General features: G+C 39.0%; 1 long non-coding RNA gene across 1 annotated transcript; it reads left to right on the top strand.

The window, feature by feature from the left end:
• Window positions 1–24,044: 24,044 nt before the first annotated feature.
• On the top strand, window positions 24,045–128,419 carry LOC141277488 (uncharacterized). Its single transcript, XR_012328964.1, has 3 exons — window positions 24,045–24,079; window positions 41,759–41,932; window positions 128,286–128,419. It is a non-coding gene; the product is annotated as an uncharacterized lncRNA (long non-coding RNA).
• The last annotated feature ends 15,760 nt before the right edge of the window (window positions 128,420–144,179 follow it).

Genomic DNA, 144,179 nt, shown 5'->3' with positions numbered 1-144,179 from the left:
ATATTTATCTATATAAATACATATACCTACATACATGCATATCAATAAATACATCTGTATATGTAGATATACAGAATTCTCTCTACATATATATATACACATACATATAAACTTATATGTACATACATCTCTCTGGGTTTCTTCAGTAACCATAATATTTTTCAGATTTATCTATTATTTTATACATTCTTTATAATTTCTGGATTTGAAACATGGGAATACATCATATATATCAAGTATTAAAATAATATACTGGACTTCCCTGGTGGCACAGTGGTTAAGAATCCACCTGCAAATGCAGGGGACACAGGTTCAATCCCTGGTCCTAGAAGATCCCAAATGCCATGGAGGAACTAAGCCCATGCGGCACAACCATGCAGCCGGCATGCTGAGCCTGTGCTCTAGGGCCCACGCACCACAACTATGCAGCCGGCATGCTGCAATTACTGAAGCCCATGTGCCTAGAACCCGTGCTCTGCGACAAGAGAAGCCACCGCAGTGAGAAGCCCGTATGCAGCAATGAAGAGTAGCCCCCGCTCGCTGCAACTAGAGAAAGCCCGCGGGCAGCAACAAGGACCCAACGCAGTCAAACATAAATAAATTAATTAATTAATTTTAAAAAAGTGTCCTTCAAAGCCAACTCACGGAAGTCCACAGCAGATGTGTAACATGAACAAAAGATACATTTAAAAAAATAAAAAATAAAATAATATACTAAATGAAGACTTTTCAAAAATTAAAAAAGACGGACTGAAAGAAAACATTTTGTGCCTGGAAGAATCATCACTGCTCAAACAACACAATGACACATCCACAACATTTTACAAGATTTTATAAGTTAAGAAAAGACCTTTCATTCAAAACTGGAAAATAATATAAAGCTAAAAAGTTCTTAAGCAATTAAAGCACGACCGTAGAACCTTCTTTACAGCTAAACTGCCCTTCAAGTAGGAAGAACCAAAGCTTTCTGAACATACTGGGATGCAAGTCATAGAGTCTTATTGACTACTCAATGGAAAAAAACCCACAACTAATAAAAGATGAAACAATCCAGATACGAATGGTAAAGCGTCTGTGAGTTTAGTGATGTGTGGTGAATCCATTTACCATTAGAAAAAAATAAAAAAATGTGCTTAACATGTTTTAAAATTTGACAATATAAAATAAATATAACCAACATATTTGGCAAAGGGAAGTTACAGTCAAGTGTCAAAATCTAAATTTAAAGTTGAAATTTCAAGTCTAGGGTATGATATAAGTTATATAAATGCAAATACCAAGAAAAACAATATAATAAACTAAGCATTCATCCATTGTGAACGGAAGAGAAGGAAGAAAAAGACTGAGAAAGAAAAAATTTTGTTTTTTCTCATTGCAGTCAATGTATGTCTTATACAAATAATTCAATATATTACTTAAATTTGTAAATGTAACTCTCAAATTTACTATAAGGAATACAAGGAATAAAGCAAATAAAATAGATACTGCACAGATAAAAGTTTAAAAAACACAATAAAAATGTAAAGCATAACATAAAATGATAACTGAACTAAAAGAAAGATGCACTTATCATGTTGATTAATACAGACTAAATAAAACTATTCTTTAAAAAAGACTCGGGTGAGGTCACAAATAACTTCCCTTACATCCGCAATCTCCACCACTTAGTCCAGAATTATTTCCTTGTGATAAAGTGAGTCATTCTTAGTGTATCTTGTCCTTTATGTCTGCAGGGATAGAAAAAAATTGTTCTCAGGGACTCCTTTGTCTAAAAACCGTCTGGTTGTAATTGATCATTCTATTCTATAATAATGTAGTAGAATAAATGGATTGGTTTGCAATTATTATTGAAATTATTTTAAGAAAGGCTGATGTTAACAGAGAAACTAAGAATGTAAGTAAGATCTAGGAGATTTAACTCAGTTATCATAGACGACAAAGAAGCTATTGTCCATTAGGTACTTCAAAATTTGTGTTTTTACTATAAAAGGTGTCATATGGTCCAAAAACAAACAAAGGAAACATTATTTCTTTGTCCCAATACGCTCTTCCTCAGGGTTTATTTCTGTAATTTGCAGCCCGACACCCCAGGCATCAGCACTTGTACTCCTCCAGCTCCCTTCAAAGGCTCTTCACAGCCCCCACCCCACCCATCACCGTGTCCTGGCGTAGCCTCCCCATCTGTAACCCGCCCCGACCTTACACTCCTGCCCCCGTGTCCCATGCAAGGCCACTGGAGATCTGGGAAAGCTCAGTAGCCCTAGGATGGCTTTTTCCTCCAGGCCCGCAGGACTTAACTACACCATAGCATCCTTCTTTCCAACCAATTTTCCTAAGACACATGTACGAGACTGCATCTCCTGTTGTAAATCCGTGAACGGTTCTCTCCAAAACTTCACCAAGAGAACGCTCTCCTGAGCTTCCCCCAGCTCCTATTTTCAGCAGTTACCTTCCTGTCCCCACTCCAGACATATTCACCAAAGACGAACCACGCCATTTGTACTTTACTCAATACTATCTTAATTTAGCCAATCAGGGTAAAAACAAAGACTATGCAGTTGGCCTATGAAACCCTAGCATGAAAAATACCTGAGTTTCTGTGTGTGTGAGAAACCCTCCGAGTCACCTGAGCCACCTTCAAGGTCAAGCTGAAATGCTACCTTTAACATGAGGCTCCCACTGATCCACATTTTTCTCCCGTCAAAATCAATCATTCACTCCCGTGTACTCCCATAAGGACGCTGTTGCACACTTGTCCAAGCTCGGTCGTACGTAATCTGTGTTATCTATTTTCCAATTCACTAAATGAAGAAATTAAACAGTAGCTCCTAAATAAATGTTATTGGACCAAATGTGCTATTTATCTGCAATTGCACTATGTACAAAAGCACATTTTGTGATATATTTATAATCGTTTTGAGAAAAATCTAATAAAATATAGGAGCTTCCTTTAACAATCTGCTTCCAAAGGAAACTAATTTTATATTCCAATCCTACCGAATCCTGATTCTAATCAAATAATGAAAAGAGACATATTTAGGGTTTGGAAAATTTTCTTTCAAATATTTAATACTTCGAGATGAGGACAAAATATAACTGGTATTCATTTAGTAACACAAAACGTCTCAGCCCGCAGGCTGCTCTCCCAGATGCACCTTCTGTGCTGCCTGATTCATACTGCTAAGCACAGTGATGAATATGCATTGTTTTTTAATGAGCACAGGATGGTCCCACAGAGGAACGCTCATTCTTGTACTCCAAGTGGTGGTGTGCTTTTCAGAGAGCACTTAATACACTCCAAAGTTTGGATTTTACTTTTTTCCTAAAGTAGCTTTGGAAATACCTTTTGCTGGAAGCATCTTACATTCTCTATCTGAGAGCCTTAAAGCTGAGCCCTATGGTAGTTGCCACATTTTTATGGGGCATTTTGGACTGTTCTTTGCATAATATCCAAATAGTGAGAGGAGATTTGCACCTGGGCTCTACCGCTTCCCGTGGCTCCTGGGGACAGGATTTTTGCAATAAATCAATCTCAGACCAGTAGACAAGGAGGAACATCCATCTATGGCCTGCAACGATGGAAACACAGAGGAGAGAAGTACAGAAACAGAGACACAGCTACCTATGAAAGGGGGCGGTTTCAGCTATCAAGATGGTAAAGGAAGGCGGTGCTTTGTTTTCCAGGCTGGCATCCCCCAGGCGAAGAGAATTCTGCTTGGGATTAGGGTTGTCATCAGACCTCTTAAACCCTGCAAGGGAATTAATAATTTACAGGCAATTCTCCTGCAGTTTTTGGTTCCAGTGCTGTTTTTTGGTGGGGTTTCAATGGGTTTAGGTGCCTTCTGCCCTGGTGAAGGGATTAAGACTTCTCTGGGGGGGATTTCAAGTTGGAACTGAAACTCACCCAACTGTCTCCTTCAGCACTCTGGGTTCCCTACAGCCCCTGCCTGCAAGCCGCGCTTGTCCAAATGAACTTCCGACAGCCTCACGTCGGTCTGGTCGCCGTGAAGCCCTGGATAGTGTGTAGCACCGCATACTCCCTGTCACTTGTATGCAGCACAAATAAAGATAGCTTTGAGGTTCATAAAGTCTGTTCAGCTGATGTACTTCAAAGGAATCTCTTTTAAAATAAAAGCCTTCTTGGAGTTAAAAATACATTTTGCATAGTGAAGAATGAAGAATAATTGTTCTCTCCCTAAATTTTATTGCTGTTGACTTTAAAACCCAGACACTTTCTTCTTAAGGTTTTCCCATTTGAATATGACAATATTTTGGTCTTCAAAGTTTTACTTTTTTTGCCACCTGAGAAGTATGTAAACTGCCGCCGTAAAGTTTTTAAGTACCTTTAAAATATTAAATGTAGTTAAAACATAAGGATCTTAGATTGTGGGACTTATAGAATAAAAAATAAAATGTAAACTCAGTATTTGTTTCACAGTTAAGATACAATTTGTTGGCCACAAGGAGAGTTTATTTCTTCCTTTGCAGCAGAAATTCATTTTTTGTCAGTTGTAGGTTATACCATTACGAGTACTGAGCACAAATATGTAAGATAACTGTTTTCTAAATTTAGCGTGAGCATCTAAGTGCTATTTATAGGTTGTTTCTGCCATGCCAGGCCTGTTCCTTTACCTCGAATCTTTACTCTCACTTTAGTGACTGATTTGAAAAAATATCCAAAGTTTCCATTTGGTGTTGATCAAATATTCAATACCACTACGACTGTGCAGAAGCTTTACATGTCATTTAGCCCAATACTAAAATGTACTGCTTATAAATATTAATTATAAATGTATGAATTGATTTGACATCTACTCTCATTACAGTAAGTCTGGAAAGGTGAAGAAAGGGGGCACCTCACTGTGATCTCCAGCAGCTGAGTTTGCTTAGGGTATCAATGAACAGTACTGACAGTACAATGCCCTTATGTCTGAATCCCTAAAAATTTAGGAAAAAAGACACTTAAATTTTTTTTTTTTTTTTTACTTTTTTTTCCTTATCAGCGTCTCTTCTTTTGAATGTATCTTAAATTTTGCAAATTATGATTTCTGACAAGAAAAGAAAAAGCAATTGGAAAATTTGCTTATTTCCCCATCCACTGCTGAAAAAGACACATTTTTAGACAGGAAGTCTCAAAACCACACTTAGCAACTGATTCCTAAATTCATCTGTATATGTAACAGGACCCCATAAAATAGCAACATTTATATTAAAAAATAAAGAAAGTGATCTGTTTCCAGTCATGGTGGGCTAACTTAGACAAAATCCTCCACTGAATCAAGTAGAAAAAATGGACAAACTATGTTTAAAAAATCTGCTTGAAGACAACAGGGAAGGTACTGAAGTTCTATGTGGCCAACATCCAGCCCCAGCAAAGCAAACCTGCAGTGGAGGTTTCCCTAGTTCTGAGGACGCTGAAATTGGAAACGGTGGCTGGTGCACTGAGGCGCCAAGGGCATCTTCCCTCAGACTCGTAGGTCGTGGCCTGGAACGTTGAGGTCAGGGGCCACCAAGGGGTGGACAGAGGGAGGTTGACAAAATTTTAAATGTGCTGCCAATTCAAAACCAACCCAGAGTTGCACTTGGATTCATGAGGTGAAACGTTTCAGAAGAACATCACTCCCATACAAACAAACAGAAAAAGCTGAATGATCTACAGAAGACTTAGTTGTATTGGAGCCCATAGGAGAGCTGAGATTTCAAGAAGTTCAATTGCACAGACTCCAAGCAGGAACAAGCTCTCCAAAGAGCTGGTACGTGGATCCCTCCACCTTCCTAGAGCACGGGGGCAGGGGGCTGCCATGAAGGAGGGGAAGACTTGGACAATTTTTTATCAGTCATAGGTGGCTTACTCGGCTGGTTTAGAATCACTGAGCGCTGAAGACACAAGGGAAGTCGGTGCATCCCTCAAGCCCTTTCCCTTGGGCCTCCTCCAGGTGTTCGTGAGAAAGACTCTGACAAGCCTCGCATTGTCACACGCTTAACTTCTCTCCAGGGTTCCCAGTCCCACTTGGGAACTGCAGAACAAAACCACAAGTATATGATTATGTTTTGTTAACAAAGTAAAAAATAGCATCTTCCACCTTTACTAATATATACACCAGATGGTATTTGTAATGTTTGTTTCCCCTTTGGGAATTAAACTCTACGTGAAACCTGAACGGAAGAGGATTTTCCAGTGTGTGGGGAAAGGGGGCATTCAGGGTGTTAAGAAGGCTTATTGTGCAGGCTCTGTCTCTGTCTCTCTGCATCTCTGGTCTATCTCTCTCCATCTCTCTCTGTCTCCTGGTCCCTCTTTCTGCCTCTGTCTCTCTGTCTCTGACTCATTCTCTTCTGTGCTTGTATATAAAAGACTAATCTTGGACACTGCTGGACATGCATCCAGTCGAGGTGCAGCCTGTCCCTGAGTTGCCCCCAGCAGCAGCTCAGGTCTCCTTGCTGGAGGACGGGGAGAATTCAGAGTTGCATGCATGTAACTCTAACGGAATCATATGAGAAGCTTACATTACAGGAGAATAGAATAGAACAGAACGTGGGGTCAAAGCACAGAGGAAGGGTTATCACCCTGAGAAACGTTACCCCCTTTGATGAACTCAGTGCTCCCGACAAGCACTGTTGCAAGAGAATCACCCGCGAGTCTTAGGGCCGCCCGGGAAGGGCCCTCCAGACCCCCTAGGAAAGGAGGGCACACAGATGCTAATAGGATGAACACAGCCACATGTATGCTGAGCTCTCACTTACAGGGACACAGAGGAACAAGAGAAAAAGCCTCAAATGCACATGGGAAGGATGCACATGGAAATCTGAACTAGCAAATCATTTCAAGAACAAACTGGAATCCCAGGTTTCCAGGGTCCAGGCTGACGCGGCTTCTCTGTGCTGACCGTCCCGGTCACACAGGAAGTGCCACGTGCTGGTCTGAGTGTCTCTGTGTCCCGCTCCATCTGACTTCCCGCTCTCCTGCTCTCTCCCATCATTGAATTCACTTTTTACATCTTAATTTTGATTCAACTAGTCTGTGTCTCTATTAGTTTAGTATTCACTGAACTACATGGTCAGCAGGCGGTACTCCCTCATCCTCCCTCTTCTCACCATGGGTCAGACATAAAAATGCGAACACATTTTTTTTTTTTTTTTGGTTCTTTGAGGGGGTCGCTAAGCAAACCATTCTTTCAGATACATTTAATGTACTGAGAACAAGGGCACTTGGAAACTAACATAATCAATTATCAGTTTCTCCACTGATTCTTCAAAAGAATGTCAAAGTAAATGTGTTAGAAATGAACAAAAATGAAACCTTGGCACTACAATATCTGGAAACTTGGTGAAGACAGTGTATTTATTTCAGTTCTCTTCTTTAAATTTAGAAGTGCCTCAAATTTGGTGCCTAAAGGTTAAAGAAAACACAGTGAAAACATAACTTTAGAACTTAAAAAAAATAAGGCAATACCAGACCACCACACTTTCTGGATCCCAGCATATATAATTTATAAGCCACATATAATGCAAAATATAACCTTATCTTTCTATAACTACACACACTTCTCTCTATAGCATTTATTTCTGCCTTATAGCAGATGCCACGTAGTCAACAAGATAAACACTTTCCACAATTTCCAGCATACCAGTTTTAATATCCACACAGTTTTGTACCCCCTATGACATGATTCCTATGGTTGCTGTTAAGCCTTGACTTTTAGGCAGGGAAAATTCACCGGGCATCTTCACCAAGTCTGGAAGGGTCCTCGGGGCATGTCACCCCTCTCCTCACCCTCCCACCTTCCTCTTGGGAATCTGTGGGCAGTGCTGTTAACGCTACCTGACACATCTTCTGGACCTCAGCAGGCTTGGGTGCCTTTGTGGATTCTTTCCCAAGACTTTCCATGGAGCTACAGGATCCTGCTCTACCCTTGCCTCACCACTTCTAAGTGTGGAGTTTCCCAGAACATCCCCTGGAGGAGTCTCTCCTGCTTTTGGGCTCCTTCTGACATCTCACAGACCACCACGAGGCCTCGGTGCCTTTAACTTTCTGGGGCTACCCTCCTCCAGTCTATTTAATTTGAGGACAGTGTAAGTCTTCATTTCAGCTTTTCCCCTTTCCTCGTTCATGTCAAATTTCCAGGGCTGGGCCTTCTCACACTCAAAAAAAGGACACTTGAGGATTAAAAACACTATTGAAGACTACTGTCTCACCTGAAAGTTCCAAGATCCTGTTTTTCAACTCAAAAGACAAGAAAGTGTTTTCTGCAGTTCATTTGTAGAGTTAGAAACCAGACTCAGAGGCCTGTGCCGAGCTGTCAGCTTTGGCCGCACCAGTTAGGCTAAAACTTAACACAGGTTTTACTCACATGAGGGAAAAGGGTCAGCGGCAGCTTCAAGCCCAGCCTCTCAGCCCAGTGACACTGCATCTCTGACAGCTTCAGTGGGGTAAGTCCCAGAAGAAGCCACCGTTTTATCCCCCGGAGAGAGGGGTCCTGAACTGATCAGTGACGACAAGGCCTCGGGTCACCTTACCCATCACTGTGGCTTCATAGGGGCGGGGATCTCCCTCGCAAAGCTCATGGTGCTGTTGAAGGGCCAAGCACTTTGATTAAAAAAAAAAGGGTGGCAAAAAATGGCAAATTTCAGAACTGTAATTTAACATAAGGTCATGGGTTACTTCAATGACCCTCTACAACTGCACAGAACTTTTCCAAGGATTTGAATATATATTACCATGTCTGCTTCTCAGAACAGTTTTGGAAAAGAGAAAAATGATTATAATCCCTATTTTACAATGCAGTTGAGTCTCACGTTAAGAAGCTAATACAGGGATACACATCTATATCGGGGCTTTTAATGTCTGTTTCAGGTTTATATATACAACAACGTGCTGAACTTCAAACTTTAGCATTTTCCCAAAGCCTGCTACAACTTTTAAAAATTTAATCAAGTTAGCTGAATAAAATTTATATATATACTTATATATATATATTTATAAATTTAACTCAGCTAAGTTGGTTACACAAATATATATATAAGTTGATACATATATATAATTTTAAGGAACTATGAAAATCAGGCTCAATTTGATAATCATATATTTTTCTTGACATTCAGCCTCAGATTAAAATCTAATTTAATATGCTGTTGCTTACATTGTTCTCTACTGTCATTTCTCTGAGGATTTATACAATATATTCCTTTGGATTCTACTTACATATCCGACATGTAGTAATGTGTTCGTGTATTCAGCATCCTATTGACAATTTCATTTTATTCTTACTTGGCTGATCTTACGGATTAAGAGTCTTCTTTGGCACACAGTTTAATGTGAAGCACACACTGAAGCCCGGAACTCTTTCAGTGCTGAGTGACTTCTGCTAAATCCCCACAGCAGCCTTCACTTGTTTTCACTACATAGCTGGCAGGTGGCTGGTATCTTATTCATGCTGCCCTCTGTTACTGCTCAGACTTGGTGCCCGTGGTCAGCACAGCTCAGCACGCACTGTGGGATGTTAGGCTGCTTTCAAATAACTGCAGATGCCTTTCAGATACTCTGTTTCCAGAAAGTTTTACTTTTAATCCCACACATTTCTATCTTCAATTATTAATAATTTGCTCAAGACCAAGTCTGGATGATGCCAGAAGCTTGATCTTACATTCGGCAAGCTATTTTTAAAGAGGTCTTAGAAATTTGATTAGACTATCCAAAGTTTCCCCAGAACTCAGATAACATATTGTGACATTTTTCATGTATATATATATGAATTCCATCATATATTTAAAGAAGAATGAACTCCACAACTATTCCAAAAAATTGAAGAAGGGAACACTTCCAAACTCATTTTATGAGGCCAACCTTACCCTGATACCAAAGTCAGACACCACGAGAAAAGAAAACTACAGGCAATATCCTTGATGAACATAGATGCACAAGTTCTCAACACAGCACTAGCAAACTGAATTCAACAACACATTAAAAGGATCCTACACCATGATATAGGGGATTTACCCCTGAGATGCAAGGATATCTCAACATATGAAAATCAATTAATATGACAAACCACATTAACAGAATGGAAGATGAAAGTCATATGATTATCTCAATAGATGCAGAAAAAGCATCTGGCAGAATTCAATACCATTTCATGATAAAAACTCTCAAGAAAGTAGGAATAGAGAGTAATTACCTCAACGTAACAAAGGTCATATATGAAAAACCTACAGCTGATATCATATTCCACAACAAAACACTGAAAGGTTTTCCATTAAGATCAGGAAAAAGGCATCCCAGAAAACATTTCATTGCCTATCCAAAATGGAGCAGAGCAAGGAAAAGACTTTTTAAAGTGCCACTCTTCAGAAATTTCCCCGCTTTGTTTTGGCTATCACTATAAATTCATGGCAAGACCTCAAAAGCCCCACCAAGACTCTAGGATATTTTTTAATCCCCTAGAGTAATAAAGTCTTATGGCTCATGTGTTGAGACGGCTGGTTTGAACAGTGGCATTTTAGAGATGGCTGGATTTGATACCTGGCATCAGTGTCACCGCACAAATTTTAGAAGAGAAATGACAGATTGAAAGTCTAAGCCATAAACACACAGCCAGTTTTCAAAATAAGATAAAAGCAAAACGGAAGAAAAATTGTTTAAATTCATTTCCCCGGCTACCAAAAAAGTCCCAAAGCTGTGAAAAGTAAGTATAGAATGGAAATAATGCTGTGAACAATAACCGTGTATTTTTCTTTGAAAGGTTAATGCCAAGGTCCCAAGGAGATAATTCCATTTTAGAACTGACATAAAACTTCACTCACCTATTGGCATTATTTTACTATTTTCTGAGAGAGAACCTTATTCAGAGCCCTGGATCTCTTGTGTTTATTAACATCCGATTCTGAGTCCTCTATTCTTCTCAAACATCAACTCCAAGGTCGTGCTTTTCAACTCCCACTCCCCCCACACACACTTTGTAGCAGAATCTTCTTAGCACGTCCCCCTCGAGATTCTGGTATCTTTATTTCATGCTTGGCAGCATTTCTCATCTTCCTTATTCTTGAGGAAACATCACTCATAAACACTCCACCCACCTGACTCTTCCATAAACTTCCTTAGTCCCAAATCACTCCTGCTATCAGCATTCGCCGAGGTCTCTGAGGGGTCCCTAGGAGTTAGACTGTTCTTCACGAACCTGTTACTGTTACAGAACAAACTGTAAAATAAAACACGTAAATATAGAAGTGCCCAAATCAACATCATCATTAATTGTGGCTTAGTTACTTCTGTTAGAAAGATGTCCGTGCTAAATTCTGAGTTTGCAGGCTGAATTCCAAGTTTGCAGGCTTATCGCTACTTCCAGTGTGCTGGACCAGGGTGAGCTTCCTCCAAAAGCTGTGGACTTCTCTGCAATGTACATACAGCTTGGGGTTGCAGACGAGAGCACGAGCTTTCTGTGGACAAGATGGTTCCCGATGGAGGAAGGATGAAGCCAACCTGTACCCGCTCAGTGATTCTTACCAAAAGCATCCATCAGCTAACTCACTCCACCTTCCAGAGGATGGAGTTACTGAAGGGCAGAGAGAGGCCAGTGTATGCTTTAAGGACACACACACACACATTTCTTTTACGTTGATGTGCGAATGGCTAACCCCAAATTACATCCAGCACACTATCTGTTTCTACACTCATGCTGTGGTTGCTGTTAAGTGTTAGTGGAAAGAGGGGAGAAACTGCTAAACTAATTCAGAACTAGGGACCTATGGAAAGCTAATATTCAACCACTATTGCCCCTTGATCCATATTTCAAATCCATATCTATGTTTATAAAGATAATTTCTTTTCTTGAAATGTCTCTTTTCACATTTCAATACAGATTAGGCGAGGGTCTTAAACTGAGTTTAGAAGCGTCCCCTTACCCTTTCTAGGTTTTGGAATAATTTGTTAGGATTGGTGGTATTATTATTTTTCCGTTCCTAAATGTTAGGTATAATACAATAGTATAACTCTCTGTGCCTGGTATCATTTTTGTGGAAATCTTTTTAAACTATGAAATCCATGTCTCCAATGGGCAGAGTTCCTCAAGTCATCTTTTTTTCCCTTGACTGACTGGGTAATTTTTCAGGATTATTTTTACCTTACCTATGTTATCTAATTCACTGGCATAACATTTTTATTGTGTCTTCTTAGCATCTGCAGAATCATTAGTGGTATAGTATCTTTCTTTCTTGCTATTGGTAATTCGTGTCTTCTCTCTTTTATTCTTGACCATTCTGATTAGAAGTTTATCATTTTTATTGATCTTTCCAGGAAACCTGATTTTGGCATATTGATTTCCTCTGGTGGTTTTCTGTTTTCATTTTCATTGATTTCTTATATTACCTTTGTCACTTACTTTCTTCTGCCAGGTTTTGATTTAATGTGTTATTCCTTCCCCAGTTTCTCCTGGAGGAAGCTGAGCTCATTAGTGTGAGACCTTCTTTTCTCATTAAAAAAACAAAATTAAAGCTGTACATTTCCTCCTGTACTGCTTTAAATGCATCACACAAATTTTCATACATTGTTGCTCATTTCTGTTAAATTCAAAACATATTCTAATTTGTCATGTGATTTCTTTTGACCCAGGTATTGTTGAGGAGTTTATTGTCTAATTTCAAATTCTGGCATATTTTACAAATTACTGGATACTGATTTGATTCTGCTGTAATCAGAAAACATAATTTGAATGACTTAAATCCTTTACGTTTATTGAAATTTACTGTGTGGTCCAAAATATGATCTACCTCAGTGAAGTTTCCAGATGCACTTGATAATTAAGTGTCTCTGTTGGTTGGAGTGTTTGATTTCCCACATTTCTCTTCACAAAACAAAGTCTAGATGGCAAAGTGACATGTCAGAAACTTAGCAATAATGATAATGATAATAATCTCTAGAGACAGAGAGTGTATTTGGGATATCAAATCAGGAATACAAGCTTTCAGGAACAAAAAGAAGAGCCAGATGTAAGGTGGATATGATCTTTGCAAGCAGTGTTGTTTGTGGCAGCCATAGGGTAGCCCAGGGACATTGTAGGGCTGCTTGCCAAGAGCAGAAGTAGAGAGCAGTTATTCCCAAAGCTCTGTAAAGTGTCAAAGTAAAAACTGAAATTCTGTTCTCATATTTTATTAAATTACAAAATGAGAAATAGTAGCTTCTTTCTATATCTCTCCTCCCTCTCCATTGACTTTTCGATTTGGAACCTCTAAGATAAATCTGTTACATGGAATACCAACTATGAACCAAGAATGGTGGTATGAAAAATAAACAAAAAGAAAGTCTTTAGTTTCCCAGTTTGGGGAAGCATAGAAACTCGACAGTATTTTGACTTTTCAGCAAAGCAGATATGGATCTGAGCACACACTGGCCTGTGAAATTGGTTTGGTTGTTGTAATTCTAATGTATTTGAGTGGACAAATGTCGATGAGTGTTATGTCACCCTTGGTCCTTCAGTCAATACCACGTGTTAAGGAAAGCCTGGCACCTACGGAAATAAGGATGGGAGCTTGTGCAAATCAGATTTTTTAAACACAGAGTAGGTCAGAGCAGCCTGACTAAATACCAAGATTCATGGACGAAAAAGTGAGAGATGAGATTAGAAGGAGAAGAATCACCAGACCAGCCAGAGGGTTGTGAACACTGTCCCAGAAGTAACTTGAATAGAAATAAGAATATACTAATTTAGTCTTACATTAATTCCTATTGTTTTCTAACATTGTTACATTTTTCCTGATTAGAGTGTATAAAAACCATCCAAATTCAAGCATTACAAAATCCAATCATGTATTACAAGAGCGAAAGTCTCCCAAATTGGTGCGGTACCTAATAAATTACTACTGCCTAACATTTTGAATATTTCTTTGATTTTTCCTTCTATATATACAAATGTATATAGTATTTTTATAAAAAGTAAATTATGCCTTATATAAAACTGACGTTTTATTTTAGCTATTCTAAAATTTTTGTCTCACGTATGGCAAAATGTCACTTTCTTTTGGCTATTCTGCTTGCACAATATTCCATGTTAAGAAATACAACTCTCCATCATTCTTTTTAAGCGTAGTATAGTAGTTTCTTATAAAAATATGCAGTAATTTATTATATTTGATGAGTTACTCATAATATGTCGCTAATATAAAGAGTGCTACCTTCTTGTATATGTTTTTTTAGACTTGAGGAAATATTTCTAGAGTATAAATTGCTAAAAACAAAAATGCCAGGTTATAAAACACATAATATTTACAATTTTACTAGACATTACCAAAATGCTTTCTAAAGTGTAGTATCAATTTATACTTCCATTAAGATTGTAGAAGAGAGACCATCTCACTGCAACTTTCCAGTAAGGATATTACCTTTTCATATTTAAAAATTGAATACTCCAGAAGTGATATTTTATTGTTGTTTAAGTTATCGATTCTGTAAGTTTTAGTAAGGTTGAGGATCCCTCAATATGTTAATTAGGTCACATTCTTTTTCACTGAATTGCCCACTTTAACAATTTAGTACAATATTCCTGCTAAAGTTCTACATGCAATTTGTTAAGATGACTCCATAGGCAGCAGAATGAACCTTCTATGTGTTTCCAAAATACATACATACAACATTTGACCTGCAAAAATTATACTCAATAATGATTGGTAGATTTGATATAAATGGAACATAAATATTTTTCTAATGTTCCTTCTCATTTCCCTTGCATTAACTATATTCTTTAAAAGCATAAACTACGGGACTTTTCCCACTGCTTATTCCCAGAAGAAACTGTTTTGTGCTGTCAAAGCTCTTACAGATCTATAATCCTCCCAATGCAGACCACTCGCGTTCTCAGCCACACGTGCACTTATACACGTTAGTCACTGGTTTCACCTACACGCTTGTCTGAAGTTTGCGCCCATGGACATCTTCTTACTAATCTTCCAATTACTGCAAAGATGAGTCAGAATTAAGTATTACCTAGCACAGCTTTCACTCCCATGCCAAGAAAAATATGTCCTAAAGCATAACATCTAGAGCAGTTCCAGTGCCTGGTCATATGTCCTCCTGGGCCATACTTGTATTATAGATATAGATACAAGTCTGTTCCTTACGTTCCTTTGCCTGCCTAACATATTTTCATTATTCTCAAAATGTTGTCTGACACAGAAATATATATATATATATATTTAATAAACAGATTCTCTTACATTATGTACAAAAGTATAGCTACTGAACTACTTGTCAACAGAACCTTCATGTGCCACCACACACGCTGGCACTGTACACAGTTCTCAGTTCCGAGGGCTCAGGGTCTCCCAGCTCAAAGATTGAGCTACACTCTGGGGACACTGCAGGATGCAAACATGACTGGCAGTGGAACCCAGCCTGGTCGGGAATTGATTTCATTTATATCATATAAGACTCCTCAAAGCATACAAATTTTCAGGATTTCTTTTTAACTCTCGCAACATATTATTTATAGAGTTTAAAAAACTTTATATTGGCTTTCTAAACCCTGAAAGCAATGTTAAATCTTTCTAGAAATCAATATGTCTATTGCTTACAAATATTTTCAGAAGCTGTATTTCCTCTATTTCTAGGGCTTCAGTTTTCTGTAGAAATTATGGTGGGGGGCATGGACCACTATATGTGTACCAGTTGGTCTCTTCCTGTTGTCCGAATTCTGTAATGAACATCACACATTCTGAGGAGATCAGCAACAGCAAAGCCCATACACTTAGAGAACAGTAGAGCTGAAGTGAGTTTTGCAAGAATTTGTATTGTTAAAAGGTAATATACAAAACTGAAAAAAAGTTAACTCCAAAAAGTAAGATAGCAGTTTTCAAATATTTGAAGGATAGATATAACGAGTAGGGATTTCAAGTATTCCTAACCATTCAGTCAGAACCAGAACAAGTGTGAGTTACTGAGGGATGATCTATTAGGAAGAATTTGACAGCAGGGATCTCAAAGGTGGACCCGCTTGCTTTAAGTGGTTCTGTATCTCCTGTCTCTGCAGATTTCAAGCTCTGAACGGCCAGTAGGAAGCTTTGTGGTTGGGGAAGTCTGAGTGTCAGATAAGGTGGATTCAAGAATGGCTTTATATATGTTAGGCTTTGTAAGGGAAGGGCAGGCAGTGAAAATTGGTGGAGGAACAGATGTGTGATCTGATTAGTTTACACGTCAACTTGACTGGTCAGGGGTGCCCTTATCAAACATGACTTCTAGGTACGTCCAAGAGTGTTTCTGGATGAGCTTTGTATAATTTTGGTGGAAGGCTGAGGTGCTGCAGCACACTTACCAGAGCCACTGTCCAACCACGCCCTAACCACCACCACGGCTTCTTCCCGAGAGAAAACATCTTTGGTTCTCCATCAAATCAAAATATACTGAATGGGCTATCTTCGGTCTCTGTTTTCCTAACTCCATATTCTCTCCTCAACTTGCCAAATTCTGGCTTTACTTCTCACCATCCCAGCTAAACTAAACCTCTCAAGCTCCCAGTCAGCACCCCTACTAGTCCTCAAATCCAACGATTACTGCTTTGCTCTCGCAGACATGACATGTCAGGACCGATGTCTGAGCAGCATTCCACAGGGGTAAACACTCTTTTCTTTTCGAATCTTGTTTTTTGGTTGACTTTCCTTTTTCCTTCTCCATCTCCTTTAAGAGCCTCTGCCTGGTGGCTCAATAATTAAATGTTATAGAACTCCTAGGGACCTCTTTGGGGTCCTTTTCCCTTCTACCTTACAAATGTCTGCAGTGGAACTGCACAATTTAATAATGTTAAATACCACGTATATGGTAACAACTCCCTTAAGTTCAGATGTGACATCTCCTACTTGTCTAATGGGAACCTCAATATCAGGATCTCAAAACAAACTCTTAATTCCAACCCATCCTCAATCCTATACCATTTCCTTTCTTCTCCAGATCTATAAATGTCACCATTAGCAATTCAATTGCTGAAGCCCCCAATTCTAGAGTTAGCTCTGATTTTTGTTTCCTCACTTTCAACCCATTGATTCCCGTTCATTTAACGTACAAAATGCATCCAGATGCGTCTACTTTCTTGAACCCCACACTGCTCCAAATCCTTATAATCCTTGAATGGAAAAGTCACCTAAATCCTCTTTTTACATCCTCTTTAAAATGCTTTCTCCACACAAGGAGCCAGAGTGATCTTCTAAAAAGCATTTAAAGGTGACAGTGTCACTACTCTGTTTAAAATACTCCAAAGGCTTAAGATAAAAATCAACTTTCCTGGCCTGGATTAAAAGTGAAAACAATAAAAATAAGTAAATAAAATCTGACCTTATCTTGAAATCCTCTCCTCTTTTACTCACTACACTCCCAGGCACGTAAGCTAGTTTGTACTCTGAACAGAAGTCTGTTTCCACATCACACATTTACGTGTGCTCCTCCCTTTGCCTGGAACGCGCGTGTTTCCCTGGGGGCTAGTTCATTCTTCCCATCACTCAGGCACTTCTGGACAATGTCCTCTGACTATTCTACCTGCAGAAACTCTCAGTCATTCTTTATTATGTCACCTCTCCCATCTATTTTAATCCTGCTGTAAAAAAAATTCCCCGGTTAGGTTATAATTGAAAAACTCTCTTCAGATGGGTCTCCTCCAAACTACACACTGCAGTGGATAACTCAATAGGGTAAGAGCTTTGTAGTCATAGTAAGAATTTAATCTACCTGAGAAAGAAAGGATTAATACATTTTCTCTCCTCTACATGCCTCAGGGGTATCTCTATCAAAGATCAAATATTCCATTCACTTTTCAGGTGGAAGACTTCATTCATTCAAATGTTTTAAAAATAAACTTTGAATTAACCGTGTACCGTGGTTTTCTTTGAAGAAATTAAAAGGCTTAGGTACGTCAAGGAATTTCACTTAAAGCAAAACATGGGTTGGATCCCAGCAGCATTGGTTTTGGGACCTGACACGGCAGGATGTGAGCAAACTTGTGTATCTCGTCTCTTGATCACTTCAAATGTGCCAGCACCGTGATTTTATAAGCAGGACTGCAGGCAACTTTTTCAACAACACTGTAAAGCAGGTGGTAATATCTCAATTTATCAGATGAATTAAAAAAAAAGACTCCATGACTTTCTCAAGATTGTATAGCTAGGAAGTGGCAAGGCTCGGGTTCACCTGAGACGAAAATGCATGATCCTAAACATCCACTCCTCTGCTCACCAAGTGTTTGTCAGGTACGAACCTAATACTAGACTCTCCTTGGCACCAGTAACACGGAGATGGACGCATCACAACAGTTTACACACACATGCGCACACACGCATCTGAAGCAAGAAAACCTGTATTTTAAATATTTGCCACAACAATGAATATAAGTTTATAAAAGAAAAAAGGCTTTTCGTTTTTATCATTGACAAAATTCCACTCAATATTCTCTGCACTTAAGCAAAGTGATTTAAAAAAGGTGAAAAGACGAGACAAAGGCAAACAAAAACCAATGCAAGGAATATGATTTTGATACAAGCCAAGGCAGATCCAGACCAAAGAGAGACATTTAAAAATCTAAAGTATGCAAAGCACATACAAAAGGTTAATGCTCCCTGTGCCACAAATGAAAGACACAACTTCCTTGAAGCAAAAACTAGAGAAAACACAAAGTTTTGAGGGTGGTCAAAACAACAGAAAGAGACACAATATCTACCAGTCCCAGACGAATCAAGTGATTTAAGAAAGTCGCACATAAAAGAACTAAACATAATCAAAGAGGTTGAATGATTGTCAGATCACTTTCTTATGCTGAAGGGGCTGGAGAAGCAAGGAAAAAGTAAAATTTTATCCTGATTTTCAATAGGAATAGTATTTCAAAAACAAATAGCTGTGTTTCGTGATAGAAAACTCTTCCTTAGAAAATAGGGCCAACTAAGAAGTGTGGGGAAAATTGATGAAATTTGAAAATCACCATTTTGTATCACTTTATAAAATAATTGATTCAGAGAAGCAACTGTCTGTGAGTAATAAACCTAATTCATGTAAAGATAATAGAGAAATGAAGAGTCAAACAATGCTGGATTATCTCCATAGTACTGCAAACTTCAAATCACATTTACATAGGGAAATATGTATTTTGAAATCAGCAGAGTTGATATCGATATCACAACATATACTGAACGGAAAAGAGAAGCAGAGAATGAGTGCATGCTCTCAGCTCATGAGTGATGGCACATAAATAAAAATCCTTAGAAACAGAGCACATGAAGAAAGTGAAAAACACAATACAGAGCTCTGAAAAGTGACAAACAAGATCATCACATAATGGGGAAACTAAAGGTCCCATTAGGTCAAAAGAAGAAAAGATGAAAAAAGTAAACTTTGAGTCTCATAATTTTAAGGCATTATGGAGTATGCATTATTTCCTTATTAAAATAGATGGTAAACATTGTGTTTATTATGTAATGACACTATACTTGGGCTAAAATAATACACTATACACCAGATATACCAGATTATACATTCAACCCACTCTTTCCACCTCACAGAAAAGCAGCATTCAGAAAACTTAGTAATTTTCTGAGTGATTCTTTTGCCAGTCAAGCAGGGAAAGCAGTGTTTCCATGTTGAATTATTGATAATTATGTTTGGTTGCAGCCGTTGAAGAAATGTGTTTAAAGTGGTCTTTTTAAAGACTATTAGTCTTTTAGTGAGAACAGTTGTTTGATGAGCTAATGATACTGGAAGTATTATCATTAGTCAATAAAAACCAAGACAAATAATTTCAAGTGACCTTTCTTGGCCCTTTATGAGTCAATGGATATTACCAACACTACCTTGTTGTTTATTCCAGGAGTCAATGCCAAGGTTGAAATGACTGAAAAAGTAGCATTAATGAAGAGTCTATTTTATAACTACAATTGACAATATTTTCAAAGAAGTTGAGGAAACACTGATTCAGTACAATGTGAAGTTGAATCTGTGTATTACAAAAGATGGTGGTGAAAATATATGCAGAACATAAAAAGTCTTAGAAAAATGTATAAAATGTCTTTGAAAACGTAAGGTGTCGAACACCTGTGATTACTCATTGTATGATTCATCACCAGGTATTCTGCAAAAAAAATAGAATATATTATGTGTTACTGAATCAGTGGTGTCAAGGATACCTGTGAATTTTTGTCAGAAGTTGAATGCTGATTTGTCCTACACACAGCAAGAAATGGGATGATTAGGTGAAAACCGGCCCGGTTAAGGAACTAGTCAAGGACTAAACATATTTAAATTAAAAATATAACTGAAGAAAAGTGTAATGAGGATAGAAAAAAAGTATAATAATCTTAAGTGTTCTTACAATTTAGAAATAACACAACTGTAAATGAAAAGAATCATCAACAGAAAGACAGAGAAGAAATAGTGTCTTGGGGGGGATTATAATAGGTGGGAGTCAAAAAATTAAAGTTAATAAATAAATTAGTAAAAAACTAAGAAAGGAAAAATGAGAATAAGGACATTATAAACATATAAAGGTCCATATAAATATTCCTGAAATTTTGGGTTATATATTGCTGCGTAAGAATCCACCCCCAATCACTGGTTTAAAACTCAGCCACGTTGCCAGGGGAAGGAACACAAGCTCTACTGGCGGAAGGAGTGGTCTCTGTACAAGAAGAGGGGCAGAACTGTGTGAAGGCTGTGTTTGGAGACCTCCTAACACTCAAGACAGCGAAATAAATTCATACAAGGGAGCAAAGAAATAGACCACATAGAGATACAAACAAACAAAACCCATATAACATAATAGACACAGTAAATAAACACAAGACATGGTTAGCCTGTATCTAATGATATAGAAACAATCAATTAGACAAACCACCTGTGACACAGTGCAAAAGGTAACTGGCATGCTTATTGCTTCCTAAGCATTATTACCTATAAATGAAGGCCCTGGAGCAGGGGTGAGGGGTGCTGGGGGCATGGGGAGGAGGCAAGTGATTTGACTCCTAAATCCAATATATTTTGAAAACCTACTGAGAACGACCCTGGATGCCTCACCGACAAGTACAGACTTCATTCTGGGGGTAGGGAGTGCAGATTTCAAGGAAAAAAACCAAACAAACGAATCTCAGCTATGAGATTCTCTGACATGACTCACACTCTATGGTTATAGGTACCTAGTAGTTTTCTTGTGAAGGCCTTAAGGCAGTCTTACAATGAACTTATTTTCTACAGTTGGGCAATGGCCAATCTTCATGTAATATCTTTCACCCACTTACATAATATCCTAGTCAACGAAATTCCCCTAAGGGTACTCCCCAAATTAAGTAAGAATCCTTCCTTTTGTTACTCTTAAGGAGGAGGATGAAGGCTGACGAAGTTGCTGGACTTACCTGGTAATTTTCAAGTACACTGAACAAAATAAAACTGACACAGAATCCAAAGGAAAGTGTTTTGTTAGAAATAGGTGCAGAATACTTAGAATAAATAAGCAACACTTTCAACATTAATCCTAAGAGATGTTTCCCAAATATATCCCTTATCAGAGGAGAGATGCTGCAGAAAATAACTGACCATCTATCTGTATCCTCAGGAAAGCGTGAGAAAAGGGATCGTAACAAATTGTTTAATCAGACTCAGGATCTTTAAGCACATGTTAGTTCGCCACATAATTTTAAATTATTGAGAAATTAAACGGTTCTGGTGATAGCCCATTTCAACAACTGGCAAATCCTGATTTGATTTCCAAGGAAAATAGTCTAATTATATGAGAAACTGAAATATTTCCTTGCAACTGTATCTTCCAAGGTAAAATACCATTTGCCACTTTAGTAAGCGGAAACATATGTGACTCTAATTTTAGAATATTAAATTAACAATTTATTTATTAGTATAGCATAATGATATTAGAAAGCAGTTTGCTTAAATGTAGTACTCACCACGTGGCAGGCGAAGTAATGGCCCCCCAAAGACACAGACATCCAAATCCCTGGAACCTGTGAATACAATATGTTACGTGGTAAAAGTGAAGATGTGATTCAGTTAAGGCTATTGAGATGGCAGAGCCCTGGATTAGCCAGGCAGACCCAGCAGAATGGCAACTGTCCTTCAGGGCAAAGGGAGATCCGACTACAGAAGAGGACTGTCAGAGAGACGCAGTGTGGGGAAGACAGGGCAAGGGGCACGAGATAAGGAATGCAGGGTGGCTCCAGGGCCGGAAAAGGCAAGGAAGTCTGCGCACGCTCTCTGAAGCTTCCCGAGGGAACAAAGTCCTGCCAGCACCCTGACTCCCGACTTCTGATCCCTAAAACTGTAGGATAATAAATTTACGTTGTTTTAAGCCACTGAATTTGTGGTAGTTTGTTACAGAAGCAATGAGAAATTAATAGGCAATATGCGAAGGAAGACAGCAAAAATCGTAATTTCTCTGGGCTTTGGTTTCCTGATCTGTAAAGTCGGGGAAATGGGAACCACGGGGTTCACGTTCAGGATGGGGACCGAGGAGGATGCTGAACTCGCTCCCCCGCACCCCGCAAATACGGGCTCTACAGCTACACTTGGAACCACTTCCTCTGAAAACCCCGGAAACCCGGCTGAGCGCTGCCTACTCTGGGACGCGGGCTCGCCGTAACCCTGGGCTGCTCCCTGAAGAGCAGGGTTTGAACCCCACACGCGGCACCCCGGCTTCTAAGACCTCCTCCCGCGTCCAGCCCCAGAACCCCTGGCTCTGAGAACCGCCAGGGCCGGGCCCACAAGAGCCCCGGGAGCCGCTCTCATTGGCCTGGGGACTCACCTGCCGGCTGCTGCGCGGGGATGGGGCCCCGGAGCCGCCGGAGGGGCGGGGCGGTGGCCTGAGGCGCACAGGGCGGGCGGCCTCGTGTTCTCGGGGTCAGAGACGGGCCACTTGCGCCGCCCGCGCCGCCCAGCGCGCCAGGGACTCCGCCTGGGCTTGACAGGCGTCTGCACCCCGGCTTCACGTCCGAGGCCCTGGCTTTACGTCTGAGGCCCCGGTTTTACGTCAGTGACCCCAGTTTTACGTCTGTGGCCCCCGCTTTACGGCTGAGGCCCGGGCTTTACATCTGGGGGCCCAGCTTTACGTCAGTGACCCCGGTTTTCTGTCAGTGATCCCGGATTTATGTCGCTGATCCCGGTTTTACGTCAGAGGCTGTGGCCCCAGTTTTAACTGCTGCCGGGGTACACGGTGTCTTAAAGGGCTGAGGCTTGAGGTCCCACAGGACTGCCTACATTTGCCTCCGTGAAAAGCTGCCGCCTGAGGGTCAGCCGGAGTCTGTTGCTCACGAGACTGTGCCCCTGGGGCCACCGACAGGGCTGGGCAAAGCCTCAGGGTCAGCACCGACTCAGCCAGGTGTCTGCAGCTGCGCGGTCTCCGCAGCGCTCTTCACAGTAGCCGCGGCGGGGGCCCCTGCGTGTCTGTGAGCAGAGCGGGTACAGAGGAGGGGCGCTCACGCGCGCACGATGGGTACCACTCGGCCGTGAAAAAGGAGGGCGTGCCGCCATCTTGTGATGGCGGATGGACCTGGAGGGCTGTAGGGTGGGTGAAAGTAGCCAGACGAGGACAAACAGCACACGGCCCCTCTTCTCCGTGGGATCCAGGCCACAGACAGAAAACCAGCTCCTAGACGCAGAGAACGGAGTGGTGGTCGCCGGGGGCGGGGCGTGGAGGAGATGGGGGAAAAGGGGTCAGAAGGTGCAGACTTCTAGTTGTGACAGAAATAAGCCCTGGGATGTGATGTCCCGCACAGTGACCACGGGTAGCAGTACTGTGCTGCGTAGTATTTGAACTCTGCGGAGAGGTTCTCACCATTAAATCAAACCATCGTGCTGCACACACCGTAGACTTAACGCAGTGGCGGAGGTCAGTTACTTCTCAGTAACACCGAGTGAAAAACGGTCTCACCGCAGGAAGAAAAGTGCACCTGCGTGTCGTGACAGACGTTAACTAGGCTTATTCTGGTGGTGATTTCACAGTGTATACAGACGTCGAGTCATTACCGTGTACCCCTGACGCTAATGTCAGGTGTGTGCAAGTTACACCCCCAGAACGATGCCCGCTGTGCACGGAATTTGTGATGGTCAGACCAAACCATAACGTAGGTAAGTGTTCAGAGCAATGTCTAACCTGTCCTACAAAGGTTCCTAGTATTGTAACGTTTGATTTTACTGAAGCAGTTACTTAAATGAACGTATTTTAAAGTAAAACAGCGAGGCGTGGTTGGACTAGAAAAGGACTAAGATACAGGGAACTTAAATTCAGATTTCTTTTTGGTGATCTCGAGTTAAGTCACAGCCTCTCTGTAAGTTTTTTGACTTTATCCTCACTCGCATGAGGACGTTGAGATGGAAATCTGACAAATTCGTTGTGAGGACAAAGTTGAGACGATACATGTGAATGAGCTTAGAACTAAGAGAGACGACCGCAGTGTCATTTGTCGGTGTCGTTCACTGGCTGTGATCATTATTATTATTATTACATGTCAGGAAACGGAAAGCACCAACCTATGAGGTTTTTCACACTTATGTCATCATTTAGGAAACTTAACGGCCTTTTAAAAAGTTCCCCTCTGGGAGTTTTAGACTCGGTTTTTTACTTTGTGCTAAGTTTTCCTGGGTTTCTGTCACTGGCAGTTGTCTCCGTGAAGCAGAAGAAGAAAAGGAGGAATCACATGTCTCTCTGGCAGTAAAGCACTGAGCCATGGAGACAAGAAACAAAAAGCAAGCAGGTGGTCTCATGCGGGGATCCTTGGGTGGCCAGGCTGAGTGAGCTTGGAGTAATTCAGAGAGTAGAGTCCACACCCCACACCCCTGACGGGGGCACAGCCACGCCTCCAGGTTTTACCTCTGGTGTGAAAACTGAAAAACTAACGACTAATACCTATAGAACTTCGTACATCACAGATTGTAACGTACGCATATTCTCTTCTTAAATATAACCTAGTCCACACTTTCTACTTCATTACGCTTGCTTTTATTTTATCATGAATGAAAAGCTTCTTCACAGAATTGATATGTGTTGTCCCCACAAGGGGACGGCATGGCTGAGGTTTAAAGGCGTTGGGATCATGTGGATAGTGTGCGATAAAGCTGGACTATGCCCTTAATGCGCTGACTCGCTTCATTTATATTTTATCACAATCTGCTACTTTTTATCAATATTTTTAATGTGGTTAAACTTAAATCTACACCAAAAAACTGAGATGGCTCAGAATAAACCAGGGTTTGGATATTTTGCACATAAAAGGAAGGACACATTTTATGTCTCTACAGATACTTCTCTGTTAGTGGCGATTTATCTTGTTCTTACCCTTAACACTACTTACTATGTAAAAAAACAAAGAAAAAGAAAAAGAAGAGTGAAGTCCTCAATCACTTCAGAGCTTAAACTAACGTCAGGTTGTGTTGCCAGGACTGGGACAGGGTGGCAAGTGAGGCTGTTACATTGGATACAAAATTTAGGGGTGCACCAAAAAAATTCAGTCATCGAGGTGAAAAATATTTAATGCAATATTTTAAAAACTCAAAAGTGATGCAAAATACATGATGAACAAGATATTAAGATTTTAAATAAAGACAGGATCAGTTTTCTACCAGATAAATGGACTTAGACACATAAATCCACACCCACCAATTCACACAATTTTGCCCTTAATTTCCAGGAATGCAAGCAAGTACTTAGTACAATGAATTCAGCAGACTCTTCGGGGACATAAAAGAGTTTTTATGTTTAATAACTCTGAGAGTGGAGCACTTGTGACTTCAATTTATTGGCTTTGAACATTTTTGTAATATAAAATGGAGGACAACTTACAGGGTTTGAATTAGAAATTGTGTTGATGATGAAATTTCTCAAGAAAAAATACAGTAGTTAGGTTTTAGTAGCTTCTGGGACATCTCATCGCTGGTAAACAGCAAGTATCTTGTTTTCCCAGAAGGGTAACAGGTTCTAAAAGAAGAGATCACACATTGTCTTTTAAAGATTGACATCTCTACAGACTTAAGGATTCTAAAGAATAGCAATATCATCAGCATCTTCCCCAGATATACATGAGGAGTGTGTGTGTGTGTGTGTGTGTGAGAGAGAGAGAGAGAGAGAGAGACAGAGACAGAGAGAGACAGAGAGAGAGCGAGAGAGAGAGAGAGACAGAGAGAGAGAAAGAGACAAGAAGGAGGAAGAGGAGAAGGAGGAAAAGGAAAAAATAGATAAATAGGTAGGTAGATAGAAAGGCAGATAGATAAAGAGATGGAAATTTTAGGACATGTTATAGAGCACTGAATAGGACTAGAATGTCTCCTTTTCCTAAATCACGAGCAAGTTTCCTACCTTCCAGGTAACATTCAGTATAGGAAAAAAATTTTTTTAAAATATATAAAATTAATAGGGTGTAGTACTTGTCAGAAGTAGAGGAGGGCAATTCCAGTTGTCAAAAGAAACAGATGCACTTTAATAGAAATCTTGGAGGACTGTCTCTCCGAAATATCCAGTATACAATCTTACATCTACCCATAAGCTCTAACTCTGAGTCTCTGAGTTGAGAGGCATGGAAAAGACCTCAGACACTTAATTTAGAAAATGACTCTTATAATGCCAGTGCAGAGTGGTAAACTACCTCATAAAATTGGAATTTTAAAACCATTGTCGTTTAAGAGGAGGACTGGCTGAGAGAAAGGACATGTCCAATTCTGACTAAATAATATTCCTACAGAGAGAGACCAAGTAATTCCTAAGTGCTGCACCATGGTTAGTCCCACTAGTATTTAAGTGATTTGATTAGAAACGATTAAATTCTTAACTGGACTTTCAGAATAGTAATTAAGTAAAACAGCTTTGCATTATTAGAATGGACCAGATTAAGAAGTTAATGAGCACAAAGTCTCTGAACAGTGTGCGATTCTGAGGTGAAGGCCAGGCTTTCCCAAGGAAGATGGAGGAGCTGGGTGGTCCCACATCTGGGGGCATCCCCCGGGCACGGTGAGCACCCCCCTCCCCAGAGAGCCTTGAAGACAGGAGTTGAAGTGCAAGTCAGTATGGAACACTCGGAATAAGGCTGTCCTTCGGAGCACTACTATAAATAACCTCGTTTACCTTTCTGTTTGTATTGTAAAACTAGAATTTTAACAGAGAGGGTCGTCCTTCTGTTTTATTCAAGTAAAACCGCTTCATACTATTAGGATCACTTTACAATTCTATCTGAAATTGCACAGGCTTCCCTCACTTAACCAGGCTGGTTTCTTCCTCTACTTCCCATAGATCACATCAATTTTAGTTGACACTTTAGAGGTTTCCTTTGCCCCCAAGGAACTGTGGTCACTCTGAGGACAGGAGACATTTCCTCTTGTTATTCCTAATGCCTAGTAACCTTTATACATATTTTAAAATAAATGAACAAATGGATGAATTAACTCCATCATTTTGAAAGTATTTCTCCTTTGCTCGTAGCATTTTACACAAAGAAAATAAGTCATGTTTTGAGATTTATAATAGAGCTGTGTTTTTCTAAATCTATATTAAAGGCACAGATGCGGGCACAATTTGTGAATGTAATTAACAAGGGTAAACTCCTGGAAACCCTAGAATTCAGATGGTGGAGTTCCTGGGCTGAGTTTGTGTGGTGAAAAGGGAATAATCGTTCCATTAGTGTCAAATATGTAATACATTTGCTCCACACTTTTATTTGTCAATAAATTACTATAGAATTTTTTTGTAGCATAGAGAATAGATGATATAGCCAGTGGAAATTTAACAAATAGCATATGCTGTAAAAATTTAACGTAGTTTTCATTGCAGTAGATAAAAATGAAATTAGCAATAAGAAATATGATTTTGACTCTTTCAAAGAATATCTGCGTGTACGTAGATATAGTCATTGTTTATGTATAGTAGCTTATGTTTCTGTATTTCACCTATTCCACAAAGGATTTGAGGTTCATTTGGGAAATATACTTAAAACCCAAATCTCCTCCCAGCTCAGAAAACCTCTCCACAAAGGAAGAAGAGAAAGAAAGCAGTTTTGTTATCAAATAAGCGTTAAATCAGAATGTGGTGCACACCACAGGGAATTCGCCAAGAGAGGCAAAGACAGAAGAAAATCTCACCCTTTTACGTGGTCAGGCAGCTAGAACCCCTTCCATGAATGTTCTCAAGATGAGCACTGACTAGGCCTCAGCAAGACCTGGCAGCAGCGTGTACTATACATATACACAGCCGTCCTGAGTTCACCTGTGAATTGTGGGGACCGTCTGTGGTAGCTAATCAGCTTCGTTCAGAGGAAGGACGAACCGCTCCTGTCTTTGTGACGAGAGGTAGGTTTGCAGGTTGGGGCCAGGAGCCTACAGAAGCTCAGCCCCACAGAGCCTGGGAGATGGGCTCCCTCTCCCTTCCTGGTTTTCTTTCAAAGAGATAGTCCCCAGGTCCTTGAGAAGGACACTCCTGGGTCACAAAGCTGAGAAAAGTCCTATCAGAAAGATTTATACACATTTCAAACAAGAGGAGAAAGTAGTTAATGACAAGTTTCCTAAAATAATTGCTCTGAGCAAAGGGTGGAGGTGGAAACCTCTCTCATTATTTAATGGAGGAGAATTAAGCCCCTTATTCATAGTTTGTATTTGTCCTCACAGGTTGCATGGGCTGTACAATTTTACAAAAATACAGTTTCAATCAGAAAGATAGTGGAAGTTTTATTTTATTGCTTGGTGAGCATTTCAGGTGATTATAGGTATTCTTTGCCTGTTTCCCTATAAAAAAAATACTATAGCATATAATAGGCCAACTGGGTGAACTGTATTTCCAATGAGTGTTTTCTGCCTTAAAAACAATGCCCTTTTCAGAGGTGCATGCTGGTAAAGATCCTTAATAGGGAAGAAAGGAGCCTCCTAAATGATCTACATCACATGGTCTTGTGCCCAAATGGTCTTAGTTACCTGCCTTAGAACAGATAGGGGGATTGGGAGGAACTCAGCTGCCTGTCCTCTCGGGATACAGCAGAAAGGTGGGGAAGCATCTGAAAGTAGAAGTCCTTTGGTTTTCTCATCCTATTTTTCCAGGATCTAAGCCTGTCTGAGGGAAGGAAATACAGACCAGGAGCACTGAAAGGACAGAATGAGGAGCATCATTAATTTAAATTACCTTCTGTCTCCTGAAATAAAAACAGCCAACCTAAGAGCTGTGTCTTGCTCAGGGACCGCACTGGGGCTATCGCCAGGGAAAGAGCCTTTCAGGAACTCTGAGAAAATGCTCCCAAGAGGAAAGGGAGGAGCCAGGGTGCAAGTGGTTTTGGCCAGAGCGCTACTTTCAGTCCAGCACACATACATCTCAGTCAAAGGCCACTGCTAGTCCCCAGGGACAGGTATCCCAGGTAATGATTTTAGTGCTTTTCTGGGCATGGGAAGGTGCAAGAATCTGGGGTCATTGCAGTTTTTTCCTGATGTATCTCTAAATTTCTAAGGGGCCTGTTTTTCCAAAGCACAGTGTGCCTTATCCTGTTTTTCGTCCTGAATTCCTTTCAGGGTGTTCTGTCTCATGGCAGTAACTGCAGTGGCTAATGACTTGATCTTGTAGAACTGAACGGTGGGCAACAGTCTTTGTTTAACCCCTCAAAACCCAGGTAAATTGATTTACACAGTCCACAGCTCGTATCCACACGTCCACCTACCCACCCCCTCTTCCAGGTCGGCTCTGGTTGTGGTCCTGAGTTTTAAGGACAGCATTCTTCCTCCCTTCCTCTGTTCCTCTGAAGAATTAAGCTGTTGCTGCTAGTCTATAACTTAGAAATTACATATTAATAATCCTGAGCACCTGTGTGGTGTTTCCGACCACAGTATAATTAAAGGGCACACCTGGGGCTACCCTGGTGGCGCGGTGGTTGAGAGTCCGCCTGCCGATGCAGGGGACACGGGTTCGTGCCCCGGTCCGGGAAGATCCCACATGCCGCGGAGCGGCTGGGCCAGTGAGCCATGGCCGCTGAGCCTGTGCGTCCGGAGCCTGTGCTCCGCAACGGGAGAGGCCACAACGGTGAGAGGCCCGCGTACCGCAAAAAAAAAAAAAAGGGGGGGGCACACCTGGATAAATGCAGCCCTTCCTACTGAATGTGACTGGCCATTGTCAATACTGAATTACTTTGAAATGGGTTGGAAGGGCAAACATTCTTGTTCCTGCTAAATTAGCTTTACAAAAAAAGAGGGGGTAATCAATCTGCATTGGAAACCATTGAATAAGTTCAAAGTATTCAAGTCCTAATGCCTTAATTAATTGTATCTCAGGCTACAAAGGAAGAGAAGGCAAAATCTGTTGTTCTTCAAAAGAAGAATTAGGCAACTTCAGTGACATTTATTTATTGGGAAAAATTGTTTATGGATGTGATTTATTAGTAAACTAAACTTTTTTTCTTTTTTTAATTGAAGGATCGTTGATTTACAGTGTTGTGTTAATTTCTGCTGTACAGGAAAGTGATTCAATTATACATATTTATATGTTCTTTTAAAATTCTTTTCCTTTATGGTTTATCTTTTCCATATGGTTTAGCACAAGTTTATCACTGTGCTATACAGTAGGACCTTGTTGTTTATCAGTAAACTAAACTTTTATGTTGGAGCCATTCTTAAGGTCCGAAAACAAACTTTACATAAAAAAGCTCTTTTTTACATACTTTTTTTTTTATAGCCAGTGGGTGTCAAGGCTTCTGCTTGTATAGTCTATGCATTTAAATAATTTTCAAGATTTTGGATGGGTTTGTTTTCAACTCAAGCTTTTGAGTAAAGTGTTAACAAGGGAAAGATTATGGCTTGTTATACCTCATCTATTTCACAATCTTGATGCATTATGTGAGGTACTGGGTGACAGTCACAACTGAATGACACCCACAGACCATGCAAATACTCAGCCAATTTTAGCTAAAATTGGGGATTTCATTAGTTCTGTTTTCAGGACATCTTTCAGTAAGAGAAAGGCATTTGCATTTCACTCCTCATACTGTACCTACTAATAATGAGTTAATATCTCCTGAAATAACTTGAAGATGAGGAGCTAGAAGCAGAAAAGAAGAGCTTGATCGTTTCAATTTTAAGTAACTTGACTATACAGATTGTTTTCCATCTACAAACTTCATACAATTGAGAAGGCATATGACTGTCTAATCCATGATAGCTACAAACATACCTGCATGTCCTGGATTTGTACCAGGTAGCTAAAGTAGATTTTTCCTTCTGTGTCCCTAGCACTGCAGAATTACTGACACTGTCCCTCTGACATGGAGGCTTTTTTCCTGTGGTCCTGAGGACAGCGTTGCTAGGCAGCAGACACGTTCTCTCTTCCATCCTTTCCAGAAATGGAGTCACTCTAGCATGCCTCAGCCCACGTCTGGGCACCAGGCAGGTGTCTGGAAGTGAATCATTCTCTCAAGAACGTTTGCCTCTAGGATTTGGGGGAAAGTCAGTTTAAATCAGGGCATATAAAATAAGCCTTAATAACCTTGAAAGTATAAATATAGTTTTGTGAAGCACAGAGCTTGACAGAATTGGATAGTCAGACTGGAGAGAGTTAAATATAGACCAGGAGACTATAACTGATGCTAGCGGAACAAATCATTTCAACTAGAAATTTGAGATGATAGGTTTTGAAATACGGTCCTTGTGGAAAAGCCTAAGAAGGAGTTCAGGTAGCTCTAAGGCAGAAGAGCAGTGTTTAAGAGAGCAGAAATATGCTTTTAATTAATGTGGGGACTAAAAATACAAAATGCTTCTGTGGGCCTTTTCTTTTTCAATTGTGCATCTCTATTTAAGCGGTCTTTTTAACTTTTGGTAATTGAGTATGATAATTTTATGCCACAAATTTAAAAAAATCCTGGCACATCAATGAAGAAGATGTGTTGGCTGGAATGTTTCATATTAAATAAAAGTAAGGATAGAAAATTGGGAAAATTAAAAACATTTAGCAATTTGGTTATTGTTCAAATGTGTATCTTAGGAAAGAACTGATATTTCCTGCTTCTGTCTATTTAATACAAAGATTAGAGACACATCAATTAAATTAAAATGGTTCATAATAAGACATTTATTTTTAACTTGCAGAAACGTCTGAGGCAAACAATGTATAAATTAACCTTTATATTCCTGTTTCCAGAATTAAGTCTCATTGCTATGTTTGGTTCAGTTGTATTCCTCCCAAAAAGCTGTGTTGGAATCTTAACCCCCAGCACCTCAGAATGTGATCTTATTGGACCTTTATAGGATCTTTACAGAGAGTATCAAGATAAAAATGAGGTCTTTGGGTGGACCCTAATTCAATATGACTGATGTCCTTATAAAAAGGGAGAATTTGGACCCAGACACACACAGTAAGAAGATGATGTGAAGAGACGAAGAGAAGCCATGTGAAGCCGGGAGGGATGCTGCCACATGCCCGGAGTCTGGGGCTCTGGGAACAAGAAGAAGCCAGGATGGTCACCAAACTGGGACTTAAGTACAGTTTTGGCTTTCCCAGAAATAGAATGTTAAACCAGTCAATCAGGAAATTTTCCATCTTAGTTGAAGATCTTCCCTAGTATAAAGAAGCAAATTGAGGATTATATAATTGGATGGGGCAGCCTCCGTACCATTCAGGTTGCCACCCAATTCTTTGAGGAAATAAAAACAACTGTATTGTCTCACAAATGGAGTCTTTACAAGAACAGAAATTAAGCTCTAGAAACAATTCAAAACCTGCCTATCCTTTCTACCAATCTTCTCCCTATTCATGTCAAAAGGCTTACAGATATTGTAAAAATCTGGACTTCCGGAGCAAAAGTCCTTCTGGGTGGAACTTGGATTCTTTCTCTGTGCCATTTGAACAAACCCTATCAAATAAGGGTCCTACCTGGTCTTCAGCAACCAAGATAATTCTTATCAGAAGGAAATAAAAAAGAAAGGCTATTTTGGAAACTAGGCCTATGAAAAATCTTAAAATCTCTTCCACAGATACTGGTTAAAAGCTTTAGACATCTCAGCAGGTAACTTTAACTTATTCAATGGCCAGAAGCAAAATCTGCATCCAACTTGTTCTTTTATAGACTAGTGAGTTTGCATTATCATACCTGTCTCATGGCTGAATTTGTAAAATGAAAGCTGTAAGGTCTGTCAGATCACGCACACACGTTTTCTGTTAGCAGGCAGGCACGGCAAGGCAATCCTACACTACCCTTTCTGTGGCTCAGTGAGGTTCTAAGTCACTCTCCTGTGTAGTACTCCCTAACGTTGGGGATGAAGCCTACTGGAATCAGTTGCTACAATATCCCAGCCATAAGATTCAGTTAACTGACACGAAGAAACAGCCAGCTGCCCCATGGGGTGCTGGGGGTTCCCCTCAGGCCTCCCTGTGCCCAAGCTCGGCCTCTGGCTCTTACCTCACCACTTCTCAGGTGTCTGAGCCGTATCTACTACAGCACCCGTGCTGTCCTTCTTTGATTTGTTCACCCGTCAAACCGCCTTTTGGGTTTAATCCATCCAAATTGTGTTACAGTCAAGGTCTCTGAATCAGGTAATGACTTTCCTGTGGGATCCTGGTGGGTCCCTGGCATGGGTCTGCTTTTCCATTGCATTTGAAATGGAAGACAAGTAGGGTCAGGCTGCTGGGAAGTTAGCATTGCCAGGACAAACCTTTCCCAAAAACACTTCGAATTTTTTTCAGTATTTAGTAGTGAAAGATGTTAATGTGTTAATGGTAAGACATCTCTGGCTTAACATAAATTGAAGATGTTATTGAGTTTTCATGAATGCTGGAAACTAGTAACTTCTGGGTCTTTGTCACTTGCTGTAAAAAAGAAGAATATAATGTGAATGCGTTTGGTGCGTTCTTTCCTGAGTGGGACCTGTTAAAAAGCGGTACTAAGAGGTCATCCGGATTAGGGTCATAAAGTGGAGGACATGTAGACAGTAGGACTTGTGACAGTGTCAAAGGTGGTGACCTTCGTGACCGCGGGAAGTTGAGACACATACTTTGGATACTTCCTGCCACAGCTGGTGCTTCTTCACCAGTCCAGCAGACTGACACTGCCCTTCCTGGGCACCACTTGGAGAAGGCTATTTGGATACCAGCTTTTATGTCATTGCTTTTCAAACAACTGTATGGGTGGCAATCAGCATTTTGAAAATAGAAGAGAGTGAATAATAGCATGGACACTGAAATGGTGTGTCTAAATATTCCAAGTGGCCATATAAAACCTGTCTCTCCTAGAGCTCTGCTCCACGCCCTAGGCATCCTCTGAGCCCTTGCCCGTGGCGGAGGCAGTCTTTGCTCAGTGCTCATGTCAGAAGCACACCTGGCTTGCGTGTTTCTTACATGGGACTGCCCTGGGGAAGCCTAATCCATTTTAGTCCTGGAGGACTTTGAACCAAATGCTGCCAGATCCAGCAGGCGTCGTGCAGAAACTCACAGCAAGCCCGCTTTCTCTAAGACGTTTCTGCTCGTCCCCTACAGGTTTGTCAGCAGTTGGCCCTTCTCCATCCGTTCCCTCTGAAGTCAGTTAAGTTACTTTACCCCCAAAGTTTCTCTTCTCCCAGGGTGCAGTCAGTCACTGAAACACACTTCCCACTTCTCAGCGCTGGGTTTCTGACATACTTCTGGAGCTTGTGTCTCAGCAGAGCAGCTGTATTCGCTTTGCAATAGTGAGCAAAGCTTCCAATTCTGATTCCTTCTTTAAATTAACATTTTCAGTATCATCGTAACTATTAATAGGGGCTAGATTTAATGTTAATCACTGGTAGTCCTGATGGATTAAATACCACAGAGATATGTTGTTAATTTCCAGCCTCACGGAGTGACAAATCACTTTTCTTGACCACAACGATTACAGAATTTAAAGCAACTGAACAACTTAGAATAGCATGTTTAAGTATGAAACAAGTGATGGAAAGGGTATGACTCTAGCTATGCTCAAGCTTATGTAGTTTCTTCTTTTAGTACTCTGTTTTTTTTCTTCATCTTACACTGATATCACAGCTAAACAGTTATTTCTCAATAGAAGAGAGATCATTAACTTCCAAAATAAATTCCAAATATGTTTAGAGCAAGGGAGAGGAGTTGTTTTTGTCAGATGTTGGCAGTCTGTGAAGAATAATTTTTTGCATAGCCCCTGACTCTGGTTTCTTTGATTTTTTAAATGATTATAGTAGTTATACCAGTTATTCAAACAGCTAACTTTTAAAAAATTGCACAGTATTCAAATTTAAATAAATTAATTAAAAGCAAATGAGATTTTATTTTGAAAAATATTAAAATTTAGGATACTGTGACAAACAATATCCTAAAATAATTCTCCCAAGAATACAAAGAAGCTTCTTTTCTAGAATACCTGAAGGCTCACCATTAGAGACAGTAGTCTAATCTAACATAATCTAATGTAATATTCTACAGATAAAGAAGCTGAGGAGAGTGAAAAAATGTACTCCTTTGACCAAAAAATGCATAATTTGAACATTGTTCTTGGCGCCGGAGATACAGTAATTAAAAAAAAACAAAACCTGCCCTCATTGAACTTACACTCTAACTTACTGACTGCAGTGCATCAGCCCTGCCTGTTCCTGGCTGGTGTAAGGTGCTATATGTAATATACTGTTATTTAATCCTTGCCACACTTTTGAGATAGGTATAGTTGACTGATTTAAAAGGTGGAGAAACTGAGGAGAAAGGTGAATAAACCTGTTTAAGGTATGTGCCAGTAAGGAAGAGTCCAAATTCAAATCCAGTCTATCTACACTGAAATCCAGTCTATCTACACTGCAGACAGTACTTTTTCCATTATATCATGGGCCTCCTTTCTCCAGATCGACCCAAGCCCCCATGATTGCAGCCTAAATCCATCCACACCATAGTGACTTCCCTGTGTGAACTGCTCAGTGTCGGGGCTTGTCAGGGAGGGTTGGCGGGTGGGGGGACATCTCCAGGAAGGGCGTCAGATCCTCTCATCAGTGCTCACGATGGTGCTGACCAGGAACAGGTGCTTCAAACGCTGCACTTACTGTCCCCAGATGATGGCTTTCCCTTTTCCTGGAGCTGAATAATGTGATTTATTCAGATCCTTTGAAATGGAAATGAATAGGATTTTCCAGTAAAACTTCAGGACTGAGTATGGGCATTTACAAACCCCTGGAGGATGTGCTCTTTCAAAACAAAGATGTAATCCAAGAAAGAGAAAGATATTGGTTCCAGGAAAATTGGATTTAGCAGAGCCCTGCCGGCCATGCAGTATCCGTTTGGAGCGACCTTTCCATATGGAAGCAGGGAGCTGGAGAATTCTGGAGAAAGGCTGCATGCACAAAAATGGAAAATGTGGAATTCCCAGGAAAGGAAGATGTTTTACTCAGAAAATAGTGGAATAGATGGAATACACAGAAAGTGAAGATGTGTATGAGAAAATTTGCAAATAAAATAAGGTAGTTATTAATGCAAGAAAAATAACTCTGCAGGAAGGTGAATGCAATTTTAATACACTACTAGACTCCACAGTGAAAAGTCACCCTGGTTTTAACTAATGGAGTGATCTGCTTATACTAGGAGGATGGGAAAAACAAAGAGCACATAAAAGAGCCACACTGTCACTCTCTTTAAAAGAAATTAATGTCCCCAAATTGATGAATGTATAAAGAATAGTATAAGTCTCTTAAAAAAATAAATACGGAGTAATCACTGGACGATTCAGGTAAGAGAATTAAATACAGTTGTGTCTGGTAAGCTGGAGTGGTGAGAAATAACAGGAAGAACTGTGGTTGGGTGTGTTTTTTTGTTTGTTTTGGTTTGGTTTTTTATAAATTTATTTATTTATTTTAGTTTTGGCTGCGTTGGGTCTTTGCTGCGCACGGGCTTTCTTTAATTGCGGCCAGTGGGGGCCACTCTTCGTTGCAGTGCGAGGGCTTCTCATTGCGGTGGCTAGTCTTGTTGCAGAGCACCGGCTCTAGGCGCAAGGGCTTCAGTAGTTGTGGCACGCGGGCTCAGTAGCTGTGGCTCATGGGCTTAGTTGCTCCGCGTCATGTGGGGTCTTCCCTGACCAGGGCTCGAACCCGTGTCCCCTGCTTTGGCAGGCGGATTCCTAACCACTGCACCACCAGGGAAGCCCCGGGTGTGTTTTTTAATGATAAATCAATTTCACTACTAATTGAGTTCTTCATTTTAGACATGTATTAGTTTGATAAAAATTAAATCAAGGATTTATATAATTTAAATAAATTGGCTCATCTAAATTCATACAAAAATGTGTGGAAGATTTACAAATAGAACCTATTTCTCCAGATTCCCCAGAAATCTCCAGATGATTTTTTTCATTACCTAGTTCAGTTAAAGAAATACTTTTGTGAGATCCTTCCATCCAGCCACTGTACTGGGCACTGAGAACTCTCTCACGTATGGTGTTGTCCGTGACTGGCTGCAGCGGGGAGGAGGGTCCGACACGTCCAGTCCTGTCTAAATAGGTGGGTTAGCCTCGGGGGCGTTCAGGATGCTGTAGCTTGAGGTGAAGGTGGGCAAAGACCCCGCTTCCTGACGGGAGACTGGCATAGCTTTGGAATGCCTGAAGGGCAGGGTGAGGCACGTGGTGAGGAACCTGCAGGGAAGAGGGCGGATCCGCATGGTCCAAGAGTGTGTGTGGGAGAACCACAAATATTTTAAGACTAATGTCGATTAAATTCAGAAGTGGTAGAGAAAAGTTGGAAGATTAGAAATCATTAAGCATTTTTCTATGTTATATTTAACTGAACTATATAAAAGTACCATTTTTATTGGAACAAACGATGTACCTGGTCTATTGACTTTGGTTTTTCCATGTGGACGTATCAGTTAAAGGATAACCTAATCTAACATGTTCAGTTTCTTGAGGTAAAACCCATAAGGCAAAACTGGTTTTAATATAAAGTAGTGGTTAAGAGTATGGGCTTTAAACTTCAGGCTAATACTTCAGGCTAATATTTGAGCACATTTCATAGGCTGTCTTGAATCTGATGGCATAATCTATTGAAAGGATAGTTAATTTTACTTATTTAATAAAATATGCTATATGTTTTTAATATGGTTCGATTGAGATAACGTATCAGAAGTGGTCAGGAGATCAGCAGGTGGGAACCTCACGGAAGTCATCATCGCCCTTCTCAGGCTGAACCCCTCCCTCTTCCTCTCTCTCTCTCACAGGCTTATAGGAACAGAAAAATGGGTTTGTTTTTTCGCTCATTTTAAAATTTTAAAGCTGGAAAGGGGTCTTGAATCCAAACAATTTGAGAAGCATTGCATCAATCTATTAGTAAATTTACCCTTCACATTCAGGGAACAATAGTTGGTCTATTCTAAGAACTCAGAGACAAATAAATTTTATAAAACTGATCTTCCAGGTTGCTATTTTCACTTCACCAAGTCTTTGAAATCGTGTGTATTTTACATTTAAGGCACCTCTGCGTTTGGACCAGCCACACTGCAAGTGCCCCAAGCAGCATTTGTGGCAGGGCTGTGGTACTGAACAGGCAAACCCAGTATAACAATTCTTTGGATACGTTTAACTTTTTGACAAATAAACTTACCAACAAATTATCTTACCACATATAAAGGTATCAAGCTTTTCTCTCAGGACAAACACCAGGGCTTGCATGCTTTCCTTGTTTATTAAAATTTGTAGTTTATCTGCTTATATTTGTTTACAATATTTTTCCTTTTTTGGTTGGCTTTCCAACCCCTTTCTCATTTTTCATCGTGTTAGTTAAATTAACAGACTTTTCTTGGACAGTTTCAGGTACTTCTTTCAATCTGTACCCATACCTTTTCGTGTTTGTATCTCTTCTTGCTGAAGTAAGACACTGTCTTTACTGGAGAGGCCTGTGTGGTGTTGAGTCGTTGGTTTGAAAACATCTGTTTTACCTTCCCTCTTGAATAGCAGCTTAGCTGGTTAGAAAGTTCTAGTTTTTCAGGTATTTTTCCTCTGCACTTTGAAAATCGTTTTTCTTGATCAGAAACCTGCTTTCAGTCTGTGAGTCCTTTGTCAAACTTTGCATATTGTTTATTTTTATTGATGGTTTTCTGAAGTGTGTACCCAACAGATTTATGTATGGATTTATTTTAAAGTGTCCTGAAAGGTATCATAATAATTATACCAAAATAATCATTTAAATTTTAATTTATTTGAATACAGGAATCTGATAAAAATGAACAAGGTACAAAAATCAAAGTTCTCCCTCCTGTCTCTCCCTACAAATCCATTTCCTTTTACCAGACTCATGAGCTCTTTGCTGGTTTTGGAAGATTCTTCTGGAGGAAGGCTATTTGGGAGGAAAAATAAAAGTATATTGTAAAGTTAGTTTTATTTTCTACACATAAATATAAGCATTCTGACTACAACATTCTTTCCTTTTTCCCTTTTACATTAAAATATATCTGAATATGTTTGCATACTGGTAGGTATACAACTGTTATTTTAAAAAAAATTTTTATTTGAAATCTATTAACATCATGTCTACTCAGTTCTATTTAAAAATTTTTTTCTCCTTGTCGGTAACATGCCTCCCTCTTATAACCCCAGTAAAATTTTCCATCATTTAAGTATTAAAATTTTCAGTCTACTTCCATCCTGAAAAGATGGCACAGTGAACATTCATATAACCTTACCTAGATCCAGCGGTTATCACTTTACAGGTTTTGCTTAACCATTTGAAAATATGATCAGATATCATGACATTATTTCCCCCAAACACTGTAGCATGTATTTTCCAAGGACAAAACATTCTGCATACCCCCAATATTATTATCAAAGACAATAAACTTGATATCAACACTAACATTATTTTAATTTTATTTAAATTAATATTAATAAATTAAATATTAATATTACAAGATATAAAATTCATAACCTAATTTTCCCTATTGTACTAGTAATGACTGTTACATGTGCTTTTGTAGCAGTGAAGCATCCTATCTAAGTTTTGTGATTAAGTCTCCTTAAACTTTTATCTACAGACCACCCCTGTCTCTCCTTATCTTTCATGAGTCGGTGTTTCTAAACAGACTGGGCAGTTTTGTCTGTCATAATATTTACACATCTGCATTTATTTGATTATTTCCTCATGAGTAAGTTCTTGTCTAACACTTGGAAATAAAACTAGACAGGTAATGTTTGGTCTCCTTCCCAGTGTGTCTTTATCAGGAGACAGACAAGGTCAGTTTGTCCCACTGGATGGCTCTGTTAAGGTGCTCTCCACCAGATTTATCTACTGAAAGAGTGTCTTCTCCATTTGTAGTTAATAATTATTCTGTTCTGTGATATGTTGATATTATTTGAATAGTCCAATCTCCAGCAAGCATTCTTCACTGAATGATTTTAGCATCAGTTGACACTCCTTAAAAGAATCAGTTACAGTGGTGGTTGCGAAATGGTGGTCTTTCTAATTATTTTACTCCTTGTATATTTATTTGCTGGCATTCTTCTGTAAAGAGGTGTTTTTCCCTCTTTCGCCTCCCTCTCTGGCTTTCTGTAGTGTAGATATTGCTGTGTACTTATAGAGGCTTATTCAGTCTTAAGACCAGAGTTAGGTCATTTGGGCCAAAAGACTTGACACATTCTATCAACACTGTCCCTTCCTGGCTTACCCTGCAGTGCCCAGCTGTAACACTTTGTGACCCGTGGCAATACGCTAGGAGGAATGTGGCTGTGTAGTCCCGGAGGACCAGACAGAGTTGGAAATTGCTAGTCCCAGTACAATTTTGAGGGAAAGCTAATTTAGTTGTTGTTTTAAGTGAAGCCCTTACTATGTACTGAGCTCTGGGAACTTAAAAATGAAGGAGGAGGAGGAGTGGGGTGAGAGAGAGAAAAAGGTGAGACACAGAAGAACAAAGAGGAGGAAAACAAACCTGTCCTTTGGAGCCTTAGAGGCCGTGTCCTGGGCAGAGGGATGCGAGTGCCTGCAGCGGTGTGAGTGCCCTGGCAGCTTCTGTCGGCTGGGGCCCTTCCACGTGGGAGGGAGGCAGGGAGATAGGAGACAAGAGACAAGTGACTGCGTTCTGGTCCCCGCTTCTCCCGGGCTCCAGCTCTACTCCCTGAAGAAACAGCAGCACAGAAAATCCACCTGCCCTGTAGGTGTTTCATCAAATTGCCTCTCACACCATTTCTGTGTCACCCATCAGAACTCTCAGCCCAGTTCCTCCATCAGTAAAACAGAGGCATTAAAAGTCTTATTTCACAGGGTTCTTGTGAAGATTAAGTGGTAGCATCTATTATCCTAATAAAAACTTGATTTATCGAGTCCTTAAAACGCGCCAGGCACTAGAACATGTGTTTACATATATTACTTTTGATCTTTATTTAAATGCAAAATGTTAAAAAGCCCTTAGCACAAAGTACATATGCAATGCATGGTACCCATAATTATTATTATGGAAACTGTTCTCAGTTTATATATCTCTTGTAACAGTTGGTTATCTCTGTATTTTTAAATCACTGTTTTCAATAGACCAAGCAAGTCAAGCAAGACAAAGCAAGTCTCTTTGTGTCCATTATTTATATCAGACAGCTGAATGAACTGGCTTGTATATGTGTACAGAGCATCATTACCATCTGTGGGAATCCCCTTCATTGTAGTTTTCAAATCCATAGAGAAGAACGTCTCTGTGAGTGATGTGAACAAATTCAGTCTTTATTTTAGGCAAGCACCAAATTTAATTAGCATCAAAATGTGCAAAAACTGTACAATGTTTATGGTCTCCAGGTAATGCAAGTTCTGTTTCCATTTTCCCTTTTTAATAAATAATGTCAGTCCATGTGAATCTCTGTTTTGTTTTTACAGGTTCACATGTGTAAATTACAAAAAGAAAATCCTATCAGGAAATTGTATGGAGGTTCTACTCGAGTAATTCAGCACAACTTAGCAGAGGGAAAGGAGAAGGCCCAGGAGGCACCTTATGTTGATTGTACCCAGCGTTAAAACTCCTGAGAAACCCTGGCTTGATGACAGCAGCAGGTATGATGGGCATGGGGCATCTTTTAGCATGTGGATCAGCTGTGAGGAGTTCAATGAGGTAAAACGTTTTAAAATGGTTTAAAGTGATTTTTAAATTGCACAACTTAAACTTGCAGAGAAAAACAACGGTCTTATAGGAAATTGAACTCTGGAATAGTATTTATCAATGTTGTTTTTCTCTAATGTGTGAGGTTTTCTTTGCTGAATTTACAATACTTGATTAAAAGAAAAAGCCATTGTTATTTTTCAGGTAGGTAAAAATCCAATGATAAATATAACTTGTCTAAGATAGAAGTATGGGAAAAATAAAAACTGAGACTAACACTTGCATCATCAGAGACAAATCTATCTGAGGAATGCATTGTGGATCCCAGTAGGGGCCTCCAGCTATTTCATTGGGAGAGCATATTGCATCTAACTCAGTGTGGTATATAAAATGCAAGTTGCTGTCCTCACGCTAAACATACAGGCAGACATGAAGGTCCTCCAGTTAAACTTCCTGAGAAACTTCAGATGTGGATTTCTTCTTTCAACTGCCCTAGCCATTCCAAAGTCAGGCTTGATAAACAAGCTGTCTCTCTGTAAGCTGTTTTAGTTTTGTGGGGGTTTTATGCAGTCTTATCCTCCTAGATGAACTATTTTGTGGAGAAAGCAGCTAAGTTACTTTTGATTGGCCTTGGTGGGTTTTTTAAATTTTATTTTGTTTGTTTTGTTTTAACACAGATACAGGAAATTACACTAGTAGAGACAGGAAATTATTCCAAGTCGCATAATTGTTTAACTCAGGAGCAGAAAATTGTGTTGCTTTCAAGCTTTATGTCCTTCAGATTCCAAATCTAAATCACGAGCCCATGTTCTTCCTCGTAATGCCCTCTGTTACCTGCAAAACAGTGCACATCGCACTGATCACCATGAGGGGCATGTCCAAATCTATCTTGTGAATCACTGTATTCCAAATACCTAACTTAAGCCTGAGAAATGCTTTGTGTCAATAATTACAAATATTTGATTGGTAGATAAATTTACTTTTCCTGAGTAAGGATCAAAGAACATAAAGACAGCCTATGGAGACCTTGTCATGTGATGTATAAGATAAATAGAAACTTTTTTGTCCGTACTTACAAGATACCATTTAATTGTGGGATTAACCTCAGTTGTCAAGTGTCCCTTCCTAGGGGGAGCATCCTATTCGAAGCGCTAGGTTATGCATATTACATCTGTGCTACATGTTTCTCTTGGCACCCTACCCAATGCACTGTGGTTCCCTCTGTTGGATTAGTTTGATGTATAGAAATTACATTCCACCAAATTCCCTGTTAGCTGGATTATGGATGCAACTTACTTTTTCATGTCTAATTGATGGCCTATATCAAATATATTTGAATTAAGAGAACATCCCTGATATGAGGTAGAAAAAGGCACTTAAAAGACTTAAAAGAGAGAAATGTTGGAATGGATCATCATGTTCAATGCCCACCGGCCACCTCTCATGAAACCTCAAGGACAGTACAGTGGTCGCTTCTTTCACCAACATACGTTGGTGCAGGAAACCACAAGATCCTAAAAGAGCAGAGCAATACCAGGAATCTGAAGGCTGGTGATGATGGGGGAAGTGACACTTGAAAAAGGCTCCTGGGTTTTTAGTAGGCATGATGGCACTGCAGACAGGGAGAGGAAAGGTAGCAGGGCTTACAGTCCAGGAAAGAGGTGGACATGGATACTGCAGCAGGTAATAAAGTTAGATGGCAGTTTTAATGTTGTGACCTGTGAGGAGCTACCTGTTGACATTAATTAATGATGGGTCCTAAGAAATGTAAAAGAGACGGTGAGCTAATTGATGATGATCTCCTTAGAAATGTTAAAAGGGGGGCTGCAGCCAGTCAATGGTGGTATCCTTAGGAATGTAAGTGGAAGCTGCAACTAATTATGATGATATCCTTAAAAATGCAGAAGGGAAGCTGCAGCTAATTGATAGATACCCTTAGGAATGGAAAAGGAAAGCAGCATCCAGATATGACGGCATCCTTAGGAATGCCAGAGGGAAGTTGTGGCCAGTTGATGGTGCTGTGCTTAGGCTTATAAATGGGAAGCTAAAGCCAGTTTATGGTGGTTAGCTTGGGAATGCAAAAGGGAGCTGAAGCCCTTTGATGATGTTTCCTTAGGAATGTTAAGGGAAAGCTGCAGCCAGTTGATAATGGTATTATCGGGAATGCAAAGAGGATGCTGCGCCCAGTTGATGATGGTCTCCTTAGGAATGTAAAACAGAAGCTGCAGCTAATTTTTGACGTATCCTTAGAAATCTAAATGGGAAACTGTGGCCCATTGATGATGGTATCCTTGGTTATATAAATGGAAAGCTGCAGCCAATTGTTGATGGTATCCTTGGGAATGTAAATGGGAAGCTGCAGCTAATTGATGGTGATATCATTGGCAAAGCAAAAGGAAGCTGTGGCCAATTGATGATGGTATCCTTGGGAATGTAAATGGGAAGCTGCAGCTAATTGATATCATCATGGGGAATTGAAAGGTGAAGCTGTAGCCCATTGATGAAGGTACCCTTAGGAATGTAAATGGGAAGCTGCAGCTAATTGATGGTGATATCACTGGCAAAGCAAAAGGAAGCTGTGGCCAATTGATGATGGTATCCTTGGGAATGTAAATGGGAAGCTGCAGCTGAATGATGATGGTATCACTGAGAAAGCAAAGGGAAAGCTGTGGATAATTGGTGATGTGTCCTTAGAAATAAATGGGAAGCTGCCTCAAATTGGTGATATCAATGGAGGGAATGCAAAAGGGAAGCTGCAGCTAATTAATGAATTCATTACTGGGAATCCAAAGGAGGATACTGTGGTCACATGACAATGTTATCCTTAAGAACGTAAAAGAAATCTGAAGCTAATTCATGATGTCATCAAGGGAATGCAAAGGAAAGCGTGGGCAGTTTATGATGGTGTTCTAAGACTGTGAAGGGAAAGCTACTGTTAATTGGTGGTGGTATCATCGGAAATCTGTTGCAGATGCTGTGTCCAATTGATGATAGTATCTTTAGGAATTAAAATGGGAATCTGCTGCTAATTGCTGATGTCATCATAGAAAATGCACATGGTTAGCTGTAGCCAATCGATGATGGTATTTTAGGAATGTAAATAGCAAACAGCAGCTAACTGATTATGGTATTATTGTGAATGCAAAAGGGAGCCGTAGCTAATATATGCTTGTATCCTTAAGAATGTTAGTAGGGAAGCTGCAGCTAATTGATGATGTTATCCTAGGAATGTAACAGGGATGCAACAAATTAAAGCTTGGCTTGATGTTTTAAGTTGTGGTCGGCATCTTTTATTTACCCTCCTAGACAGAGTTTTTATTTTTTCTGTTGTGTTCTTGGTCAAAATCACCAAGACTTCCTTGCTGTTGTCTTCAGTTCATTTTGTTCAGCAAGGATACCTGACTAATGGAGAAAAATGAGGGTTAAAGAATACAGTTACTTCAGTGTATATATTCCCTCAAAATCCCAACCAGCAAAGTCCATTTAGGATGGCTGGGCTTTTGATTAATCATAACTGGTCCCCTCAGTGAAAAATGCACTAAGTGAATATGTACTTTTTTCTCGAATCCAAACTTTCCCCCTCATTGTGCCAGAACTAAATGAGATGATTGCTCTGCAGCTGTGGGCCTTGGCTTCCTGAACTCTCCTTGAACATCACCCACATCCTACCCACTCCATTTTAAATAGTCCCTGTCCTAGCCAAGATCCTCTAGAAAGCAGTGTGGGAGGCACAGGTTGGGGATTAACTTAATTGCAAAGGTACAAGCACCAAGTAGTGAGTGCCAGGGACTAAGAATTGAGGAAGAGACTGAGGCGGAGCTGTCAGTCATAGGCTGTGTTGTCTTGGGTTTTGGAGAAAAGGAATTATCCTGAGGGGATGCAGGTAGCAACAAAACCTCAGTCCCAAAGAGAGGAAAGAGGGGGAATAGATCTGATTAGATCACCCCAACATTCCATTTCCCCAAGTCACACCATGAATTGGTTCCTATTTATACACACTTCTCATCTGGCCCCTCTTCATACAGAAAGTCAGCTGCCATTCATTATTGTGTCATGCTTTATCCATGTGTGAAAGTTGAGGGTCACCCTTATTCCTGAGTGCCCCAAAGGAATAATCAAAGTAGTATGAGAAGGAATATCGGGTTTGTATAAAAGAGTCCTTTTGAAGATTAACTCTTCTTGAGTAATCCTAATTCTGAGTGCATTATTTGTTTCCTGATTGTACTCCAAGGGATGCAATAAGAAACAAAAAAGAACATGCTGATGAGCAAGACCTGACTTGATTTGAGGTTCACAGTGGTTACTTATGTCTTTTAATTATGTTTACAAGATAATCATGGCCTGTGGAAATATTTTCTCCAAAGTTTTAGAAGAGTTGTTCTCCCTTGCATCTCCTGCAATTAGGCACACATGATGGTGGCCCTTTGGATGATGGAACCATCATTTACCACTTTTGAAACCGCCTCTCAACCCATTTACTACCTAATTCACAAAACTTCAGATTTGAGTAGAACCCAAAGCAAAGAAGGCTATCCTGTAAGTGGTTCTGCTTCTCGAGATTTACAACTCAGAAGAGCAAGTGTTGCCTGAAGGGTCTTTGAGAGCTCAGAGGGCTTGCTGGTCAGTGACAGAGGCATCAAAATTGAGGATTCGGAGAAAGGTAGCATATTATGGAGAAACCCTCAACAGCAGAGGTTCACAGGCTGGAATGGGGGGTGATTCATCCACCTGAATGAGTAGGTCTACAGGGTTGGCTTTCCTGATCCCCAGGGACCTTTGGATCTGAGGTTTACAGAAGGTGAACAATTGCCAGTCTTTGCTTTGAAGTATTTCCTTAATTCTTATCGAGATTAGTGATCAAAAACAAAAGAAAGCAACAAAGCCACAGCAAAACAAAACACAAGCTTCGCACACCCAGGGATATTATGATAAATGTTAATACCTCCAAAGCTGAGTAGAATTTCTAATGAGATTTCAAACAGTGAAAAAATGTTATATAGAAGAGTATTGAGCTGCACCCCGCAGGCCTGCAAGCCTTGTAGTTGCCCAGCCTGGAGACCAAAGAAAGACTCCAGAGGCAGCGACGGAGACATCAGTGGCTTGGACTAGGGGATTTACACAAAAGGGTCCTGGAGCGATACCCCACCACTTATGGCAGAGGGCAGACAGGGCATGGCAGCCAGCAGTCTTCACTACTTGGGAGAAGGAGGTTACCAGTTATAGGGGGAATTGACATCAGATGGGCTTATCCGTTTCCAGGGACTAATTAAGCCCTATAATTAAGGAGATGGGATAGTCCTGTGAGTGAAGCAGGGACTGGTCGGGCAGGGGATGACAGAAAGCAAGAGAACAGCCATCTTGAATGGCCTGACCATACAAAGAGAAAAAACTGAATCAGACTAACAATAGTGGGGTGGCCAGATAAAATACAGGATACCAGTTAAATTTGAAATTCACATAAAGAATGGATATATTTTCAGTATACGTCTGTTCCAAATATTGTATGAGACAAAGAAATAATACATTTTTAGTATAAGTGTATCCAGTATAATATTTGAGACATATTTATACCAAAAAATTGCGGTTGATTGGAAATTCAGATTTGACTGAGCATTCTGTATTTTTATTTGTTAAATCTGGCTGCATATGAAATAGGCTTCCCATGTGCAAAATTTGAAGCTTTATATAATGAAATAATTTAGAGACTACTTTTAGAAAAGGAGTTGAACATTAACATCTATAAACAACCATGATATATATGAGATGAAAAAGTTTTAATCATATATTCAAGTATTGAAATAATAATCCTAGTAACTTATCTGAGAAAAAACATTTAACAAAAATAAAATAAAAATTGAATTAACAGTTTGTTACTAAAGGACTACTTTAGGAAAATGTAGGAATTGGATGGGGTTAGGGACAGAGAATGGGAAAAACAAAGTTTAATAAATACTTCATTTGCTGAGTGACAGAGTGGGTAAAACAGCGGTTACATGTTCTGTTTTTATTGGGATTAGAGTGGGTCTCAGTGGGGAAAATGCCTGGTCTCTTACATACAAGTAAAATATATTATTATGAATGTTGAAAATGAACGACAACCACTAGTAACAAGAAATATTGCAGAAAAACTGCCAAATATGAAGAGGGGGTAAGCAAGGAAACAAGCAAAACATATAAGCAATTAAATAAAAGGAACGAAAGGCACAAAACCAAGCCAGTAAAACAAAAAAAGGAAATAATTTCTAAGGAAGTGACCAGAAAGCAAGATGCAATGACTAATATCAAGTATTTAAATGGTTGCATTAAATGTGAAAAAGCTCAATTACTACATTAAAGAACAGTGTTGAAATGAAAAGAAAACAAATTTAGTGCGCACACGCACACACACACACATAAACACACTCCATATTCGAACAAAGATTAGGAATGTTTGACAATAAAATGATAAACAGAGATTGATCAAATCCAAACAAAAAGAAAATGGGAATGGAAATATCAGATAAGGTAAAATTTAAAATTGAAATGCTAATTCATGAAGTCACTTAAAGGCAAACCTATACAGCAGTTTCATATGGTGTTAAATGGTACAGTGAAATGACATAGGAAACTAACCACTTTGGGTCAAAGAAAATAGTAGCCTAATTTATAAAGCAAAAATTGTTGTAAATTCTGAGGGAATTTTATAATTTATTATTTTAGTAGACTATAACCATATATCTCTTTTAGAATCTAGTAGGTATATCTAATAGATAATAAACCAAAAATCAGCAAGAATATCGAAACTCTGAAACATAAAATAAATGCACTTGGGTTAGTAAATGTATGCAAAATGATATACCCTACAAATAATGAAAATATTTATACATGTATGAAGAATTAGAAATGTTTTCAAATGATGACAAACTAAAATTTTGAAATGTTAGAGACTGCATTAAAAATTGAACTAAAATAGGAGCTTCCCTGGTGGCGCAGTGGTTGAGAGTACGCCTGCCGATGCAGGGGACACGGGTTCGTGCCCCGGTCCAGGAAGATCCCACATGCCGTGGAGCGGCTGGGCCCGTGAGCCATGGCCGCTGAGCCTGCGTGTCCGGAGACTGTGCTCCGCAACAGGAGAGGCCACAGCAGTGAGAGGCCCGTGTACTGCAAAAAAAACCAAACCAAACAAAACAAAAAAAATTGAACTAAAATAAAAATACAAATATTTTAATGAAAAAATGTAAATAAATCTTTAGCTACTGTTAAATTGAGAAAGGCTCTCCTAAATATCCTTGGATCAAAATTTAAAAAAAAATCAAGCTGAAATTGTAAATTGCACAGAATTCAATGAATAACAGAATACCTCTTGCTAAAACAATGCTAAGACCTTAGTAATTTTGTTAAGAATAAGTTTGTTATCATAAAACATTAGAACAGTGATCACCAGAATAAACCAAAGAGAAATAGAAAGATGAAATTAATAAGGAAAAAGTTTAACTTAATAAAGTAGGAAGCGAAATATATAAATAATAAGTAAATATAAAACCTGGTTCTTTAAAAAAATAAAATAAACCAAAGCAGAGAATGTTTTTAACACTGACAAGATAATGTAAAATGTAGATAATAGAAAATGTAATTAGGAATGAGGAAAATATAATGTAACCCAGATATAAAAGAGATTAAATATTATAGACTAATATTGTATGCAACTGTATTGTTTCATTTAATTTGGAAGCCTGGACAAATTGGATAATTTTCTACACAGGTTATATACTACCAAAATTGACTCTAGACTTAATAGAAAATTTGAATACTTCACTGGAAGTACTACTGAAAGTGCTGGAAAGGTGATTAAAGATATATCATTAATAGGGAGATTAGTTTCATTACTAAATTATTACTCACAATTAGGTTCTTGTGTCTGCTATTTCAGATGCAGGGGAAGTGGAAAACTCCTCAGTTCATTTTTATGCCAGCAAAACCTTCCTAAGATAAAACAACCAAAAAAATCAAAACTAAACTCTAAGAGGCAGGCTAACACCCACACAATGGTTCCTCTTGTCCACCAGATTTTGAGAGCTTCCTCTGCATGGGTGTCCTTTGTTGAATATTCACAGGAATGAAACACAAATGCCCATCCCAAGGGGTCTGTCCACACCCTTCTCCCACAGAACTCTCCGGGATGAATTCTATACTGTTGTTCTTTCAATTCCCCAAATATTCTACTGACTTCAGGCAGCTTATCGTGCAGTCTCCCAGCAAGAGAGGGATTGTCTCCTAAGACAGAAAAAGAACTGCTTCTGCTGGTACGGAAGACTTGGGAAGGAGTTTCGGGATATGGATCTAAAAAATGTCTGAGTTCACTCAACAGCTTCATTCTAAAGCTTGGTGGCCTGCTACTGCTCAGATAATGCCATAATTTTTATGTGACCTACTCGGGATGCTGCAAATTTACTTCACAGGATAATTCTGCAAAGCACACACTTAGTTTTGGAGTCTTGTTTTAATCCATGTCTTCCTAAGAGCTGAAAAATAATAAGAAATTCTTGAGCTCCTCCATAGAAACTCTCTGGTTCTGATTGTGCTTTGACCTGGGAGTTGTGTTTCTCATGATCTGTCTGTAGTTGCCTAGAGCAGGTGGACATAAATCTTCCACTCTGCAGTCCTGAGAGTTATAAACACCACTACCCTTCTGCCCTCCCAGTGCCTTCGATAGGCCACTCAACCTAAGTGGCCACAATTCCTACTTCAAATTATCAGGAGGCTGCTTCTGGCTAGGATTTACTCTGTTCCATGTTCCACTGCCATGTGGGTTCAGACAACAAGCAACAGTATGCCAGAATCCTATTTCCCAAGACCATTTCTGTTACAGTTTACTGCATCAGGGGTCCAGTCAGGATAAAGAAGACCACTCTAGGTTTCCAAGAGAGGAGATTTAATTTAGGTTCTTGTTGACACCATGTTGGAAGGGCTAGAAAAGTTGAAGGGGTGAAAGATGGACTTTGAGAAGAAAAAAAAGATTAGAAAAAAATGTTAAAAGCTTATTTAAGATATAGAGGGGGAATAAGATATTTCTTAGGCCTGAAGGAGTAGACTTGGAAACAAACAAAAAATAGAATAGAGTCACAGCTATTCATGTGCTTTAAATATTGAAATGTGCATTCAACCTAACAAAACTGACAATAAGCGTGGTATGTGAGTAGAAGGGTCTATGTCTGCTGTGTCTGACAGAAAACATTAGGTGATGCCCCGTCTTATTTCCTGGGTGGAAATGGAGGTCAGCTACGTTCTCTGTCTCTCTCTCATCCTGTCTCTCTTTCTCTATGTCTCTGTGAACCATTAACTAATCATAACAAAATTATTTTCTCAAGTATATTTCCATCTCTATGAAAAATATTAATTTTTCTTCCCTCACAATAATGGTACATGTGAATGCGACCTTATTAAGACCTATTCCAAACCTTGATTTATAAAGCCTTTCCCCCAAACACTATTATTTATAATTCATGTATTGGCATAAGTCATTTTGTAGGTCACAGAAGTTTGAGACCTAACTTTATAATCTTTACTGCTCTGATAATATATAAGCTCAGTTTGAACTATTTTAAACTAAAAATTGAATTTCTGTCAACTAATTCCTGAGATTTTTAATCTGACCTATAAATTGTCAAGCTCCAACAAGTATCAGCCATAAAACATGTAAAAAGAAAATGAAGAAAATGCTTTTAGTGGTAATACCAGTTAATTTGTCAATTATCACATGGTGATAGGAAATAATGTTTTTCATTAAATTTTATTAGGTGTTTGTTATGTCTTGTGGATAGGAAATTATATTTTGCTTTGAGATGAATCACATTGGAAATTATATGAAATTAACAGAAAGTTAACCATTTTCATTGTTCTATATATATTATAAACAGAAAATCAAATTCAGTTTCTTTGCAAAAGATGGACTTTTTAAGATAGAACTTTCAAATATAACTCTTGTGTCAACACAGAGAAACCTTATTTTAAGAGGATTTATTATTTGAGGTAACTTCAAAGTGTGCTTATTGTATATTAACCTGACTACCAGTTACATTTTTAAGCTAGTGAGAGGATTTCATTTTATTTGAAAATACTATTTCCTCTATTCCAGTAGTTTTTTGGTTTAACTATATGACTTATTTATGCCAGATAAATTAGCATTGATTTAAAATACAGAGAAACAGGTCAATGTTAAGTCAAATGACCGAGATTTAAGAGACTGAAATGGTAATATAGGAAGAATGGTCAGAGAGAAAGAAGGTGCCGAAGAGCATAAGACAGACTGTTGGAAAGGACGTGACTTTCTTCAGGCACATGAAGGGCTCTGCTGCAAGAGAGCTTCATGATCTACATGAGATAACATGCAAAAGTTACTTGGGCATCAGTTTAGGATCATTATCAGAAAAATTAGCACCATTTCAGATCAAGAGGGGAGCAATCCTTCTGAAATGGCAGACTGTAATGAATCATTTCTCTGCTTTTCTCTCAGAAACATCAAAAAATTGCCAATGCTGGATAATACAGAATACAAATGTATGGGTTTTGAGCCAAGACCTTGACATCAAAACATTGATGACTAGAAACCAAAAAAGTATTCTAACATCATAGCTAGGAGGGAAGTCCAAGTCTAAAATGCTTCCTGGGTTTCCAGCCCTGGAGGGACACTGCATAGTGGTGGGATGGTGTCCTGAGACCCACACCAGGGAGGGGGACTGTGTGTGCCTGGTGTTTAAGGCGCTACAGCTGTGGTCTATATAAAGACAAGAATTGTAAGGTTCTCCTCAGTGGTCTGGGAAGTTAGCAGAAAAAGCAGACTAGAAAAAGCCTGCTCCTCTAAGTCTTCAAACTGTAAGGACAGCTTGCCAAATGCCCATGGGCATGAGAGGAAAAAAGAAATCATAATTGATCCTCTCTCTGGGATTCCATGCCTGTGTGTTTCAGCTCTCAGAGTGTAGACAAACATCCTTTCTGTAGTCTCCTTAGTGTCATGTTTTTCACATTCTGTACTTTTTGTTGGTGATTCCTCTCTTAAAAATGGCCTCCACATGTAATGCTGAAGTGAATCTATGGGAAGAAGTGAAGTGAAGCAAAGCGAAGTGTTCTAACGCAAGAAGGCGGCAATGGACCTTACAGAGAAACCCCCTCTGTTAGGTGATCTCATTCAGACTCAAGTTAGTGCTGCTGGGCTGGGCTGAATGTCACTGAAGGGCTGATAACACCTTAGACGCTGCGACCAGAGGCTGGCAGAATCCTGCCCGGTTTGCCCTCCATGGCTATTCAGTACTCACTGATGTTATGTGTGCAGCAACTTTATACATTATGTAACTGCAGATACCGAGAATTGACCTATAACAGTTGTCTTTGTATGGGAAGTATTAGTACTGTCCAAATAAAAATTACGATAGAAAATTTAAACACAAGCTTTTAAAATAGTAAAATACAATTCTTTAAAGGTTAGGTCATGACAAACATAAAATGAACCCATGGCAAAGGTTCATTTAATTTGAAATTAAGGCAGAAACCAATAACACGTTACAACTGATTCAGAGAATTCAGCCAACACACGCACGCACGCGCGCGCACACACACACACACACACACACACACGAAACTGGAAACGCTGAAATGAACCTACATTACAGATGCAAACCTAGTCAATATCCAATAGTTAAACATCATTTGCATTTCTATGGACAAGTATAATTTGCATTACTATCAGTTTTGCAGAGAGAGTTGTAAAATAGCTCAAAGACAATGAAAGACACAGATAATCAAAACATGTGCTAGACAGGACATCCAATAACCTGTTTTGACATCTTTAAAGAAGGAAAGTTGTTCTTCATAATCTTTGCGACAAGAATAAATAAACATTTTGTATAGGATCAGCATGCCAAGAAAATAGTGCTTTTATGCATCAGTATTAAAAAAATAGGAAAATGAATTTTGAAAAAACGGAGTTCTTTCTCAATATTAATAAAATGTATGGGGTACTCCAGTAGAGAGAGGTGACTAGCAGGATATCAGTGGCACTTCCCTGTCATCCACCCTGTGTGTCCTCACATCTCACTATGATGGGTTTGTGCATCCCACTCCCTACAATTAAGACCCCTTCTCCCAACCTCCCCTGCTACCCTTCTGTGACATCCAAACTATCCCCTGCCCAAATACATGAATACACAGAGGCACCTAAATCCTGTGTTATGTAGCTCACAGTAGGCAGTCAGTAAGTGTTTACTATTGTCTTTATGTCCTTAGGTCACAGAATTTTACTCAATGACTTATGGTTCTTTTGACCTTCATTTTGTTGATACATACTAATAGTTGTTTCTTCCTCCAAAAAAAATTAATTAAACTCTTTTGAGCTTAAAATATCTAAAAAGAACAAAGTAACCATGTTTACTATAATTACTTTTGAATAACTCATTACTACTTTTTTCAGATATAGTAAGAAAGCAGTTGAAAATGTAATACATTTTATTTCCAAACTCATGGATTTGATATATGGAGCTCTAATATAACAAAAGAATTTTCAAGTTTTGAAACCTCTTTATTGTAATACAAATGTGTATCTGCAGCTCAGTTGAGGAGTAACGGGGATCCTGGCCAGATGTTCTTATTTGCCTGATTTCTGGCTAAGGCTGAGGTGCTTTCTCAGTAATGTTCTGTCTTGAGAAGGAAAATTTAGAGTCTGAGCCAATGTATTACTCATAAATCCTGAAATCTCCAGCTTTTAAAATATATTTATGATGAGTCTTTATTCTACCTTTAAACCCTCATAAATCTCATTTATTTTTTGTTTTTGGCATTTTTAAATAGGAAACAAAAGTACAAATAGAAATTTAAAAGGTAAATTCTGCCATATAAAATAGCTATTAGAAGCAATGAAATTCTCCAAATGCTCTTTTCTCATTGTAATAGAAATATATTAAAGTAGATTTATAACAAATTCAGAATTCCTCAAGACTACTTTGCCATACATGTCAGCTTTTGAATGTGAAAAATGAAGAATAATTGTGAGATGAAATGGATGCATAATTAGGGTTCAAATGTGATGTTGATTTCTCTGTTTTATGTTGATTATTCTCATTTCAGTTCTGCTTATATTGTTTCAGTCTCTTCTCTGCCCATTGTGTATTCAAAATGATTAAGCACACCTACCATCAGAGTCTAAACATTAAGGCACTTTATGCAAGAAAGTGTGAAATAGGCCTTGATGAAAAAAGAACAAAAATATTAAATTATTGCTCTGGAATATGTTGTTTTAAATCATGAGCTTTGCCATTGGCTCATGTACTTGAAGAGTACAGACACACAGAAATCTCTTTTGTTCTTTTTGTATACATATTTAAAAGCTGTAAGGGAATGCTTCTGAATATTCTGAATATATGTAGCATATTCATCGTGACAGACCAATAATTTAATAACTAAGTCAACATTTGGGACTCATACTGTAATGAGAAGTGACATTTTCAAAGAGAAAACCATTTGTGGTTTTCATAACTGAGAAATAGTAGTTTTAAATTATCATTCCTGATCCTCAGTGAAGAACACATACCTATTTTAAATACATATGTATACATATATTTAGTTATTGAAATATGATTTTTTGCTAATTATTTCATAACATATTTGATAGACTCCTATTCTGATCAGATACTGTGAAGATACTGGGGCAGAGAAAAAGATTTCTCCATTTAGAATTCATCTTCAAAAGACCACTTTCCAGCTGTATTTTCTTAACAAATTAGCTTTGGAACTTATTTGTCTTCATCTGGAAAATTAGGGCACTTGCCAATTTGTTTATGATCTATAAGATTCCTGAGATCTAAGGAATTCAGTTAAAATATATCTTGCTAGACATTTTGGTTCCTGAGAGATGACTGTTCCCTTAGCCTATCCTAGATTTTCCAGTTGTAAACGTGCCCCAGGGTCCCAGGAGTCAGGGACAAGAAGCCAGTTGTCAGGGGCTAGTGTTGACTGAGAGCTCTAGGATCAGTCTAGAGGTGACCTTTCAAGGAGCCAGGAATCCAACTGCATCCATGGAGAAGAGAATTGAGGAGAGCAGAGATCACAAAGACACCAGGGTGATCTCATTGGAATATACATATTCAAGGCAGTTAGGCAAAAACAAACAAACAAAAAATATATATATGTGTGTGTATATATATATATGTGTGTGTATATATATATATGTGTGTGTATATATATATATATATATATACATACATACATACACAGACACATATGCATGTGTGTATGTATGTACTGTGTTTGCTGATTTCTCAGAAAAGAATGTTAAGATCCCAAGAAATATACACAAGTAGAAATGCCTCTGATCCTCTCAGAACTGGTGTACCAGCTAGTAAGAGACCCACAGGTAGATCACCACCAGGGGATGCAGTTTTGAGCAGAACCTATGAAGAGACACAAGAATCCAAGAAAACAGTGGCCAGAACCAGCTAGGATAAGCTAAGGCTTATTAATAAAGTGTGGTATTTGCATAAAACATTGCAATCACTTAGGTGCTCATAAAAATTATGTTTTATTTATACATCATTCCATCTATTCATCCATCTGTCCATCACCCATCTAGTATTGATAAGGAAATCGTGAAGATGGTGCTTTTGCAGATTCTGGAGGACCCAGAGTGCAGGTCCAGGTGTGGAAATAGTGCTATCGAGTGGCCATTGCAGTTGCAGCCTCTGCCTCTGGGGATGTAGAGACAAGTCTGGTCAACCTCTTAAAGAACAGAGTGGCTTGTGGGACAGTCATCTGGGCAGGTCACAGCTACTGTACTGCAAAAGTAGACCTTAAAAAAGTAAATGGTCAGTTTCTCTAAGTGCAATGGTTTTCTCTCAGGATTATTGTACACAGTTGTTTTGAATTGGTATTTATTCAGATTGGGTCCATTTGATGCAATACTTGAATGGCTGGAAGAGAGACTTCAACTATTACATTTCAGGAAGACTGTATTTTAGAATGTTCCCTAGTTATTCCATTCTTTTCTGGGGCCTAAGAAGAAACCACACTGTCTTCCCCAGCTAGCTTTGTGTTCGCCATTTTTACCACTAAGAAGAAATCCACTGAAAAAGATCTGATGTGCACGCACCTACTGGCTGATGTTAGTTCTGAAAGATCCTTCGGGCTCCTCTGAAGTCTTCCCACGTGCCAGGGCATGTCCTGAAAGGGCTCCAATCTTCTTGTACGGGCAGGATTGCCCTCCTCATACCGATTCCTGATGACAAGGTCCATACAGAAATCACGTAATGCCTGGGTAATGGGTTCTTAGGCACCTGTCAGGAGCCTGGTGGTGGGTGAACTACAGAGAGGCCCCCTGGGTGCCTGGAAGCCCAGGCGGCGAGAAGTGCAAACACGGCCAACAATTATCCAGTGGGCATTTTCATCTAACTGAAATATGACAAGGCTGTTGTGAAGCTTTCAGCCTAAAATATATGTATATTACCTTCCGAGTGAAAACCCTTTGATTCGGCTTGCCTCACATTGACGTGACTACAGAATAAAATAACCTGCTTTCTTGGTAATTGAGTTACCACTACAGTGTAAAAGTCGACAGAACAAATATTGCTAAGAAATGTAACTTTCCATTGATTTGTTCAGGAATAGACTCAACAAAGTAGGTACATATTACCTGAAAAAGTGCCATTCTTTGCTTTCAGAATCAAAACATTTTAGGGGAATAGTGCAGGATTAATCCTTAGTTTTTGCAGGAGGCACTAGAACATGCTGAAAAGAGAAATATTAGGGAAGAAAATCAGTGACAAATGACTTTAATAATAAGCAGTATTATAACAGGATTTCTTTAATTTCCACCCATGTTGTACTTCCTTTGTCACATTGTTATGTTAACACAATTTTCTACATGTATTTGTTTCCTTTTTTTATATAATGGAATTTTATTTTATTTTTTTAACGTCTTTATTGGAGTATATAATTGCTTTACAATGGTGTGTTAGTTTCTGCTTGTAACAAAGTGAATCAGCTATACATATACATATCCCCATATCTCTTCCCTCTTGCGTCTCCCTAATTGTTTCTTCTACATGCTGTTCAAATTGTTCAACAGACATTGATGGAACATCTCCTAGGCATTAAGCAGTAGCATACGCACTAATCAGTTATATTTTTATTTACTTCATTTCTTATTATCTTCAGAACCCAAGCACCTTCTTTATTTAAATTTTTTGCTTAAAACTGAAAATAATCTTGAATGAGTTTTTCAAAGCTCTGAAATGTGGGAAATGCATAGAACAATTTATAGAGTCAGTGATTTTAAAATTTTTATCAAAACTTTTTTTTTTAACATCTTTATTGGGGTATAATTGCTTTACAATGGTGTGTTAGTTTCTGCTTTATAACAAAGTGAATCAGTTATACATATACATATGTTCCCATATCTCTTCCCTCTTGCGTCTCCCTCCCTCCCACCCTCCCTATGCCCCCCCTCTAGGTGGTCACAAAGCACCGAGCTGATCTCCCTGTGCTATGCGGCTGCTTCCCACTAGCTATCTACCTTACGTTTGGTAGTGTATATTTGTCCATGCCTCTCTCTCGTTTTGTCACAGCTCACCCTTCCCCCTCCCCATATCCTCAAGTCCGTTCTCTAGCAGGTCTGTGTCTTTATTCCTGTCTTACCCCTAGGTTCTTCATGACATTTTTTTTCTTAAATTCCATATATATGTGTTAGCATATGGTATTTGTTCAAAACTTCTTTTAATGCCGCTTTGGATTATAGTTCCAAATATTTTACTAGGTAAATAATATATGACACATGAGACTTCCTTGGTGGTGCAGTGGATAAGACTCCGTGCTCCCAATGCAGGGCATCTGGGTTTGATCCCTGGTCAAGGAACTGGATCCCCCATGCATGCTGCAACTAAGAGTTAGAATGCCACAGCTAAGGAGCCTGCCTGCCGTAACTAAGACCCGGTGCAACCAAAAAAGTAAATAAATAAATATTTTAAAAAATATATGACACAGCCAATTTTTCTAACATTTGATCCAGTGACTTTACTCCTCTGTATTTTTTTTAACATCTTTATTGGAGTATAATTGCTTTACAGTGGTGTGTTAGCTTCTGCTCTATAACAAAGTGAATCAGTTATACATACACACACATACCCATATCTCTTCCCTCTTGTGTCTCCCTCCCTCCCACCCTGCCTATCCCACCCCTCTAGGTGGTCACAAAGCACCGAGCTGATCTCCCTGTGCTATGCGGCTGCTTCCCACTAGCTATCTGTATTACATTTGGTAGTGTATATATGTCCATGCCACTCTCTCACTTTGTCCCAGCTTACCCTTCCCCCTCCCCATATCCTCAAGTCCATTCTCTAGTAGGTCTGCGTCTTTATTCCCGTCTTGCCCCTAGGTTCTTCATGACCATTTTTTTTTTTTTAGATTCCATATATATGTGTTAGCATACGGTATTTGTTTTTCTCTTTCTGACTTACTTCACTCTGTATGACAGACTCTAGATCCATCCACCTCACTACAGATAACTCAATTCCGTTTCCTTTTATGGCTGAGTAATATTCCATTGTATGTATGTGCCACATCTTCTTTATCCATTCATCTGTTGATGGACACTTAGGTTGCTTCCTTGTTCTGGCTATTGTAAATATAGCTGCAATGAACATTGTGGTACAGGACTCTTTTTGAATGCTGGTTTTCTCAGGGTATATGCCCAGTAGTGGGATTGCTGGGTTGTATCCTTTTTGACCCACCTTCTAGAGAAATGGAAATAAAAACAAAGATAAACAAATGGGACCTAATGAAACTTAAAAGCTTTTGCACAGCAAAGGAAACCATAAATAAGACAAAAAGACAACCGTCAGAATGGGAGAAAATATTTGCAAATGAAGCAACTGACAAAGGATTAATCTCCAAAATTTACAAGCAGCTCATGCAGCTCAATATCAAAAAAACAAACAACCCAATCCAAAAATGGGCAGAAGACCTAAATAACATTTCTCCAAAGAAGATATACAGATTACCAACAAACACATGAAAAAATGCTCAATGTCATTAATCATTAGAGAGATGCAAATCAAAACTACAATGAGATATCATCTCACACCGGTCAGCATGACCATCATGAAAAATCTACAAACAATAAATGCTGGAGAGGGTGTGGAGAAAAGGGAACCCTCTTGCACTGTTGGTGGGAATGTTAATTGATACAGCCACTATGGAGAACAGTATGGAGGTTCCTTAAAAAACTAAAAATAGAACTACCATACGACCACTGTATTTTGGGTACATAATACGAGCACATTCTTGGCTGTATTTTTTGCACGAAGGTATAATTGAACTTGCACTAAAAAAAAAAAAAAAAAGATATCAGATAAAAGCAAAGGAGGGAGAAATTTGCGAATTTTGAATACTGACCAAAATAACTGCTGAATCCATTGCTTTATAAAAGTACACACACATAATCAGAAGCCCTGTGTTTGAGTGCTGGCTCTGCCGCTACTATGTTCCTTCAAGTCATTCTCCCCTGGTCCAGTTTCCTTGTGTGCAAGATAAAGATAATTATTCCTACTTAAAGGGTTTATGTCATGATTATATAAATGCATTAAGGTGAAATTTTTGTATGTTGAGGACTATCTTAAAATATTTTCATGCTGTCTGGTCATAAAATGCATTACTGAGAATCATAAGTACTTAAAGTCTCTAAGTGGAGGAAATGATCTATTAACTTTTAATTTGAATTGTATTACAATTATCTAATGGTTGAAAATAGCTCCTGGGCATTTTGATCACACAGCTTCCATGGGGCCATCAGGAGTCTCCTGATGTTAGAAATCATACTGGCTGTCAAAACCAGGTGCCTGTAAGTGCTGGGATCTGGAGAATATTGGAGCTAACCACAGTTTCAAGAAAATCAAAGAGTGTGGACTCTGGGAAACCGTGGTCCAACATGAGCCAACGAAGGTTGATGCACAGTTGCTCAGTACCTGTTTTCCTTGTCCAGTGGCCCCTTCCTCCATCTTCAAAGCCGGCAGTGAATCACCTTCACATCTCTCTCTGGCTTGCTGAACTCTGCTTCCATCCTTCCATCTCCTTCCCTAACTGTCACTCCTGGTTATACTTTATAGGCACCCTTTGTGATTCCATTGGGATCACTGAGATAATGCAGGATAATCTTCTCATCTCAAATTCCTTAATTTAGTCCCATCTGCAAAGTCTCTTTTGCTATGGCAAATAACGTATCCACAGGTTGGGGGGTTTAGGGCATGGACATCTTTGGGGATGCGGCATTATGCTGTCTATCGTAGTGGGTTGGCAAGATATAATTCCTGAGGGGCAGCTCAGGCTCCCTTGGTGGCCCATGATCAAGCATTCAGTCTCTATGAGGAGCCATAAACATGCCAGCTGCTATTTGTTAAAAATAGAATGGTTTTCTGCATAGGAGAGCAAGACTTTGCTTGAAATTCATGGAATTCTGTGCCACAATTCACCTACAGCATAAGCTTTCCCATCTGCCAGGAGCCGTTGGATGAACCCTGGAATATGGTCCCAGAGGCAGAGCAGTGTGAGAGTGCCAGGAGCTTTGGGATTTCTAGCCCCTGGATTTCTAACATGAGACGTCAGGGCTTAAGTCCCTAGAAATGGGTTTCTTATGTAAGTCACCTTTTCATGAGAGTACGGAAAAGAAGAGGAGACCATTTAAACTGGTATGATGTCAGTAGAGAAAAGCGTAACATTTTGGAAGCAGACATTGGAGAATCTCTTTTCCCAGGTAATAGTTTGTGTGCAAATAAAAAGGCACATCCACGGAGTCATTAATTTCTTTGCCACCTTTGCGACCATAAGGGTACTCTTCCTCCAACCCTGAGCTATTTTTTCATCAATTCCTGCACTCTAGGGTGACGACGAGCTCTCTTTCTCTAATCTCCATCCGCTCTCATAATGCACATGTCCATCCTTGGCCCCTCTGCCAATAGCCGATTTCAGTCTTACTTTATCCTCCTGTCTTGGTTCTCTTCCGCACTGTGAGGAAACAACAGTTTTCAATGTGAGTTTCAGTCTTTAGCGGTGGCTTCTCCTGGCCTGTCTTTGTTATTTGTCTCTGGACCCTGACTATGTTCAGCATGACCCATGACGTTTGTAACTCCTCATCTCTTTGCTTGTTTAATTGGTTCTTGCTGCCTCTCCACTAGATGGTAAACTCTGCACAGCAGGCACTCTGACCTCTCGCCAAGGTGCACCTCAGCACGTATCGTGCTGTTAGATGCATTAACACCTTAATATATGAATACATAAAACACGAAGAGACATGACGCCTCCTCATAGGTTCGGAATCTAGACGTCATGGGAGAATGCGGAGCCCCGTGCTTAGGGAGCTGCGTTTGGGGTAAGAGGTAGGCTGATGGGTGCCCTGCAGACGTCCACTGCCCTCCCTTGCACAGCAGGGTTAGCATCTAGCTGGCCAGGAGGGCCAACTGCCTTCTAGCTAAATTCTCACAAATCAGCCCAAAGCTAGAATAAGGAAGGAGATGATGAGGGTTAGAGCAGAGATAAATAAGAGAATGGAAAAGTAATAGAGAAAATCAACAAAAACAAGAGTTGATTCTTTGAAAATTACAAGCCTTTAGTGAGATTGACTAAGAAAAACAGGAAGAAGACTCAAATAACTAAAATAAAAACATGAAAGTGGAGAAATAACTACTAATTTTATAGAAATTATAAGGATTAAAGAGAGTACTGTAAACAATTGTATACCAACAGATTAGATAACCTAGATGAACTGGATAAATTCCTAGAAACACAAAAACCTACTAAGACTGAATCACAATGAAATATAAAATCTGAATAAATTTATAACTAGTCAGCAGATTGCATCAGGAATCAAAATCCTCCCAGCAGAGAAAAGCCCAGGACCACACAGTCTCACTAGTAAATTTACCAAAAACATGGTAGAAATGAAATTGAAATTAAAGTAGAAATGTAATAATCAAATTTCTCACTTGTTTAAAAAGGATTTATTTTTTTCCCTTCAATCTTACATTTTTCCCAGAAATTGTAACTCGGAGGTAGAGCTGAGACAATTCATTGTTGGTGATGCTGAGCACGAGACAGAAGGAGCCTGGGCCTCTGAACTCTGGGAGCAGATCTGCCCACTGTCCTGGGCTCCAGCTACCTCTACAGAGCTGGGGAAGAGGGAAACAAACTTCCATCTCATTTATTACAGCAACTTAGCTTTTATCCTAAAAATATTGCTGCTCATCAATAGTTTTAGTTTAGAGTCTAAAGGCAAGGTGGTGTTTTGATGTCAGAGATTTTTGTTTGTTTCTACAGTTGCCAAAATTAGGGTAGATTTAAACTGTAGAAAGGTACCGCAGTTGATACAGGGCATGATGTAGGTCTCTTCCATTCTCTTTTTTGATGCCAGTACCTATCTGGCTCACTGTGTTCCAGACAGACTACTCAAGTGGTTCAAAAGGTCCTTATCCTAATATGTACATAAATGAAACATTGCCCCCCTGATTTTTCCTCTTCTAGAATCACTTCTCGTAACCAACGGCACCAAGCTCTCAATCTTGACCACTGCCTCTCTGCCATCATGGCAACATATCACCAAATCTTGTTCTACATCCAAAATATGTTTAGCTCTCTGTCCATCTTTCTCCAGCCCTCATATCTGTGCCACCATCACTTCCCAGCCAGAAGCATGCATGCATTTCCAAGTGGCTTTTCTGCATTTGTATCTGCCTCTTTATCTGCTCCCCAGTTTACTCTCAACACTGCAGCCAGGGTGATGTTTTAAAAATGCAAATTAACTGTGATATCCCCTTGTTCGAAACTCCTAAAAGGTCTCTTATAGACTTCTGGGAAAATATGTTAAAATCCTAACATCTGAGTCACGAGACATTTCATAATCAAATATTCTCTTCTAAATCTTATCTTTTATCCTTTCTTCCCTTTCTCTATACCACACATGCCAAGCTTCTTGAACCCTCCCCAAGTGTGCCTTGCCTTCCCTTATCTTCAGAACTTCAACCATCTTCCTCTCCCTGAATGCACTTCCCTTCCCAGGCCCCCAGGTAGCTCTTACTCAGGTAGGAATTGGATGACTATCAAAGCTAGGGTAGCTTGTTGCTGTGAGCTTTCACAGAATTGTGTGTTTTCTCTTTTACATATCACACTTACATTTTCATGTCTATATACCTTCAAAAGATGGTAACTTTCTTGAGAGCAGTGACCCAGTATTTTTTCAAGTCTGCATCTGCTTGGCATACAGTGATATACACCACAGTATCCAGAGGCTGGAAATGAAGTTTTTGAATGAATAATTAGATAGTTGAAAGTCTTTCAAGGAACGATTTGATTGAGATATTTTACTGAAGCCTTTTTAAAACCAGAGAAGTGCACAAAATCTCTAGAAGTCCAGGCAAAGGAGCAAGTTATGGAAGATTCCAAATAGAAGGTATTTTAAGTGAGCATTTCTGTGGAACAAAATCAAAATCCTTGCTGCTTAAGCATTTGCAGAAATCGATGAAGTGGCAAATATGAAAGAAAATACTCAAAGCCATGTCATTGCTGGTGAGGAAACTCCACAAATTTGAGGCAGAAAAGTTAATAACATATGGTATCACTTAATGTGGAACCTAAAAAAAAATGATACAAACGAACTTATATACAAAACAGAAATAGACCCACAGACATAGAAAACAAACTTATGGTTACCAAAGGGGAAGGAGGGGGAGGGATAAATTAGGAGTTTGGGATTAACATATACACACTACTGTATGTAAAATAGATAACAGGGACCTACTGTATAGCACAGGGAGCTATACTCAATAATTTGTAATAACCTATACGGGAAAAGAATCTGAAAAAGTAGATACATATGTATGTATAACTGAATCACTTTGCTGTACACCTGAAAGTAACACAACGTTGTAAATCAACTATACTTCAATAAATAAATAAATAAAAATAAAATTTAAAAAAAGTAACTTGGGATGATTATGAAGAGTGTTATGACTATGCAATTATTGTGTCAAATATGAAACAACTAAGGGTCAGTTTAGGTATAAGACCTAAAATTCAAATCAGGAAGAATAAAATTCAAATCAGGAAGACATCAGGAGAGCTATAACATAGTGCAGTGGGCAAAGACATGGACTTGTTTTCAATCTGTGTTCAAACAGTTTTCTCACTTTCTATTTGGCAAAGTATTAAATCTTTTGAAGTTGATATTTCCTCATTGATAAAACTGAGATAATGATGCACATGGCCAAGGCTGTTTAGAAGACGCCATGAACTTACCTCTGCATGTTGCCTGGTACAGAGTCACACTCAGTAATGGTACCTCCCTCCCCTTCCCCTTCCCCTTCCCAACTGAGTGTTTCATTACTTATAGTGCAGAAGGACTGCTAGTTAACTTTGGTCACACCCTAATTATAAATCGACATTATCGCTTTTTAAATATACATGCTTAATATTTGTATCATTAATTCTATGTTTGTCAGTTCAGTTCTTCTCAACTAATCTCTCTATATCATTACAATGTGCATTAGTAGTGGAATAAATATAATCGGATCCCTACACAGGTAGTTCAGACCATCATTTGTGGTCATCCTTTGTGGGATGGCCTCTACTTGTTCTGGCTGTGTGACCTCTTGAAGTTTTTTGGTTTTTGAAGAATCAGATGAGATAGGTTCCTCAGAAGCAAAAAGATAGGAAGTCATCTTAACAAAACATTTCCTCCTAAGTGAATGCAGCATAAAAAGAGATTTTTTACAAAACGTCATGCATCACAATAAGTTTGTCTTTCACATAGCATTGTATTTTGTATTTTGCATAAGTTGTATTTTGCAAAACTTAAAATGTTCTGTGCTATGGACTATTATTCCTTTAAAGAAGGATTTTGTGCCATAGAATCTCAGAGTCAAGTATACTTGAAATGACTCATAACTAGAGCAGGAGTCCTTCCACTTTGAAATACCAGCACTAAGTAATCTTCACAAACTATTTCTGATCTAAAATAAACAAATTAAAAAAAATTTTTTTAGAAATCATCTACTTGGACTCAGTGAAATAAACTGGATGTTTTAAATAAGAAATCGACTAAGAGGAATAAGTGGGGGGATATTCTAGAATTATTTGATACTTCAGTGGTCACAGAAGTATAATAGTTCTATTTAAAACCTAGTTATTAAAACCACATAAGCAGCATTAAAATAAAGATATTTGATATCTCACATTATGTAACAAGGTATGCACTCCTCCACTCAATGTGAGCAAAGCAGGTAGGTCAGGGAGATAAAGCAAATATATATTACGATGCTTTTAAAGACAGTCTTGGCTCACTGCCTTGTCCCAGACAAGCTGTAATAAACAGCCTGGCTTAATCATTCTGGTAGGTAATAAGCCTCGCACTCCAAATGCCTCACTGCTTATACACCTCCCAAACCCCAGGGTCAGTTTGTCCCAGTTACAGTGGAATTTCTGGTTTTCTAAACGGACTCAATGTTCGTTCCTATAACAATTCTTTCTGGACAAGATGTGGTTCATATAGGTTTGGCCTGTCTCTCTGTATCGATTCCTTTATTTGGAAAATAGCACCTAACTGAAGCCCTGGACAAAGAAGAAAATGAAGGGATTACAGACTTCTTGTCTACCTGCAGTGGTGTCATGAACTAATCAGTGACCCTCAATTCTTGCAAAGACAAAATAAACTCCAAAATCCTTTTTGACAGTGAAACATCATTACAAAAGCCAAGCGGTCTTATCTACTGTGTAGAGAAGGTTGTATTTTTGGCAATATTTACAACTCTGCCACGAGAATAGTGTGATGTAAGAATTCATTCATCCAGTAAATATTCTAGAGTGCAGACTATGAATTTGGCACCATGTGAATTGTTCAGGATACAAAATGGAAGGAGACACTGTTTTGCCAACTAGAATCTCAGAACACAAGGTGTATAACACAATGTGGGGAATGACCAGGAAAGTGAGTCTCCTTTTAGATACCAGGTATTAATCAATATGAAGATGAATTCCTTGTGGTAATAATTACCAAGATCACAGAGAGAAGAGCCTGGGGCCTCGATGGCTGTGGGGAGAACGTACACAAGATTTGTCTTCTAGAAGAAATTTTTTTTCTATTAAGAAGCAGTAAAAATCATGGTAAAAATAAAATCACACTGCAGGAGGGAAAAAATGGAGCAGAAGCTGTTGTCTGTGGAGATAACCCTCCGAGTGATCCAGCCTCATGGCATTCCTTCCCTTCCTTATCCTACTTCCCATCCCCTGCTGATTCTTCCTGGGGTCGCCTCCAAATAACTGCTGGTGTTCAGCTCCTTGGGAAACCCCAACCTAAGACAGATACAGTGGTGAACCTCAGTGCTGAAAGGTGAGTCCTTTTACTCAGAGTAACTTGGGTGCAGCCAGGACGGGAGCCTCTGTCAGGGTCTCTTAGAACCTAAGCCCTGTGGGTGTCATTGGGGCTGTGAGGGTGTGTTGTGAATGAGGACAGTCTTGGGGTCCTTCATTCCACCTCCTTCAGGCCCCAGCTGTGTGCCCTCTCCTACCTGCTGAGGGCTTCCTTCTCCCGCTGACCTTGTCCTCACCTGCATCAGCGATCAACACAGCTGGTCGCTAGGTACGCGGTGAGGATGGATTTCAATCAGTAATAACTACCGCAACAGGGGAGAGTACGGCGTGAACTGGACTCAACTCCGATTTGTGCAAAGGTGATGGAGGTTTAAAGGGTGGACGAGGGAGTGGGGGGCTCAGTAGATCAGAGAGTGAAACTTGTGGAGGGTGGGTCAGTGTAACTGGATTAGGGCGGCTGTGTCTGCGGCTGGCAGTCAGGGAAGTCGGGCTCCCCCGCACCCAGAGGCTGGGACACGGGGCCCGTCTTCAGGTGTGGCTGCAGCACCTTGTTTTCTCAGGCTGGGGTCTCTCAGGGATGCGGCCTTGAGCTGATAGAAACTTTGTTAGTGTTTGTCCAAGTCTTTACAGGGCAGGTGAGGCCTTGGGGAGAAGAGGGGCCTGGCCGGGTCCGGAAAAGAGAGGGGCCATGTCACCTGGCAGGAGCTATGTCTGAGGAACTGGGCAACTTCCCTGTTGGGGCCAGTTCAAGAGCTTGTCTTGTCTGTTTTCATTGTCTCCAGTGTCTCTGCCTTTTATCCAGGGTTCCTAGAAGTATACAGATACTGCTGTGGGTAAATGTTTCAGGGGAAATATATGTTCTGGGGTCATGTAAGCTTGGGGACAGCTTCATGCTGTCCTAGGTTTTGACCAGCAATGGGCAAGACAGAGATTCATATTCAGAGTGCTTCCAAGGGAGAGATGGGAGATCCAGCCCATTTTAGTTGTCCAGCAGGACACGGTGGCACCTGCGTTTCTGTCTCAGTGCATCAGGGTTAAACTTGTATTCAAGCTTAAGTGACGCTGATGGCCGTGCTAACTCCAAGATGCTGTCTGACAAAGCGCAGCCTTAGCCAACACCTTTTCACATCGGGAGGCAAGTGTTCCTGTCCAAGGAAATTTAGGAGCATGTAGTTTTTACATAAAGAGATTTAGGCGAAGTATTTCTGTTCGAAGCCTATTAGTAACAATTTAGAATATAAAACCACAGCACTAGGTAAAGGCACTGAATATTTCATTGGCACCAGTTCATTTCTAACCTGTTACTGACAGTATTGTTTCTTTAAGTGTGGAGTAGACTGATTTAGGAAGCAGATTAATTCTTGCAATAATCAAACACTCCAGAAAGTTTTGAAGCAATGTGATTAACAAAATAATTTAACCAAGTAATCTAATTTTGAATATCCAGGCAGTAAAAATGAAGTTTCTCTTAATGTTCTTAATGATGCCTATTTAAATCCATGAAAAAAATGGCCAGTATTAGTTGTAAAGTATAAATTAAGACCAAAAATAGGTATGTTATGCTTTCAGCAGATACCTGGCAGTTTTCACTGTGAAAATTTGACAAAAATATGGATTTTCTTATTGTTGACAAGACAATAGGGCATCTGATTTTTTTAAAGAGCTTTGGCAATGAAACATAATTTCAGGCATTAGAAACTCTCCAATTTGACAAATTACATTTTAATGGGAGACAGCACATGAGAAAAACATGTCGATAATTATTTCTGATCATATGCTTCCCGGTTGCTAGCATATGTAAATCCTCATTGCTATAATCATTCAGTTATCTAGGGAGAGTGCAGATTTTCTGTCAAATATTTTGAAGTGTATTACAGGGTTTTATTGTTGTTGTGGGAGATTTTTTTTTTTTTTTCACTGAAACAAAGCAAATGAGCTACCGGCATCAAATTCAGTACATATTTCCAGTATGATTATTACCTAATGTCTTATTGGTAATAAGTCAGTTTAAACTAACTTATTTTTAATCAGAAACATACAGAAAATAAGGCTTTCTTCCTCCTGAACACTGACCGAATAATTATAGTCAGTTCAAGTGGATAGATTGACTCTACGGAATGAATCCACGCCCAGTAACTGATGTTAATGAAAGTTGTCTGTCTTGAAGTTGTCATTATTTTTACGAGTCAGATGCTGGGCTCAGAATATGCTTCCTTTTTAACATCCTTTTTGAGATATGGTTGATATTTAAAAACTGCACATATCTACTGTACACAATGTGATGAGTTTGGACATATGCCTGCCTCAGTGAGACCATCACCATCATCAGGGTAATTTACAGATCCATCACCTCCACAAGTTTCCTGGTGACTCTTTTTTTGAGACTCTTGGTGGCATAGCTTCAAGGGCAGGGCAAAGTCTTTCCAGCTTTTCAAGTGGCAGTGTCATGGCAAGAGAGAGCCTCTCGCGGGTGTGTTTTCTGCTGCTGTCCTCTTTTCTTTCCTGTGGCACCCACTGGGTCAGGTCTGAGCTGCCAGGCCGACCTCCCCTTCAGGTGCCATCTCCCTGCTGTGCCCCCCCGCCAGACCTGGGCTCTGTAGTCACCCGTGCCCTCACCCAGCCCCCAAAGTGGAGTGCCGCCATTTAAAGGACCCTGAACCACTGCCGGACAAAATTCCCCACTCTCTACTTTCATGTTTGGTTACGTTTTGATCCCTCCTTATATCAAATCCACTCTCTCCAAGAAACTTCTCCTAATTCTTGTGGACGTACTTTGATCTCTACTTGGTTAAGTCAGAAAAATACCAGAAATCTGTGCCATACTATTTATGTATCTTTAAATTGTGAGCTTTTTCATAAATATCTACATATTTGGGTTGTGTGAGGTGGTGTGAAATAAAATGATGAAAATTAAGTAAACACCTGTGAAACCAGATTACAGAATGGAATAATGCCAATACCTTTAGATCCTTAAGTCTATGCTACTTACACCATTTATTCTTTTATAAACATGTATTGGCTGTGACTCTCCATGTGGATTGTAAATACTTACAGGTCACAAAATTCTTCTTTGCCCTAGAATGTCTGATACCAAATGGTCATTTAAAAAACAATTTCTGGTTTATTGGTATGACTGACTCACTCATCAGATTATGCAGGTTCCTCTAGGACTATTTAGTTTATTCTTGCCTAATATTTCAGTTCACATCGGTGACCTTGAGCTAAACTCTTTTTTGAATGTTAGTAATTTCTTCCCAAGGGATGCGGCCAGTCACCATTGCTTTAGGAAGTCAAACACAGCAACTTCCAACTCTTGAATTAAAACCTCTGCAGTGATTTCCAATCTCTCCTGCCATAAAGGCCAGAATCTTTGCAGTGTCCCTAAAAGTTCTGGCCCCCGCCTACCCTCGCGGAGCAAAGCTCTTCCTTGCTCTACCGTTCACATACCCACTGTGCCCCCTGGCCTCCTCACGGTTACCCCAACAGCCAGAGGGCAAATTCCCTGCCTGGGGCTCTGCCCTGGCCCTCTTTCTATCTGAGAGTCTCTGCTGGAGGCCTCCCGCTTTTCAAGAACAACTTCTTGATCTCTCTTGTTAACACGGAAACCCATTTCTAGCACTCCCTAGCTCTTCTTTTCTCTCTCTCTCTTTCGGCTTTATTTTCATACATAATATTTATCACCATGCAACATTCTAAAATCTATACAATTTACTAATTTCTTTTTTGTTGCCAGTCTCTTCCAGAAGAACTAGTTTTCCTGCCTACTTACTGCTCTGTTCCCAGGCCTAAAAGAGCCCTTGGCACATACTCGCACAAAAGAAGTAGTTTTGAATTAATTGGGTAAATGACGAATGTGTCACTAGACTAGCAGAGTTGGGGCAAGTTGTGTAGCACATGGGTGTCAGCCAGCTAAGGAAGCAATTTGTGCTGTCAAAGAAATGCACAGGGACTTCCCTGCTGGCGCAGTAGTTAAGAATCTGCCTGCCAATGCAGGGGACATGGGTTCGAGCCCTGGTCCGGGAAGATCCTACATGCCGCAGAGCAACTAAGCCCATGTGCCACAACGACTGAGCCTGCGCTCTAGAGCCCATGCTCCACAACAAGAGAAGCCATGGCAATGAGAAGCCCGCGCACCACAACGAAGAGTAGTCCCAGCTCACCACAACTAGAGAAAGCCCGCGTGCAGCAGCAAAGACCCAATGTAGCCCCCAAAAAAACAAACACAAAGTACCCTATTCACAGCCACATGCCTGATCTTCCCTCCCATCCAGGTCCTCTGTGGGGTTTACTGTTATTGACTCACTTCTCCACAGACCAGATCGTGGTCATCTGATGTGACAGACCGTTCTCTATCATGGCAGCCACAATACCCAGTTCATTACAAATGACTTTCAGTTGTATCTTTTAACTTTCTAATGGATTCTAGTCTCTCCATTTCCACAAATTAGTAAACAAACTATTAACATTTGTCTCTATAGGACTTCTGTACAGCCCCAACTTGGTTTCCTATTCACTCTTGCCATCCGCCACATCCAGTGGAAATCTCACCATTTCCCATTCCCTTTTATCCTTCAATCACCCTGACTGATCACCAGATTAATATTAACATTTTTAATATGGCCCCAAATAGACTCAAACCCTGTCTCCAGCCTCATTTCCACCCACTGCTGTTCCTGGCTTTGCTCTCATTTTACAGTCAAGGAGTCCCTCTCTCAATGTATTGAACAAGTTACTCTGTTCCCTGTTATGGAGTCTTCGTACATGCTCTTTTCTTTGGAATGCTCTCTTACCCCTTCCCCAGAATATACTCCTTGACCTAGTTAGGTATAACGAATCTTCCAGATCTCAAGTTCTGTCACTTGCTTTGAGAAGACTTCCCTGGAACCATCTCACTGAGTTTAAATGAGAATAAAGTCATATTTTATTCATTGAAGGCAACATTTAATGAAACATGATAAATATACCTTCTCTTACAAAAGAAGACTTTTCTTATGAAAAAGCAAAAATGCATTGATGTATACAGTAAACACACAAAGGAATATAGTTATTTTGAAGTTAACGAGATAATAAGCAGCAATGATCTTGATTGGCTTGTGTGAGGAGGAATGTCTTTTATAAATACTTAATATCCCACGGGGACCAGACCCCTTTTCTTTGAGTCAAATAAGCACTGCTAATAGAAGTCACTGAGATGAGACTTTTCAAGTTGAAATAGGAACATATGCTAATTTCCTTCATGCTTTAAATGACAATGCCTTGCTTCCTTGCTTTCTGGAGGCTGCCCTACTTCTCCAGTGCGTTTCCACATCTGCCATCTTGTTCTTCACAAAGACCCAAAGAATTTCAAATATGAGAAACAGAAGCAAAACACTGGAGCAATTTATAACAGTCTGCTGAAGCTAATTAGTGTCAGGGAGAGACTAACCAATGCACTTGGCTCTCAACCACAGGACCCTTGCACCTGACGTTTAATTTTAGATTCCATGAGGGTTTGTGTACAAAGTGACCTTTTTGTGCCCATTACTGGGCTGGCGTTTTCATATATGTCATGTCATTTAATTATCACAAAAACCTGGGAGATACATGTCATGAGCCTTATGTGTGAGGTCCACTGAGATCCATGTTGTTACTCAGTAAATATGCATCCATCTCCTCCTATGGGCTGTGAGAGGTGCAGGAGATACAATGGTCAACATGGTTCCTTCCCTGAACTTGAAAGGGTCTAACAAGAACGATAACCATCTCCTTTAACTTAAGTGTGCTAAGTGCTTAAATATGTGGACCTTGGGTATAAATTGTTAAGTATGGTTTAACAGGGTTCTAATAATCAATTTCCATGCCAGTGTAAGTAAAGAAGTTATAAAATCCTTATAAAATAATAGGACTGTAATTCTGGTAGAGCTGGATTCTTCTTCCTGGTCCTGGTTCTTGCTCTCGGTGCCTCCTGTATCTCTTGTTCTGTCCAGGTCTGTACGGCAGTGGGCACACCCCTGTTTGGGAACTTATGACTGCATGCTGAACAATTTCAGCTCACAGTCGTGAGTAGCAGGTATTTTTTGCTGTATTATTCAGCAAGGCTTTGTTTACCTGTATAAACAAAAATATCTTAACTGCCTATTTTATTTATCGCCCAAAGAAAGAAAAATGAGCATTACATCTTTGTTTTCCCACATTTGTTTAAACTCAGGGTGTCTTTTTCAACTGTGTGATATTTTTGGCTCAACTGAGGTAGGGAAAGTACAATAAGCCAGCACATAAAACTTCACACACAGCCGTGCCCGGTTCTGTACCCTCCTGACTATGTGTGGTCACCTCACCAACAGTAACAGAAGCATGGGAAGCATTGCTGTTTAACCAGGATTATGTAGAAACACAATTCTACATACTGTAACTTATGTGATTTCCCTTGAAGAAAGTCATTACATTTTCACAGAATTAAGAGCATCTGCATTATACCTCTAGCATGGGACACTCATATTTTAACCTAGTTCTCCCCAACATTCACCTCCTTTTATTGCTTCCCTGTTTGGTGGTCCACAGAAACATAGACCTGCGAGCTCGACCTGTTGGAGAACTCAAGCACACTAACTCTCCTTACTGTTAAGTAGGGCACAGACTTTCATACTGCACATAATTTCAGCATTATCTGGGCTCCTTTTAAGACGATTCACCCCATTTTAACCAGCCTGAGCACTCTGCAGTGAGTCATTTCTCTGAGTTAGAAAACAAGGATAGGAACAATATTCTTATATATTTCCTAATCTGTTTCATTCAACAATTTAATTTCATAAATATTTATTTATCTTTTTGTGTGTGTGTGAAAGACATTTTGGTAAATGCTGTGGCAGATCAGAGGTGACAGGGACACCCTCTTGCCCGTCCATTAGATTACACTTTTCTGAGTAGGGATGGTGTTTCTTTGTAGATTCCTTGTTGCCAAAACATACATCTTTCTTTACAAGGTAGATAAAAGGTGAATGAATGGTTAATTTTTGCCTGTAAAGAGTGTACTGGGTATTTAGCAAATTGGCATCAGGGGTGAGATCCACACGGGTTGGAGGGTCTAAGAATGGGGGTAGGAAGAGAATTAAACCTGCAATTCATGCAAAATCTCAAACAAGCTAGTAAGGCACCCTCTCTTAGTTCCTCCACATGTAAAAATGAGATCCTGAACTTATAAGTGTGCAGAGGCTCTGTGGAGATGAAGAAGAATCCAAACACTATAAAGTGCTTTTGCTGTAAGAGAAAAGGACATTGGGGTGAAGCGAGTAGACTGTGGTTCCCGTGTTTCCCTGCTGTCTCCCCAGCATCACGTGACGATTTTAGCAAGGGATTGTGGACGAAGATTTCATAGAGGTCAAGGAGTTTGTATTTTTCTCAATTAATAAGTGATTTAATGTAACGAACTGTTTGAATTCCTGAGTTATAAGGACTTGGATTGTCCGGTGACATTGAAAAGTAACTGTATATCATCTGTGGTAGCCAAAAGGTGAAAACGATCCAGGTGTCCATTGACAGATGATGGATAAACAAAAGTGGTTTATCTCAATAATAATGGGATATTATTCAGCCTGAAAAGAAAATTCCCACACATGCTACAATATGGATAAACCTGGAAGACAGTATGCTAAGTGAAAAAAGCCAGAAGTGAAAGGATAAATATTGTATGATGTCACTTACAAGAGGCTCCTGGAGTAGTAAAGTTCACAGAGACAGAAAGTAGCATAGAACTTGCAGGGAGCTGGGGTGGGTGTGGGTAAACAGATAGTTACTGTTTAATGGGTACAGAGTTTCTCTTTTGGAGGATGAGGAGATCCTGGAAATGGATAGTGGTGACGATTGCAGGACATTTCGAATATACTAACGCCACTGAATTGTACATCTAAAAATGGTAAATTTTATGTATGTATACTTCACTAAATAAAAAAATAATCACCTGAAAACACCTGTAGTAATAAATTTAGGACCCAAGAAAAAATTTTTAACATTCTATAAAGAATATGGAAAAAAGAAAAAAAGATCCCCAAAGTGTTCAGAAAAATATTTTTAATCTGAGAAAAATTTTATGGGCAGTTTCTTCTTTCACCATTTGAGGATTTATTTTCCTTAGTAATAATAGATTTATAATAGATCATTCTGGTGCTGTTGTGCTAATATAATAAAGATGCTTTTCTTATGCAGTAAACTAGCATCACTCTTGAGGTTGCTGCAGCTCCCTTTAGTTACAACAGGGGAAATAATGTTTGTAGAAGAGAGGAGTTTCCAGTGAAATGAGCTAAAGATACGAAAGTGAAAGCTTAGAATGCTGATCCCAGTATGCCAGCATTTCTGGGAAAATCCCTCCCAAACCTGATCTTTCCTTTATCATCAGATGAGAGAAAACCACAAGGCTCATTTAATTCACTGAAACACTGAGGGACGCATTGCTGACAACTATTGATGCTTTGAAATGTAAGAATAAGCTGCCCCATTATGATTTTACATACTTTTAAATAATTCTTAGCTAATTTAAAAGAAGATTTACAAATACAAAGGATGATGGGTTTCTCCTTGGTACCATGAACACTAACATGTGCGGTGCCCCTAGGGGAAAAAGAGTGTGTGCAGCGCGGTTAGATAACAGGGACCCTCCGTTCTCTCCCAGCGTTAAGACTGTGCTCATATAAAATATCTGTGCTAAATAAGAAGAAACCACACAGAAGTGGAGTAAATTTGCCTCAAGTGCTTCACATGCATTAATCCTTTATAATCCTCACAATTATTTTCCAAGGTGGGTTGTTATCTGACCTTAACAGACAGAAACACAGAGGTTATATTACATGTGTACAAAGAGATAGAGTTCCTATGTGGACACAGCTTTGACTGAGTCCAGAGGAAATTCTCTTTCTAGTATCCCCCTGGGACACTGGTATCTTGGGATCTATTGCCTTTCCACTTTTCTGAAGCCTGGAGACTGAAGAAACCATACAGCTAGCTCTCTTGATATTCTAAAATCTCATTCTTAGGTATGTATGTGTATGTTACCTACCCAGGAAGTCAGGGACTGTGTTAGAGAGATGACCTCTCATTACCTTAGTCAATACTAATAGCAAGACTTATGAACAGTATAAAGATGACAATATTTAATCACTAAAGACAGTTTTTAACATTAATATTGTAATGTTTTGTTCTCATTTCAATTCCATGACAAGGCTCCAGCATAGTTTTTGCTGACATGTTTACCCCCTTTCTGTCCAGTTGAGTAACTGGCGGGGCTCAGGGTGCACTGAGTTCACCACTTAATGGAGTAGACGTATTTTGAGAAGTTAGATGTTTAGAAAGGATATCTGTCCTGTCTTGAATGTATGACTGCTAGAAGTGTATTTAAGACTCACAGAACACCTCTATGTGTTTGTATAAACCTGACAAGGAAAGCAATGAACTTTCTTGAGAAGAAGTTTGCCTGAACTTCGGGAATCAATAGGTTGAAAAACACTCTTTAGGACCTGAATTAAAATGGGGTCTTTACTCTTAGAAACAATACCATTCTTTTCCCCGCGGACCTCCTGGACTCTGCCTCACTGCAGTCCTGTTTAGTTTTATTCCATCACTGGGTACACTTCATTCATCTTGGAAATGGAAGTACAGAAAAAGACTTGACTTTCCATTTGTAAACATTGTCCATCCACCCTAGAAAATGGGACTCCTCATCAAGTGTTATGAATTCTAATAAAGCAGAATTTGGTATTGGGCAATGGTCTTAACACAATTATGGGAAATTTATACGTTGGGTCCATTTTGTTTTCTTTCTGTTTTCTGAACCTACCCCAAAATTATTAAGATTTCATCAAATAAACTACAACTTAATCTAACATCTTAACATTCTTATATTCTCTAACATAACAAGATGAGGGAAAGAAATCTTTTAAAATACTAATTTTCAGATGTTAAGTACAGTGGATAGCTGAGAGTCAAAGAGAACTACATGTTTACAATTTGCAGTTTTGACAGGAAACAGTGTCTTCTCATTTGGTTCCCATCATATCATTGTGCTGCAGATGACATAATGATAATGAATCCTATCATTTGCACTGAACAGGAAATGAAGAAATATGGAAAGACAATTCCCCTGCTGAAAGTAGGAGGTGTTAACAGCTTAGCTGCCGCTGTAGAGAGCAATCGGCAGTTTGCAGCCTTTTTGCTGGCGAAGATGTTGAACGAATAGGACTGGGAAACAGGGCTACAGAGGTTAGTTCTGGTTCAGAAAACACTTTTCCTTCCACTCCTTAGATGGTCATGAAATGGCAGAAAAAAAAAAATTAAACAGAGAGAGAAAATAAATCAAAAGCTAAATGACAATCTAAAATGGATGTTGAGTCTTTATTACTACAGATATCAACATTACTTAATTACACATAGGGAAAGAGAAATGTCAGGTGATTATCACAACCACTTAGCCGTCTCCATTTGATCATTCAGGGCTCATGGGAAGTTCATTCAGCAAATGAATCAAGCACACATTGGGGGCAAATGCTGTGCCAGCCACTGGGAATGGAAAAAAAAAGTGTTCGGCACAAGGTTTCTGCCCCCAAGGAATTCATTAGAAAGAGAAGAGTTGGAGAAGTAGATGGTGATTTTGGTGCAGTGAGAGGAGTGCTTTGAGGTTAGCCAGGAGTCAGCTGGGAGTGCAGACACGGGCCAGTCGGGAACATCCTCAGGAGTGCTGAGCTCTGAGTGGGGAGGGTTAGATAGACGATAGACAAGGGAGCGTGAGGGGTCTGTGGTGCAGGAGAAGTGGTTGCAAAAGTCTTGGGAGGCGACATGAGAATGAGAAACACGTTGTGTGGATGGTATGAGTGCAAATGTTGAAGCTGAGGTCAGCGGGTGTGGACCACAAAGGACTGGCTTTGGTGCTAAGCTAGAGCTTGAAGCTGCCTCAGAGTCACGGGAGGCAACAGGTGAAATTGTCAACTTTATGAAGATCAGAATCGTTACCTGGTATGTACGTTATCAGCAAATATCAGATTACAAGATAATCTTCATTAAAAAATTTATTTTTAATGAAATCCCAACAAAACCAAAAGGCAGTGGATAATCTGAAGAATAAAAATCAGCGTGATGAAGGTCAAGTCTTAAATCTAAATTATTGTTTAAGAGTGAATTTGGGAAATGCGAAAAGGAACAGTTAACAGAGTAGTGGAAGTGAGAGATACGAAGGTTCCAGTGGACACTGATAAGAAGAGAAAGTCAAGGGAAGTTTCCAAAATGAAGATGGATACAAAGATACCAGGTTACACGCAGAACTGTGGCTCAGATGAAAAGATGTATGTGGGTCATTTTCTTGAGGTGGAGTTTGAGCCCATATCCTTTTGAGAAACATTGGACCTGTTTTTGCAGGCTTGTTCACCACTACTGTTAAAATACAACTGAATGACATGATAAGATTATATAAACTGTTGATTATCAAGACACATCCATCTGTCATGATGACAACTGAAATTTAAACATAAAATCCACTTGTAGGTGAAGGATATCGCAGAGTATATTCATTGGAAGGATTCTGTACAAGATGAAAGTTTCGGTGGATGAGCTTTGTACACAGGGCACAACTAGCTGTCAGTACGTCTGACATTTTCTGATGGGATCTGGCTCTTTAAAGCCAGTATGAACTGTTTTATGTATTGAACATTTTCTAGCAGAGCTCAAAGCCCTCTTATGATCTTGTTATGCAACATCACACTTGTAAATGAATCAAAAACACTAAACAATATAAATTCACAGATATAAAAAGTAGCACCATGCCTAGAAGAATTCCACTTAAGTTAAAGTAAGCTGAGAGGCAGGCCTATTGTAATACGTAATGTGAATGTGTTGTGTGTAACGTAGTGTGATAAGTAATGTGTAATATGTAACATGTAATGTGCGATATTTAGTGTGTAATAATATGTAACATGTAATATGTAAGGCAGCTCAGACTCCCAGGTGAGAAGTATCTTTATCTTGTGTACCACAGTCTTCCAAAATCAGTGACATAGCAACAAATAAAACTTAATGATCTTGGAGTAATAAAGTCATGTCTACAGCCTGCCTTTTAATTGACTGGTTTTTTAATGGTTTAATGTTTTCCCAAAGTGAGCGTTATGGCTTTCTTGTCAAGGCTGTGAAGTCGATGGAGAATAGGTGCTTCTAATTATTTTCTTTTCTTTTTAAAAAAAATTTTATTGAAGTATAGTTGATTTAGAGTGTTGTGTTAATTTCTGCTATACAGCAAAGTGACTCGGTTATACATACATATTCTTTTTCATATTCTTCTCCATTATGGTTTATCACAGGATATTGAATATAGTTCCCTGTGCTATGCAGTAGGACCTTGTTGTTTATTCATCCTATATAACTAGTTTGCCTCTGCTAATCCCAAACTCTTACTCTATCCCTCCCCCGCCACCCTTGAGCTGACAAGATTCCTTGCATTCACACTGATCTACAAGAAACCAGAAAATGAGTAGCTGAGTTCTTTATTTCCTACAGTGGATTTCAGAAGAGAAACAGAGCCTAACTCATTGTCTGTCTGATTAACACTTTTTAAAAATTAATTTATTTTTTATTGAAGTATAGTTGGTTTACAATGTTGTGTTTGATTAGCACTGTTTGATTATGCCAGGAGAGAGGGGCTCCAGCAGCTGCTGGTGCTGTTTTCTCGTCTTCGGCCCACACTTTCTCATAAAACAAGGTACCTACATCTCACAGCTGTTGGCCTTAACAATTACAGCCACAAAGGGACTGTGGGCTGCTCTTCCCAGTGTAAACAAATATATGCACCTCACCATTTTAGGTTAAATCTAGTATTTTATTACATAACTCAAGGGCACAAGCTTAAAGGTGCTGCATTAGAAGAAAAATCTTAATGATCGGCAGAAAGTTGACTCACCAACTATTTTAACAATATTAAAGTAAAATTTCATATTTTACTTTAAAATATGTGATAATAAACAGTATGTGATAATTACACTATCTGAGAATTTAGGGATACAGAGATGCTAATAACCCTTTGAGCATTTAAAATTATTGGAAAAGAAAACATATGTTACTTTGGATGTCTCCTTTGATTAGTGCCTTGCAGTTTCTGTCAGACTGAGAGGGGAAAGTCACTTTCTTTCCCACAGAGCATGGTACTTATTAAAAAATTATCATTATGACTGGCTAATGAAAGTAACAAAAATTGGTTTATAGAAGTTCAAAATAAAGCAATAAATTGGTGGGAATACTCTTAATACTTAGAAAAAGCATCATACTCATTTAAATTTAAGTTATTCTGGGATGTCCTTAAAGAAAAGAGAAAGCATGCACTTAATGAAACGAGGCTCCAGTTTCTACATGCCATGTTGCTGGCAGACTTACCACAGCTGCTCCCGGCCCCACATGCTGCACTAGGGAGATAACGACGACTGATGATGACAGGTCTTAACTGAGTGCTCCTGACACGCTAGACATGAGCGGAGCTCTTTATATATGGAAGCTCATTCAGTCTGGACAGCACTCCTTTGAGACTGGGGGTCTATTCTTACCCCCATTTTAGAGACGTGGGAACTAATAGCTAATGACTAGTAGTCTGCACAAGATCATACAGCAACCAAGTGGCTGAGATGCACTAAAAACCCAGGGTGGGGCTTCCCTGGTGGCGCAGTGGTTGAGAGTTCACCTGCCGATGCAGGGGACATGGGTTCGTGCCCCGGTCCAGGAAGATCCCACATGCCGCGGAGCAGCTGGGCCTGTGAGCCATGGCCGCTGAGCCTGCGCGTCTGGAGCCTGTGCTCTGCAACGGGAGAGGCCACAACAGTGAGAGGCCCGCATACCACACAAAAAAAACAAAAAACAAAAACCCAGGGTGTCTGACTCAAAACTTATGCTCTGTTACTCAGCTACACTGCTGTCCAGAGGTTTGCACAAGACTTATGATAATGAAGAACTTATTGTCCAATTAGAATTCATTTGAGACAAATGGTAAACTGGATGGGACACAAGATCAGAGGCAAAAACCTGTATTATTCCAGGAAAAACAGGATGCAGTTTCTCTCATAATGAAACACTTGCAATACTTCATAGAGGAGGTTATAACTCTCCTGACGATTGTCACGCTGGCTAGAAATGGACTAGACTAAGCTTATTTTAAACTGAGATCTGTGGACAACTCATCTGGGGATGATTCTGTATATGTCTAAGCCCTATCCAGATCTCAGGAGGATGGCCTGATAATGAGCATTTCTAACAAGCTACCCAGTTAATTACTAGGCAACTGAAAGTTTGGGAAACATGACCCTATACCATAAGCATCACAATGGCAGGGGTTTCATCTTGCCATTTATGGCCATCATCCTGTTACTGAACTCAGGTTCAGCTGCTCTTCGCTCAAGAATCCAATACTGAGAGAAATATGGTGGGTTAAAAGAAAGATACCTTTACTGAGGAAGCCAGCATTCCTGGGGAGAAGGTGGACTCATGTCCCAAAGAACCAGCTCCCGCCTGCCAATCAGGGGGCAAGAGCTCTTAAAGAAGAGTCTCTGGGGTGTATCGGGGGAGGAGGAAACAGCACAGTCAGCTCTGACAGTCATCTTGAAATTGGTCATGTGGTCATCTGATCAGCATCATACTGATTGGTGTAAGCAGAGTTAGTCTTCAATTCCAGAGTCAGTTTGTTCCCATCTCCTTGAAGCTAGTTCTCAGAATTGTGTATGATGGAGCAGCTTATATTATGGCTACAGTCTGGTCATCATGTAGTTAACTTCATCCACCTGGTGTGGGTTTCAGTATTTATAAAAGAGCTCAAAGAACATGACTCAGAATATTAACTATAGCCCTTGAGGAGGAACTAACGGTTCCTGACTTTGTTTAATGACCATTACTATTTTGTCTTGTTTGACTGTTTTCCTTTGTTTCTGCATTTTCTCATTTTTCTGATTAAATTTACTCTTTGGCTGAAGTTTTTCTACAGACAAGAGGCAGGTGGAGGACATGGGGGGATCTGTACTGAGAACCCAGAGGGCCTCACTCCATTACAATTCCAGTATATGACTTAATGTACTGCCCAGTAATTTTTTGTCAAATGAATTACTGCATCTATGAATTACTGAATTACGTGATTAGATAATTGCAATGAGTAGCCTGACTTCATTTTTGATGTTTGACTCCTGACAGCTCTCAAATCTCACCCTTCCCTCTTTTCCTTCTGCTCTGTATTTGCACAAGTTGATGGGAAGCCTGAGGGCTCCCTCCTTGGGTGCCAGTGGGAGATTCAGACCAAGCAAGCCCCTCATGTAGGGTAGCTCTCTCCCAAGCTCTACCTCCTCACCACCGTAAAAACCTAGGCCATCAAGCCATGAAAAGTCATGGAGGAAACTTAAATGCGTATTGCTGAGTGTAAGAAGCCAATCTGAAAAGGCTACATCCTGTGTGATTTCGACTCTATGCCATTGTGCCAGTAACACATTCCAAAGGGTGAAAGAGAGTGGAGGGCAGTCTGGGCAAAGCAAGCTCATGAAGTTTAGGAGATGGGTCAGAGCTGAAGGATTCTGAGGCAGCTGGTGGTTGGCAGGCAGAGGTCTGGAGTGAAGGAAGCTATACAGAGAAAAGAGCTCCAGGATCTGCATTTGGGCCTCCCTGAGCGTCTGCTAATACGGATGTGCACACGTGGAGAGCGGAACCCCTGGAAGCAGAGACGCTGGGCAGCTGCGTGATGAAGGGTTCTCGACTGCTGCAGCCTGGGAGTCATTTGATTTTCCACCAGCCAGAATGCAGGTTGCATTTAAATGTTCCTACCAGCTTAGGGCTCCTGCAACTTCTGCTCCATGAAAGCAGATCCTCTGGGTTTGCCTGTCTCTGCAGAATTCAGGGTGGCGGTTTTCTTTGTGACCTCAGCTCTCTGATGGATGTAGGAAAAGACATGGGATTTCAGTTGTCCAACTTCTTGCTGTTGCAGGAACATGAGTGACAGCCTCCAAGCTTTCAACACAATGAACTGAATCTGGAAGTTCTTAATTGCTCTTTGATCAAAAAATGTTTCCTGCAAAACACTGTTCTCTGAAAATTTGTTTTGACTCTGTTCGATTACCTATTGTGAAATCAAAGGTGTGCGTCCTTTTTTTAAGTCCTTTTTGGTTGTTTTCTTCTGATTGCTTCTAGGCTCTTCTTGTCATTGTTGATTTATAATTGAACCATGATTTATCATCTGAGTGTAGATTTCCGAATTAACAAAGCAATGCTAAGAATCAGCAAAATAATAGCTATTGCTTTTTTATTGTTTTGCTTTGTTTTAGATGGGGATTTTGTTAGTTTCCAGGCTGGAGAGGAAGTGCTAGTCATTAAGAATAATGTTATTTTAATGGTTGTCCTTTCGCTTTCTTTCCTGGCATCCAGGTCTCGGAGTTCTTGTGATTACGGTGATTTATTGCGCCTTTAGGGAGTCACCCACCCCGTGGCATGCGGCCCTGTCACTGTCAGCACTGGCGCCTGGTGTAGACTGAGACCGGCCCTGCTGGCCGACGAGTGTTCATTACTTCCTCCTCTCTGCCTTCCGGGGCTGTTTTGTTTTCCGGCCCCTCCAAGGTCTTTATTTCCTGCGTTTTCAGTGTTGTTTCTTTGTGCTGTCCTGTCAGTAAATTATCAACTCGTTAGCTTCATCCATTCTAGTGTTTAAAGCCTAATACTGGCTGTTTAGTATCAGAGTATTGACCCATGACTATTAAGTGACGGGTGCCTCCCGGATTCTCAGAAGGGCATCTGTGCTTTCAGCCCTGCAGACTGACGGCATCCCTAGAGTGTCATGTGTTCTCTTGTAATATACAGAAAATAAGAAACACCCCTCCCCAATTCATGAGTTCCTTTTCCAGTGGGTTTCATAGGCACTTACTTGGGCCTTTTTACACTGACTCTGCTCCCCAAACTATCCAAGTGAAACTGAAAAACTAAGTGCCACCTACACAAACACTCAGCCCACTCAGTTCTTTTATTTCTGCTGAATCTTTGTTATATGATATTTCAGATAAGACACTTGATTTCCTTAGTTTTAAGTTCCTGAATTGTCTTGTCCGCTTTGCTCCCGGATCCACACTGTACAGTTGGCCCCTCGCAAACATGCACCGTGTTGAGGCTCAGGAAAAGCACTGCACGCGCTCCATCCACCCGCCTTGATCCCGCTCAGGAGATCCCTCTGGGCCTTTCCTCGCCACCATTTTAAACTTTACAGTTTCACAGTGTCACTCCTGAGTTTACTTTGATTGTTAGAACAACAGGCCTTGTAGCTCACCGTCCTTCCTTTTGTAATTTGGGTTAGGAACCTCAGATGCCTTTGTTTTGAGACTGAGGTAGACACTGAACTGGATAACTGCCCACAGGTGCTGCCTGGTCACCACCACAGGCTGCTTTCCAGGCCTTGAACACATGCCCCACCCCTGCTTCACCCCACCTGGACAGCAGGTAGTTACCGTGTCTGTTCAAATGTAAGTCCTAGTGTCTGACCTTTCTCCTTTTACTGAAGAATAATAGGCGTCATTAAAAACACTTTAAAAATGGAAAAGATTGGGTCATACTTTAAAAATGTAATTATCATACCATAAATGATTAAAAAAACAAAATTTAACGTTTTAATATAAAGAAATAACAAAGCATTCTCTAGGAAGTGTGACTCAATTACTTTGTCAATGGATAAGTGAGCCACTACTATAAACCAGCCACGGAGACAGGCTCAGGGTACAGGGAGAGGAGGAAAATAAGCTTTTCGCCCTTGAGAAGCTCACAGTCTCCCAGTGTAGGAGAGGACTCTCTAAAGGCAGCTAAATCACAGAGTCAGTAACATTCAAACTCGGAATGGAAAAACCACCATGAAATTCCACATCCACTTACCCTTTAAAAATACCCATTCAAAATGTAAACTTTGAAAACAAAAGCATTTCCAGAAACAGTAATTATTCCTTAAAATAATCTATTATAATTATGAGACTAGATACTTTTTAAAATGTAGCACTGAAAGAAAACATCTTCCATTTGTATACACACACACACACACACACACACACACACACACACACACCCCATAGTGTAATTATCCTCCTTGATACTTAATTACATTAGATCATTCCAATGTGCCATATCATAGTAAGTATTTATTGGTAAATAAAATAGAGTCGAGATTTTTTCATTAAATTTAGTTGAATATTTTGTTTTTGTAAGTCCCCAAGAATCTCAATTTAAGTTGTTGTGGGTATTGAAGTTGAGACTCTATGCTCTCAATAAATCATAATAGTAAAAAAAAAAAAAAAAACTGATTGCACCAGAGATTGATTTTGTGGGCAACTGCCATTTTTCTCTCTGACATGTTATTTTGAGTGGCAATTCATTTTACCGTACACAAATATATGGTAGTTTTAAACTCTATGAGTCAAAATGGATTTTTGTCAACCTTTTCAATATCATCTCTGTCACAAATAAATTTTTTGAGCAACAAAGTACAAAACGCTTCAAGTAGATATGTTTAAAACAAAAATAATTTCCTTTAATTGCAAATATGTGAAGTCTACCATATTTATTTTAACCAATAACTGTAGATAGTGAAGTATGTTTTTACTTTTACAAATTGACTCTATTTAGGGAAAAATTAAATTCCTTGGAAATAAATGAATTGTAAATTCATTTTGAAAAAGGCTTGAATTAAATGATCTATTTATCTAGCATATTACTGTTTTTTTTTAAAAAAAGAAAAACATGGTTTTTCTTTATATTCTTCTAGAGGTTCAATTTCTGTGAAAATATTTCGTCTATTGATGGCTACCCAATACCTTATTTCAGTATTAGTCTAAATTAAGAGAATTCTATTAATATGCTATGCATGTGACCATAAGTTAATATGTATTTAGAACATTGATTTCAGGAAGAACTGGCATATTTAAAGGAAATTTAGAGGCAATAGAGAGCTGTATTTGGGATCATGGGTTCTGGAATCCACTGTGTATTCAAAGTCCAGCTATATAACCATGGGCCAAGTAAGTAATCCATCCATTACTCAGCTTCTTCCTTTGTAAAATGAGCAAACTAATAGTATACTAGTTTCTATTGTTTTGAAGGTCAAATGGCTAATAAAAGTAACAAATGAAAAAGTACCTGCTATGTAAAACTCAATAATTATTAGTGATTTTGCCTCAAGATGGACCTTTACCTTATTTCATTATTGGAAGAAGTTCCTATTTATCAACATACATAAAGTCACTTGGTAATCATAATAATACGTGCTGCTTAAAAATATAATTGAACAATTCCTTTTAGGAATCAAATAAGGATCATTTAGAATACTGAAAATCCATTTGAAAATATATGTGGAATGCCATCTTTACCATATGACAATGGTGCTGGCATTCAATAAGAGATATTTATGAAAAAAAAATTTAAAATCTACAGAATTGTGAACTTTCTCTAGGCCACATTCTCTAGAAATACCTTCCTTCCACAGAGCACAGAATTCTTTTAGTCTGCCTAAATGCTCTGATTGTATGAAGTTCTTTACACCACCGTGCACTCAATCTCTGTGAAAAATACCTGTAGAAGGACTTGTTAACACTATCAGGAGGTGAAAATTTATGAACAGTGCAGGCAACACCACAAGCATTGCCAGTGGTTAAGTTAAAGTTACCAAACTATTTTGTAAATATGCTTTTGTAAACAACAAAAATAAGCAGTGCTGGCCATGGCCAAATCCATGGCCATGGCCCAATCCATGGCCACCTCAACCCAGTTCTCTGTCTCTACCAGGAGGACTTGAGGCATGGTGCTCTTGTGTAATGCATTCCTCACTAGAAATTGTCTATGATTCCTTATTGAGATATACATATATATATATATATATATATATATATATATATATACACACACACACACACACACACACACTCAGTATAGATCTTTATTTTCTTTTCATTTTCTGTAAGACAACCAGAATTTTGTTGATTTTTCAGCATTGTTGCCTCTTCAGGAAACAGCCCACTTTTGCTCTTGGTTAACCCCCTCCTTAATATCATGAATGAGAATGGGAAACCAAATACTATTAATTTAGTACTTCCTTTTCTCTTGACTACTTTATCCATGAACTCACACTGAAATGGATTTCTCTTATTGCCCTGTAAATGACTTCAATGTTATTTCCGATAGTATATCATAATCTCTTTAGCATCATTTATTTTGAAATATTATGGTGGGCATTCCTTAAAACTTGGGTACTTCAATATATACTTTCCAAGTATTTTTTTCCTGATTTCAAGACATATTACAAAGCTATAGTAATTAAAATAGTGTGGTACTGGCACAAAGAGATACATAGACAAATGGACTAGAACAGAGAGCCCAGAAGTAAACTCATGTATATATGATCAAAGGACTTTTGAAGTGCTTTGGGAAAAGGACATTCCTTTCAATAGTGTTGAGAAAACTGGATATTCATGTGCAAAAAATCAAGTTGGAACCTTACCGTACATCATGTACAAAAGTTCTCTCAAAATGTAGCAAAGTGTAAATATCAGAGCTAAAACACTTAGAAGAAATTATGAGGGAAAAGCTTTAATGTTGGTTTTAGCAACGATTTCTTGGATATGACACCTAAAGCACAGATAATAAAAGAAAAAATATATGTAAGTTGGAGTTCATTCAAATTAAAAGCTTTTGTAAATCAAAGGACACTGTCAGAGTGAAAGGCAAACCCATGGGTTGGAAGAAAATATTTTCAAATCATGTATCTGATAAGGGGTTAATATTTGGAATATATAAATAACTCCTAAAATCAGTGGTTGCAACAACAAAACAATTTTTAAATGAGCAAAAGACTTGAATAGACATTTCTTCAAACAGGATATACAAAGGGCCAATAATTATGCTCAACAGAACTATTCATTGGGGAATTTCAAATCAAAACCACAGTGAGATATGACTTCATACGCATTGAAAGTCTATTATCACAAACAAAAAACAGAAAATAACAAGTGTTTGTAAGGATGTGGAGAAATTGGAACCCTCTGTGTTGCTGGTAGAAAGTAAAATGGCGCTGCTGCTGTGGAAAATGGTATTGAAATTCCACAAAAAGTTAAACATAGAATCGCCATGTGATCCACCAATTCTGCTTCTAGGTATATACCCAAGAGAACTGAAAACAAGGGCTGGAAGAGACATGTGTGGCCCCATGTTCATAGAATCATTATTCACAGTGTCCATCAAACAATGAATGGATAAACAAAAGGTGGTCTGTACTTACAGTGGAATATTATTCATTTGTATAAAGGAATATTATTTATGCTTAAAAAGCATGACATATGCTACAACAGGGATGAACCTTGAGGACATAAATTATGCTAAGTGAAATAAGCCAGCCACAAAAGGGTAGATACTGTATGATTCCACTTGTATGAAATCCCTACAGAAGCCAAATCCACAGAGACAGAAAGTAGGCGGGTGGTTGCCAGGGGCTGGGCTGAGGATGAGGAGTGAATGTTTAGCTAGTGTTTAGTGGGGATGGAGTATTGGTTGGGGAAGATGAGACAGTCCTGGAGATGGATGGTGGTGATGGTTGCACAACAATGTAAATCTACATAATTCTACAGAATTATGCAGTCGAAAATGGTTAAAATGGTAAATTTTATGTTATGCATATTTTACCACAATTGAAAAAGAATCAGGGGAAATCAGTTAATGAGTAGAGTATGACAACAAAAAGCTGAGATGTTTATTTGAGATCAGTACAATGGATGAATGAACAAATTATAAGTAGTTAAAAATTATAAAGTCCTGTGTGAAAACAAAGTATGGTTTTCTCTGTCCCATAAGCACCAATATCTGCTTGGGAGTCAATCTTGAACTTCTCGTAACCTTCATTTATATATGACAAACTAAGACTCAATTCCAGAGTCATTCTTCTAGACTTAATTTTGTTTAGAAACTATATTGTATTTGATATTTTGTATTTTTGTTTATTTCTTATGTATAAAACACTCAGAGTTTCTGTCTTTCTGATATAAAATATATAGGTTGAAAACACCCAAGTTTTTGAGCTGTTAATTATGTGCAGGTTCTCACTTGCTTCTCAAAATTATATGTAATGGACATTTTTGTCAATCTGATATAGATGATCTCACTTAGTGTTATTAAACAGACTAAAAATGCAGCAAAGAATGTCCATAAATAGTAACATCAACTAACTCATTAATTTTCCAAACTACTGTATATTTAATTTTACAAATTTAAACAAAAGCATCTGTCACTTTAATTATAATTATTTACCAAATTCTGAAAATACTACTAGCAGAAAATTGGGACCCATAAAATGATTTTAAAATAGAAATTTGGACTTCCCTGGTGGCACAGTGGTTAAGAATCCTCCTGCCAATGCAGGGGACATGGGTTCGAGCCCTGGTCTGGGAAGATCCCATATGCCGCGGAGCCACTAAGCCCATGCGCCACAACTACTGAGCCTGAGCTCTAGAACCTGCAAGACACAACTACTGAACCTGCGTGCCACAACTACTGATGGATGTGTGTCTAGAGCCTGTGCTCTGCAACAAGACAAGCCACCGCAATGAGAAGCCCACGCACCGCAAGGAAGAGTAGCCCCCGCTCCCCACAACTAGAGAAAGCCCGCACGCAGCAACGAAGACCCAACGCAGCCAAAGATAAATAAATAAAATAAAATAGATATTTCCTTCAAATTTAAGAAGATAAGACAGTGGAGAATAGGAAAGAATGATTTGAAAAGTAATTTATTTAATGATGTCAGGGCTTAAGAATCATAGTATTAAAATGAAATAAAAGTTCTTTAAATGAGTAGTTAATTTTAAGCTATAAAATCTTCCTCCCCCCCAAAAAAAGGAAAAAAAGAAAAATGCAAGGGAATTAGAAGAGAAGTATGTAAAGGTAATGTATTAGAAGTCACTACATTTACAGTTCATTGAATAGAGAGGAGAAGAGAAAAAATCTTTAACCACAGAAAATTTAATTAGAAATATGATTCTGTAGATACAGAAGTGGATATTATTGGGATGTTAATTAGGGATGGGAGAGGAGATAAGAATAAACACATTTTACAGAGGAAAATTATAAGTTCAGAAGGATTCTTTGAAAATATTTAAATATTTTATTTTAACATTTATTTTCATACAGATTATTCAAAATGTGGATATAAATCATAATAGCACTTGGAGCATAGAAATATAACAGAATCCAAATGGCTGAATGATGGACAAGAGGTTCTCAGCAAACACACCATTACTTAGCAGCAGTAATGGCTGGAAACAAATCAGCCTGCTGTATAGGAGTTTAGGGAAAAGTGAGATGATTACAGGAAATAACAGGCTTCTACAGTAGAACCCATAACTAGTTAGTGGGCCTGTATACATGGCAAGAACAGTAAAGATGATGAATAGTGATGAACAGCTGGATTAGGATGAGGACATTGGCTAAGTAGCAGCTAAACGCAGAGAGTGATGATTCCTAGGCAGTGGAAAGGGCGGTTGAAGGTGCAATCAGTGGAATCAAATAGCAGTGAATCAGGTGAAATCACTAGGCAAACATTGCAGTCAAACTGCAAATGAATTGGCAATCAATAGGCAAGCAGAGAGCAGTCATGAGCAATCAACCACAGACATTCAAATCAGGTTAACCTAGTGAGGGAGCTGTCAAGTGTCCGCTGACACAGTGTCTCAAGGGTGAGGCATCTTGAGACAGTAGGGCATGCACAGTGTATTTGACAGATGACCTTGACACCCGTCCCTGTGGTGTTGAATGAAGGCTGAGGAAACACTCTGATATTGTTTTCAGAGAAGACATGAAAGACAAATAGTTTTTAAGGTACTAAGTACTTGTTTTTATTGATATACGAGGTTTTTAAGCAAAAGATAGCTTGTTTTGCTTATTATGTTTTGACCAATAACAACAACAAATATTTATTGAAGTCTTTGTAAGTGTGAAGCACAATCTGAAGTATTTTGTAAGTCTTTTCTCATTTATTCTTCTCAATGAGCATGTGAAGAGGTACTATTATTTCTACTTTTTGTTTGTGGACATTAAGACAGAATTTAAGTAACATTTTTAAAAAGCTATACTGTATATGGGTAAAGAGCTATATTCATATTCCCAATGAAAGGCATCTTTGTTGAAAAGGAGACCATAATGATAGTACCATAAAATTTGATTATTTTAAATATTTTTAGATTGAGATTGTTAATAATTCCAATTGAGTGATTTCTAAACATGATTTAGAGCCAGAAACCATATATCTACATGAGTATTTAAAATATAACTTTAATCAAAGAAGTTTTGATTTAAAAATGAAACCTTAACATGGAAAATCTGTTTTGCCAATCTGTTATATAAAATTTAAAAATCAGATACATGAATATGTTAAATGTTAATAAGAATATTTTAAAAATAATAGGCAAAAGCAAAAAAAAGCAAATCAAGAAGAAATAGTAATAAATAATAATGGAGATTGGTGGTTGGTAAAAAAAAAAAAAGACCAACCTTTTGATTGTCAGTACTTACTGTTTATGACAGTCTTAATAAAGACATTCATGATCTTTTCAGTGGGAGTTTAAAATGGTACTGGAGAACAGCCTGACAGTGCTTTTTAAAAATTAAGCTCTTTATTTTGAGAAAACTGTAGAATCATATACAGTTGTAAGAAATAATACATAGGGTTTCTGCATATTCTTTACCCATTTCCCCCCTGATGGTTAATAACTTGCAAATCTAAGGTACAGTATCATCACAACTAGGCTGTTAATATTGACACAGTCAAGATGCAGAGCGCCTCCATCACCCACTTCTCCTTCTTTCCCACCTGTTCCTTAACCCTGGCAGCCGCTAAATCTGTTCTCCATTTCTGTAACTTTGTCATGCAAGACTGTTACTGGAATCAGAAGGCCTGTGACATTTTGGGATTGGCTTTTCTGATTTCTCTACTCAGGTCAAGTCTCTGAGGATTTATCCATGTTGTTGCATGTATCAATAGTTCATTCCTTTATATCGATAAGTAGTGTTCCACAGAATAGATATCCAGAAGTTTGTTTAACCATCTGTCATTGAAAGACACTTGGATTGTTCCCAGGTTCTGGCCACTGTGAACAACACTGCCATAAATATTTGTACAGATTTTTTGTGGGAGTGTAAGGCCTTCATTTCTTTGAGAAAAAATTAAAACCTAGGTAGATATGCTGAGTCATATGGTAATTTCATGATTTGCTTTTAAAAACTGCCAAACAATTTTCAAGAGTGGCTGTATCATTTTTGATACTGTACACAATGTTTCTGTGATCCAGTTTTTCTGCCTACTTACCAGCATTTGGTGGTATTAATTTTTTATTTTAGTCATTCTGATAGTTGGGTAGTAATTACTCTTATTGGTTTAATTCATATTTTTCTAATGGTGGATGATGTTGAATATATTTTCATTTACTTATTTGTCCTCTATATATTATTTTTAATGAAATGTCTCTTCATATCTCTTATTCATTTTCTAATTGGATTTTTTTAACTGCTTAGTTTTGAGATTTTTATATACCCTAAATACTAGTCCTTTGCCAGATATGTGGTTTGCAGATATTTTCTTCTGCTTTATAACTTTTCTTTTCATTCTATTAACAGAGTCTTGCAGAGCAAAAACATTTAATTTTGATGAAGTACAATCAATCAATGTTGTCTGTGATAGATTGTGCTTTTTAGTCGATTCTAAGAAATCTGTCTCTCCCTAGATTCCAAATATTTTCTTCTATACTGTTTTTTTCTAAGTTCTGTAATTTAAAATTTTACATTTAAGGCTGTGTCCCTTCTGAGTTAACTTTTGTGTAAGGTGTAAAACTTAAGATGATTCTTTTTGGTTATGGATATTCAATTAATTGTTCAACACCATTGTTGAAAAGACTATCTTTCCTTCACTAATTGCTTTTACACTTTTGTCAAAAAACAGTTGGACATATTTTCGTGCATCTGTTTCTTTTCAGTTGATCTATGCATCTATCCCTCCCACATTACGACAGTCTCCATTACTGTTCTGATATAATAAGTCTCGGAATTGGGTAAATTAATTGCCCTATCTTTATTCTCCTTTATCAAAATTGTTTTACCTATTCTAGTTTGGTTCCCTTTCTAGACAGATGTTAGAATAATCTTGTATACGTCTATTAAAATATTGCTATAATTTTCATAGGAATTGCCTTGAACCTGTGTATCATTTTGTGGAGAAACACTATATTATACCGAGTCTTCTAATCCTTGAACACCTTATACACCTGCATTTATTTAGATTTTCTTTGACTTATTTTATCAGCACTGCATAGTTTTCTTCATACAACTCATGTACATCATGTTTTGTTAGGCTTACACCTAAGTATTTGGGGTATTTTTGAGCAGTTGTAAATGGTATTGCATTTTTAGTGTCCACATGTTCATTGCTAGTATAGAGAAGTGCAATTAATATTGTATGTTTATACATTTTGCTGCAACCTTGTTGTACTCATTTATTCGTCAGGGGAGTTTTTATTCTGTTTTGTTTTTGTTTGTATATTCCCTAAGAATACATGTAGACAATCTATGTGGATAATCCTCTATGTACATGCATCTGAAAATTTTCTATTTTCTATTAGAATTTTCTATCCCAGTTTTTATTAGAATTTCCTATGTAGACATATTTACAAATAGTGAACATTTTATTGCTTCCTTTCTGATATGTCTGTGTTTTATTTCCTTTCCTTGCCTTACTGCACTGGCTAGAAGTTCCAAGACTAAGAAGACAGGAGTTGTGAGAGTGGACACCTTTGCCTCATTTCTTATCTGAAGGGGAAAGCAGTTAGTCTTTCACATTTTAGCATAAAACTAGCTGTGGGTTTTGTAGAGGCTCTTTTTAAAGTTGAGGAAATTTCCCTCTTTTCTTACTTTTTTCTGAGAATTTTTGTCATAAATGAGTGTTGACTTTCATCAGATGCTTTTTCTGCATTAAATGATATCATCATATGACTTTTCTTCTTTAGCCTGTTAATTTGGTGGATTACACTGAGTGTTTTAAATATATGTCCAGCCTTGCATGGAGTAAACCACACTTGGTAATGGTGTATAATTCTTTTAATATATTATTGAATTTTAATTGTTAATATTTTGTTAATATTTAAAACATTAAAATTAATATTAAAATGTTTGCATACATATTTACAAGGAATGTTAGTCTGTAGATTTACTTTTTGGTACTTTGTCTGGTTTTGGTATCAGGGTAACTTTAGCTCATAAAATGAAATGGGAAGCATTCACACCTCTTCTATTATGTGGAAGAGATTACGTAGAATTAGTGTTAATTTTTCTTTGTATTTTTATAGCATTTTCTGTTGTAATCATCTGGGTCTGAAGGTGTCTTTTGTTTCCGTTTTTAAATTACAAATTAAATTTTTAAAGATTTATAGGACTATTTATCTATTTCATATTAGATTAATTGGGGTGATTGTGTTTTTCAAGGAAGTGGCACATTTCATCTAGTTGGCAGATGGATTTGTGTAGAGTTGGTCATAGAATAGTCCATTATTATCCTTTTGAATTCCTTTATAGTAGTAATTTTTCTTCCCTCCTTTTTTCCTTCCATATCATACTAGAGGTTCATTCCATTTATTGATCTTTTCAAAGAATCAACTATTTGATTTTTCTCTATTGTTTTTCTTTTATCAGTTTCATCGATTTATATTTTTACTTTATTATTTCCCATTTATGGCTGCTGTGAGTTTATTTTGCTCTTCTAGGTTCTTAAAGTGATTTGATTGGTTTCAGCCTCTTTCTCTTTTCTAATGTATGCATTTGATGCTACATTTAGTGCCATAAATGTTCTTCTCAGGACTGCTTTCTCTGCATTCCACAAGTTTTAGTATGTTGTAGTTTTTAATTTTCACTTAGTTCAATGTACTTTAAAATTTACCTTGAGACTTCCTCTTTGACTCATGGATTATTTAGATTCTGATGAGAAATCCATTGTCATTTGAATTGTTTTTCACCTATAGGATAATTGTGATATTTCTCTGGTTGTTTTAAAGATTTTTAAATTTTTCTTTAGTTGTCAGGAATTTAATTATGATGTCAATGTGGATTTCTTTGGGTTCATCCTGTTTGGGGTTTACTCACCTCTTGAACATAGGATTATGTGCCTTGTCAAATTTGGGAAATTTTCAGCCATCGTTGTTTCAAGTACTTTTTCAGGCCCATCCTCTATATCTTCTCTTTTGGGACTTCAATGACATGCATATTAAACCTTCTTGTAGTCCCACACTGAGGCTCTATTCTGTCATTATTTTAGTCTGTTTAGTCAGATTGGGTTATTTCTATTGTTCTATGTTCCGGTTCACTGGTTCTTTCCTCTGTCCCTTCAGTTCTGATCTTGAGCTCATTCACTACACTTTTTATATTGTTATTCCATTTTTTACTCCTAAACTTTCCATTTGGTGCTTCTCTATATTTCTTTGCTGAGACCGTCTATTTCTTTGCTGAAGTTTTCTATTTTTCATTTGTTTTCGTAACAGCCAATTGAAGCATTGCTCATGAGTGCTTTAAAATCTTTGTTACATAATTCCAGCATTTTTCTCTTCATGGTATGGCCATCAATTAATCGTTTTTTGTAAAATTCAGTTTGAGATCTTCCTGGTTCTTTGTATAAAGATTTTGAATTATATCTTGTACATTTAAAAATTGCGTTAGGAAGCTCCAGACCTTATTTAAATCTTCTGTTTTAGCAGGCTTCCTCTGACAGTGTTCTGGTTGGGGATGGGGGACAAGACCTCATTACTACCCAATGGGGATGGAAGATCAGATTCGCTCCTCAGCTTCCACTGACACCCAGGAAGTGTGTACTGCTGTGGGGCTGGGAGGATTGCAGCTGCCACGTGGTTTCCAATGACACTGCAGTGGGGTTGTCTTGTCTCTGCTGGATAATAATGAAAGTCCTAAGTCTCCACTGGGCCATTTCAGCGGCGGGGGAGTAACTTCTTGTTGCTGTCAGGTGGGCTGGAAGTCCAGGTGCCCATCTGCTCTCCTCTGACTCCATGGGCGTCGGGGTGCGTTTCCAGTGACAGGAATGGGATTTCCAGCACCCTTGGCATTCTGTGCTGCTGCTCTGCAGCTTCACAAGTGCGGACGTCCACGTTTTCTATGTGGTCTTTGCTGGCATGGCTGTGTGGGGCACATAATTTTTTCTGTGGTGTTTGGCTGGAGTAGGGCCATTGTTGTCTAATGTTTTATATTTTCCTCGGTTGCCCGTGTCCTTTTCCTTTAGCTAGAGAGGCCAGGCTTTGGTTGGGCATTTCTTTCTGTATCCATCAGCACTTCTGGGCTGCCAGCTTCTTCAGCTTCCGGTCTTGGATACAAGAGGCAAAAAGAAAACAGAACTCACTACCATGTCCTGAGATTTTTAGATGGTCTGCCTTCTCTTCACCTTGCAGAGTCTTCTTGTTTTATATATAGTGTTCAGGGTTTTTAGTTGTACTTTGTGTGACAAATAGAAAATAGTACATCTACTCCATCTTCCCAGAAGTGGAAGTAGACAATAGTTATTTACAAACAAAAGTATTCAAACATTTTGACCCTGTAACTCCATTTCCTGAAATGTAATGTGAAAAAAATCTAATATATGCACAAAATATTCACAGACAGTTTGTTATTTTAATAATGGCAAAAGTTAGAAATAAACAAGTACCAGTAATAAGACATTTGTAACATACATATAGTAGAATACAGTACAACTGTATAAGTTGTAATTCTAGATTTCTTCACATTATACAGAAATATATTCAAGATATTTACTGAGTGACTACAAAGTAATTACAAATAGGATGCACAGAATGAACTTCTTTATAGAAAATAATGTAATAAGTATGTATATAAGCATGCAAGCAATTTTTATTTATGTACGGAGAGCCTCCTTAATCCAGTTCTCTGTCTATTCTGTGGCTACATCTGAGCAGAAGCTAAACTTGGCTGAAGAAAAAATTCAAGTGTTTTTGAGCATATATATTGAGTGTATACGCTGAGTGCATACAGACCACATACCTCATCTGTTGCCTGGCGGTCTCATTATATACCCTGTTCCTCATATCAATTCATACATTTTAAAATGAAGATATTTAACTGTTTCCTTCTCTTCACTTTCAGCAGTTGACTTTGCTTCTGAGTTACTCAGTAAAGGAAACTTTCTTAAGTTCTCATCATCAAATCGACCAGTCTACCCACCTTGTCTTCCCCCTTCTCACAATGAACTGTTGGTTCTTCTCTGTCAGTTAAATTTTATCACAGGATCCTGTGCTCTTTCATCTGCTCCAGATTGTTCCAGAAATTGCTCAGTTTTCTGACACCTTTAGTCTTCCTTTCTGTAGTGAAGCCATTCCCTTCCAGAACTGATAGATCTGTCTCCAAAATCCTAATTCTGTCAAAGTCCTCAAGAGTTATCTGTCTCAGTCTCCATGCCTTCACTTTTCATTTTCTCTTGATGCTTTTCCAGTCACACGTTCATACCCATTGAAACAAACATTTACAGCCAATGATATGAATAATTTCTATACCTCACCTCTCTGGATCGCAAATGGGCAGTTGCTCTTCCTCCTGCCAGGTTTTACATCGACATCACATCAGCATTTGTTCACTTCCAAGCTCCCCGTCCTTGTACTCTTTCTTTTTTCTTTTTTTCTTTTTTTTTTTTTTTTTTTTGGCGGTATGCGGGCCTCTCACCGCTGTGGCCTCTCCTGTTGCGGAGCACAGGCTCCGGACGCGCAGCCTCAGCGGCCATGGCTCATGGGCCCAGCCACTCTGCAGCATGTGGGATCTTCCCGGACTGAGGCACGAACCCATGTCCCCTGCATCGGCAAGCGGACTCTCAACCACTGCGCCACAAGGGAAGCCCCTCATACTCTTTCTAAACTTGGCTTTCAGGAGACTATACATACATGGTTTTCTTCTTTCTGCACTTCCTATTCCTTTTCAGTGGGTGTTCATGGAATTAATTAATTTTTCCTCAATTTCAGGATGGTGGCACATCCTGGGCCATTCCTCAGAACTCCTCTCGGCCTCTCCTCAGTTTCTAGAAGACCCCCTCTGGACCCAGAGTCTTTCTTCTGGGTCCAAAGGTGTAGGTTATTAGTGGATGAAATTATCCAGGTGTGTGAGGTTTGTCCCCATGGGGATGCAACTAAGGCTCAGAATTATACAGGTGTGACCTCCTGACCATTGGGTTGGGACGTCCGTGTCTCCTGAAGCAAGCAGAGCTAACACTTTTCTGCCGCTCTCCATGCTTCTCTTCGTGAAGACTGTGATTCTTGCTTCATCTCCACAGAGATACAGGCAGTCGAAACACATGGGTGCCAAACTTCTAAACAAACCTTGATTTTCAATCGGAAGTTAGAATTTTTCATAAACTCCTGAATTAGATAACTCGTGTGGTGTACAGTTTTATTTCAGATAATAACATTTGCTGCAATAAAATCTACTTATCAGTAAATATAACTTCTCTCTCTTTTTTTCATCTCAAATCTTTACGTTGTGACTCAAACTGAATTATTCATAATTTTAAAAACAACATAATGTTTGGGCGTATTTGTTGTAATTTAAAACAGCAATTTAGATGGAAAGAAAATACTTCTCCTTATTCTTCATTTTAGCATAAAAGTACACAATTAATCTTGGTTTCGGTTTATATGACTGTTTAGCAGTGATGCTTTCCCATCCATTTACACATTTAACTCAACATGTATTCTGTAATTTTTATTTTTACTTTTTTTTGTTAGAAATTTAGCCCTTGGGCAAAATAAAGGAAGTAATTACTTTTTGTCAAAATGTTGCAAGACGGTAGCTCTGGGTTTGCAAAGGAGACTCATCAGGCCTGTATGTCTTCTATTCCTAGCATTATTTTTCTTATCCCGAGAGCCCTTAGGAGACGAAGCTTATCATCAGTGGACTCACTGTTATACTTCTAATCTTAACAGAAGTTTTGGATATGTGGTGTTGTAAATGAGATACATTATTTGAAAAAATGCACAAGTGAAAAGCTGTATAAACCCTTTCCTTTGATATATAGCCATTTAAATGGCTAATTTTATTGAAGTGCAAAGGGACTATGACTGTGCACCTCTGATCATTAGTAACAGCACCTCTTAACTCAGCACAGTGGAAATCCTAGCTTTAATGAGAAAACAGCCTTTTTATAGCATCTCTTCAGCAAGAGGTTCAAAGTGTGCTCATACGTCTGGATTTCTTTGTGGATATAACCTGTATATTAGACAGTTTCGGGCTTCACATTTTACCATTTACCAGAGTTGAGAAGTGAAAAATTTGTTACTAGAGAAATTTGGACAAACAATTTTGTAATGAGTTTTTCATAGCGTGACTTAGCATATATTTATATTGTAGTAAAAACTACCTGGTCCCTGTACAAAAGCTTTTGTATGAAGAAGGATGTGACAACAAAGACAAGTAATATATTATCACTGGGAATATGATATTAACTAAAGAATCCACTGTGGTAAAAATTTTGCCTGACCCTAGTGGAAGCAAGAATGGATTGAAATAGCCTAAGGTGTGAAATAAGAATTAGTTAAGGTGTATTTAACTACTTTCTCTTGTTCTACTAGAATTTTCCCTAACTTATTTTGGTGCCTATCATCTTCAGTAAAAAAAAAACAAAAATTTTTTTTTTCATATATCAGAGTTTGAAGTCCCAGGAATCAACCTCTGACATAGATGAGCTAAAAAAAGCATGTGCTTTTGTGTGAAGTCATGTAGAAGGGAGAGAATGGAGCAGAGCTGGGCTGAGGGAGAAGTTGGGCTGCAATCCAGGCTGACAGTCAGCAAGGGAGCCCAGGGTAGATGACCCTTCAGAGGTGGCCCAACCTGGTCCTGTTGGATCCCCGTTGACCTTTCATGAGACATAGATGCCCAGGGGGGAACATAGCCTTGGGAGAGGCATTTGTTTTCAGCTGAGGCAATATCTGGGACTGTTTGGGAAGCCCTAAGAGATCTTGCTCTTAAGACCTTCAGCAGAGTGGATGAGGCCCACCCATGTTACAGAAGGTAGTCCGCTTTACTCAAGGTCTGCTGATCGCAAATGTTAATCATTCACAGGGGCATGGAGACTGTGGTTTGACCAAACAGCTGGGAACCATAGCCTACCTAGGTTGGTGCTTAGAATTAACCGTCACAGGCATTGTTGTACCTTCTTTGTGGTGAGAGGCACATGATTCAATCATTTCTCCCTTACTTTTTTTAAAAAAATCTATTTATTTATTTATTTTTGGCTGTGTGGGGTCTTCATTACTGCGCGTGGGCTTTCTCTAGTTGTGGCGAGCAGGGGCTACTCTTCGTTGCGGTGCGCCAGCTTCTCATTGTGGTGGCTTCTCTTGTTGTGGAGCACGGGCTCTAAGCACACAGGCTTCAGTAGTTGTGGCACTCAGGCTCAGCAGTTGTGGCTCACGGGCTCCAGAGAACAGGCTCAGTAGTTGTGGTGCATGGGCTTAGTTACTCTGCGACATGTGGGATCTTCCCGGACCAGGGCTTGAACCTGTGTCCCCTGCATTGGCAGGTGGATTCTTAACCACTGTACTACCAGGGAAGTCCCTCTCCCTTACTTTTGATAATGTGCTCCAGCATGCCCCTGACACTGAACACCTAAATTTTGCCAACGTGGCACCACCGGAAATATGCATGGGGTAAGTGTCCTACCCTTTGGGACACATCTGTCTCACTGTGGCCTCCAGTGTGCTTCTGTGATCTATTAGCATGATGCCATCAATTCAGTGGATTCACATGATATTCAGTAGGGTTATCAGGAAATTCAGGTCTCTCCAGACGACATTATGGCAGAGGGTTGGATATTAAACCCCGCCTTGGAGCGGAACTCACAATGTGTACTGTTGTTTTATTCATGTGGATGTGAACTCGTTCTGATGCCTTTCTTTGATTGCAGCCGTGTAATCTGTGTTAACCTGCTCTAGCAAAGACAGCGCCAGGTGTGGCAGCTGCTCCCTGGTTAAGCGTGCGGACGTATGCTGCCGTGCTCCAAGCCCCACGTGTGTTTTGCAGGATCTGACTGGTAATTTAAGTGGCAAACTGACAGGCACCACCCTATACCCTTTATGTCTGTAAGGGTGTCCAAGGGAGAGAATACTGCTGCTGATTTACGGTCTTGGCTACACTGGGGTGAGGGAGGGCAAGTTTCATAAGCTTCTACTTGGTCTTCTATATATAATAGCTTTTAAGCCACCAGGTGAAGACCCAACATGGAAAGGGTGACATACTCAAAAACATATCTATTCTGTTTGCTCATTTAGGAACTGAAGAGCTAGCCGTCAGGTAGGTCTGTGGACTGAGTGGGCCTGTGGTAGACGGAGCTTAGCCAGCACTTCATCTGTTGCCTGGTCCCCATATGCCGTCAGTGCAGAAGGGAGGAATGAAGATGTTTCAGGTGTCCGAGTATGAATGCTGACACAGACCAGTGTGTCCAGTGGTGCCCTCAAGTAATTATTGGGTGTCCCCTTTTCCCTAGGGCCGTTAACTTTTGTCTATGCAGATTCTCCCTGTCCTTCGAGAAATGATTTTAATCCTATACTGTTCATGAATTTTGAAATTTTATAATATATCTGAGTCTTAGTTTCATCATCAGGTAAACAAAAATATTAGAGCAAGAAAATAGCTAGATTTCTTGTGTCTCTAACTCTTTAAATAATATTTTTAATCTACCATGTCTTGTAGCTAGATTAATGCAGATTACATAGAATGCATTTGATAAATATGTGATATTTTAAGAGCTTAAATTGTTAGGAGATGCATTTAGCTAGGTTGTCAACTTGAAAGATGCAAATATTCCTCAAAATAATATAATAAATGCTTAAAAACATCATGAAATATTGAAATATTTAAGATTAAAGCATTCATATAAGATCAGATTTGTTACATTACCAAAAAAAGAAAATCTCTTCTTTATGGGTTTCCCGATGTTGGGGAAAAAATCCTCAGATATGCAGTTCATCTGCATTTAAGTGCTCCAGGAAATTTATCTGTGGTAAAGGCATGCAATTCTGAAGATGCTACCATTTGTATATCATTTTTCCCAGGAAGTAGCAGATTGTCCCCTAACAAATAAAATTTATAAATGTGAAATGTATTCCTACTGGAAAAACAATGGGGGCAGGGTAGGTGTGTAGAACCCCATATTCAAAAAGATGCTTTCAAACTACATTTTAAAAACCAAATTAAGTCTCTAAAACCTGGGAAACGTTTATTTACTACTTTTGGGAGAACAGAATTTTGTAATTTTTCATACAAAACCTTACTACTTGTCTCAAGTTGGCTGTCATTCCAAAGTGCCAGATATAATGGCAGATTCCACATTGGAGGACATTCCTTACTTTAGAGTAAGAATCTCTGCTTTATTTTTTTCCTCATAGATCCAGAAACAAATGTATTTTATGAAATACAGTTATAATTTAGCAGTATTTTTAGTTTATATAAAAACATTCAAAATAATATTTTGCTCAGAGTTTAGGATGTAAATTATCAAGAGTCCTTGTGGTATTAAAATATTCTCACATACACTGTGAAATCTAACCTCTTCGTGGAAGCAACATCTACCATTTTGTAGTGCATCTCCAGTTATTTCATTAGGGTGATCCAGGTCTTTAGTATTATGAGTGACTTTACAAACAGAAAAGTCTTTTGTCTTTTTTTAGATGTGTATCTTAATGCTTTCCTTCAAGACTACCAGAGCCCACGGACAATCATAAGGATCATTATAAATTTACCATTGGATAGAAAGTGAAGACCAGGCAGCGTTGTAGAAGGGGTTGAGGCAATATTTTTTAACCCAGGATTTTCTACTTTTTCTTGAACATGGGTCCCAAAGGAAAATATACATGTCAAAACAAAGCAGGTAGAAGCAAAAGAATTCACACACACAGAGATTTAACGGCAGGGGGATTCAGCACTGCCCCTAGGTATGTTCGCCTGGGAGTGGTAACGACTGGGTAAGAAACAAGAGCAGGAGACATTTGTTGTTGCTCAAGGAACAAGAGAAGACCTGGGAACCTGCCTCAGTTCAGTCAGGGCGAGTAACAAGTGAATGAAGTTTTTGTTTACTTACGTAAATCTTTATACATCACCATGTAAAGATTACAAGATCCCAGAAAGAGCACAGCATATGAGAGGGGAGAAAATCAAACCGGAAGAAGAGATATTAGCGTCGCAAGGGACCTTAAATGCACTGAAGTCCGATTTCCTACTGGATGTCAGCATTTAACGTTATGGATTTTGTCAAGTGGCTGAGTCAGTGTTTATCACTGATGGACACACCCTTTGCTTTAGACATATTTTCTAGATCTGAAATTTGAGATATACTTATGCATTAATAGAAGACTGTAATCCTTCTGCTATATGATTAATCTTCCAATTTTTGAAACTGACTCACAAAAGTTCCTTTCTCCTTCCTCATCATCTTCTGGAAGCTACGCATCTCTAAATGTTAAAGCCATTCTTTAAAGGACATGAATATGGCACAATCTGTGATATTCCACCTGGATTCCTAGTCCATAAGGACTTGATGCCCGTGCTGGCTGTACCAGCAGCAGACAGTTTTACTTTCAGCCCCTGAGGATATTGCCTCAACTGCTGAGATCCATCTTTCCCAAGGTCATGCCCTTTCACAGAGCATTTCACATCTGCTGTTGATCAATATGGAAGTATAAAGTCTTGGGTAGCCTGCAACCGTAGGCAATTATGAAAGGCCATTATAATTCCAGAACTTCCCGTGGGTTTGCTTCAGGTGATTACTGGGCCTGAATCACAGCCTGACTTCTGCTGCTGCTGCCAGGGGACCTGAGCCAGAGGAGTCGGGGGTGGGGTAATAAAACGTAGTATCCCTAGTGCTAAAGCGTTGGGCCAGCAACATGGGTATTATTAAATTTGTTCCACCAAAAATAAAAACATCAATGATAGGTGATCAAGAAGCTAATGGCAGTCTCCAGATTAAATCAGGCAAGCCAAATACCACAAAATATATGAATATTTTTTGCAAAATAATATGAAACATGAGCTTTCAAGACACTGGACGCCAGGCAATATAGGTCAGTGATCCCTGAGGGATGGGAAACAAATCAGTCAGGCCGTATGGTCACCCCAGGAGCCGACTTGAGTGAGTCTCCAGCCCATCGCACAGGGAGGGAGGAACTGGGCAGAGCTGAGAGTCCAAAGAGAACAAGGCAGCTAAAATTCACAGAACCGAGCAAAGGAGGGGAGAGAGGTACAGGGAGAAAGAAGTATGCAGCTCTGCAGATGGCCCTTTGGAAAGTTCAGCTGAAGGCTGTAAAGCACATGCATGTGAGAAAAGTACTGAAAGCCAGAGTAAGAACCACCTGAAGGATTGAGTGGGAACAGTAGTCATTCGGCACTACCACAGGGCTGAGGACAGTGCCTGCTCCCCCCCAGCCACATTGCAAGACTGCTTAATTCATGGGGCGTTAAGTAGAATGCACAGACCAGCCTTGGCTCAGTGCTGGGGAATAATTATCCCTAGACTAAATTCTGCTCTGGTAATATCTAAAGAAATATTAAAAGCAATAACAGCAAGGATCAAACTCATTGCAAGTAATTTAAATGTGTTCTCTAACAAGGCTCAAGAATATTTATAGGAATACCAAAATATACAGCCAACAACAAAGTAAAATTCACATTAATTGACATGCTATAAAAGATTACCAGGCGTGGAAAGAAGCAGAAAATGTAATCCTTAAAGAGGAGAAAAAAAAAAAAAACAAAACCAATCTAGAATTCATACAGACGTCATTTAGCAAAAAGGAATATTAAAATAGTTACTATAATTGTATCTCACGTATTTTAAAATGAGATAGAATCATGGAAAAGAAAACATTTAAATCACAATTCAAAAGATTAAAAACAATAATGTATGCCATAAAAATATTCTGGTTAGGATATTTGGCAGATTAGATGTTGAAGAGGAAAATATTATTGAATGTGAACTCATAGCAAAAGAAACTGATGAAAATTAAACACAAATCAGGTAATTTTTTCAAATGAAAGTGGTACATTTCGTATAATTGATGAACCTACATTGATCCATCATAATCACCCAAAGTCCATAGTTTACATTGGGACTCACTGTTGGTACTCATTCTGTGGGTTTGGATAAAGGTATTGTATAATGACACGTATCCACCATACAGGGTAGATTCACTGCCCTAAAAATCCTGTGTGCTTCACCTAGCCGTCTCCTACCCCTGAACCTCTGGCCACCATGGATCTTTTTACCGCCTCTATAGTTTTGCCTCTTCCAAAATGTCATATAGTTGGAATCATACAGTATGTAGCCTTCTTTCACTTAGGAATATGCATTTGAGTTTCGTTCATGTCTTTTCATGGCTTGATGGCTCATTTCTTTTACCTCTGAACAATATTCCATTTTCCAATGCTTGTTTGCTTTTAAATGGTGTGGCATATATGAAAAAATGATGTAATTAAAAGGTAATGAAGGATCCTAGCAAAACCCAGAAAATCCAGTCTAGCCAAAAACATAACCCATGGGAAAAAAATTAAACCTCTTTGATTTATTCTAGAGAATAACTTAAAAGAATTTCATTTAATAAAATGGCCTTATGGCAGCCAGGAGCCCACTGGAGGAGACAAGATTAAGACTCTTGATGCTTCCTGTTGGCAAATGACTACTGTTATGTTTCCTAGTATCATCTTCCAAAAAGAGAATTGCTATTGTAGTTATCTTATTCAGACACCACTAGTGGGGCTAAACAAAATTGTACTTAAGATATAGATTTTTAGACCATAAGTAGCCACAACCAGCCATGAGGAGCTCATATAAGCCTGTCACTGAGACCCCAGGTGAATTGTATGCAACAACGGAGTGGTTTTGAGGAGACAAGTGTTCCTTTCATGGACAGAATCATTTACACAGTGAAGGGGTCAAAGTGTGGGGACAGCACCCAAGGTTGCCAGCCGTCCACCGCTACCCACTCTCCTCTCCTTCCATAGTGAAAGGACTTCCAAAAGTCTGCTGGATGCATGGATTTCACAATAAAGATGACACTTTGAGCCTTCCTTCTGAATATTCAGTCCATGGAACCAATTTCTGGTCAATGGGACAGACACAGATGGGATCGGTGCTTCCTGAGAAGTGTCCTTTACAGGAGAAGCCTGTTCCTCTCTCCACTTCCTGTTTTCTTGCTGCCGGGATTGGAATTGATGGCTGCAGCTGGAGCACACATCCCAGACCATGAAGTCCCCTTGATAATAGAACTCATAGACGTGATAGGCCAAACACGAAAGGCCATGTGATACCATATTCATCAGGGCAGGAAATCTCACGTCGTTATGGGTGTCTGTTTCTTACAGCTCACTATAATCCTACTCAGTAGACCAAGACAAGGCACTTGTGATTTCTGCTATAGGCAACAGGGAGCCACTGAATCATTTCAGTCAGAGAAATAGCAGAGACATACGTGTATTTTAGCAAAATCACATTGAACTGTGGAGATCTGAGTGGAGCAACTCAGTGGTCAAGCTCACCAGTAAGAGGCATTTGCAACGAAGCAGATGAGAGATACTGAGAGACAAGTGCAGAGCTCCTTTAAGAACGTACTGTGGGCTTCCCTGGTGGCGCAGTGGTTGAGAGTCCGCCTGCCGATGCAGGCGACACAGGTTCGTGCCTCAGTCCTGGAAGATCCCACATGCCGCGGAGCGGCTGGGCCCGTGAGCCATGGCCGCTGAGCGTGCGCGTCCGGAGCCTGTGCTGCGCAACGGGAGAGGCCACAGCAGTGAGAGGCCCGCGTACCGAAAAAAAAAAAGAAAGAAAGAACGTACCGAGCTTAGGGAGCTGTGGGTCATTCCATTGGATCTTCCCAATATGCATGTGAAGCTTCTTATCAGCATGTGAGCCTAGAGGTCAGAATACGGGTGGATGAAGAGTAAAGAGTGGTGAGATCATTGCTGAAAACTACAAGTATCGATGAAATGTCCAAGCATGCTCATTTTAAGAGATGGGCAAAACCAGCAAAGCACAGCGATGAAAGGGGTAGGAAAGAAGCACAAAGCCTAGAAAACAGGAAAGGCTGTGCACATGAATCAAGATAAAAGCAGCTAATGGGAGAAAAAGAAGTGGGATATTTTAATAGGTAACATCAACATGTCAGGTGTAATAGAGAGTTCATTGACATCAAGTAGAAAACTTACCATGATTGATTTTGACAACATGGAGGACACTAGGATGCAGTTTCAGAAGAATAGTTTCAGTAGATTGGTGGCATAGAAGCCAGAAATTAATAACTTCTTAGACATTTAGTATAACTTAGTGACCAGTGTGCCAGGAAAAACACTGCTATCCACTAAAGTAGACACTATGGAGATGAGCTGTAATTTTTCAGTCTTGGTGAAAGGTAGATGGAACTCTGTCTCTCTTTCTTAATGATGGATTTTATAAACCCACACATTTAATAACATAGGTAATACTGCTGATGGCCAATACTTTAGAACAGTACCTGCGTACAGGGCAGAGCTCAGTATCTCACTAATACTGCCAGACACTGATGGGACTGAGACTCTTAGGGATGGTGCTGTGAAGGCAAAGGGGCAGCCATTCTCCCGGCCCCCTGTTTGCATGGGCACAGATTTCCACAGGACAGCACGGCTGGCCTGTCCCTGTGCCCCTCACCACAGAGAACTCCTAGGGTATTGGAAGAGGGGATGCAGGTTGGGGTCACTGTTGGCCCATGTCCCTCTGGTGTCATAATCTAATCTCCTAAAAGACTATCAACATCTGGGATTTGAGACCATTCCTTCCTCTTTGCCCCAGAGCAGCATGAGGAAAGAACCCTGGTAAGCCTGGCTGTTTGCAGATTCACCATTTTCCCTTTGCGCGATCTCTTGTGGTCTCCTGTAGGAGTGGGGGTGTGGGGAGGAGGGAGAAATGGTAGCTACAGCTTTCTGGGCTGATGACTGTGGATGGAACAGTGAATGCTGATCCTGGTCCTGGATCTCAGTGGGTTTCCCGAGCAGTGTGAGAAGTGGACACATAAACAGGAGATTACAACACCGTGTGAACAGTGCTTTGAGAGGGCAGCCGTCAATTACAGTGAATATTGATCACGATTTCTGGTTGAGCAGAACCTTCTGAGCACCCTTAATATTTTGGGAGAATTTTCAGCTTTATAGTTCCAACAGCCTCAGGTAGAACCTTGAGAACCTGCTTCTTCAGCCTTCCTAAAAACTGCGACTCAAATCTTCATTCTGGGCTCCACCAATCAGAACAGTTTTTATAAGGAACCAGCTGGAAGTGGTTCCTTATAAATTGAGAGAGACTCTCTGTGGGCTTCACTGTGGAATGTGGGGGGCAGTGGTGACCTCCCATATTCAGGTGTGACCAGGGAAAGTTCACAGTCTAGACCTTAGGTCTGTGGGAGCAGAAGTGGTGGGAGCAGTAGAGGTGAATCTGAGATCAATGCAAATTACAGCATCCAGTTTTCAAGGCAGCAGCAACCATAGCAGCAGTCTCTTCATCAGGCCATTTCTATGGTGTAGTTTGGAACTTTTTCCTAGAAGCATAACCTTGAACCTGTTTCTTCACTTTTCAAATGATGCCGTAAACATCTGTTGCTTAAAACAAAATGTACTTACTGACACAGGTGTATCAAACCCAGATGTTAGGGCTCAAAGTGACCTCCCTGGAGGAAGTAGTGTCTAAGCAGAAAGCTAAGTTAAAACTTAAGCAAATAACAAGGGTGATAGTAATACACCTGCAGGTATAGAACACAGATTATGAAGACCAAGAAGCCAGAAAAGACTTGATGGCATCCCAGAAATGAAATAGTATCAATATCAGTGGGGAAAAAAAGGAAATAAGATTAGGTAGTGAAAAGTGGTTAAATCTTGTAAACCACAATAAAGGTATTGATAAAAGGAAGATGAATGCAAACTCTCTAAAGGGTATTAACAACGAGAGTGATACGTTCAGATGTTTAAAAAAGAATCTCTACGACTGTTGGAAAAAGCAGTACTGAAGAAGTGGAGAGTGGGTGAGAGACTGTAGTTGTAACCTAATCAAGAAAGAAGCAACATGGACTAGGAAGTGGATGTGGGCATAAGAGTGGATTAATTTAGGAACTGTTTGGAGCTAATATAAAACAAGTCATGGTGGGCTTCCCTGGTGGCGCAGTGGTTGACAGTCCGCCTGCCGATGCAGGCGACACGGGGTCGTGCCCTGGTCCGGGAAGATCCCACATGCCGCGGAGCGGCTGGGCCCGTGAGCCATGGCCGCTGAGCCTGTGCGTCTGGAGCCTGTGCTCCACAACGGGAGAGGCCACAACAGTGAGAGGCCCACGTACCGCAAAAAAAAGAAACAAAAACAAAAAAACAAGTCATGGTGATCAATTTGTTAGGTGTGTTGAAGGAGGGAGAGGAAATAAAGTAGTTACCCAAGATATTATTACCATAGATTATTAGGTACTTAGGTGGTAGTTATTGACATTTTTAACATGGCGGGGGGATGAATCAGGTTTGGAAAGGAAATGACCCTTTGAGTATGTGATCACGTGCAAGCCTATGTGATACCAAGTGGGGATGGCTTATGGGCTTGGGAGAGAGATCTGGACATGCATTACAGTGTCTGTCTTCATGTAAATAGTAATAGAAGGCATCAAGTCTTCATGTAGGGTGAGGAGGCTATAAGGAGAATATGGGGCAAAACTCTGATGAACATAGACCTTCTTACGTGGCCAACGGAAGAGGATTTTGGAAAGTAGGTGAAGTAGCTGATTGGCAGTCAGGAAGTTGGTTGTCCCAGAAGCCAAGGGAGGGAATTGCTTTACGAAAGTTGGGTGGTTAGGGGAGGTCAGAGAGAGCGGTTTCTGTGAAATGGTAAGGGTACAGCGAGTGGGATTGCAGTTTGTGCCTGACCATGGGAAATGCATGAACACAGGCACTGAATGTTGATGATTTTTAAGAAGTGTGGCTATTGAGTTGAAGGTAAAAACACAGCTTTTGGAGTGGGAGTGTGGAACCGAATGTAGTATATAAAAGGGTTCTATTTTTTCCCCATTCTTTTCTTTCAAGAATGAGATAGAATTGAATCTGTTTAAAACCTGATTGAAAGGACCCATGTAAAGGGAAAGAGAAAAAGTGGAAATTAAAGAAGAGAATAGGGCATAATAAATTACTGTCTGCATTAAAACACTCTCTAACCTACTTTCAACCAGTATGATTGGAACTACATACCACACAGTCTGCAAATATGGAGTTTCTTATAAGAAAGTTTTAATAATGAAATGTATTTGTCTTTCTAAAAATCCCATAGAAATGTCCTAATGCAAAAAAAGTCAAATTATTTTATATATGCCATCTTGTGATATAGAAATATGAAATAAATTGTAAAATGACAGTAGTAAAGAATTGTGTTAAATTGTCAGTCTTCAATGGAGTAGCATAAAGAAAAAAACATATAGTTTTAGGCTGTAATTAAAATTCATGACATCCAGTTGGGGACTGAAACCACTAAGACAATATAAAGATTTTTTTCTAAAGTCCAAAACCTCACAGGTATCCTCTAAATTTCCAAAGGAGATGGAATATTTCTTAACCAGAGAATATAATTTTCAACAGGAACTTTGGGACCAAGTCTGCAGCTTGCTGATAAGAAGGACAATGAGTGGTACAGCTAAAAGTGGTTCCAGGGAATATGAACTACTTAAATTGAGCACAATATAAAATCTCAGACTATGTCAGCGCATCATAAGAAAATTATTTCAGAATGTATATGCAGAGGAATTTAGGAAATAAGGTTGATGTAATAGGGGAACGGACAGAATTCAGGAGTGTAGAATAAGGTTCAAGTATCTTAAAGTGATGCCTCTATTGTCCAAATATTGCCAGTGATGTGAAATAACTTGAAGCAGTAGTGTGACTGTGAAATTGGAAATGAAATCAAGTCCTTCCTTTTTATAAAGTAAATACATTCAGAAAGGTATACTTAACAACATGAGGAGTGAGTTCCTGGGAAAAGTAAGGTGTTCAGGCTAAATACAGGATGGTGTCATCAAAATCATTCTGTGTTTAAAATGCAGTTACTCAACCAGCATATGTGATCTGCATTTGTTCATGGCTTCCTTGGTGGAGGTTTAAACTAACACTTGAGTAGAATGCGATCTTGAAACATTTCAGCGTCCGATACAGCTAGTAGTTGAGACATGCTTCAACTAAGTCCTAGAAATTTAACCTAGATAACTATGCTGCTAAAATGTATACATTACCAGAAATAATAGTGAGTTTCAGGAAGGAAGGTATCTAATTATTATTTATTATCAGGAGAAAATCTCTTATTTTCCCATTCCTCATTTGAGCTTGTATTCAAATTTACGTACCCTTATGAAATGATACACTATTTTATATCTAAACTGTTGGTTTCAAGAGCTAACTTGTGAACACAGATATACAAATTTTACTTGTTAAATTATGTCATCAGAAATGGTGGAATAAGGACCTATAAAAGTTATCTCCTTCACAGAAGACTTGAGGACAGTGGCAAAGCTTGACAGAATCAACATTTTCAGGTATCTGGAAATTAACCAAAGGCTTATGATAATCTGGGGACCATTTTGTTTTCAAGAAGGACAGCTGAATCTCTGTAAAAAAAAAGTGAGTTTTGCAGCATTTTAATGTGCTTTATTTCCATCCCCCCTCTCCAGCAATATGGTATCCTTGAAAACTAGGAAAGAAACCCCCTCTAGAGGAGTAAAAACAGAGCTGAATGTCTTTCAAAGTCCCATTCTCAGAGCAGTGCTATTATTTGACCTGATAGTGCCCTGGAAAATCTGCTTTCAAGGCCTGTCAATTATTTGACCTGACTTAGTATTCACTACTACCAAACGTAAAATAGATAGCTAGTGGGAAGCAGCCACATAGCACAGGGAGATCAGCTCGGTGCTTTGTGACCACCTAGAGGGGTGGGATAGGGAGGGTGGGAGGGAGACACAAGAGGGAGGGGATATGGGGATATATGTATAGCTGATTCACTTTGTTATAAAGCAGAAACTAACACACCATTGTAAACCAATTATACTCCAATAAAGATGTTAAAAAAAAAGAAAAGCACAACCAGGCAGAAAGAATAAAGATGGAAAGGAAATACTACAGATGTGAATATCAGAAGAACTGGAAGTGGCTATGCTTGTACCAGCCACAATAGCTGGACTTTGAGACAAAAACTGATACTACAGACAAGGATGGAAATTTTATAAGGTTAAAAGTGTCAATCTGTCAAGTAGACATGACAGTTATAAACATAGGCAGTGCTAAGAGGGAAATTTATAGCTACAAACAACTCTATTAAAAAATAAGCAAGATTTCAAGTCAGTAACCTACTCTACCACCTTAAGAAGCTAGGAAAACAAAAACAAACCAAAGCAAGAATAAGGAAGCGTTAGAAATGCAAATTCTCAGGCCTCAGCCCAGACCCAGTGAGTCAGAATCTCTGGGTTGGGGCCCCACAAGCCCTCCAGATGATTCTGCTACTCAATCCCATGTGAGAAGCCCTGCTCTAAAATGACAATTTCCAATTAACTTTAGCAGACATAAGTTTATTTCCCCCTTATCACAGCACTGTGAATTGGGCAACGGTTTTTCAGAGTTTCTAATTTATAAATGACAAAACTGGGGCTCTGTGGTTTTGTGATGTGCCCAGATGGACGAGCTGGGATTTTGGCTGAATCTGTGTCTGCTGGGCCATTGTTCTTGGTGTTATAAATCAGAGGCTCACAGAAAGATGTAGTGCGGTTCTCAGTGAGTCTGGCATATCCCCCGCATTCCTCTAGAAGCCCCACATTTTCTAGGTCACTCTGTTAATTCTGTATGCATTCGTTTTTGTCTAGTAAGTTTGTTTCCTCAGAAAAGGAATAAAGTGATAGATGCATAGACAGATAGCCATTGGGTATTAAATTACTACATCTGAGATATTGAATTTTGATTAGAAACTGCTCATTATTCTAAATAATTTTCTATTTTTGTTTTTCCTTGTGATTGCCTGTATTAGCATAGCAGCTTAACTGGTGTAAAAAAATATTCAATACTCAGTTGCTTAAAAAAATGGAAAATTTTGTTCTCTCAAGGCACATCCCAATGAAGGCTATTCAGCCTATAGATTTCCTTCTCTGGTTCAAGGCAGCTGCTCTAAAAATTCTCAGTAACTCCCAGCTAGTAGAAGGAAGGGGCAAGACATGCATATATATTCCTTTATCAGTGACCTAACCCAGAAAGAGTGGTCATATCCATGCTGCTCCAATTCCATTGGCAAGCATTTTGTCACAGGGCCACATCCAGTTGCCACAGAGACTATGAGATGTGGTCTCCAGCTGTGGGTATGTCCTAAGCTCAAACTCAGAGGGGTGGATGGATGTTAGTAGAAAATGTAGCAGTCTCTAACATCGCTTGTATTTCTTAGGTTAAATAAGTTGTTTCAAGGTAATTCCACATTTGACTCTTTTTCTATCAAAACCTATAGAAGTCAGTATTTTGGTTAAGTACTATTTCCTAGCTACCTTTCCAGTTTGAGAGATTGAAAACAATCATAACTTTTGAGTTGCAAAGAACAATAGAAATTCCCGAATCCATCTGCCTCATCATTTGGGTGAAAATCCTGAAACACAAGTGGAGAAGAACATTGACAAAATTTACTTAGTCGATAGCAAAGTTGGGTGAGCATCTGTGTGACCTGTCTCCTAGATGTGGCCAAGGTTTTTCAGTTGCCCATGTTGACATTTCAGAAATAAGGATTTCAGAATATTCAGAAATAGTCTGTGGAATATGTTCTTTGGAGGGATGAGAGCAGATAAGGGAAGTAATTGAAAAATCCAGTGTATGAGAGTAATAAATGCTGTAGCTTTCAGAATATAAACCAGAATGTATGATTTCATTTCCTTTGAAGTTCAAGTGTAAGCTCCTTTAAAACACTTCTCTACCTTACGTCTTCAAGGAAAAGTTCACAAGAACTTGTTGAACAGGTCAGTTACATAATATTTTGCATTGTTTTGGCTAAATCAGGAGGGGTGAATATTTTTTAGCGATGACACTGCACTTATTAGTCACACAATTAGGTACAATGTGTGGTAATTAATATAGACTATACTTGATGTGCTGATTTTTCTTTTTCACTCTTTGCATAAAGTGGTGCTTTTTGTAACCAAAACATAGCCTAGTAATTTCAACCAATGTTATGTAGCTGTCGTATTTACATCACTATGTAAGTTATGAATTCATATCTCCATTAAAGGAAAAACATGATTTCTGACCTGAAGCATTCACATTTATTTAAGACATTACAAGTTCACAAGTAAAAACATATATTTAACTCTTTCGTACCCTCCTATAGTACACTTATTAATTGAGGTCCTAATGGCAATTGTGTGCTAGGCTTGGTTTTTTTAAAAACCTTTAAGCACATAATGGGGAGAGTCCAAAGATTCACTGCTTTCTAATTCAACTGATGTTTTTGTAAGTTATTACCCAGCTGCTGTTCATTGGAGCAGGTGTTATAAACCAGGCATGAAATGGTCAAGGTTGAGTTTAGAACTCAGCAAGTCAGTGTAGCAAAAATGTGAGTACAGCCCGTCAGTCTACTATTTTTTAAATGCCCTGAGCAGTTCAATGTAACTGCTCTTTTTTTGAGTGTTCTCTGCATGTGAGGACAGTGCCAAGTGTGAAGGTGACGAAGAGGAGAAGGGCATTCCTGTCGTGCCTTCCAAATCTCGGGCAGTAGCACTCCTGTTCATGTATTGTGTCCTAAAGTTCTAACTTTACCTCTCAGAATTCTAAACATGTGCAAACATTGTTTACTAAATATACACGCCTCTGAGAAATTTTCAAATAATAATAGTAAAAGTAGAGGAATGTATCAATAGTGTGAAAATCATTATTTCCAAATATTTCATGAAAGTGTGGATGAGTTCTAAAATAGCATGTCTCTGACAAGACTAATGCTAATTGAGAAAAAGAAGAAGAAGAAATAAGAAGAAAGAAAGGATTAGAAAAGAGATAAGGCCATGTAGAAGTCACACAGAAGATACGGAAGATATTCCAGCAAGGAAATTTGCACTAATATAATTTTAGTTCTAGAGAAATAGCATTACGTCATTACATATGTAAGTTAGTAACATTTCAAATTCATGTCTGTAACACGATTTTTTTATTTTTTATTTTTTTGCGGTACGTGGGCCTCTCACTGTGTGGCCTGTCCCGTTGCGGAGCACAGGCTCCGGATGCACAGGCTCAGCAGCCATGGCTCATGGGCCCAGCCGCTCCGCAGCATGTGGGATCTTCCCGGACCGGGGCACGAACCGGTGTCCCCTGCATCGGCAGGCGGACTCTCAACCACTGCACCACCAGGGAAGCCCTATTTTTTAAATAATGAGAAGAATGCTAAGGGTAGTTGAGGTGAGCTATTAAACCAGTTGAAATTTATATACATCCTGCCTCACTGTAAAGATATAGCAATAACTACCAAAATGAGATTATATAGATAACACTGCATTGAATAAACATTTATTAAGCATTTGCCACTTATAAGATATTTCAGATTACTGAGACACACAGATGGTTAAGATGTAGTCTGTCTATTTAAAATCTCAATCCGTAAGGCAGATGAAGACTGTACAAAATGCAAATCATGAACCCAGATAAGAAGTAAAAAGTATGAGAAGAAAGGTTCAAAGCATGGGCATTAAGAAAAGCTCCAGACATGTTTGATAAAACACTCAATAACCCAATTTAGACGAAGCATGGGCCCTGGTAGGGAAGCAGTGGACCATTAGTTTGGAAATGGATGTTGCACTTAGGAGTGTCTGGAATTTTTGTTTGAAGAATACATATGTTATTTATTAAACGTTAAGGCTTATGAAAGTTTTCAAGCAGCAGAGTAACATGATTAAAGTTGTATTGTAGGTTATCTTCAGTGGAGAAATATTTATGGGAACTATGCACGCAAAAGCCATATGCAGAGCAGTTGCAAAAACCATATGCAGAGCAGTTGCAATTTTCCAAGGAAATATTAAGAGGTGCCTGAGTTAATGTGGTAGCAGTAAAAATGGAAAGGGGGAGTTAGATCTTGATGGGGCATGGGGTGTAGGTAGAACCAACGAATTACCTTTCCAGAGGAGGTGGACGTGGTGGAGAGAAAGAAAGCAGACTGAGATTCAAGGCCAAGGGGTCTTTGATTAGAGTGAATCCATTAAACCATATATGGACATCAAGAGAAAGACTATGATTTTTGGAAGTGAGTTTTGGAATATGATTTTTGGAATATGACTTGGAAGTATGGTAAAATTTTATACCTTAACCCACTGTATAGCACAGGGAGCTCAGCTCGGTGCTCTGTGGTGACCTAGGTGGGTGGGGTGGGGGTGGGAGGGACGTCCAAGTGGGAGGGGATATATGTATACGTATAGCTGATTCACTTCACTGTACAGTGGAAACTAGCACAACATTGTAAAGCAACTATACCCCAGTTTAAAAAAATGAAGGAGAATTTGGGGGTGAACGTGTAGAAGGAGAGAAAGAAGAGGTCAGGTGCATGAAAGCAGCCAAATAAAAATTCTCCAGAGAGAATGAGGCTACAGGATGATTAAAACCCATGCTTGTGTTACTTTGACAGCAGTTCCTCACTCCCCACCCTCCAGTCCAGAATATCACACACACCACTGCCCCTCCTGAAATTAAGGGAGTGCTTGCCCTCCTATTAGTGAAACCACAGTATCCCATGGGATTGAGAGACAGCCATGACGTGAACTATTTAAGAAGATGCTTGGCTCTATAGGAGACCATATGAATGTAAGTTTCAAATGAATGCCTTGGGTGTCAGATGGCAGGAAATGGGGTTCATTCCAGCCTCACATGGAGGTCAAGGACAAATAGACTCAATTTATGCTATGGATTTCCACTACTTTTACTTTGTAGACACTAGTGAATGCAACTGAAAATTAGACTATGGAAAGTAAGAGTATCAGAATTGGGGGGAGGATGAGAAAGTGATAGCAAATGCTATAAAGGGCAGTGGGACCTACAGTGGTGGTGAAGGACACGGGACATTTTTCTGCTCAGTTTCAAGGGAAACAATTTTATTTGTTTATCTGTTTAAGGCTGTGAATTAAAAGACAACCCATTGGCTTAAAATTCATAAGCTATTGGCTGCTTTCTGTGTGGCATCAAGGTGTTTGCCTGATGTGAGTCCCAAATAATGAGGTCTATATAGAGAATGGTATTATCAGAAGTCTCATTTTGTAGATAAATAGCATAGATCCCAGAGGTTAAGCCACTTGCCCCATGTCACACCACCTTGTAAGTGACAAGGGCAGGACTCACACACAGAACTCAAAGCTCTCACACTATGAGAGCCTTGCTTTGGACTCTAATCTAAATGTGCTCTAGTATGGAGTCCACAGTCTATAAGTTCAAAAACTACATTAGAAAGTTAATTCAACTCTCACACTTGAAATCTACTCCTCTTTACAATAAGTCGAATCAGTGATTAGTATCTTTATAGGTCCATAAATCATAAAGAGTGACTATCTTGTTTTTCATGCTATTCAATAAAATATTTTAGGAGGCTACTTTAAAGGAATGAGGGTAGATGGTACACAGTGACTTCATCGTCACTATTTTATGCATCACCTTTCACACATTCAAAGTAAAATTTTAAGCTTTGTTTATGTATAGACTGCCTTACAAATCAACATGGAATTTTGTGATAATATAGCATTTTTTATGAAGTAGTTTGTCTTCAGTTCCTTTTGAACTTCAGAGTATCTAGATTCTTTAGATTTTTTTTTTTTAATCATTGAAACACAAAGAATGAACCGTACTTTCTACCAAAATCCTATAAAAACCCCCTGAGGAAATCTTTAAAAATTTGACAGTTTAAATTTATTTGAATTCTGTTTAGCATTCATCACATTCACTTTTACGCTGCAGTGTAGCATAGATTAGGTTTCAAATCCCAGCCCTCCATGTTAACTGTGTGATCTTGAGCAAGTTACTGAACTTTTCTGTCCTTCAGCTTCTTCATCTTAAATGAGGATGATAATTATACTTATCTCTAAGGGTTCCTATGAGGATTAAATGAGTTAATCAAAGTAAAACATTTGGAATAATGTCTGGTAATGAAAAGATAAATCAGTTGATCTAAACCTAACCAAAACTGGCACAGACATCAGAATTACCAGTCAAATATAGTCAGTTACTCTAATTGTACTCTATATTTCAAAAAAATTAGATAGAGACACGAAAAATATTTTTTAAACTCGATGAAAACTACCATGTGTCAGATGAAAAATGCATTGGTTGAGATTAATGGTAAATAAGGCATTTCAGAGTAAAAGATTAGTGAATTTGAAGACCTGGCAATACAAACTGTCTGAAATGAAACAGAGGGTGAAAATATAAGTGAATGAAAGTTCAAAAGAGCCTAGTAAAAGGTGAAACAATTTGAGTTGCTTAATACAAGTGTCATTGAAGTCTCCAACAAAGAGAAGAGGGGGCAGAAAGAGTATTTGATAATGTAAAGATCAGTTACTTTCTAAATTGGATTAATGCAAAAGAAACACAAAGAAAGAATCAGAATCAAATTGATTAAAAATATTAATAAAGAAAAAGTCATAAAAGCAGTCCGAAAAAAAGGCACATTATATGTTCAGAGGAACAAATATAAGAATTACAGCAGATTTCTCATCAGATTCAAGTCATAAAATGTTGTTCTTTGATCACAGTGAATTTAAATTATACACCAATAATATGAGGCTCTCTGGAAAACTCCCCAGTATTTGGAAACTAAATAACACATTTATAAGTAATTCATGGTTTGAAGAAGAAATCAAAAAGAAAATATGAAAATATTCTAAACAGAATGAATAAGAAAATACAGTATATTGAACGTGTGGGATAACACTAAAGCAATTGAGTCAAAATTATAGTACTATCTGCCAATGTTAGAAAAAAAGAATATTCTCACCTAATGACCCATTTTGTACCTAAAGCAACAGGGAAATAAAACAAACAAATGTGCCTAAAATTATTAGACAAAAGAAAATAATCATCACAGTAGAAAACGTAGTAGAACACTATAGAAAAAATTAATGAAACCAAAACTGGTTGTTTGAGAAGAAAAAAAAAATGGTGAAATTCTGGTCAGACTGATCAGGAAGAAAAAAAAGAGAAGAGACACAAGATATCAGGAAGATGGTATTATTAGAGAACATATCTACAAATATTAAAAGAATAATAAGAAAGTATGATGAGAACATTTTTGCTAATAAATTCAGTAACTTAGCTGAATGGACAAATAGATAAATAACATAAAAATACAAACTTTGAAAGTTCATTCAAGAAGTAATAGATAAACTGGATAGTCCTACAGCTATTAAATAAATTGGATTTGTACTTTAAAATGTATGTTACTTTCAGGACCTAAAGCATCTTTGGTGAAATACTCCAAAGGTTTAAAGAAGTAATAATACAAATTATACATGTGTTCTTCTAGAAAATTGAAGAGTTGGGCAAACTTACCTACTTGGAGGCCATATTATCCTGATACCAAAGTCAGACAGAAGCACTACAAAAAAAACAAAACTACAGATCAATATATCTCTTGAATATAGAAACAAAAATTCTAAACTAAATTTTAATAAATTGAATCCAATAATACATACAACAATAATATATCTTGACAAAGGGTGTTTAATCCAGTAATTCAAGGTTGGTTTAACATTAGAAAATCAATTGATATAATTCACCATATTAACAATCTAAAGAAGAAAAAATACTGTGTTATTCTCTCAATAGATGTAAATAAGCATTTGACAAAATCCAACATTCATGTCTGATCAAAACGCCCTTCAAATTAGGAATAAAAATTTACTTCCTCCCTTACTCAACTTCATAAAACGCACCTATGATAACTGATGTTAACATCATGCTTACTCATGAAAGACTACCTGCTTTCCTCATGATTGGAAACAAGTACACCCATTTTCACCATGTCTAGTAAACACAGGTCCTATCCAGTGCAATAATTCAAGAATAGAAAATGAATGGCATATGGATTGGAAAGAAAGAAAGAAAACTCTGAATTTATTCACAGATGACATAATCATGTATGTAGGAAAAAAGAGGAACTTATTTTATTTATCTATTTTTTTTTTTGCGGCACGCGGGCCTTTCACTGTTGTGGCCTTTCCCTCTGCGGAGCACAGGCTCCGGACGCGCAGGCTCAGCGGCCATGGCTCACGGGCCCAGCCGCTCCGCGGCATGTGGGATCCTCGCGGACCGGGTCACGAACCCGCGTCCCCTGCATCGGCAGGCAGACTCTCAACCACTGCGCCACCAGGGAAGCCCGGAACTTATTTTAAAAGCTACTAAAACTAATAAGTGAGTGCCAGACTTTGAAGTCAATGCAGAAAACTCAGTTGTATTTTTATATAATTTCAATGAACATTTGGAAATTGAAATCAGAAAATAAAATATATTAATATCAAAAAGAAATAGTTAGGTTATATTTAATAAAATACCCTTCAAAACTTGTATGATGAAAAGTATAAAACATTACTGAAAAATGTAAATAAAGTCTAAATAAATGGAGAGATATATCATGATCATGGGTTGAAAGATTAAGTACTGCTACCACCCATTAATTCTTCACATAAGTGACAATCCCAATCCCAAGCAAAATCCTGATCTAAAAGCAAATTTGGTAGAGAATGACAGCTGTTATTTACATTTATGCAGAAAAGGAGAGAAACTACAGTGAAGAAACTATTTTGAAAAATACAAACAAATTTGGAAGACACATACTACCTGATTATTAGGCATATTATAAAACTACATCAGTTGTAGCAGTGTGATATTAGCATTAGAATAGACAGAGAAATAGAGTAAAGAGTTTAGAAATAGAGCACATATATAAGAGCAATTAATTTTTGACAAATGTGCTGCAGGAATTCAAGGGACAAAAGGGTAGTTTTCTCACGCAATGATGCTGAAACTATTGGGCAAAAAATGGATCTCTCCCTTAACTTTTCAATTTATAGAAAATTAACATTAATCGTGTCATTGACTAAAATGTAAAATTGGAAACAATAAAGCTGCTAAAAGAAAAATAGGAGAAATATTTGTGTTTCTGGATTGAGCAAAGTTTAACATCTATCACACAAAAAAAGTCACTAACTACGAAATAAGAAAACACAATAAACTAAACTTTGTCAAAATTAAAGATTCCTTTCAAAAAAATACTCTTAAGAAAGTGAAAAAGTGAGGAACAGACTTGCAAAACACATATCTTATATAGAAACTGCGCTCAGAATATATAACAGACTCTTCAAAAGAGAAGGGAAGAAGGAAGATGGAGGAAGAAGATAAGAGAAAGAAGGTGGCACAGAACCCAACAGAACGTGCACAAAATATGTATCTGCAGACACTTCACTGGAGATGCTCAACGTTTGTCAGAAATTAGGGAAACGAGAATTAAGACCACCATGAGAATCCACTACATACCCACCCTCTTGAGTATGTTTTTTTTAAAGAAAAAAAGAAACCTTACCACATTACATGCTGGAAGGGTGTGGAGCAATGGAAATTCTCGTTCGTTCCAAGTGTGAATGTAAAATGGTTCAGCCACTTTGGAAAACTGTTAGCTTCTTATAAGGATGAACATTGCTTACTCTAAAACCCAACAATCCCACACCTAGAAATTTATCTGAAAGAAAGAAAATATGTGTCTGCACAAAGACCTGTCATTTAATATGTAGAGCATTTTATTTATTATAGCATTTTTACAACCTAAATATCCATCAACTGGCAAATGGACAAATTATAATACATTCATACAATGAAACAAAACTCCACAATAAGAACTACTGATATATGCAATAGCATGGGCGAATCTCCATCATCCTGAGTGAAAGAAGCCAGACACAAAAGGCTATGTATCATACGACTTAATTTCATGGCATTCTGGACAAGACAGAGCCACAGGGGCAGATACCAGATTAGTGATGCCAAAGACTGGGGATGAAGGGAGAGGACTGACTGTAAACAGAAGGAAACATCTGGGGTGACTGTTGATGGTTACATGACCTACTGCTTATATTTGTCAAAACTCATCAAGATTTACAACTATAAATGGCAAATTTTATTTTATGTAAAATTTACCTCAATAATCATTCCTAAAGTCTATGATTTTGGAATTATTTCACATGCATATGTTTCTGAAGATTCAAGGTCCTCACTATCACAAACCTTACTTTCACTTGCATTCTGGTGTTCCAAAATGATGGAGGTACCCACAGCCCTGGTTGTGCCCAAGGAGGCATCATATGCAAATTTCTTCTCCCATATGTTCTAAAGTACTTCAAAGTGGTTAAGACACCTGCATCAGAATAAATCGAGATGTTCATTTAAAATGCAGATTCTCAGGCTCTTCCTCAGCATCTGAATCTGAATCTGTAATGGGTTCTAGAACTCTGCAATTTAAATCAACATCTGAGGTTATTTGATGATCATTTGCATTTGATGACCACTGAGCTTGGGGAAAGACAAGCTCTTTTCACATGTCTTAGCGACCACGTGACATAGTGATAGGATGGGAGAAGGGAATGATCACATGTGAATCTAGCTCTCTGCCTCGTGTGGGGTCCAGTCTCTGTTCTGACATTAACTAGCTATGTGACCTTCCTTCCGATTTATCTCCTCTGTGCTGCATCATTGCCACTTATGAGGACCAAACAGGAGTTTTGAACATCTCCAGTAATCCTTCAACTCTACTGTTGCCTTGCTCGTGATGCAAAAATCTACCAACTCTGAAAGCTAAGTCACACAGATATTTTACTAGACTAAGAAAACTAAACTTAAAAATCTGTCATTACGTGGATACATTAAGGCAATGTTGAAATAAATAATAGCAATAACTCAAGTCATCTTTAAACCTCATTTTTTTGATTTTTGTGTTTTTTAGGCTTAAATAACTCAGTTATTATTTCCACCCTTTCTTTAAATTGTACTTTTCCCCCAAAATTATTTATTAATTTATTTATTTTTGGCTGCATTGGGTCTCCATTGCTGCACGCGGGCTTTTTCTAGTTGCAGCGAGCAGGGGCTACTGTTCGTTGTGGTGTGCGGGCTTCTCACTGCGGTGGCTTCTCTTGTTGTGGAGCACGGGCTCTAAGCACACAGGCTTCAGTAGTTGTGACATGTAGGCTCAGTAGTTGTGACTTACAGGCTCTAGAGTGCAGGCTCAGTAGTTGTGGTGCACGGGCTTAGTTGCTCCGCGGCATGTGGGATCTTCCCGGACTAGGACTCGAACCCGTGTCCCCTGCATTCGTAGGCAGATTTTTAACCACTGTGCCAGCAGGGAAGTCCCTAAATTGTACTTAGGGATAGCCAAATAAACTTAATTTGAGTTAACTTCAAACATTTCATTTTGGAAGTTGATGTATCAGAGGGTTGACAAATCCAAGAATTCTTTAAACATCCTCTATAATTTAGGTTTATTACAGGTTAATGTGAAGTAGTGACATCCAGTGGCCAATTAGGTAAAATGCAGAACAAGTGAACTGCAGGAAAACACAACATGTAGACAAGAATGATTTTTCCTTGGAACTATAGTACAATTTCAAAGAGAAATCAAACTCTTTATATTGTTTCTTTCAGGGAATAATTTATCTGTTACAGTTTGCAATTAACTGTACAAGTTGCATGCCTCTTATTTTATCCTTTATATTTCACATCGACATTTCAGCATAGCTTCCTACAAAACCTAGCATACTCAGCCATTCAAAATTCTGATTTTTATTCTGTTCTGTACAAGTTCTCCCATCTAACTCTCCCCCTACCCACTGATCAAAATGAATTTCCCAGAACACATTCTGTTTACCAGATGGTCAGGGCTATTCACCTATGGGAGGCATGAGTTCCTTATCTGGCAAAGAGTTGCTGAGCTGTCCTCAGTCACATGACTCCATCTCTTTTCCCTGCTCTCTGCTTCTATCTCCAGAGCATTAAAAGCAGGTAGAAACTCTGAATTGAATATATCCTGTTTGACCATTTGTTTACAACTACAGCTTTGAATAGGTCCAGTTAGTACCTACATAAGCATTTTGTTTCACCTGTACAACAGACATAGATGAAATTATTATCTATCACTTTTTTTCTCTCAAAAAAAGACAGTATTTCACTTTTGCATGACAGCATTCTTTTGGAGATGTTTTTTTTCTTCTCAGGTAGATAACAGGTTGGGAAAAGAAAGAGTTATTGTTACAGAATCCCATTGACTCTTCTACAAGAAAATGTCACAGTTTTACTGCATAATGTCCCAGATGTGCTGCAAAATATTCTGGCCACTATATAACTAAAACCTTGGAAATATGAAGATAACCTTTCAAAAGAGATTAGCCATTAGTCAATATTAATTTGTAAACTATTGGAGACCTTATAAATATACCAGATAAAATGCTGACAGATATTTTAACAATCAGTAGAGATACCCCTTTTTAAAATAATTGGGTTTGATTAGATTAACTATTTTGAAGTTGGGTTTTAACTGTGTAGCATGAACTATATCTTTATAATTAGCATATTTAAGTAGACATGGCAAGAATTATAAACAACTTCTAGATATAAAATGTAAAGGGTAAGTAATGTTTTTAATGTTCTAGTAAAATGGTTCCTTTTATTATTTGTACGTTCCTATGTAATGTGCATTTTGCATGTAAGGAATTGAATAATAGGGGAAGGAAGAATTTAACAATCTGTTTTTACTTAGGTGTTATACCTTTTGATCATTAGAATTATGTTACTTTAATATGCCATTTTTGGTTTCCTAGATACATTTTAAAGGTGACCAAAATGCATATTAAACAGAATAGATCATTTTTACACAGTGTATTATCAAGACAGGAAAAGATTGTAGTAATACTGGGAAGTGCATGGTGGAAAACAGAAACTTAAAGGCTTCTTCTTGGGAGTGTGTATTGTTGTAATCTTTCTGGAGGGTAAATTTGCTATATTTAAAAAACTTTCAGGTGCATACCCTTTGATCTAGCAAATCTACTTTTAATGTTTTATTATGGAGAGGAATATATATATATATATATATATGCATGTATACATAGTTGATTCTTATTATTCCTGGTACTTGTGTTCTATAAAGCTGCCAGAGACACTGGATTAGTGAACATGGCCTGGTGCTTTTAGGGGAAACATGGGGTTAGTTTCCTGCGAGCCTTTGGTCACAACATTATCATCAAATGATCAATTACATGATCTTGCTTTATGTGTGTTTCAGCTTAAAGACACTTTATTTAATATATGTTGTTGATTGATTAGCACTTAACGCACAGCCAACAACAACACTGCAACTCAGGCCTGAATGAAGCTGACCTAACATGTATTTTCTCTGTGAGGCATATCACAGCCTCCTTCCACTTAGGGACCCTAGAGGGCACTTTGCCACTGGGCTTGGGGTCCCCAAGAAAGTGAAATTGCATAAAATTGAGAAAAACATGTTACTAAACATACTGCAAAAGGACACTTGTTTGCATATGAGAACTGAAATTAAAAGGCAGAGCACCCTTTATCTGACCTCATCTGGGACTGTGTGGGGGGGGCAACTCCAATTCCCAGCCTCCTGTGCATATACGCAAATGAGCACCTGCAAGGTTTGGTTTTGGGGTTACACATAAATTTTAGTGAGTAGATGAACTGGCAAAATGAAATCTACAAATACTAAACGTTTGCTGCAACATATGTACATTTATATATATATGTGCATGAATATATAAAGATGTGCATCACAGTATTACCTATAATTTTAATACACTATAAATATCTGAAGTATAAAAGTTAAATGCGCATTCCCTGAAAATACTACCCAAAATAGCATGTTGAAAAGCAACGTTAAGTTACAGGGGACCAATGCCTTGCCAGAGCCTTAGTATCTGGGAGATGGGACAGCGAAGCATGATATTTTGAGTTTGTAGAGTTTGGTTTGAAGTGGAAATTTCAGTGCAGTCTTGGTGGGATTGGGAGAGTTCCATGATGTAACAGTTTAGGGTTAGTACAAACACAGATGTGGGTTTAGGGGAGAATTTTTTGAAGGAAGTCTTGAACAGTCATTTTATGGTTCCTGTAAGTTTAGTCTAGTATCCCTTTATAAGGATTTTCAGAAAATTCCTGACACACAAAATAAAGTCATTATATTGGCTTTAAATCATATAATATATACATTATACATCCTAAAATCATCACATGGGCTTGGACACTGCATCCAGGTCATCAGGACTTGACTCTGCTCAGACAGGCTCCCTGTCTAATAGCTCCCAGATCAGCGTTCTTAGATTTACACCGATGATTTCTCCTTGTATAAAATTGTGTTTCACATCCAATGGAAAAAAATTAGCAGATATCTCTATTTACTAAACTCTAGCATTTCTTTAATGAGGGAGATGGTTTAAAACCCACAAATCCTACTTCAAGTGTGTCAGTGATTTAAATGACTTGCATGTTTGAACAGAATAACAAGGTCATGACCTTTATGAGAATACGAAATTTCACCTGGGAAGTTGGAGCAACGAGTAGCTGGTGACCTGTCATTTCTATCCTAGAAGGGGCTTCCCTTGTCTTCCCAGGGTTCCCTCTTCTCAAATCTACTGTAGCTGGGCCTCCACTGCATACAAGGGGGCCCCGGTCACACAGCCAGATGTCTCTACAGCCCCCTAAGTTCAGAAATGAGGTTATTGGTGCATATGATCCGTATGAAATCTATAAAAGTGGGAATAAGCAAGTTGTGTCCTACACATGGGTCCAGTGCAGGACTCCAAAGGGAACATCTTGTGAAACAAGGAGATGACGTGATGGAATGGGGCAGCTGAGAGGGATCTGGAATGGTGGGTTGAAGTGTGAGATTTAATACGCTGCATGTTACTGAAGTACTAGGTTATTACACACGCTCAATTACCAGTCCTCCGTGAAAACTGAACAGGTACTAATTCCTTGATCTGACTCTTCAGACAAGTACTCTTCGATCAATGTCCTCAGAAGTCCGGCACCCTCCAGTAGTAGGTACAGAGGGGGAGCTGCCACTGTGCTGGGGGTGAAATGCAGGTTGAAAACTCCCAGGGGTCCCATCTTATTTTAAATGCCCGTTTAATTTATGGACATGGGCCGTATATTTAACATTCTGATTTTACAAACACAGAAACGTGGACATCTTAGGATGATTTTTTAAATGGTGTGGGATTAGAACTAATACAAGGAAATGTTAGTTAATTAAAATGTTGTGTAAATAATTGTGCCTTTTTATACCAATCTTAACTTTTGTTAAAAAGGAAATGGCTAATTTCTCAGTTTACAAGGAATCACTAAAGTTTAATTTCTTAATTTTGACCACACCTAATGAAATCAAAGTAAGGGCCTTAGTATCCTACTGAGATCACCAAAAAAATAAGTATTCACCATTACCCTTAATAACATTCCTAACATAATATCTAACATTTGAAATAAAATATTCTTGATGATTTATTTAATATGAATAAGGACCTGGTGTGTACCACACGTTTTCTAAATGATTAGTGTTAATTCTTTGGGTAAAATTATAAAATAATTTTGGCATCATACTCCATGTCTCTGGAGAAAAGGACAAACTATGAAGAGCTCCATCATGACTGGGCAGGTACATAAAGAACTGGTCCTGAAATGGTCTACATTTTGATCTCAGTGGAGAATATTTATGGATAAAACTTCAGTGAGCTATACATTTACTGCTAGAGCACTTAGGTACTTCACATATCTGTGGTGTACTTAAATAAAATAATTAAAAATCATAGTATTGAATTTTAGATATCAGCTCCTTGCATCTTTGAAGACACCAAAAACCAGAGAAGTTAGCAGACACTTCTCAAGACTGGAGGAGCCCGGCCAAGACTCAAACCTGGCACTTCCAGCTCAGCAGCTGTTCTTATCTTCGCTCTAAATAAATCCATCCTGAAACAATCGACGCTGATTTTCCTTCCTTGGCAGAGACATTGAATGACAAAGTTGTCTTTCAAGCAAACACTAAAAACCTTGAATTAAACTTTGAATGATTTCTAAAGGCCTCATAAGATTGCTATACATACGTCGGTAAATCCCAAATAGTGACAATTTTCAGGACCACAGTATTCTGTGGGCTAAGTCCTCACCCTTACCTGACGTAGGTTGCTGAAACCCTAAACTTTATTGCATACTTGCAGTTATTTCTGCATCTACCACAGGACACTCGAATCCCTGGATTCATTTAAGTCGAGCAACTTGCATGTAAGTTATAGGCACTGTTGTTTGTCCTGGATATAGCACCACCTTTAATCCTTTTCAAGTAAAAGAAATCACACCTTTCTTAGTCCTTCTGCAATTATTACAGCATATATTTCCATTTTGTAATCTTTAAGAACTATTTTAAATTGTCTGCATTCTGGGTAATGATATTTAAAATCAGAAACTTATTTTTAAGCCATGAATGTTGAGTGGAACTTTAAATCCCTTAGAAGTGCTTGTGAAGTCAAGGTTTACTGTTAAAGTTAATTTATAATAATAAAGCTTGTAATGACCTACGTGTGCTTTAATCAGTTATGCTAATTTGTTTTCTTCTTCCTTAGCTTTCTCTAAGATCTATAATCCACTGGTTTTTACTTAAAATATTAAAATCATTCCATTAAAAAATTAATTTTCCTAGTTTATTTCAGTGTAGGAGTTATTTTTATATTATTATTATATAACTATAATAATATAGTTATTATTATATTCTTCCTGCATTTAATGAATAACTTCAAATTTTAGTTGAATGATAAATCACTCCCCAAGCCCTACAATTTGTATAGCAGTCTAAGCACATGGCCTTTAGAGAACTTGTTGGCCCAATAAAACTGTAAAACCAGGCTCTTTTCCTAGGATATCTCATTTATTTTTAACTATGTAACTGACGGTCAGAGAGATTAGAAAACATGTGCAAAAAGCCAAACAGTAGACTCAGGATCAAATCTAGACAGTCTGACTCTGAGGTATTCACCTTTATATCCTGGGACAAGTAGAAAATAGATGGTGTGATCATCATGCAGAAGAAAATACAAGTGAGTTTACCTTATTTGCTAAGAGGAGATGGTAGGAAATGCTTTATCTAAGGCCAGCATATTTGTACCTGAAACACAATCAGCAAGATAACTTCATTACCTCTCTATCTCAATGTTCCCATCTTTGAAATGTTCTGCTCTGAGACAATTTCATCCACAAGTTTTCAGACTCAGGGAAGTTTGCCTGAGAGATCGGTGGCGTGTTCGGACTAGCAAGCACTCCGTTTTCCAGGATATTATAGGGCCCTTTGATACGAATTTCACTAAGCTTCCCTTCTCTGATGTTAGTGGCAACATGACTGGCATCATATTGATTAGGATGTCACTGTCCCTGGCATCTCCTTCAGAGATGACTCCCTCTTATATTCTGTAAATTCCCTTAACTTTCAAGGACTAACAGGCTTCTACCTCAGTACCAGCTGGCTGAGGATAAAGGGGAGTGTGTAACACCCAGCCTGCTCGTGGGAGAGCCACAGTACGTTGTTCTAGAATATTACGGTAGGAGGGCACCTCCCATGTAAGGGGATGTGGTGCTAGTGGGCATCTATGTCCACTTCCTTATTAGAATATTCATCAGATTGATTAATGTACGTGCACTTCTTCTGTGTTTTTCTTTTTATATAGAAAACATAAATTTGTTTAACACCGAGCTGTTTAAGTGGTACCAAAGATCAAAACAGTCAATTCAGTGCATCAAGACGTAAAAAGAGAAAAATTAGGTCAGAAAACGACAAGAGCAGACAAGAGCAGAGTCTTCTAAAATGCAGTTACGGAGCTCAGGGCTTGTTCTGGATTCTTAGCAACAGAACATAACCCCCGTGAGACACCTGTTCGGTCCCTGTAACATCTTGACAGTCCTAGGAATCAAGAAACTCACTTGCTGACATGCACACTTTTCCCTACATAAATCGGTCGACTGCTTGTTTTTATTGAGTCTTTTTCTCTCTTCTCTGGCAAAAAGCCTAAACTTAGTTTGGAAAGAATTGAAGAAATGCTCCTCAAACAGTTCCAGACCGAGAAATAAGTGACTCTGACTAATTACACAGAGCCTGTCGGGCAAGCGGCTGACCTCCGCCCAGAATACTGGTGCTCAGATGAGCCTTCTGACCCGCGGCTGGAAATACAGCCAGCCCTCTGCTGCTCTCCTTGCAAATGCCACCCATGGCAGAAGAAATGACTTTGCCTGCCCAATTTGCTATTCCACTGCAATTTCCCCCTGGGTCTGCTCAGCCAGTTCTTTTGTAAGCTGTGATTTGAGGAAGGCACATATGAGTAACTGTATGTCTGGAGGGAAAAAAAAAGTGAGGACACCTTTTTACTTTTTTTCCCCCTATTTGGTCAAAGTGGAGTTTCTTTGACTTTTCAAAGGGGCTGATGTGTGTGCAGTCCTCTAATTTTCAACACCGCGGTCACTGCACTCTAGTGTGAATTTAGCCGAGCTGTATCACCCTTGTATTTGCACAGTCACTTAATGTGTCCCATAAAGCACGACAGGAGCTTCCTTTGCAGAGCTGTTACGTTTCCAGGTAATGGGAGTTCTTCTTTCTGGTGCTATTTAAAAGATATCCATTTCATAAAAGTTGGTAGTTCATCAGTGTCCTTGCGAAATATTCCTCCTACTCTTGTTTGTAGGCCAGTTCCTTAGTTATGTACTGCTGTTACTTTTTACCCTGGAAAACTTTGACCTGTGCTCAAGGGTAAAAGGCAGCCTTGAGAAGGGAACCAGGGGCCGTGAGTGCACCAGTGCATCCCCCGACTCCTGACACTCACTGCCTTCACTGCAGGAGCCCGGCACACATCACTAGAAGCCTTTTCTGTACACAGAGCAGGCTGAGAGGGTGGGACCTACAGCTGGATCATGTGAGAAAAAACATACCCAGCCCAGACAAGAGGAATGCTGCTGATTGAAAAGCTGCTCGTGATATCCCTGATATACTTCCAGGGGATATTTTCCTTTCAGACATGGAAGAACTCTAGAAAGGAGAATGGTTTCTGCCAATGCGGCAGGGAACAGGCCTCTCCCACGTGGATGGAGGTCAGCAAATCCATGGGAAGATGCCAAGTAGCTTTTTATGGTTAATCTGTCACTATATTTGGCTTGTTTGGGCTAAAATCCCTTATTTTCTTCTCATCGTGTGATTGTATTTTGCTTAAATGCCCGGGAGGTGGTGGTGGTGGTGGATTTCCCCAAAGGTTGGCAGAACTTGGCCTGAGATGTTAATTACTCAAGCATTATTTGATTTGTATTCTCTAACATAACAATATTTAGACTGTGGGTAGAGGAAAGAAAATTCTTGTGGGAATTAGGGAACCCCCCCCAACCCCCCTCCACCGCCAATCCCACCATTAAACTTGTATGGCTTTAGGCAAAACAATTAACCTCAGTGTTCTCAGCTGTAAAATAACAGGCTTAGAAAAAATGATTTCATCGATGCAGCCCAAAGAGAAAATGACAACTCATTCTTGCTAAATACAAAAATATAAATTTTCATCTTTAAATTTATAATTCACCGTTCAAAATAAGTGGCATCACTTTCCCCAGAGCTCAGCAGTATCCTCTAAGAGCTTCAGAAATATGATCCTGTCCCTCTTTCTCAAGTTAGAAGCCTCAGGGGAAGATGGCACTGCTGGATTCCAGCAGCTGAGACTGGAAACAGCAGAGCAGCTGTGGATACATACAGTATCAAGCCGTTTTGGCTCTGAGAGGCTTAAAAGGCTTAAGGCACCTGTACACCTGGGGTTTCCGCTTCTCTGCTGGAAAGCCCCACATTTTGGCTGTTACTCTGGCCATCAGGACCTTAATTAGGAGTTTAATGTACAGTGTAGCTAATAACTTTATCCATGACCACCTTCCAGCCCGCCCCGGCAAGGCCCAGGGAAATGACTTGCTTCCTAACACCTCCTTCTGCTCTATATTTTCCCCCGTGTTTTCTTCCCATCCAAACAGGAAATAAAAATATAGGACAAAAATTAATAAACTGGCATTTACATTCTGACATCTTCATTTCTATGGCCGATTGTATTTCCTCTTTCATATGAGTACTGGCTAATTTTGTTTGCCCCTGCCCTCCATTTCCCCATCAAATTTATCATGCCAAGTTTATTTTATAATTTTTTGACCATTGGCCAGTCAGTATGGCAAAAGTTCTTCTTTCCTTTTTATTTGCATGGCACTACGTTCAAATCTCTTTGGAACCCTGTCTTTATGCCTTGGGTTCTGAATCTGCCTCAAGACTGTAAGTTTACTAAGGTTGTATTTGTTTAATTTATCTTTGCTCTTGATACCTCACTTCCCTGTATACTGAAGACTAACATGGGAAAAATTAGGTATATATCTCAGTTTTTTGTGTTTTTATTTTTATCTCTAATGAATGAGTTCCAAAATTTTGGATCAGTAAAAGCAAAGAAATAATAATATGGTTGAGGACACAGTGAGTACACCAATGTGAGTTGGAGGTAAGAATTCAAGTAGGGAGGTAGAAAAATAATATTTGGATCTATAAATCAAGCTTTCAATGTCAAAATAAAGACTCTTTGTAAGCCCAGTAGCCAGTGTACTGATCTCTAGAATTCACCTAATAATAGGGCAACCCAACAAATTACAAATAATTTCTTGCTGCAGTGAATTAAAAAATAATAGCATGACCCTCCAAATAATTTAGTAATTAGATCCCATTTATTTGGGGTATAGATGAAATAACTACGGAAGATTAGCAAGGCAAGGCATGATTTTTAATTTTTTGCACCTCTTTCCTTACATTTTTTAATAAGCTGGGTTCTTGTTGGTATTATTTACATACTTCTTTTTTTGTACTTAGAGGGGTTTTGATACATGTATACAGAGGCATAACTGACACTTAATCAAGATGTAGAATATTTCTGTCCCTCCAAGGAGTCCTCTTATGCTCCCTTGTAATTAATTCCCTCTCTCCTTGGGCCCTTACAGCTACTAATCTGATCACTGTCCCTCTGGCTTTGCCTTTGCTGGATGCTGTAAATGGGCTCAGAGAGGGTGTGCCTGCCCTCTTTCACATAGCACAGTTCTTTCCCCATCAGTCCTTGCTGTAATCCCTTACATCATCCTATTCCTTTTTACTGCTGACTAATGGAGCACTATCTGCTAATCCTCTCAATAGTTTGAACATTAGATTTTCTCCCTCAATAATTAAAAAATTGTGTGAACATTTGAAAACAAATGTGTAGAAAACGTGTTTACTCCCTTGGTAAATATCCAGGAGCAGGCCTGCTAATTTAATAAAAAGCCGCCAGCCTCTGTTCAAGTGCGGTAAAGCATTAGGAATGGATGAGGGTTCCAGTTACTCCAAATCTGCACCAGCATTTGATGTTAGTAGTGTCTGCTTTGTTTTGTTTACTTTTGTTGTTGTTGTTCTTAGCTCTTCTAGTAGGTGTGAAGTGGTATTTCATGTGTGGTTTTAATTGGAATTTCCCTATTGGGTGAAGACATAGAGCATCTTTCTGTGTGCTTCTTTAGCTATTTCTATTTTTCTTTGGTGAAGCATCTCTTCAAATGTTATGCCCCCCTTCTTTCCTTCTTTATTTTTTTGGCTTCTGATCATTTAATTAGTATTTTTGAATGAATACTTTATTAGATATTAGTTTTAAAATAATTTCTCCCAGAACATATATATATATTTTTTATTTTCTTAACAGTGTCTTTCAAAGGGCGGAACTTTGTAATTTTGTCTCATTTTTTTTCTTTTATGATATTTTTTGATGTGTTTTTTTTTGTCCTCTCTAAAAAAATGTATATTTAACCCAAGATTACAAAGAAATTCTGTGTTTTGTGACAGAATTTTAAATTTTTAGGTATTTATAATCCACGAGATGATCTAGTTCAAGTTAATTTTGTGAAAGATGTGAGGAAAGGATAGTTTTAAATTTTGATTATTTTTTTATACAATCATCCTTTATTGCAAAGACTATTCTTTCTCTAATAAATTGCATTGGCAACATTGACAAAAATGAACTGAATAAGATTTTACATATTTCTGTAATTTTGATTCTGTTCCATTTATATGTCTGTCCAATACCAGTACTCCATCTTGGTTAGTGTAGTGTTATTGTTATATTACAATCTTAAAATCCGGCTATTTTGGCTTTTCAGGATGTTTATTTTTCCATACAATTTTTTTAATGAATTTATTTATTTTATGTATTTTTATTTTCGGCTGCGTTGGGTCTTTGTTGCTGTGTGTGGGCTTCCTTTAGTTGCGGCGAGCAGGGGCTACTCTTCGTTGCGGTGCGTGGGCTTCTCATTGCAGTGGCTTCTCTTATTGTGGAGCACAGGCTCTAGGAGTGTGGGCTTCAGTAGTTGTGGCACGTGGGCTCAGTAGTTGTGACACACAGGCTTAGTTGCTCTGTGGCATGTGGGATCTTCCAAGGCCAGGGCTCGAACCCATGTCCCCTGCATTAGCAGGCGGATTCTCAACCACTGTGCCAGGGAAGCCCTTCCATACAATTTTTATAATTTGCTTTTCATTTGCTCAAAATCCCTGCTGAATATTTTGTTAGGATATGGGGAAATACAGACCAACCTGAGGATAATTGACATGTTAAAAACATAGAGTCGGGCTTCCCTGGTGGCACAGTGGTTAAGAATCCGTCTGCCAATGCAGGGGACATGGGTTTGAGCCCTGGTCCAGGAAGATCCCACATACCGCGTAGCAACTAAGCCCGTGCGCCGCAACTACTGAGCCTGCACTCTAGAGCCTGCGAGCCACAGCTACTGAAGCCTTCACACCCTAGAGCCATGCCCTGCAACAAGAGAAGCCACTACATTGGGAAGCCCATGCACAGTAATGAAGACCCAATGCAGCCAAAAATAAATAAATAAAATAAAAAATAAAAACACAGAGTCTTCAGATCCATAAACAAAATGTACCTCTGAATTTATTTCTGTCTTATGTAATGTATCTCATTAATATTTTATAATTTTCAGCATATGACACTCATATATGCTTATTTAGATTTATCCCTATGCATTTCATGTTTTTTGATTATATGGTGTCATTATTTCTTATACTCAATATCAAAATGTTTATTGCTAGTATAGATAGAACAATGGTTTGTTTTCTCTTTGATTCTGCAACCTTGCTAAACTCACTTATTAGTTCTAGTAGATACTTTGCAGATTCCTTGGGATTTTCTATATTAACAAAAATAGGTTATTTCAGAAAAAGTGTATTTTATAATTTAAACAATTTTAGTCTATTTTTTCCTTACTTTACTGGCTGGAACATCTGGTACAATGTTGAATAGAAGTGATGAGAGTGGATATCCTTTAGATTTCCAATCTCAGGGGAAAGCTTTCGGTTGTTCACTATTAATTATGATATTTACTGTCAATTTTGTGTGGACACATTTACCAAATTGGGTGGGTTTCCTAAGATTTTATGTGAATGGGTATTGATTTTATTAAGAGCCTTTTCAGCATCTGTTGAGATTATTGTATATGCATATATACAATAATTAATTTGTATTGAGTTTGCTAAAATGGTGAAAGATATCAATGTTGAAAAAAGCTTACCTTTCTGGAATAAACTCCCAATTGGTCATGATGTAATATTTAGTTTATATATGGGTGGATTTGATTTGATAATATTTTGTTAAGGACATTTACATATATGGTCATGAGTGAAATTATATGAAGTTTTCTTTCCTTGTAGTATCTTTGTCTGCTTTTGATATAAGGGTAATTCTGGTCTCATAAAATTAATTGAGAAATAGTCCTTCTATTCTATTTTCTGGAAGAATTTGAATAAAATGTGTATTATTTACCCATAAAGTAGTTGGTAGAATCACCAGCTAAGCCATCTGGGACTAGAGTTTGCTTTGAAAGAAAGTTTTTCACTAAAACTTCATTTATTCAATAAATAAATGATAATTTGGCTTATTTATTTCTTCTTGAATAAGCTTTGGGAGATTGTGTCTTTAAAGTAATTTGTTCATTTTTTCAAAATATTCTGTAATCATTTTGTGTCTATGGGGAGTGTAGTGGTGGCATATCTTTAAGCTGAAATTGGTAGTGTGTATTTCCTATCTTTTTCCCTATTAGACTCACTAATGTTTGTTTTTATTGTTTTCTCTATTGTTTTTCTCATTTCTATTCCATTGAGTTTTGCTCTTTTTGGCTTTCTTTCAAATGTGGTATATATATATTGTTACCAAAAATTCATATGAAGTCCAGCAAAATGTCATTCACATTGGAGGGCAAGTTCCAGCATGCTTAACTTAACCTTAATGTTAGGATTCCCTTTGCCTTTATCAACTAGCAAGTCCATAAATGTTTTCAAGTTTATCTCCCACTCTTGTAAACAAGTCTTTCTAAGCCCTCCAAAAAATGTGCCAACTATTGCTTATCGGGTCTCATCAGTTTGAGATCGTCAGTGTGTGGTATCACAGTGCGGTCCTGTAGGGAGTTCAGATGATTGGACTGCTACCGTCTTGATCAGGAGCCAGTCTGGCTGCTTCCTGTCATAAACACAGTTTTATTAGGACATGGCCACGCCCCTCCGTTGTCTATGGCTGCTTTCCAGCAACAGTAGCACAGTTGACTAGGTTGACTAGTTGGGACAGAGTGTGTGGACTGACGCCCTCAAATACTTAGAATCTGATCCCTAAGATCAAGTTTTCTGGCCCTGAGTCTACATTGTGACACAGAGTGGAAGAGTTTGCACTGTCTCAGGCAAAATGTGAAGGAGCACATGGCCCCTGCCAAGTGGAAGGAAACTGTCTGATGGTCCTTGCAGAGTTGTGCAGAGGCAAACACAGCTTTCGCCATGTCAGTAATGCCAACCAATGCCAGAAAGTGCGCTGATCTGCTTCAGTAGCGTCATCACACGTGGGACAGACTCTGCAACAGAAGCTATCACCTGCTTAGGCTTGTGACACTGAACAGCCTTCTCACCGGCCTTACCATCTAGTTACTGGAGAGGCTCCTTCTGCATCTGTGAAACCCCTGGAGGTGGCAGTCGTCTCTGCACTTCCTCAAGGATACAGTGCCTCCTTGGTTTTTCCTGGCAGAGAGAAGTTCAGTCCACTTCCACTTAGTTTCCCATCTAGCAGTCATCACTCCGGAGCCCCGGGGTCAGTGGGAGGACTCTGCTACTTGCCAACTACATCTATTATAATTACAAGCCACAACTATGATGCTTCCATGTGGAAGGTCTTCATTGCCGCTTAGACCCCGTGGCGTGAACCTGGACCAGATTCTCGTGTATCTCATAGTCTCTCTAGTCCTGTTTGACTTTGGAAACCTAGAGCAACTTCACGAAGCCTTGCTCTAAGTCTTCCTCAAGCAAAACCTACATCCAGTTACTAGGGAAATCGTACACCGGGGAAAAGAAATGCCTGGGCCTTTTAGGGATGTTAAATATAAATATAATACTTGAAACAGGTTGATGTTAATTCCTGGAGACCCAAAGTCAAATTAGGGGACAGCAGTGGTCAGAGACAAATGAAGGTTTGACCCAAGTCTGTGGGCTTCAGTGGTCCAGCAGGCATAAAGGGGCATTTTGTCCCAAGCAAGCATGAGTGTGCATCATTGTGATGCCACCACAAGCTGGGGACAGCCGGGGTTCCATTTCCCAGCAGGAAGGAGCTCTGAGACACAGTAAAGGCGAAGAACATAACCAGAACAACCCCAAATCTCCTCTTTTCATGCTGCCTTAGTCAGTGTTCAGTTAGGAAAACAGAACAGTTAGGAATTTCAAACTGAAGGGACTAACACAAGGGATGGGTTTCAGAGGTGTTAGAAGGCTTAAAAACCTGAAAAAGGATGTCACTAAGTTAACCAAAATAATAAGTGCAGGAAGATGCTATCTCTATGGTTTGGGGAAAAGTTGGGACTAAGGAAACCTAAGCTCACAGGAAAGGCTCCCACAGATTTGGTGCCCAGCCTCCCGAGGGGGTATGCGAGTCAGTTCTTCCTGCAGCTTCAGGAGCAAGGTGGTGGGAGGGGGTTAAGGAGAGGAGGGGCGAGCCCACCCTGTAGTCGCTCAGGTGTCCAGGTGGAGGTGCAGCCCAGGGCTCCTTATACCTCTGTGGGGTCTTGAGCCTCTAGGCTGAGTCCAATTCCAGGAGGTTCAAAAGAGGCTGGGCTCTGAACACAGTTGCTACTCTTGGACCCAGCTGCTTCTCTCGGATGATGCTAGAGAAACAGGAACATAGGAAAGAACAGGCTTCTCCCCTCCCTCTGCCTGTTACTCCTCTCCCTCTGCCTGTTACTCCCCTCCTGTTGATAGAACCACCTGGGAAAGCCGTCAGGGAATGTGGTTTGCAGGGTTCACATGTCAGTGGCTCATAGAAGAGCAGTGTTCACCTCAGGGAAACAGGCATGTATTCATCAGTAGGCAACCTAAGCTGTGTTTATAAATTCTCTCTGTTTGTTGTGTGGAGAATGGGCAGCAAAGGGCAAAAATGGAAGAAAGAAGATAATTCATGGAGTTATTGCAGTGGTGAATCCGACTAATCAATAGAAGTTAGTGGAGAAATGCCGAAACTGAGGAACGTTTTTGATAAAATCATGTGAGAAGTAATATTTTGTCAGAGTTCTCAAACAGGCTAAATGCAGGATAACAGATTGCACACATATTGCCTCTTGCAGCGTATTAATGAGAGATGGTGACACTGAAGAGTCGTCTTTGTCATCTTTACAATTAAGGAGATCTGAATAATCTCCCCGTGGTGAAGCTAGCACATGAGTGCTTGCTAACGGGGCCGGATGATGCATACCTCTGCATTATACATTCCTCAGTGAGCCAGGGGGGAAAAGCACTACTTATGGAGGATAAGCAGTGCAGTCCTGAACTCAAATAGCAGTGAGACCTTTTAGAGTCTAAGCTGTGTCCAGCCTTGGATTCAGGCCTGTCTACGCATGCAGCCCTCAGAGGGGTGGGTACCACTGACATGTTTTCATGAGGAATGGAAATAATTTATCACAAGGAAGAATATTCAAAACCTAAGAATTTGACTCAATACCAGTAGCTAAAATGTTTTTGAGCCCTTATTATGTGGTATGCTCTGTGCTTAGTACTTTATGTGCATTATTTTATTTAATCTTCCCTCTTACACTCCAGCTGCTATGATTAGGCATGATTTAGAGATAAGAGTAAAGCTCGGAAAGTTTAAGGAACTTGCCTATAATCACACATACATTAAGCTTCAGAGCCAGAACTTGAACCTAGATTGACTCCAATGTCATAGATTTAAGCACCATAAGGAGGCCGCCTGCCGAATGTTGCGAAATCTGCTCACCCCTCCCTATACTCAGACCCCTGAGTAGCATCATTTGAGAAAGACACGTTATTATGAAGAATGCAAATTTAAATGCTTCTTAGGGGACAGAAACACACACATGCACAAAAGGCAAAAGAAAATGTAACATAGATTTGGTAAATATTCCCAGTTGTGTGACCTCGGGTTAAATTGCATTTAATGCCATTATAAACAAGGTTTTTAAAGATCTCCTGAAAGGAGAACAGTGACTGACTGCACTGAAGAGGTCCTGAGACCATGACCATATATCTACAGTGCAGTGAGAGGAAGCAGGTGCTAATGTTATTTAAATGGGTCCTTTTGACTTGAGATAAATTTTCCAGCGACAACATCTTATGCATTCAAAAGTGTTATAGTTTTAAGAGTTTAGACAGATGCAGAGGTGATGTATCCTGGAAGACTGTGTTAGGTGACTCAGAACTAGCTGTCAAAGTGATGAATGCACAGACGTCTAAAATGCATGTGGAGATTTTGAATAAAATGGTTTCATGAAACCTAAGAGTGGAAACATTTAATATTTATAACTTGCTTATTTTATATAATGTGACAAATTGTGCATGGGTAACTAAATTAAATATTAAATACTATAAGTAGACAATTTCTTACATATGTATTTAAATATATATTTAAGTTGCCCATCATATTTTTGGATATAGTCTTTCTAAAGTGCACAATTACCTTATATTCAAGGTGGTCTTATTACTGGCATTTGCACTGCCACATATTAAACTATAATATACTTGCATTATTATAAGTGTACACAAGTTCACAGGAAAAAAATAGAAACTGGCATATTTCGATTGAATTGATCAAGTTAAAGTGGTTATTGTGCTGGGAATGGGATCATGAGAGTGTTTTATTTTCTTAGGCATACTTTGTGTGTGTGAGTTTTAGGGTTTAATGGGAGGTAGAAGTGGAGATGCTTGTATATACTTTGTAAACTTTTCTACAATAAATACTGTATTTGTAGGTAAAAATTTCCTCAAGTATAATGAACTTATGTAGTTACATTATAAAACTTGCATAACATTGTTATCTTCAACCTTTGAAGCAACTGGACATACCACCAATGGGCCAGAGTTTGCTTGGGGCTTGGAGGAGATGGCAGAGATACTAACAGTGTCGCCGTGGCGACATGGCAGCCAGCATCAGCCCACACTCAGAGGGACAAGCAATCGTCTCCCTGGCTGTCTGAATTAGTCAGGGTCCTCCAGCGAAACAGAACTGTGAGGATGTGTATATTTATTTAAGAGAGATTTAGTTTAAGGAATTGGCTCACAAGAGTGTGAGGTGCAAGTCCAAAGTCTGCAGGATGTGCTGGCAGTCTGGAGACCCAGGGAGAAGTTGCAGTTCAAGTCCAAAGGCAGTCTGCTGTCAGAATTTCTTCTTTCTCAAGATCAGCCTTTGTTCTCTTAAGTCTTCAACCAATTGGATGATACCCACCCACATTATGGAAGGCACTCTGCTGTACTCAAAATCCACCCATTTAAACGTTTATCTCATTCAAAATACCCTCACAGGAACATCTAGAATGTTTGACCATATATCTAGGCATTTGACTCAGCCAAGTTGACACATAAAATTAACCTTCATATTGTCACAGTAGGACCTATTATCGCTCTCAAAACTCAACAGGAAAAACAAATAATCCAATTACAGACTGGACAAAAGATATGAACAGAAATTTCACTAAAGAATTAGTACAGATGGCAAATAAGCACGTGAAAATGTATTTTGCATTATTAGCCATTAGGGAAATGTAAATTAGAACCACAATGAGATATCACTACACATATATCAGAATGGCTTTAAAAAAGTTAACAAACTAAATGTTTTCAAGGATTCTGTGAAACTGGAAAATGTATCATTCATTTGCTGGTGGGGATGTAAAGTGAAACAGTCATTCTGGACATAATTTGGCAGTTTTTCTTTTTAAACTAAACGTATCATATGACCCAGCAATTGCACTCCTGGGCATTCATCCCAAATCAATAAAAACTTAGGTTCATTACAACTCAATAGCAAGCCCCCCAACTAATCCAATTTAAAAATGGGCAGAGGATCTGAATAGACATTTTTCCAAGGAAGACATACAGATGACCAACAAGTACATGAAAAGATGCTCAACATCACTAATGATCAAGGAAATGCAAACTAAAACCACATTGATATATCACCTCACACCTGTTAGAGTGACTATCATCAAAAAGACAAGAAATAACAAGAGTTGGTGAGGATGTGGAGAAAAGGGAGCCCTCGTCCGCTGTTGGTGTAGATGTACATCGGTGCACCCGCTATGGAAAACAGCATAGAGATTCCTCAAAAAAGCTAAAAATAGAACTACTATATGACCTAGCAATGATACTGCTGGGTATTTATCCAAAGAAAACAACACTAACTCAAAAAGATACCGGCAACCATGTTCATTGCAGCATTATTTACAATAGCCAAGACATGGAAACAACCTAAGTGTCCGTCGATGGAAGAATGGATAAAGAAGATGTGGTATATATACAATAGAATATTACTCAGCTGTTAAAAAAAGAAAAGGAAATCTTGCCATTTGTGACAACATGGCTGGACCTTGAGGGCATTATGCTAAGATAAATAAGTCAGACAGAAGAAGACAAATACCATATGATCTCACTTATATGTGAAATCTGAGAAACAAAACAAAACAATAAACAAAGCTCATAGATACAGAGAACAGATTGGTGGTTGCCAGAGGTAGGGGTTGAGGAGTGGGCAAAGTGAGTGAAAGAGTTCAAAAGGTACAAGCCTCCAGTCATAAAATAAGTCCTGGGGATGTAATATACAGCATGGCGACATAGTTAATAATACTGTATTGCATATTGGAAAGTTGCTAAGAGAATAAACCTTAAAAGTTTTCATCACACCCAAAACATATCTGTAATTATTTATGGTGATGTTAACTAGACTTACTGTTGTGATCTCACAGTATGAACAAACACCAAATCATTATGTTGTACACCTGGAATTAATGTATATGTTATACCTCTAAAAAAGAAATGCTCAAGACCAATTCTCACATCAGACAGTGCAGGTAGCCAGAACTCCAGAGACTGGCAAGCAAAACACATCTCTCAGTTTAGCAGTAGCTTAGCTACTTTCCCTGTATTTTCAAACTATGTTCAAACCAAAACCTGTACACAAATGTTCTAGCAACTTTAACAGCCCCAAACTAGAAAAACTCCAGACGCCCTTCAGCAGGTAGTGGTTAACAAACCGTGGCACATCCAGACTGTGGACCATGAGTCAGCAGTGCAAAGGAACATGTTAACATACAACTGGGATGAATCTCCACAGATTATGCTGAGTGAATAAGCCAGTCTCAAAAGATTACTGTATACTTCCATCTATTTAACAGTCTTGAAAGGACAAAATTATAGAAAAAGAGAACAGATTAATGCTTTCTCAGGGTTGTAGAGGAAGGAAGGAAGGCAGGTGAAACTTTAACACCCATGACCTATAACCGAGATATCCACTATAGGACAAGCTTCATTTTCTTTGTTCAAGAGATGAATGTTGACATTTCAGCAAAAAGACTTATACTGAACTTTAATATATATAATAATAAATCTAAGAATAAAACAAAGGTAGATGAATAAATGTAAAAATAACGTAAATGTTGTATGTTCCTACAAAGTAGAAATGGCAAAGATTTTAAAAATATAATGAGGAGAGAGGAGAAAATGGAAAGTTTGCTTACTGATTTTTATATATGTCCTGGTCAATTTCAAAACATAAAACTTAAAGCTAATAGGGCTTCCCTGCTGGCGCAGTGGTTGAGAGTCCGCCTGCCGATGCAGGGGACACGGGTTCGTGCCCCGGTCCGGGAAGATCCCACATGCCGCGGAGCGGCTGGGCCCGTGAGCCATGGCCGCTGAGCCTGCGCATCTGGAGCCTGTGCTCCGCAACGGGAGAGGCCGCAACAGTGAGAGGCCCGCGTACCGCAAAAACAAACAAACAAACAAAAAAAACCTTAAAGCTAATAAACTAAAGAGTATAAGCTTAACAAAGAAAAATAAACATGTTAATAGAGCGGTAATATAAAAATAACCACTGGAAAAAAATTGAGAACCTTCCTAAATACTGAAAGAAAAATCACAACAAAGAAGAGAAGTGAAAAATAAAGGTTACTCATGAAATATAAGGAAGGACAGGGTGAAAATAAAGTTGAAACATATTTTGGAAAATACTAATTTGTTACTTTGCATAATTATATGCAGACAACTTGGAAATCAAATGGATCACTTTTAGGTGTTTCAGGCTGAGGTACATGGAAGGCAAGTAGTTTATTAGAGAAATGCTG

This window comes from Tursiops truncatus, chromosome 21 (genome assembly GCF_011762595.2).
Source record: "Tursiops truncatus isolate mTurTru1 chromosome 21, mTurTru1.mat.Y, whole genome shotgun sequence".
NCBI lineage: Eukaryota > Metazoa > Chordata > Mammalia > Artiodactyla > Delphinidae > Tursiops > Tursiops truncatus.
The sequence above is the reverse complement of the archived record's forward strand: the minus strand, read 5'-3'. Positions and strand labels throughout refer to the sequence as shown.